Source organism: Orcinus orca, chromosome 14 (genome assembly GCF_937001465.1).
Source record: "Orcinus orca chromosome 14, mOrcOrc1.1, whole genome shotgun sequence".
Lineage (NCBI taxonomy): Eukaryota > Metazoa > Chordata > Mammalia > Artiodactyla > Delphinidae > Orcinus > Orcinus orca.
The window spans coordinates 86,206,367-86,350,545 of NC_064572.1; the positions used below are offsets into that span (position 1 = coordinate 86,206,367).

Below are 144,179 nucleotides of genomic sequence, written 5' to 3' on the forward strand. Positions count from 1 at the left end.
GAGGAAGTGCTGAGGTAACCATGCTGCCGGCGAGTGAGATTAGGACCAAGGAGAAGCAGAGCCTCCGGCACCAGGGCTGTGCTGTCTGTCCTGGGGTCCACCTGCCTCCGAGCAGACTCAGGGAAACCTGCTCTTTCATTGACAGGACGTGGGCACCTAGAAGCTCAGAACAGCTCACTTGGTACTTGTTTTAAAAATAACCTCACTGGGCTTCCTGCTGGCACAGTGGTTGGGAGTCCGCCTGCCAATGCAGGGGACGCGGGTTCGTGCCCCGGTCCGGGAGGATCCCGCATGCCACGGAGCGGCTGGGCCTGTGGGCCGTGGCCGCTGGGCCTGCGCGTCCGGAGCCTGTGCTCCGCAACGGGAGAGGCCACAGCGGTGCGAGGTCCGCATACAGCAAAAAAAAAAAAAAAAAAAAAAAACCTCATTCTTAACATTTTGGAAATATTATTTTTTCATTAGCAATGTCTGCTTGTAATTGGATATTTATTCCAATGAGAAATAATGACCGGGTTCACTTCTAAAATGTTACAAAAGTGATACACATTCAGTTTTTTTCTCACATTCTGCATAATATCCGTTAAGTCTTCTTTTGGCAGGAAAATGCATCTTCAAGGAGCAGCAGCTGCTTTGGAGAGATGTGGACCTGGGTTTACCATCTTTCCTCACCCCTCATCACTGTGGTGCCAACTTTCACAGGAGAGCAATAATAATACTGACTTTGGGGGTTTATTTTGAGAATGACATGAGATAAGATGAGTGAAATGGCTGTTATGGGCTGAATTGTGTCCCCCCAGATTCATACGTTGATGGAGTTCTAACTACCAGTACCTCAGAATGTGATTGTATTTGAAGATAAGGTCTTTAAAGAGATAATTTATGTTAAAGTGAGGTTACTAGGGTGGGTCCTAATCCAATATGACTGATGTCCTTATAGGAGGAGGAGATTAGGACACAGACACACACAGAGGGAGGACCAAGTGAGGACACAGGGAGAAGATGGCCGTCTACCAGCCGAGGAGAGAGACTTCAGAGGAAGCCGGCCCTGACAACACCTTGCTCTTGGCCTTCCAGCCTCCAGAACTGTAAGAAAATCCATTTCTGTTGTTTGCGCAGTCTTGCGGTACTTCGTGATGGCAGCCCCAGCAGACTCCCACACCCGCTCTCCCAGGCCTAGTGTATATTAGGCCCCCAGTAAGTCCTGATTTCTTTTTCCTCTTTATTGTTTTCTTTTGGGAGGAACCTGATTATTATTATTACTTTTTAATAACAGTCACCTTAATAGCAACAGTTTTCTTTTCTTTTTTTGTTTTTTGTCAATATCTTTTAACGGAAGTATAGTTGATTTACAATGTTGTGTTAATTTCTGCTTACAGCAAAGTGATTCAGTTATACATATATATATATATATACATTCTTTTTAAAAAATATTCTTTTCCTTTATGGTTTATCATAAGATATTGAATATAGTTCTCTGTGCTATACAGTAGGACCTTGCTGTTTATCCATTCTCTCTATAACAGCTTACATCTGCTAATCCCAACTTCCCACTCCATCCCTCCCCCAATCCCCACCCAGTCCTTGGCAACCAACAGTCAGTTCTCTATGTTCATGATTCTGTTTCTCTTTCTGACTTACTTCACTTCGTATGATAATCGGTAGTTGCATCCGTGTTGCTGCAGATGGTGTTATTTCATTCTTTTTTATGGCTGAATAATATTCCTCTGTGTGTGTGTGTGTGTGTGTGTGTGTGTGTGTGTATCACATCTTCTTTATCCATTCATCTGTCAATAGACATTTAGGTTGTTTCCATGTCTTGGTTATTGTGAATAGTGCTGCTATGAACGTAGGGGTGCATATATCTTTTTGAATTATAGTATTGTCTGGACATATGCCCAGGAGTGGGATTGCTGGATCATATGGTAGTTCTATTTTTAGTTTTCTGAGGAACCTCCATACTGTTCTTCATAGTGGCTGCACCAATTTACATTCCCACCAACAGTGTAGGTGGGTTCCCTTTTCTCTACATCCTCTCCAGCATTTGTTATTTGTAGACTTTTTAAGGATGGCCATTCTGACCCGTGTGAGGTGGTACCTTGTTGTAGTTTTGATTTGCATTCCTCTAATAATTAGCAATGTTGAAATCTTTTCATGGGGAGGCACCTGATTTTATTAATTCACTTTCTTGAGGTCAGGAATGTGTCGTGCTCATTTTGGTTTTGGCAATGTCTAACACACTCAAGGTTTACAGCATGAGTGAATCCAGATGCTGTTTCTCAAAGTGTGTTCTGTGGCACAGAGTCCCAAAAGACTGCATTTGAAAAAGGGTCCCGTGGTCAGATGACTTTGGGAAACACTGTGAACCGGCTTGGGGAGGGGACATGGGATTCATCAGGGAGGGGGTTACGTCTGTGGTCCCCAGGAGCCCACCGACAGGAGAGCAGAGGCCTTTCTTGTGGGTCTGTGACTCCTTGTTGCAGGGGCGAGCCTGTGGTGACTAACTCGACACTTGGCAATCACACGTGGGACTGAGATCCACTTGTGAAATAATGATTGCAGTCATCTAAGGAATCCGAAGATTCGCTTCAGTTGATGAAACCTGAAACTTGATGGAAAATTTTCCTAATAGCTTTTTAACCCTGGTTTGCAGGTATTTTCTCAGTACCTATTCATGACCTTGTTTATAACTTGGGCAACATGTGTTTCTTGTAGATGCAAGAACGTATCCTTGGCTCCAGATGTTATGGAGCCATCACATACATTTATTTCATAAAATATCACAAGGTTCACAAACCCAGATGATCTGATTTACATAAAGCAGGGTAACCCATTGTTTGTTGGAGGAGTTTGTTTCCTACTTGAAGTTTGGGTCACCATGACCCGATGATGTCTTCCTGTTTGCGGTGGGGAAACCCTACAGGCACAGCTTCACCACTCTACTGCCTTTAGCTTTCTAGGAGTGATTTACCTGCATTGCTCCTATGTGTTATCTGCCGTGGTCCAACACTGTCTAGGTTGACTTGGAATTCAGGAAGGCTTGACTGCAGTTTCCCTTCTAAATGGGCCGTAGATCTGTCCAGATATCACTGTCAGAAAACTGTGCTCACAGACGTGTGTTGTTTGATGCTAATTATGTTGTGTATGTTTTAATTAATCTACACATTTTTTTTTTTTAATTAGGGAAAGCCAGTAACTACCTCACACTCTCCAGCTTTTCATTCTTTTACTTTGGAGGCAATTCATATTCCTGCTAGCACTCACTGCCCGTATAGCTGTGGCCGCGTAGGGAGAAGTCTCTGGGTCTTTGGTTGCTGAAACACTGGAGAACCTATGATTGGTGGCCTTGGCTCAACTCAAGGGGGCCGGGGGTGTTTTCCATGTGCTGAGGCTCCTTCACCCTTTCCCCAGCAGTCCTTGGACTAGCCCTGGAGCTGGCCTGGCTAGCACCCTGTCCTCCTGGAAGTTAAGGAAAAAGAAAGAAAGAAAGAAAAGATTGGCATTTATTGAGTGCAAAATCTGTGTCAGGCATCTGCTAAGGTCTTCACTGGGATCATCTCATTTTATCTTTACAAAAACTCCATGAGGAAGGTTCTTTTGTAGAGGGTCATAATCATAAGTATACTATGTTGCAGTGATTACACAGCTCATGAAACAACAATTTAATTTTTTTTAAAAAGAAATCAAAGTTGTACATGCACCCGATTTAAAAAAACAAAATAGTTTTACAAGGTTTGTTGAAAAGCACACATCCCCAACTCAGGGCTCCCCTGTCTATGTCACCTCCCTCCCATGATACCTCCCCCCGAGGTCATCCCTCCCATGATACCTCCCCCGAGGTCATCCCTTTTGCATTGTACCGATGTAGTCTGTGCTGGCACAACTCCTCCCGGGCGTCTCAGTTTTAAGCATGGTCTTTTCTCTGTGAAGATGAGAATGCACCGCTGTCCATACCTCTACGCCTACCCTACACACTCATACCCTTATGTCCACCCGTCCACTTCCTATACTTACCCTGCAATCCTGATTAGAGCCGTGTCCACCGTCACAACTACATAAATGCTGTTCGAAGTTCAGCCACGTAGTAAATTATGGTCACTGTTGCACATTTTTTTGTTTTGTTTTTCCAGGAGTCAGTTTTCTTTAATTTTCTCTCCCAATCGCTCAGTGTGGTGCATTCATCACGAGGTCATTTGTGTTAACCCTCAAGACCTCTGGGTGCCTTCCCTACCCTCAGGTTTCCTTCTTGAGGAAAACCTCTCCCAGAGCTCCTGTCCTGGGCCATCCAGTCTGCACTGTTTGCTCCTGACACCTGTGTTCCAGAAACGCTTTTTTTCTCTTTCTAACTCTCAAGCACACCTGCTGGTCATCTCCTAAGAAAGGCTCATGGGAAGCCTGGGTCTGAAAAATATGGAAATAATTTCCCTTGAGAACTTTGGTGGCTTCTTTCCACCGTCTTTGGCTCCTGGTTTGTTGCCTGGTTTGTTGCTAAGGTTCTGGATCCCTAGACGGGCCTCTTTTTCCTTTTGCTGCTTCCTCTCTGGAAGTTCGAAGGATCCTTTGTTTGTCCTCAGAGCTCTGAATTTTCACCATAGTGTATGTTCCTGTGGGTCCAGCTTCATCAGTTGTATTGGGCTTCTCGTAAGCCCCTTTCATCCAGAATTTTGTGATCTGGGACATTTTCTAGAATGATTTGTTAGCTAATTTCTTCCCCTTAGCCTTCACAGTTCTTTCTGTCTGGAAACTCCCATTATTTGGATATTTGACCTCCTGGGATGATTCTTTAATTTTCTTTTTCTTTCTCTCCTGTTAACCAATTTTTTTTTGCTCTGTGAGATTTCTTTGATTTTGCGCCCCAATCTTTTCATTGACTTTTTTCCATCTTTCTTATAATATTCTGAGTTGCCAATAACTCTCTTCTGTTCTCCAAACATTCCTTTTCATGATCTCTGTCTACGTTATACGGTTGTGAGCTCTGGTCTCCTCTCTCCGGGCATATTAAGGAAAGCTTTTCCCTTCTTCACACACAGTCTCAGTCTCCCTCAACAGGCTTCTTTCCGTGCATTTGTTTTGGTCACTCTTTACTGGGTGGTCTGCTTTCCTCTACTGGTTCCTGTCTGCTCACCTTTATACACACGTGACATAATGCCCATGGCATCTCTGAGTTCCTGGGACTGTGGGCTGGGAGCTGGGCAGTGGGTTGTAGCTCCCACCCCATGTCAAGGTCTGTAGGTCTTTCCTCACGGGTGGTCGTGAAACAGAGCAGGACCCTGTGGTCCTTGCCCCCCATGTCCTCCGCCTGCCTTTTGTCTGTGGAAAAACTTTAGCCGAAGAAGAAGTTTAATCAGAGAAGTGAGAAAATGCAGAAGCAAGGAAAATCAGTCAGACAGGACAGAACAATAATAGTTTAGTCATTAAGCAAAGTCAAGGACCTTTACTTCCTCCTCAAGGGCTGTAGGTCATATTCTGAGCCACATCCTGGGAGCTGTCTTATAGATACTGAAGCCTCCACCAGGTGGAGAAGTGAACTACATGATGACCAGGCTGTAGCCACGACATGAGCTGCCACAGTTCCGAGAACTGGCCTCAAGGAAATGGGAACAAACCGACCCTGGAACTGAAGATTAATTATATTGATACTTCAAACAATCAAGATGATGCTGACCAGGATGAAACTGATGACCAATTTCAACATGACTGTCTGGGCTGCCTGTGCTGTTTCTGCATGGAGCCCCCTTCCTCAGGCTATAAAAGCTCTTGCCCGGATTGTCAGTGGGGTCGACTCAGCCTTCCCCCATGGTTGCTGGCCTCCAAAATAAAGCAAACTTTCCTTTCCACCAACCTGGCCTCTTTATTGGTTTTTGAGCGGCGAGCAGCTGGACGCCACTTTCGGTTACATTCGGATCCCCCAGAGGATATTCCCTGTGTCCCCTGCCTGGAGGGGACAAGCCTTGCTGCCCAGTGGGAGAAAGGCTGGCATCTCAGCATCCGTGGGCTGTGTGCAGTTAACCCCTCTGTTCCTACAGGAACTCCTGTCCTCACCTGTGTCCAGTGACCGCTGGCCCAGGGACCTCTGTTATGGACCTCTGGCCTCCCCTGGAGGGGGAGGTACAGTGTCCCGGTAAGCAGAGTGGGACGGGGACTCTCGCTGCCTTGTGACCTACGTTCAGTACCACTCCCACCCTGAAACCCCTCCCTCTGCTCCCAGAGGCCCTTGTGCCACCAGTGCCCCAACCTCTTGGGTTCTCTGGGTAAACCAGGGTAGCTTTTGGCCTTCTCGGCCCAAGTTCAACTTTCAGGGCCTGCTCAGTCAGTTACCACCTGTCCACCTGCCTCCAGCTTTTCCAGAATGTTCTTGCAGTCTTTCCTTTTCTTCACACTTGTGTGAGAGGCTTTTATCTTTTAACTTTTGCCTTCGTATAAAACGAACCCCCTCTCTCTCCATCTGCAGCTGTAGATCTTTAATTCTCGTTGCAGAGTGCTGTTCCTTTGTGTGATGAGATCACATTGTCTTTGTTAATCCCCTTGTTGATGACAGTGGGTCATTTCTGATGGTGGCTACTGCGAGCTTGTCGCAGGCTGCGAACATTCTCGTGCGTACCTTTTGGGGCACATGTCCTTGTTTCTGTTGGGTATGTATTTAAGAGGGCAATTTCTAGCAGGCATAAAAGTCTATGCTTCCTTTAGCAGACGCTGGCTGACACAACATTTTCCAAAGCGTTTGTCCAGTTTTCACAGCCACCAGCAGCACCTGGATGACCCCACACCCTATTTGAGCCCTTCTGACGGGTGTCACCATGACCTCACTGTGTTTTCAACATATTTCCCTGTGGAATGATGACATTCAGCACACTGTCATATTTTTGAAGGCCTTCGGCTGTTCTCTTTTGTGAAGTCTCTGTTCAAGTTTTTAGCCCAATTTTCCATTGGATTGTCTTTTGCTGATGAATTTGTGTTTAAAAATATATTCAGAATGTCAGTACTTGTGATACAGATAAAGGCAGACATACATGTATACACACATAAGTATATACACAGGTGTAATCTTCTACTCTGTGGGTTGGCTTTTCATTCTGTTAATGGCACTTCTCATTTTAATTCTAATTGTAACACAGTCCTGTTTAATGATTTTTCTTTGTAGTATTTTGGGGGTTTTGTTTAAGAAATCCTTGCCTCCTGTAAGTTCGCAAAAATCTTCTCCTAAGTTTTCCCCTAAAAGTTTTATTTTACCTTTGTCTGCAATCCATCTAGCATTGGTTTTTGTGAATGGTTTGAGATAGGAGTATGTGTGTGTACTATATATGTATATAATATTTATATAAAGATATATAATATATATAAAATATTATAAAATATAATATGTAATATGTATTATATATAAATATATTATATAAATAATATATATAAATAATATATATAATTAATATATATAAATCAATATATTTTCCCATTTTCCCCCAATGGACATCCAATTGACCTAGCACTGTCCTTTCTCCTCTGCATTGATGCGTCACTTTGCCCTAAATATATATATATATATATATATATATATATATATATATTTGTTTGTTTTGTTTTTGTTTTGGATCTCTTTATTTCTGGTAATGTATGTCCTCCAGGTTTATTCTTCTTCAAGGCTGGTTATTATGCATATATTGAGTTTATAATAATTTTGAGAGGACTGACATCTTAGCAGTTTTCAGTCTTCAGTCCAGAATCTTGGAATCTCCCTTCATTTATCATTAGTCCTCTCAATAGTGTTGAGTTAGTTGGAAAGCTTTTTGAAGGTCTGTGCACACACTTCACTCACTGCCCAGTCATTCCTTTTTTAACCCTTCAGCCCCCATGTCAGCCTTTCACTAACAGAAACCCATTCTCAGAGATGGCTCTCCTTCCTTGTTAACAAACCCAGTAAACTTTTCTAATTTTGTGTCCCTGTAGACCTCTCTGAACGTTTAACACCGGTGCCTCCTGGTGGATTTCGACTTTCCTTAGTACCACTTGCCCCTTCCATTATGACAAGCTTACAGTGAAAAAAAAATTCAAGCTCACATCTCCATACTTGGAATTCCAATTTTGTTCTCACATCTAGCCTCTTTAAAATATTAATAGGGCTTCCCTGGTGGCGCAGTGGTTGAGAGTCCGCCTGCCGATGCAGGGGACACGGGTTCGAGCCCCGGTCCGGGAAGATCCCACATACCGCGCAGCGGCTGGGCCCGTGAGCCACGGCCGCTGAGCCTGCGCGTCTGGAGCCTGTGCTCCGCAACGGGAGAGGCCACAGCAGTGAGAGGCCCGCGTACTGCAAAAAAAAAAAAATATATATATATATATATATATATATATATATATATATATATATATTTTATGAATATTTTGGGGTCTACAGAAAAAATTGAGTGGAAAGTATAGTTTCCCATATTCCTCCTCAACACCCCTCCCCCCAGCCCAGTATCCCCTATTATTAATGTCTTGCATTGATGCAACACCTTTGATACAACTGATATCGAATCTTGATACATTATTATTAACTGAAGTTTGTAGTTTACCTTAAGGTTCACTCTTCGTGTTGTATATTTTATGTGTTTTGACAAAGGTGTAGCCATCAGTATCATATAGGATAGTTTCACTGCCCTAAAATTCCCACGTGCTCTGTCCATTCATCCTTCCCTCAAATTCCTGAATCACTGGAAACCATTGTCTTTTTACTGTCTTCCTAGTTTTTCCTTTTCCAGAATGTCATGTAGTTGGATTCATACAGATTCTTTTCTCTTAGCAACATGCATTTGAAGTTTCCTCCATGTCTTTTCATGGCTTGACGGCTTGTGTCTTTTTGTCACCAATATTCCATTGCATGGATGTCACAGTTTGTTCATCCATTCACCTATGGAAGGACATCTTGATTGCTTCCACGTACTGGCAATTATAAACACAGCTGCTATAAACTTTCATGTGCAGGTTTTTGTGTGGATGTAAGTTTTCAACTCATTTGAGGAAATACCAAGGAGCGTGGTTGCTGGATCAGATGATAAGAGTATGTTTAGTTTTTAAGAAGCTGCTAAACTGTCATCTAAAAGTAGCTCAACTGCTTTGCATTCCCACCGGCAATGAATGAGAGTTTGCTCCTGTAGTTTCATATTCTTGTCAGTACTTGCAGTTGTCAGTGTTTGGGATTTTAGCCATCCATTAGGTATATATGGCATCTCGTTTTTTTTTAAGATTTTTACTTTATTTATTTATTTTTTGGCTGCGTTGGGTCTTCGTTGCTGTGCGCGGGCTTTCTCTAGTTGCTGCGAGCAGGGTCTACTCTTCATTGCGGTGCGCGGGCTTCTCATTGCGGTGGCTTCTCTTGTTGCGGAGCACGGGCTCTAGGTGGACTGGCCTCAGTAGTTGTGGCACGTGTGCTCAGTAGTTGTGGCTCACGGGCTCTAGAGTGCCGGCTCAGTAGTTGTGGCGCACAGGCTTAGTTGCTCCCTGGCATGTGGGATTTACCCGGACCAGGGCTCGAACCCGTGTCCCCTGCATTGGCAGGTGGATTCTTAACCACTGCACCACCAGGGAAGCCCACATCTTGCTGTTTTAATTTGCAGTTCCCAAGTGACATATGATGTTGAACATCTTTTCATATACTTCTTTACCATTTGAATATCTTCTTTCTGTTCATGTTTTTTGCCTATTTTTAAATAAAGTTGTTCATTTTCTTATTGTTGAGATTTAAGAGATTTTTTTAATGCTTGGATACCAGTCCTTTATCAGATATGTTTTTGCAAGTATTTTCTCCCTGTCTGTGTTTTGTCTTCTGGTTCCCTTGACAGTGTCTTTTGCAGATCAGAAGTTTTTAATTTTAATGAAGTCCAACTTATCAATTTTTTTAAGAATCTTATTTTTTTTTATTTTTTATTATTTTTTGCGGTACACGGGCCTCTCACTGCTGTGGCCTCTCCCGTTGCGGAGCACAGGCTCCGGACGCGCAGGCTCAGCGGCCGTGGCTCACCGGCCCAGCCGCTCCGCGGCATGTGGGATCTTCCCGGATCGGGGCACGAACCCGTGTCCCCTGCATCGGCAGGCGGACTCTCAACCACTGCGCCACCAGGGAAGCCCAAGGATCTTATTTTAACACCTAGAATTTTGGTTTTGGTTTTGAGCCTTAAAATGTGCAAAAGCTTGACTTTGAACTTCCTCCAGAGCCAGACTTTGTGTCGTTTCCTTTATTCCCCACACGTCTCTTGTCTTGCTATCCCATCATGGCCTTTCCCTTTTCTTCAAAACCAGATGAAGGCAAATAGCCCTGGGGTGCTGCTGTCAGCTGTCTTTCTGCCAGGCCCACTTCCTTGTCCCCGTCCCAGACTCTGGCCCACTCAAGGCCCCACTTTGGCCTGACTCTGGATTTCACAGGTCAGAAGTTCATCCTGCAGATCACCCCGGGGGCCAGAGGCAGGCAGAATCATCATTTGTTATGGAAATGACCTTCCATTTCAGAAGCCGTGTGGCCTCCTCCTTGTTCATAAAAGTTTACATTTCTCGCGCTCTGTGATGGGCCCCGACTTGCTCCTCATTGCGTGGGTGATGGGTGTTAATACCAAAGCGGGAGATGATGAAGGACAAGGCCGTTACCTGAATGGTTGCCTGTCTGGGTGAGGGCTGTGTGACGGAGGGAGCAGTGTCTCCCCTTCCAGAGTAGAAACCCCTTTGTTTTGCCACAGGAAACCTCAGGTGAGGTGCAGCTGAGGTTGAATGACTTCAGCAGTTATCTCTTCATCATTAGGCCACTTCTACCGAGGCCATCTCCTCTGTAAACACAGACAGTGAAATATTAAAATAATTAATTTTATTTTTGGCTGCGTTGGGTCTTCATAGCTGTGCGCAGGCTTTCTCTAGTTGTGGCGAGCGGGGGCTACTCCTTGTTGCGGTGCGCGGGCTTCTCATTGCGGTGGCTTTTTTGTTGCGGAGCACGGGCTCTAGGTGGACTGGCCTCCGTAGTTGTGGCACGTGGGCTCAGTAGTTGTGGCTCGCAGGCTCTAGAGCACAGGCTCAGTAGTTGTGGCACACGGGCTTAGTTGCTCCGCGGCATGTGGGATCTTCCTGGACCAGGGCCCGAACCCGTGTCCCCTGCATTGGCAGGTGGGTTCTTAACCACTGTGCCACCAGGGAAGTCCTAAGACAGTGATTTTATAATTTGCTCTCAGGCAACTGAGAGTTTGGGGGCTCTTTACCTTCTGCCTTTTTACAGCAGCTAAATCACAGCTGGGGTTTTTCAGAGCTCGGCAAACGTCATTATTAAAAACAGAAGTTATTAGTTTCAACGCCAAACAGTAAGTCAGTGTGAACCCCTTGCTGGCTCCCTGAAGGAAGGTCTCTGTCTCCTGGGTCCAGGAGAAACACAGCTGACCTTACAGTGGGGACCACTGGGGTGGGCCTGCCGGGTGAGCACCCTCCTGCCGTGTGTGCAACTGTTGCATCTTCAGGTAAAGTAGGAGGACCACTGAGTGGGCTTCTTCGATTGGAGCCATCAGGCTTATGGACACTATTCCCCCTTCAGGTGCTGCAAATTCACAGATAGAAAAATAGAAAACGGAAGAAACATAGAAAAGGGAAATGAGGCTAGAACAAGTTAGTTAAAACCATTCTCACTCCCCCATTCCACCCCCGCGCTTTCTCCTTTATCCTCTTGCAGAACCTACTCCTAATTCACAGGTTTCTTTGCTCCTTCGTGATCTTCCTTACCTTCTGCAGTCCTTGCTTTGTACTGATGATTTGCCCTTTCAGGGTTTGCACAGCGTACCGCTTTCCTGTTAGCCCTGAGCACAGATGGGTGCCTGGTAGGTCCACAAACCATGATGGTTAAAGAAATGAGCAAGGACATGGGTGTCCGAATCTCTGGACGACCTTGGCCTCTCCTGCTGGGTGTTCTAGAACTCTTCCACACCAGCTGTCTTCGAGGGGACGGCAGTTTTTGTTCTCTCTGGACCTGTTTCCCATCTTCAAACCTTGATGTGGTTAAAAATGTTTTTGCTTTATCTATAAAGCCCTTTATTCAAACCAATCAAAGCAGGGGTGTGTTTTGAGGGGGGTGAGGTGAGCGAGGGGACAGGAAGCAGACCCCAGCCCTGGAGCCCTGCTCCACCGTGGAGACCCCCAGGGGTCCTGGGAGCGCGTGCACAAGCCGCCGGTCTAGGTAGCTCCCAAGATCCTTGGCAGGTCTGCACTCACTGGCCTCCTACGGCTTTCTGTCCACAACCTGGCTCACGAGTTCAGCCTCAGGCCAGCTGCTTCCTCGGACTCCCTGTGTTCATTTGAGGGGCCAGCACTCACCCGGGTGCTGTCTCTCCAGGCCCACAGAGGGGCCCTTGGGAGGGGCCTCTCTGCATTTCCAGTCTCTCCCTCTCATTCCGCTGTCACCCTGCCAGCTGTCACCCGCCCTCACAGCTGCGGGTCTGGACGGTGCCACAGGCCTCCTTCCAACCCCTCTGTTTTCTCTCCTTTCAACCCCTTGTCTTTCTTCCATTGCATGAGGCATGAACAGAGCTGCCAGGCTAAACCTTTTAAAGCGCAACTTTTGCCCGTCAGTTTCCTCCTCACAAAGTCTAAATGCCGCACTGCGCCCCGGTGACCGCGAGATAAAGCCTCTCTTCTTGGCACGGCATCTCGGGCTGAGCCAGCTCTGGTTACCAGCGATCTTCCCAGTTTTGTCTCTTAGGGTGCTCGGCCGCCACCCTCACCTGCGCCGGGCTGGCTTGCGGGCTCCCTTGCAAACCGTGAGGAGAAAGGAAACAGAGGAAGAAAGAAAGATACACGTGTAAAAACAGGAAGGAGATGAGATGGAATTTCCGCTCCTCCCTTGTCTCTGGCCGGCTCGCCCAGCCCCACCCTGGCCGGCTCGCCCAGCCCCACCCCCCTGCTGGAGGACAGAGACGTCCCACCCCGCCACTCACTCCTACCAGAGGTAGAGATGAGGAAGGAAGGAAGGAAGGAAGAAAGAAAGAAAGAGAGAGAGAGAGAGGGAGGGAGGGAGGGAGGGAGAAGGAAGGAAGGAAAGAAAGGAAGGAAGAAGGAAGGAAGGAAGGAAAGATAGAAAGAAAGAAAATCCCTTAGAATAATGACAGAATTGTGGTGATTAAATGAGCTGACAGGTGTTTAATCATAATTCATTAAAAATCTCAAAGTATATCTCAGTGATTCTTGGTCTGTCCTATATAGGTTAGAATATGATGTAAGGGATGTGGGTATGTACACCTGCTCATTGGAAAGGAATGGGCTTTGGAATGAGGCTGACCAGGTTGCAGTTCTGGCTCTGCCGTGAGCTGTGTGGCCTCTTGTGAATTGCTGAACCTCTGTGAACCTCGTTTTCCTCACCTGTGAAAGAGTAAATAAAGCTTGCTTCTCAGGGAAGCTGTGAGAATGAAATTAGTCAACTTAGGTGGACCTTACAGTCCATGATGCTTTCACTTTCTGCCTCCCTTAAAGCAAAGCTCCCTCTGGGTCTCTGCCTGGAATCCCCCCTGTACTGTTCTTTGGGACCCACAAATTCCCAGGCTCTGAGCCTGGATGCGGAGGGCCGGCCTCAGGGTGAGAGAAGGTAGAGCAAGAAAGTCCAAGGGAAAAGCAGGAATTAAAGCTAATGGGGGTCTCCCTGTGCAGCTTGGGCTGTAGGGAATCCCATATGGGGGGCGTGGTCATGGGCCACAGCTCCATCATTCAGGGAACTTCTGGCTGCCAACAGTTAAGGCAGGATCTGGGTTTTCTGTGAGGGGAAAACACGAATCTTAGATCACTATTTGCTTATCATTTGTAAGATAACATTATTCACACTCAAAAGGAATGATCACGTGTATAACTTTAAAAGCTGACATGTGGAATAAGTAAATTAGGGAATTTTTCTTTAAAATGTGTACAACATTTTGAGTCTGACACAGAAATTCTACCCCAAACTCCAGATTATTTTGAGAAACTGATCTAATAAAATGAAGAATTAGAAAGACCACCCATAACAGCTTAAGGAGAGTTCAGTGATTTGACAAGCAATGTACATGGTATTTTGTTAAGTGAAGAAAACACACTTTCTAAAACAAGAATGTGTAGGATGATCCCATTTTATGGAAAACAATACAAGAAAAATATAACATATATAGACAGCAAACTATCTGGAAAGACATATCCTACTGCATTTTTTCTTCTTTTGAATTATTTTTAGTGCTTAGGTTGAATATTCCTTTGGTAATAAGAAACAGACAAAAAAAGTCCTACTGTTATGTAACTCTTGGGAGAAATACATGCTTCACCTATAAAGTAGTCATGCAAAAATAATCAAACTCCATAGATGCTAAGATTCAACTACCAACTCCCAAGAAATACAGGGGATGGAGGACTGTGTACAGGGGACCCACAGGAAAGCAATCAGCCCAATACAAACTGCGGGGAACGCTATGCGTTAAGCCACTGGCTTCTGTAATAGATAAAGAAATTGATGAGAGATAAAGATGGAGACAGGAGGAGGGGAGGGGAGAGAATTTAGAAATTAAAAGAGGCTTAAGAAATGCACTGGCCAGTTAACAGCATGTGAAACTTATTTGCATTTTGACTCAAACTAAAAAAAAGTTGTCATCCAGGAGATTTACGGGACAATCGGAAGGTGGAACTCTGGCTATGTAATGCTATTAAGGAATTCTTGTTAATGTTATAGGTACATAAAGACCGACTCTTTCAAGATGGATCCCAAATATCTCCAGTTGGATGGCCAGGCTGTCCAGGATCTGCTCCCCAGTAATAAGGGGAGGAGGGGGGCAGGTGGGGGTCCCCCAGGCAACAGGACTGGCCATTAGCTGCTGAATATTAAAGCTGGATGGTGGGACCCGGGGTTCACATCACTGCCGCATTTACTTTTGTGCCTGTTGACATTTTCCTTAATAAAGAAGTCTGAAGAAGCTGCTCTTGGTTTTCTCAAATGACTCAGACCAGCTCCCTGAACTAGAGGTTTCTGCCCACCTTTCTCTGGAGGACCCTCCAGTGCCCCTCCTTTGCTGCTTCCTCTCCTTTCCACTTAATTATCTGGAGAATTCTGGGGCTGGACTCGCTGGAACCTTGGCAGGGTGCTTCGAGTCTTTCCATTCTGAAAAGATTTCTCTGTTGAGTACCTGAGGACCACAGCTTTCCGAGCTGGGAGGCCTCCTCGTCCCCCAGGGCTGTGCCACGCTAGCCACTGCCACCAACGGTGGGCAACAGGGCACCACCTTTGCCGTTCAGGTACGTTACCAGCTAAACCAAAATTATTAGCCTTAATACAATTTTAAAACAATTATTGAGCTAACTGGATGCAAATTAAACAAAATGAACCTATAAATATATGTGTTTTTCAAATTAGTAATTGGATTTTTTCATGATCTTTGGCGTGACATTGATAAGCTGCCGCTCATAACGGTCTAATTAGGCAATATGTAAACTTTGGCACTTGGTTCTGTCCTAGTGGCTTTTTCAAATGATGTTTGTAAAATTTGCAATTTCATATTACAGATTAAAAATTAAAAACTGCAGGAGGCTAACATTAAAATGAGAATTCATTTCAGGGAAAGCCCTGTAGACAAAATTCACCCTAATAGAATTGTGCATTAGGGGCCGCAAATCACGATGTATAGTTACACAAGGGAAGCCTTGTCAAAACCAGTATTGTTGGTCTGTAGTTCTATTCACAGTATTAAACCCATCAGCAAAGCCACTTTGGGGAAAATGTGAACATTATCAAAGAACAGTAAATTAGCAAGAAATTAAAGCATATACCCTTGCATTTCCAAAACAAAAGATCCCTTCATTAAAAACCTTTCATCAGTGGTTTAATATTCATAGCAGTAATTTGCATAACTAAATCAGTTTTCACTGATGAGAGACGACCAAAGTTTTTTCACTAATTTCTTTTTTGAATGAGCTCTCTAGTTTTTTGATTAAAATTTCACACCAGTAGTTGAACAGAATTGAATCCACGGCTTAGCCACATTTGCAAGTATCATCTTTTAAAACACCAGATTAAATGTTACTTCTTAGGAAGGCAGGTATTGTTCAAATAGCTTTGTTTACTTTCACTGCATATAGTTTTCTCTCCTTGAAATTTGGGCCTTGAGTAGAAAAGGTTGACAGGGACAGAATCAAGTTGATGGCGTTCGGACTTGTTTCTGTTTTTTTTTCTGAACTCGAGGGTGGGCACTGCGTGAAGGAGCCGCTGCGGCCCGCTAGTTCCAGCAAAGTCATTTGCCTGCACACGTTAGGGATTCCAGCATCTTTGTGAAAGTACCGTGATTTTCTAGCGCCGCTTCTCCTTAGAAAGGGTGGTGGTGACCTGGTGAGGAGAAGAGGTGAGGAGGCCAGCTGGTTAGACCCTGGGGATGAAACAGAGGGACTGCGATTTGCAGGGTTTGGTCCTTTGGCTGTGACACGTCCATCCATTTGTCTAGCAGTTTAGTCCAAGTTAAAACTAAAGTCACAGCCTATGTTCAGAGCGAGTTAGTGCATGACTATTTTCTTCCCTCTTTCAACCTGAGGGGCTCAAAGATAAATTGGTGCACACTTTTTGGAAGAAGGTAGTCACATGACTTTCATCAGTTGTACGTGATTTCCAGACTTTTTGAAAAATTGTGAATGAAAATACCAGTGGCTCTCCCAGGTGTGGAGCTTTGCTGCTTACTTGAAAAGCCGTACCGTGAAAGGTGCGTTGCCCCTTCTTCTGCGAGGAGCATCTCCCCACTTTCTCGGTCCCAGGCAACCCCAAGTCACTGCCTGAAATGTGGCTCAGTAATTCTAACTCTGGGGAGTTGTGGGTCAAAACCACTATCTTCCCAGAGACATACAGCTCTTACTGGTGAATCGGTTTCTGGAGAGTCCTACATTTTGGGGACCAGTTGTATTTCTTGATACCCAAACCAGGAAACTCAACCATTGACATAAAAATGAGGACCTTAGGAGAACATTTTTTAAAAAATTAGTTAATTAATTAATTTTTGGCTGCGTTGGGTCTTTGTTGCTGCACACGGGCTTTCTCTAGTTCAGGTGAGCGGGGACTACTCATCATTGTGGGGCTTCTCACTGTGGTGGCTTCTCTTGTTGCGGAGCACGGGCTCTAGGCACGCGGGCTTCAGTAGTTGTGGAACGCAGGCTCAGTAGTTGTGGCTCACGGGCTTAGTTGCTCTGCGGCATGTGGGATCTTCCCAGACCAGGGTTCAAAGTTGTGTCCCCTGCATTGGCAGGCAGATTCTTAACCACTGTGCCACTAAGGAAGTCCCAGGAGAACACTTTTATAAAGTATTTATGATGGATCGTCTTATATTCCTTTCATCCAGTCAGTGTATTTCTGTAGAACCTATTGGACACCCAGTGCTGTGCTTTTATTTCACGGAGATCCTGAAACTCTCTGTGCTGTGGATTCAATAAGTGGCTACACAACGAAATTATTGTCTGGTAGTTGTATGAAGCCCGGGATGGCAAGTTCCACTCTTCAGCAGATGAGATTATTTAGGGCAGGACAAAGTCAAGTTAAATTTTTTTCTCTTTAGATTATCAAGTCAGCTTACCTACCCGTTAGCTTTATATAACAGGCTTATATCACTAGCAGATCAATCTGAAAATCTTCGAAACTAGGGGGAAACATCCCGTTTCAAGAGAACTTAAGAAAAAGCTTTTTTCCCTTTGACAGGCCTGTACGTCTCGTTTCATCGTCCACTGCTCTTACACAGGCCTTTTTTTTGTGTGTGTGTGCGGTACGCGGGCCTCACACTGCTGTGGCCCCTCCCACCGCGGAGCACAGGCTCCGGACGCGCAGGCTCAGCGGCCATGGCTCACGGGCCCAGCCGCTCCGCGGCATGTGGGATCTTCCCGGACCGCGGCACGAACCCGTGTCCCCTGCATCAGCAGGCGGACTCTCAACCACTGAGCCATCAGGGAAGCCCTTAAACAGGCATTTTTATGGACTGGTCCCTACGGCTGCCCTTAGCAGTCTTCTCATCCCTGGAAAGTGAGGGCAGAGAGAATGCACATCTCCACCCCTCCTGGAGGGATCAACGGAACAGTGGAAGCAAAGGAGAAAATTGGAAGGCATGTATGTGTCTCGGACAAAGTAATTTGGCTGGTGGCAGAAAAGGCTGACGGAGGAAACGCTGACTGAAGGCTTCCTGTGGGGGGGATGGAGTATGTCTCTTGGGAGGGAGAGAAGGCAGCAGTGTGTGTGGGGTGACCCTGGCCCCGCCTCCATAGGATCTGGTCTTGGACAAACCTGTGTGGCCTCAGAGCATCCCCCTCTTCCCTTCTCTGCAGAGTGGTTATGTCCAGCCTATGGATGTAGAGGAAATCGCTTAGAAAACCACGCTGGCCTAAGCCAACGTAGCCTGAGATAAAGTGAAGTCCAGGCGCGTTGTCCTGGAAACACGGGGGTCCGGGAGACAGGGCTGTGTGTGCAGACTGCCGTCCTGCTTTTCTTTCCACTGGGCTCCTAATTTCCTGGCCATCTTTGACGTTTCAACGTGTGCCCGCGTCTTCTGTAGAAGCATATGAACTAGAGACCAACCAGAACTTTTTGATAACGTGCAAGGGTTATTATTAAATAGAAGTTTTAAATAAAATGCAGAACAAAGAGGGCTGTGATGGGAAGAAAAAGCAGAACTAAGGGAGGAACACATTTCAAGTGTGACTTAAACGGCAGATTCGGGGTCTGGATGGTAACCTTGACCAGGCAGCCAGAAGGGAGCCTGCCCATGTCCGGCCCTGCTGGAGGGGAGCTGGAAGGCGCTGGTTCGCTCAGTCGCCTCAAAGTCCCAACGCCGGTGCACGCTGACAGAGGCCACGTTTGCCTTTGCATGAACGTTTTAGAGCAAGGCTGGCCACCAAGCACTAGGTCCTCTACTGAGCTCTCTCCACTTTCAGGGCTGACGTCCAGTCCCGTTTTAGAGGGACGTTTTGGCACAGCCCGCGGCCCAAATTCAGGCCCACGTTGGTTTTCCAGGATTGAAGGAACCCTCAGATCCCAGCACTACCGATGCCTGACGTGTCTAATCTCTGACACCCCGCCAGCTCAGGAAAGATTTCATAATTAAAAATGTAAAAATGTTAATTACCTGAAGATACTTCCTGATGGGTAGCACTAATCAGGAGGGAAATTGATGGTATTGAGACAGGGAAAATTATTAGATTAAGCAATATTCATGGGAAATGTATCTCATAAGAACTCTGTGTGCAGTCCTGCCTGTTTGGTGGTATTTCTACGTTATGTTTTTTGGTAGGAGGAAATGCACTAAACTAAAAGAGAATTGGATGAACTGCGTTGGTCAGAAAGCAAGGTATGTCTTCCTGGTCAGAGAAGTATTCAGAGACTCAGCAACGATGCGGGGAGGAGTCGGAGGGAAGGACCGTACAGCTTTGATGCTCTTGTGGCCTCACGAGAGAGGGGTCTCATGCTGGAATCTGGGGGGGGGTCCCGCTGAAGGTCTTGGCTGGGCTAGTCGGTGAGTGGGTCGGATTGTGCCCAAGAAGGGTCTGTGGGCGCCTGTGCTCACATTAGGGGGGGGTGTTTCTCCAGCTGGTGTGTCCCCGGAACCTCAGAGGTGCATCGTCTGTCCTATCGGGTGCCCTGACTGCCTGGAAAACTTCTGTAAAGGTCCAGAGAGCAAATAGTTTCAGTTTTTCCAGGACTATAACTTCCGTCCCAACTGCTCAGCTCTGCTGAGATAGCTCCAAAGCAGTCGTACACAGTTCACACACAAACCGCATGGCTGTGTTCCAGTCAAACTGCATTCACAGGCACTGAAGCTTGAATTGCATACAATTTTTATGTGTGATGAAATAGCTTCTTCTTCTTTTTCCATCATTTTAAAATGTAACATCTATCCTTAGCTCGTGGCCCGGATCAGGCCTGCAGACTGTAGTTTGCCAGCACTGGCTGTGTGAGACTATCTTAGAATCTTCATTGGCACATCTCCTCCTTGATCAGTTTCATGTATTTTAAACTCTAGAAATGGAACTTTCTGTGTTAGTTGAACAAAACCACAGCAGTAATGAGAAGGCAAGAACTGAGAAGTCTTGGTGGGTCCCAGGTGATAATTTAAGTTGAATAATAATTCAACTCTCTTTTGAATTCTGGCATCTAAAATTTTTTTTTTATTGAAATATAGTTGATTTACAATGTTGTGTTAGTCTCAGGTGTACAGCAAAGTGATTCAGATACATCTATAGATATATATACAGATACATATATTCTTCTTTAGATTTTTTCCATTATATATTATTACAAGATATTGAGTATAGTTTCCTGTGCTATACGGGGGGTCCTTGTTGGCTGTCTAGTTTATATGTGGAAGTGAATTCTGGACTTCTGTCTGCTTGGTATGATGCACTGTTTAGACAAGAGCTTATGTGGGTATTCATTCATTCAGTGATTTACGTTACGTACTCATTCATTGACAAAAGAGTCGAATGTCTCCTTGTGTATCAGACACACTGTGAGGCCCTTGGAGATGCAGCTGTAAGAAGGTTAGACAAAGCCCCTCTGTCCTGGAGTTTACAGCCTAGGGAGGCCGACTGGCATTTAGCAATACCTGCACAGATACCCCTGTCATGATGAGTGTGTCACTGTTATTGTAGCAGTGCCTCACCTGTACCCCTTGCACCTTCCAGCTACCAGTGTCAGCCTGTCTGTCTGCTGGCTCTTCCCTCCATGCCTCCTCCCCCACCTGTGGGAAGCCCTGTGGGCTGCAGCAGGTGTGCACACCTGAAGTGCTGAGGAATCGATACCTCATTCGATCTCACCCAAGGACTTTAGGAGCAGGTGTATAGATACCCCAGCTCCCTTGCCCACTGAGTGGGGAAATGCTTCTGTTTTATGCCATTTCTTAGAGTTTCCTCCATGGGATTAATCTCTCATCCCCCTACACTGGTCACTGGCTTGAAAACAGACAGACATGTGACAGCTTGTGATTAGCCTGTTGGATCAGAGAAGCAACATTTAAACTGAGTGCTGGCAGAAGAAGTGGGATCTAGCCCAGGAGGGCGCCAGGGGTGTGCATGTGAGTGTGGGAGGACCCTGAGTAGGTGGAAAGAAGCCAGGGGGTCTGACCACCCACCTGGCTTGACACTGTGCCAGGTGAGGGGGTACTGAGACCCCTGCTCTCATGAAGCCAGAGGTCAACTGTGGTCAGATTCCTAGAGGAAGAATCTCTGGGATGTGTCTTGATCTTTTAATTTTCATATTATCTTCTGATTCTCTCATTTTGCTCAATGACAAGCCCATGAGTGTTGGGAGGGAAAATATTCTATGTTTGTAGAGAATGAGCTGCAGAAAAGTTGAAGGAGCACAAAGCCAGTGGGGCTCTGGGCTCTGGGCTCTTAGACCCCTGGCGTGTCTCCCTCTGTGATACTACCGATGGTGCCCAAGGAGGGAAAACCCTCTTCTGCCAAACTGGGGATACCTGCGTACTGCGCAAAACCATTCAGAACACTCAGAGGTAGACCGCAGTCAAACCCATGGGGAATCCTACCACCCATTGGTGATGCTCTGTGTGCGGTCTTCTGCACTTCTTCTACAGACACACATGGTAACACATATATGTGTTTTATAAAAATAGAATCCAAGGAGATGGCTATTCTTCTGAAACCTATCTTTTCATTAGTATATGTGAACAATGTCTGTCAATAATTGGACATCTAATAATAAATCATAATAATTTCAGATGGGTGTACTGTATTCCAGGACATGGATATCCTGGGATGTATTTATACATAATTTTTGCTATTATAAACAAGGTTGCGACGAATAGCCATATATGTAAAGGTGGGCTGATGTGTCCAGCAATTCCCGTAGGCTCAGTGCATGGACTCAGAGCCTGCTCAGAGCTGCGTCCTCATTAATTGATCCTCTAGTTTATCCTCCTCCTCCAGTTGGGTGTAAGGGTGCTCTGTCCCCATCCTTATCAGTTCCAGATATCACACATTCTTTGATTATTAATAACGTGTAATAGTACGGCTTTTGAATGAGCTCATGTTGCTTGCCGAGCCCTGAGTTTGATGCTTTTCATGCATTGACTGTTTGGTTCCCTGTGGGTGGCAGAATAATGCCCTCCCAGAATGTCCATATCCTAACCCTCGAAACCTGTGAATATGTTACCTTTCATCATAAAAGTTTGCAGGGACTTCCCTGGCGGTCCAGTGGTTAAGACTTCACCTGCCAGTGCAGGGGCTGCGGGTTCGATCTCTGGTCGGGGAGCTAAGATCCCACATACCTCGCAGCCAAAAAACCAAAGACCATGAATCACAAGCAATATTGTAACAAATTCAATAAGGACTTTAAAAATGGTCCACATCAAAAAAAAAAAATCTTAAAAAAAAAACAAACGGGACTTTGCAGATGTGCTTATGTTCATGATTCTGAGACAGAAAAATTATCCTGAGCCCAGTGTAATCACAAAGGCCCTTAAAAGGTGGAAGAGGGAAGCAGAAAGTCAGAGTTGGAGAGAGATTGGAAGATGCTCCACTGCTGGCTTTGAAGATGGAGGGAGGGTCGAGGAATGCAGGACCCTCTGGAGGCTGGAAAAGACAAGGAAACAGATCCTCCCCTAGAGGCTCTGGAAGGAACGCAACCCTGCTGACGCCTTGATTTGAACCCAGTGAGACTCTCTGGGACTTCGGACCTCCAGAACTTTAAGATAACAAGTCGGTGTTGCTGTAAGCCACTAAGTTTGTGGTACCTTGTTACAGCAGCAGTAGGAAACTAATACTGTCGCACGTGATGCCCTGGTGAAAATTCTGCTCTGATCCCCATTTTATAGAGCAAACTGAGATTTGCTTACTGCAGTTAAGTTATGGGCCTAAATGAAAACAATAAGATTCTTTGTAATTTGCAGCACATCTAACAAGAGGCAAAGCTGCATCTGGGGCCCAGGTGTGTTTTTCTGAAAACGATTATCAAATAGACTTTAGGCTGTTTCCTGCTACCAGTCTGAGCGGCTAAAAATGTCATCCCATCATTCAAATTTGCATTTCTTCAACGTTATCTTTTCATGTTTATCGGCCATTTGGTTAATTTTCTACTCATACCCATTCCTATTGATTAGTAGGAGCTTTTCGTATTTTCAGCATAAAACCATTGTCTGTCAGGCAAATTATGAGTATATATTTTTATATACTCATAATATACTCATAATATATTTATATATCATAATATATTTTTATATTTTTGTTGTTTATCTTTGTTTAAAGTGTATTTTCTTATATCAATTTTTTTTTATTTCATAATTTTTTATGGTAAAATCTGTCCATCTTTTTTTTTTTTTTTTTGCTGTACGCGGGCCTCTCACTGTTGTGGCCTCTCCCGTTGTGGAGCACAGGCTCCGGACGCGCAGGCCTAGTGGCCATGGCTCACGGGCCCAGCCACTCTGCGGCCTGTGGGATCTTCCCGGACCGGGGCACGAACCCACGTCCCCTGCATCGGCAGGCGGACTCTCAACCACTGTGCCACCAGGGAAGCCCCTGTCCATCTTTTTTTAATGGTTTATATTTTGGCATTATAATTTAAAAAGACATTTTCCACTCCAAGATTGTATAAATATCCATGTTTTCTTTTAATAACTGAAGGATTTATTTTTTATATTTAAATCTTTGACTCCTATCTAATTTATTTTGGTGCTAAGGGTCTAAATTAATTATTCCTTTCCCTTTTCTGAATTTCCATAAGTTCCTGGATCTATGTCTCTAGTGTCTGTACTGTGATCCATTGCTCTGTCTTTCCTGCACCAGGACACAGCCTTAACCCGGTCACTTGATGAGATCCTCCAATATATGAAAGGCCAGGGTCAAGGTTGGGGGCATCAGATGTGCTGTTCCTATTGTCTTATTTTACATTTCCAATTTATGAATAGTTTACACCTATGTCTCTTTGTATTGTGCTTTGTTGTTTCATTTTAATATATATTTTGTCTTATTTTTTTCTCTTCCTGGTTTTGTTTTTTGTCATAACAATCAAAATTTTTTTTTTGTTAATTTAAAAAAAAGAATTCTTCTGGTAATTTAGAAGCTGTACATATTCATTTTCTAGGCACATAGCAGCTATGCTCACTCTATTTTTAAAAAATTTAAAATAGCATCACTGGTTTGATTATTTGGTGGTTATGAAAATGATACATGACTATTAAAATTATCAGAAACTATCTGAAAATGTAAAGAAATGAAAGTCACCTATCATCATATCACCTGGAGAGGACTACTATTAGCAGTTTGTGGTATAATTTATAGACCGGATGTCTAAGTAACTCTCCATTCACGTTGTTCGGTGGTGTGTTTTGTTTCTGTAATAAATATCCAGGACGTCTTTCCATGCACATAAGTTAAACTACATCTCCATCCTTAAGAATAACATAATATTCTATTGTATTAATTTATCTATACTCCTATTGTTGAATATTGAGTTTGTTTCCACCTTTTACTATTATAAACAATACTGCAGTGGACATCCTGGTTCCATTGTTTCTTTACTGTGTGTTTTCAATTGTTTGGTCAAAGATGTTGATATTGGAATGGCTTCTGTCCTATGTTGCCAAATTACCATCTCAAGAGACTGTGCTATTTTGTATTTCCACCAGCAATATAAAAGCGTCTCATTTGCCCTACACCCTAATCAATATGAGCTTTATTGGTCTTTTTGATCTTTGTCAGGTTGGTGGTTAAAAATGGTATCTCATTATTTTATCTTTAGTTATTTATTAGGTTGAACATCTTTTTGTATTATCCATGAATATTTCTTTACATTTTGAATTTGTATTTTTCTTTTTTTAAAAAAATATTTATTTATTTATTTATTTGGCTGCACCAGCTCTTAGTCACGGCATGGGGGATCTTCATTGCTGCGTGCGGGATCTTCTTTGCGGCACGCGGGATCTTTAGTTGCAGCATGCGGGATCTAGTTCCCTGACCAGGGACCCCTGCATTTGGAGTGCTGAGCCTTAACCACTGGACCACCAGGGAAGTCCCTGAATTTGTTTTGTTTTTTTTTTAATTTATCTATTTTTGTCTGCATTGGGTCTTCATAGCTGCGCGGGCTTTCTCTAGTTGTGACGAGCAGGGTCTACTCTTCGTTGCGGTGCGCGGGCTTCTCATCACGGTGGCTTCTCTTGTTGCGGAGCATGGGCTCTAGGCACATGGGCTTCAGTAGTGTGGCACGCCGGCTCAGTAGTTGTGGCTCACGGGCTCTAGAGTGCAGGCTCAGTAGTTGCAGCGCATGGGCTTAGTTGCTCCATGACATGTGGGATCTTCCCGGACCAGGGCTCAAACCCGTGTCCCCCGCACTGGCAGGCGGGCTCCCAACCACCGCACCACCAGGAAAGCCGCCTGAATTTGTATTTTTCAACCAGGTGAAGAATGAAATGGTGTCAGTGGATGTCCCTCCTGAATGACACTTTTGCATCCAAGATCCCACTGCTGTGGGCGGGGGTGCTGAAGACAAGATGAGGAACCCACTCTGGAGCTGGTCGGGAGCTTAGCTGAGCTCTGCATCTGATAAGCCAAGCCTTCTTCCAAACGACGATTTGACCCTGGATTGTCTTCTTGGCTCTGATTTGGTACTTTCTGGAGATGCCATTTTTAGTACCATTTGCTTAGCTCCATCTGGCCATCTGAGAGCAGATTCATGGGATTGCTTGGCCAAAATCTAGGATGCCAGGTTCCAGCTAAGATTGCCCACAGCACAGCTCCAATTACTGCAAGAAAAGAGAACTGGGCAACAGTGACTTGTCTAAGATCATGTGTCTGGTGTGACAAAACCCATGCCTAGAACCCAGGTTTTCATTCTCTTTCTCTTAGGTTATGGTGTCACACCTTGGGACTGCCAATTTTCACTGCCTAATCGTTATCTCAAAGTCTGTGTTCTTAACCTCAGTCTTTCCCATGTTGCACTCATTCACTCACTCACTCAACAAATACTGCACGTGTGCCAGGCCACGTTCTAGCACTGGGTTTGAATCCAAGCTTCTTACTTCCTGATCCTGTTCAAGATACTTACCCATAGACCTCAGTCTCTTCATCTCTAGAGTGGGAGTGAATTTAAGAGCACCGTGTGCACCTCATAGAGTTTTGTGAAAATCAAACGCCATGATGAGGGGAGGCGCATGGCACATGCAGGATGAAAGCCAGCTTTTGTTTTTGAGAAGAATGACCTTGGCTACCTCATGGGGGAATACAGTGATATCTCTGCAAGTCTCCTTGAGGGCAGGCTGCCTCTATCTGCCTTCTCCTGCAGGAATGAACCCCTTCCCGTGGGGTCCTGATGAAGGGGCCACACACAGTGGTCTCCAAGACCCTCCAGCTATAGCATTCTTCAGTCCTATGAAATCTGGTCTCTGCTCTAAGTTGGGGTGATAGGGGCTTCCAAGTTCAAGTTCTGGCTCAAGAGACTCAGCAAGTGTCTTCTGGAGAAATCGGGACTATGGCTTGCTGTTTTCTTCTGGGCTACACACTAAAATTTGAGAGTAACTGAGCAGCTGAGTTTGACTTTTAAATAAGTTATGCTGCTTCTCTTTCTCCCTCTGCCATCCCCAGGCTCAGTTCTCCCTCTTGTCCCAGGAGCCCACCCACCTGAAAATCAAAAGATGAGCTCCCTGCAATTCTGGGAGATCTGCTCTGATTGAAGACTTGCAGAAGAGCCGGGGTATCTGGGGTTTTGGAATAAAATTTCTTCTTCTGCCGACAACAGATCTGCGTCTAATCAACACCCTTAATTAAAAAAAAAACCTCAGGTACTTAATTTGATTTGCTTATTTGCATAATATTGGAGGACAAAAGAAATCTGCTCCACAGCCTGCATTTCTGCTGCAGGCCAAGGGCTGCCCCCTTGTGATCTGCCCCATAATCGGGGCTGGCCTTGGGGGAGACAGAGGGTCCCTCCTGTCAGTGCAGTTCAGCTTCTGGGGGTAGGGTCGGGGGGAGGACTGCTCCATAAGTGAGAAGTTTCCGGAAATGTCTTTGTAGGAAAAAAGCTTTTGTCCCACATTTCAATTGCTGGTTTAAAATGCCAGACTCTCTGAAAGTGGACCCCTTTCACCTATGTTGTGCCTGCAGTATAAATGGAATGCAATGTCAGGGGCTTTAGGGAAGGAGCTTGATGGGGAGAGGCAGTGGGGATGCAGAGGGGGCACTGGAGGCAAGTTGCCTCCTTTCACATCCTCACAAGCCATGGGTGACATTTGCTGCTTCTGTTGGTCTATCTAGCTGTCCTCATTGGAGTGCCGTATAAGCTTCTAAGGGTAAATGTTCACAGCAGATTAACCTTAAGGACCAAATTTCAAAACCAAAAGGAATGGAAAGTTCCACTTGAACAGTATTGACTTCAAGCATCTGAGTTAAGTCCCACAGGGACCTACCTGCCCAGGACTCACCACCGGGTCTCAGGTCAGATGGCCAGGCAATGTACTTGCGGGCCAGCAGGGGGAGCCCCAGAGGCAGGAGGAGAGCCAGACAGGCAGGCAGCTTTCAGCACAGAACAGAGACTGTGAACTCAGGAAAAATGTATCTGCTGAAAAACAGGCAGCTTTAGGAATCTGCACAGCTATTTACATTATATATTCAACGCTGTTCAGAAATGAGGTAAAATCAGGCTATCAGAACTTTGAGCAAATGTTTGTGTCCATTCTATTATTAAAAATTGTGTTTGATAAGACTATTTTTTCCCTCAAATGGTCTAAGTGATTGCTTAGAAGAGCTCCATTTCACGTCTTTTAATTTTGAATTATTCTCTTATCTGTAATAAAGCACCAGTCCAGCCCAAAATTAGTATTCTGGAAGAAAGGGCTTAATGAGCTAAAACATTTCTATCTGGGATAGGGAGAGCATCTTATCTTGCTTAAGTGTTTTAGAAGGAATTTGCAAGGCAAGAGGCAGAATATTTGGTACAACTAAGTGGAAAAAAAAAACAAAAAAACACAACGTTGGCCTCTTCTCTTTTCCTGTGTGCAAAATAAGCGAGTTCACATGGCAATGCCTTTCTGTACAGTAAAGTTCAACATGAAGCCCTTGATACAGAACTTGGGCTTTTCATTGTAGGTGCGCTGGGATCTTTTATTAACAAGAGTTAAGGAAGAATATAGCTTTCTTTTTCCAGTTACATTTCTGGCATCGGATGCTCTATAATAGATCATCGTCTGCAGCAGGCGACTTTGGAAATAGCTGACTATTAGCAACTTAATTGCCCTTGAATATACAATGCACACTTGTGCGGAGTGTTCATGGAGAAGGCTGCCAACAGACAGTGAAATTAGAAAAAATGGCCTCTTGGGTTACATCTGTACTGAAGTTTTAAAGAAGGAATAAAAGAAGATGTGGCTGTTAATGGAAGTTTTAGCAGGAGTTTCACAACTGTCACTCCATTTCAGGCACCTACTAGGGTTCTCGCTCTTTGTTAAAAGCTAGTTAGTATCTAGTGTATGGATAAACAGGTACTCTGAGTATCATTATCCGAGTATCTGTTAGTCCACTGACTTTTTGAATTATGGATGTAAGAAAGGTCTTTAAAATATACTATTTGAGGGCTTCCCTGGTGGCGCAGTTGTTGAGAGTCTGCCTGCCGATGCAGGGGACACGGTTCGTGCCCCGGTCTGGGAAGATCCCACATGCTGCACAGCGTCTGGGCCCGTGAGCCATGGCCGCTGAGCCTGCACGTCCGGAGCCTGTGCTCCACAACGGGAGAGGCCACAACAGTGGGAGGCCCGCGTACCGCAAAAAATAAAAAAATAAAATATACTATTTGATAGTAATGGTTTCATAAGAAAGGATATTTATTACACGTGTTTTATAAAGATCTGAGAATTATGTCTGGGCTTAAAAGTCACTACATGCAGCAAGACCTCAATTATATAACACGTTAGATTTTGAAACCGAGTATCCAGAACAATGCAAGTTGGGAATTTGAACAGCCAGATATGTGAGGTCTATTTATACCCTCAGCAGCCCCAAGTAGATAGCCTGTCTGTAGTGGGATAAGTAAATGCAAACATTTTCATTTGGGTAAGCTATAAAAAAAAGTTAATTTAGAAGGCTGGTCAGTGTGCAGATTTTGACAGAAGATATTAAGTGATATTAAGTGATATTAAATGGTAATGGTGTTGGCCATGGGTAGTTACGGGGACTAACAAAGTAATATTATAATTCTAATAAATATCCAAGGACGTGGAAACTGAGAGTGAAAAGGAAGAATGGCTTGAGCCAGGAGGCAGTTGAGCTAGAGACGTTTTCAACAGCTGAGTCGATCATTCATTTTGGAGAAAGAAATCCTTGTTATGCTTCAATTAAAAAAACTTTTTTTCCAAATTAGCATACAATAAAATCGATTTTTTGAGTGCGTACGTCTATGAATTTTAACACATTGCATAGATTCCTGTAACCACCACCACAATCAGGATTCAGAGCAGTTCCATTACCCCCCAAAGCTGCTTCCTGCCCTTCCGGAAAAGTCTCACCCTCTTCCTCTCTTAACCCTGGAAAGCCACGGATCTGCTCTCCATCCCTACAGTTTTGTCTTTCTCTAAAAGGCAAATGAATGGAGTCAAGCAATATGTAACTTTCCGAGATCGAGTTCTTTCACTGAGCAAAGTGCCTTTAAGAGTCATCCAGGATGTTGTGTACACTAGTAATTTTTTCTTTTCTTTTCTTTTTTTTTTTTTGCGGTACGTGGGCCTATCACTGTTCTGGCCTCTCCCATTGCAGAGCACAGGCTCTGGACGCGCAGGCTCAGCGGCCATGGCTCACGGGCCCAGCCGCTCCGCGGCATGTGGGATCTTCCCGGACTGGGGCACGAACCCGTGTCCCCTGCATCGGCAGGCGGACTCTCAACCACTGCGCCGCCAGGGAAGCCCAATTTTTTCTTTTTTATGTTTGGTTAGTAATTGATTGTGAATATTGCATGGTTTGTTATTCATTCATTAGTTGAAGGACTTTGGTGTTGTTTCTCATTTTTGGTGGTTATGAATAGAACTGCTATAGACATTCACATACAGATTTTTAAAAATTATTTTTGGCTGCATTGGGTCTTTGTTGCTGTGCGCGGGCTTCTCATTGCAGTGGCTTCTCTTGTTGTGGAACACGGGACTCTAGGCGCAGGCTCAGTAGTTGTGGCACGTGGGCTCAGTAGTTGTGGCTTGTGGGCTCTAGAGCTCTGGCTCAGTAGGTGTGGCGCACAGGCTTAGTTGCTCCATGGCATGTGGGATCTTCCCGGATCAGGGCTTGAACCCGTGTCCCCTGCATTGGCAGGTGGATTCTTAACCGCTGCACCACCAGGGAAGTCACCACATACAGATTTTTGTGTGAATATAAATTTTCATTTCTCAGGAGAAAATATTTAGGAGTGGATATTAAGTGTATGTGTGAGTTTATAAGAAACTTTCAAACTTTCCAGCATGGTTGTACCATTTCGCATTCCCAGCAGCAATGTAGGAGATGTCCAGCTGCTCAGTAGTGTTAGGAATTTTTACTTTATTTACATTTTATACCCCATTCTAATAGGGGTATAGTGTTTATTGCCATTTACATATGGTCTTTAGTAAAGTATCTGTTCAAGCCTTTGCCCATTTTCTAACTGGATTGTATTTTTTTACTCTCAAGTCTTGGGAGTTTGTATGTATCCTGGATCCAAGTCATTGTTGGATATGTGATTTATAAGTATTTTCTCCCAGTCAGTATTTTTTTTTCATTCCCTTAAAAGTGTCATACACAGAGCAAACATTTTAAATTTTGATGAATTCCAATTTGTCAGGTTTTCTTCATTTATGGATTGAGCTATTGGTGTCATGTCTTAAGAAGTCTTTGCCTAACCCCCAAATTTTCTCTTATGTTTTTTTCAACAAGTTTCAGTTTCACGTTTTACTTTTAGATCTGTGTTGCATTTTGAATGATTGATGGTATAAGTTGGGAGATTTAGGTCAATGTTCTTTTTTGTTTTGTTTTGTTTTGCCTATGAATGTGTCCAATATAATTTGTCTTTCTACCTTTGTCAAAAATAATTTGGCCATATTTGTGTGGGTCTATTTTGGGTTTAATATTGTTCCATTGATCTATTTTTCTTATCTCTTATTAATATCACACTGTCTTGATTACTATCGTTTTGTAGTAAATCTTAAAATTGGGTCGTGTGTTTCCTCTGATTTTTTTTCTTTTTCAAAATTATTTTTTCTATTGCAGTTTCTTTGCCTTTCCACAGACATTTTAGAATTAGCTTGTTTATGTCTTAAAAAAAGATTCAGTCAAGATTTTGTTTGGAATTATATTAAATTTAGAGATCATTTTGGAGAGAATTGACATCTCCTCTATGATGACTCTTCCAATCCATTACATGTTATGTCTCTCTGTTTATTTAGGTATTCTTTGCATTATTCCATCAGCATTTTGTAATTTTTAGATTCTGTACAGATTCATGTGTAGATTCAGTATATGTTTTGTTAGATTTATACGTAAGTATTTTATTTTGAAAGGAGATACTGTGTTTTTCACATTTAATTTTGATCTCCAATTTTTCATGATTTGATTTCCAATTGTATTTCACGTAGAAATACAATTGATTTTTTTTGTGTGTATGTGCGTTGACCTTGTAGTTTGAGAATTTTCTAACTTCAGTTACTTGTTTTAGGAGTTTTGGGCTGTGTGTGTGTGTGTGTGTGTGTGTGTGTGTGTGTGTGTGTAATCCTTTGGGGAGTCTATATAGAAAATCATATTGCCTGTGAGTAGGTACAGTTTTATTTCTTCCTTTCCAATCTGTGTATCTTCTGTGTTAGTCTACTCAGGCTGCTATAACAAAACACCACAGACTGGATGACTTAACAAAAAGTTATTTCTCACAGTTCTGGGGGCTGGAAGTCTAAGAGCAAGGTGTCAGCAGGGTGGGTGTCTAGTGAGAGCTTTTCCCTTGGGTTGTAGAGGGCCTCCTTGTGTGTGCTCACATGGCGCGTCTTCAATGTCCAAAAGAGAGGGAGAGAGAGGTCTTTGGTGTCTCTTTTCATAAGGATATTATTCCTATTGGGTTGGGGCCTCACCCTTATGACCACATTAAACTTATTTACTTCATTAGAGGTCCTGTCTCCAAATACAGCTACACTGGGAGTTAAGGCTTCAACATACGAATTTTAGGGGAACACAAGCATTCAGTCCACAACATCTCTTTCTTCCTTTCTTTCCTTTCCTTCCTTCCTTCCTCCCAATTTTATTGATCTTTTAAAAAAACCCATCTTTTTGCTCCATTGGTTTTTTTTCCTATTATTTTCTTCTTTACAATTTCACTTATTTCTATCCTTATTTTTATTATTTCCTTCCTCTGCTTGCTTTGGATTTATTTTACTCTTCTTTTTTCTAGTTTTTTAAAGTCAAAGCATAAGTTATTGATCTGAGGCCTTTTACACTTTCTAATATAAGCATTTAATGCTATAAATTTCCCTCTGATCCACTCCTTTAGTGCTATAAAAAGAGGGTAAATGCTAGGATGTCAAGTCATTTCCAAGAAATCAAATTTCAAGCTGCTTTTTTTCCTGCCAATGAAATAAAAAAAAAAAAACCCTCACATTGTGTACCTACAGGATTAGGCTGGAGAAAGGTCCAGCATCTGTCAGATGTCCTGTACTATGTATCTGTGTTTCTATGGCATAGTGGTAACCTTGAGTTTCGAAGACAAGGTTAAATAATAACTATAGTTTCTGTTTGCTATGTCATGGAATAAATGCTTAACACATTTTAGAATGAGCTCCGTCCGGTCCAGAGAGCGTCATCGATTTGACTGACTGAGTTCATGATTCAGCACCCCTCGTGGCTAGGTGGCTGGTGTGTTGCCGTGCTTCAGTCAGAAGACATTTCAGACCCCTTAGAGCTCCCAAGAGGACTGCTGTTTGTGAGAATTGTTCAGAAAGAAATCCAAACTATACATAAAATTCTATTTCAATAATGCATTTAAGAAGAAATAATGCATTTAAGAAGAAATAATGCATTTAAGAAGAAATGGTGCAGGAAGTAGTCACTGGGGCTCTTACCTTACGCTCTCCCTGAGGATTTTCTATTTGGGTCCTCCTTGGATGAGCCCAGCCTTCTCCTGAGCTCCACATCGATTCTTATGAGCTCTGTCCAACCTTGGTGCTTCAAACACTAAGCTTCTTTGTTCCCCAGAGATTTGGCAGTAGCCAATAATTTTTTTGGGTGGGTGAATTTTTTCATTATGGTAAAATAGACATAACATAAATGTTACCATTTTAACCATTTTAAAGCGGCATCAGTGGCATCAAGCACATTCACATGGTTGTGCAGCCATCACCACCCCTTCACCTCCAGAGCTTTTTCATCTTCCCAGCTGAGACTCTCCACCCATTACACACTAACTCCCCATTCCCCTCCCCCAGCCCATGGCACCCATCATTCTGCTTTCTGTCTGTATGAACCTGTCTCCTCTCAGTACTTCGTATGAGTGGAATCAGACAGTATTTGTTCTTTTGTGTTATAGCTTATTTCACTTAGCGTAACGTTTTCAAGGTTCATCCATGCTGTAGCCTGTGTCAGAATTTCTTTCCTTTTTCACGACCTACTAGTATTCCATTGTTTGCATAGGCTGCATTGTGTTTGTTCTTTCATCTGCTAATGGACATTTGGGCTGTTTCCCTTCTAGCTCATTTGGTAGCAGAACGTTCTGAGCTTCCTTTTGGCTGATGAGTACGTAGCAGGAAGGTGCCTCTGTAGCCCTTAAGCTAGTAGATCTTGGCTCCGACTTACTGGATTACAAATCTCGCTTTTACACCTTGTTATACCCATGATACAGAGTTGTAGTTCTCTATATGGGATGACAGGGGCCATACTGGAAAATCCTGGGAAGTTTTTCAAGTGTTACTTCTTCCTCTTTCTTCCAAGCTGCTTTCCTGTGGGAAAATAAGGAGAATAAATGGGTCATAAGTCTTAGTTATGTTGGGTGAAACTTTTTTTTGAGAACCAACATCGTAGACTCAGAAGCGTTTCTGCGAGTGGTTCCTCGCATTAACCCTTGGAGTTATGATAAAAGAGTTTTTATCTTGGCTGGAAGTATTCAAGTTTGTTATTCTTTAAATTTCTATATTCACTCTCTGGGGCTTCACTGGTTTTCTTAATATGTTATTTTTAGTGCACTCTACAAACTTTCCCTCGTGTGGTTCTGTTGGATTGGCCTGTTTCTTCAGAGTGGAAATTATGTGAGTTATTTTGAATTGTGATTGGGTGCTACAGGAAAAAGGTCAGAGATATCTCATCTTGTTGCAGGGGTGGGAGAAGCAGGATTTTGACAACTATAGATAGGGGTGGTGGGCATTTCAATTTGGGGGGACAGAATTAGCAAAGGCTCGGAAGTATGGAGGTATGGGACTGTTTAGGGTTGCCAGAAAGAGGGAGAAGTAGCAGAGGAGAGAAAAAATACTCTATCCTCTAGAATTTCTTATTTTTTTCTGGCTTGAGTGTCTACCTCCACCTACCTACACTCAGCTGAAGGTCAAAAAGTCCTCCCCAAAAGCCCCAAGCAAGGTTTTTCTCCAATACTTTGTCATACCTCTGGGATGTCACACACAACTTTGCACAGGAATGGACCTTTTTCTCTCTTTCTCGTCATCTGGGATGGGTAATTCCTGTCCTTCCTGAAAAGTTTTTGAGGTCCTCAGGCTTTTTTCTCCTGGATTCTCCAGATCCTATCAAAACATCCGACACCATTATAGTTTGAAAAGAAACACTTCTTAACTAACTGATGGACAGAAGCACTGGAGAACTATTTCAGACGTACAGCCATTGAAAAGCCTCTTGCAGATGAATGTTTGATGAAACGAAACAAACAGTATCCATGGAAAAACAGACTCTAGCATATGATGCAGGATATTTAATTTTGTAACCATCCACTTACCTTCTGTATTCATGTACAGAAAATGTTGGAAGGCATCTTTACCAAATTGTTAATAGTTGCTACCTCTGACGGAAGTTCTGGATAACTTCACTGTGTATTTTGGGGTTTTGCTAAATGATTTGTGCCCTTCTCCCTGCCCCACAATAGACTGTGTTTCATGACTATGTTTTTCTCTGTCTGTTGTGGAACAGAGGTCTGGCTCTGAGTTGGTGTTTGCTGAATGCATAGTCAGCGAATGGTGAAAATAGACTAGTCAAGGTTTAAAAATCTCTAAGGGGCTTTACAATTATTAAGACAATGTGAAAGACCTTTATAGCTTGTAAAATTGTATACAAAAACAAACGTGTTACAATTATTGTAATTGTGAAAAGATCTCCAGGCGCACTCTAGTCCTTAGGGTACCCCTCTGGCTGGCTAGAGGAGCCCCTTTCAGACTTTCCCTTGGAAACACCCCTTCCTGGAAGTCTGGGGCAGGTAACCCGAGCTTGTGTTTAACTCAGATTTATTTTACTTCAAGTTGTCCACTTTTAGAGCTAATTTAGCAACACGCATGCCCTTTCTCAAGATTTTTATCAGGTGGTGGTGAACTTTTAATGAATATAATAGAAAACATTTTCCCATCCTTGGAAAACGGAGGGAGTTTGAAATGCATTTTGACCTCATCAGCTTCTTTCATCTGGTCTCTGTAATCAGTTTTATAAAAAGCACATGGCTGCCCGGATATATCTTGATAAAGAACAGTTTTTGTGTTCCATTAAAAAAAAATCAGAGAACTGTTTTCAATCTTGAGAGATGATGGGGGTGCAGTGGAGGGCGATGGATGACCTGTCTACACCGCGCCCCGGTGTCAGGGCTGGTGAGCTGAGCGGAGTCCGGTTCTCAGCTCTGCTCCTTCCTTACAGAGGCGGCAGGTGGTGCTGTTGGGGGGAGCCTCCACCTCGTCCCCACGAGGGCTTCACAGCCTTCACACCTCAAAGCCAAGTGTCTTTGGTGACAGATGTGAGGCAGGAGAAGCACGATGGAGAGGAAGACAGACATTTGTTCTCATCAGTATCTGCTAAGGGGGATATAGAAGCAGTTCTTATGGCTTTTTCAAAGAGTTTTTCTAAATGGGAAGTTTAGAGGTAATGAGACCTCTTGCAATCAGCTTAGAGTCCTGAGTCTGTGCCCTTTAGTCGTAACGTAATTATTTTTGCAACAGATATTTATTGTGTATCCACTAGGTACCAGCCTTGTGCTAAGTGCTTAGGATATGGCTGTGAACAAAATGGTCAGAGGACCCTCTCCTCCTGTAGCCAGCACGGTGCTCCGAAGATAAACTAGGACCATCGGAAGTAAACTGGAGGGCACATTAGAAGATGATGGTGTTAAAGAAAGAAGGAAAAGGTTGAATCCAGCAAGGTCAAGTGCGCCAGGATGGAGGGAGCAGGGCTTGTGTATTTAGAAGGACAGTTGGGATACGCCTTATTGGACGGGGAAGATTAAGCAAGAAAATCAAATAGAACAATTAAAAATCCCTGCTATGTGACAGGCAAAACGCTGGGATTGGTGTACCAATCCCTAGTCAGTGACAATTATCAAGCTGAGAAGTGTAAGGTCTGATGGCTGGTACCCAGCTATAGCATGTGCATCCCTACACGGTGCCCTGTTGGCTCCCAAGCCCTGGTTCTTCACCCAGCACTCTTTTTTTTTTTTTTTTTTTTGTGGTACACAGGCCTTTCACTGTTGCGGCCTCTCCCGTTGCGGAGCACAGGCTCCGGACGCGCAGGCTCAGCAGCCATGGCTCACGGGCCCAGCTGCTCCGCGGCATGTGGGATCTTCTCGGACCGGGGCACGAACCCGTGTCCCCTGCATCGGCAGGCGGACTCCCAACCACTGCGCCACCAGGGAAGCCCCACCCAGCACTCTTTGCTCCTGGAATCTCCCCTTGGTCTTGCCTTCCAAAACACTACCCTTTTGCCTTTTCCCCCTCTCTGTCCATTTCCTCTTAACTCTTTCTGGAGTTCCTCTCTGGCACCTGAGTCTTTGAATGTTGCAGTTCTCTCTGCTCTCTGATTCCCCTGGATAATCTCACCTGCCCCATGGCTTCTACAAGCACTGAGAGTTGGTGATGCTCGATGGTCTCTGAGCTGTATGTCCTCAGCTCCAGTGCCATCCACCCAGCTGCCTTGGCAAGTCCAAAACTGAACGCCTCAGCCTGTTTTCCCTTGGGAATTTTGTATTTTGGTAAATGATATATATATACATCTTTAGCCTAAAAAATAACATCGATGTCTAGTTCATTTTATGTTTTTGTTGAGTGCTATTTTAATGGCTGCATAAAAGGCCCCTCCCACCCCATCTGTCTATATAACGGTCCTGTAATTAATTTTACTAATTCCCTGTTGCTGAACAGTTACATTGTTTCTGAGTCTTTGTTCCCATAAACAATCATGCAATAACCAACCTCACTCAGTATTTAAATCTTTCTGTTTTCTTGACTCAGAATCGGCTTATAAATAGAATCAACTTTTAGCTGATTTATTGTTTCCTTAGGATAAATTCCCAGAAGGCGATTTGGTGAGTCAAAGGGGATGAAGAATTTGAAGATGTTGGTGGTTGTTCATTGCCCTTTATGTTTAGTTTCACGCGCGCGCACGCATCTTCGGCATTTGGGGGTCTTCTTGGTTGATTTCATCTGGGAGCGTGTTCTCAGCCTTCCCACCTTGGGCTTCACAACCTCGGGCCTCTCAGGGCTGGTCATGCTTCTGGGACTGTTGCAAGGGCTGCTCCTTCGTAGGTCGTTCAGGTAGAATTACTAGTTGTGTACATTACGGGTAACCTTGAGTTTGATTGTTCTCTTGCAAGGCTGAGAACACATGTTGATCATCTCAATGAAAAGCAGGCCCATATGCGATGGAATATTATTCAGCCATAAAAAAGAATGAAATGATGCCATTTGCAGCAACATGGACGGACCTAGAGGTTATTATACTAAGTGAAGTAAGGCAGAAAGAGAAAGACGAATATCATATGATATCACTTATATGTGGAATCTAAAAAATGATACAGATGAACTTATTTACAAAACAGAAATAGACTCACAGACTTAGAGAACAAACTTATGGTTACCAAAGGGGGAAAGGGGGGGAATAAATTAGGAGTTTGGGATTAGCAGATACACACTACTCTATGTAAAATAGCTAATCAACAAGGACCTACTGTATAGCACAGGGAACTCTACTCAATACTCCATAATAACCGATATGGGAAAAGAATATATATGTGTGTATATATATTTATATGTTTGTATGTATAACTGAATCACTTTGCTGTGCACCTGAAACTAACACAACATTGAAATTAACTATACTTCAGTTAAAGAAAGAAAAAGAACAGGCTGAGGGAACAGCAGTGGGAGGGGTGCCGAGAGCAGGCCACCCTCCTCTAAAGCCGGCCTGAGGCAACCTCACGGAAGCAAGGGTGGTGCCCACGGGGTTTGGGAACTCCAAAGCCCGGCCCACCAAGCTGTCTCACCTCCAGGGTCACAATTCGGGCCGGTGGCGTGGCAGGGATTAGAGCTGCAGGAACTCACAGCCTGACTCATCTCCAGGGAAGGGGATCTCTGGGCTGGGAAGCCAGCCCGGGAGCTGGCAAGAGTTAAACTTGAGACGGGAGGGAGAAACGAAGCTGGCCCGTGTCCCACTGCACGAACCCCTGGCAGCGAGCACACTGCTCCCCCCGAGCCCAGGCCTCAAACGCTGCCTCGAGGCCCTGCCGTCGGGACAGGGCTGTGGATCCCCTCCCTAGATGACCACTGGGCCCTCCTCGCCCACCTGCAAGGCCAGTGGTTGCAGGACTGGGCTTATCTCTGTGAGATTACCTCTCTGTCCTAAATGACCCCACCCTTTAAAAATGTGGTATAGATAATGTACCACAGAATACTACTCAGCCATAAAAAAGAAGGAAGTTTTGCCATTTGCAGCAACATGGATGGACTTGGAGGGCATGATGCTCAGTGATATAAGACAGAGGGAGACAGACACTGCGTGACGTCACGTACATGTGGAATCTAAAACTACAACGAACTAGTGAATACAGCAGAGAAGCAGACTCGCAGATACAGAGAACAGACTAGTGGTTACCAGTGGGGAGAGGGAGAGGGGGGAGCAAGATAGGGGTAGGGGATTAAGAAGTACAAACTGTTAGGTATCAAATAAGCTACAAGGATACATTGTACAACAGGGAAAGTACAAGCCAATATTTTATAATAACTGTAAATGGAGTATAGCCTTTAAAAATTGTGAAGCACTATATTGTACACCTGTAACTCATATAATATTGTACATCAACTATACTTCAATTAAACAAAAACAGTGACAAAGACGGCGATGTTTGCTTGCCACCCCCCACCATACCACCCGTCTCAGCTCCCATCCCTGGCTGTGTTGATGCGGTGGGTTTGTCATTCACTGGGTCACGGGAAAGTGCAGTGACCAGCCCTCCTGGTTTGCCTGGAACCAAGGACGTTCAGGGCTCAAATCGGAACAAGTAGGTCATCTTATGGGGACGTAACCAAGCGAGAATGTGAACTGGTATTCTGAGTCATTCAAGGATGACTGTACCCCGTGACAGTTGGCTAAAAATAACTTCATTCCATTATTTATTGAACAGATGCGAGGCCACATACTCAGGAGTCGGAAGCACAGCAGATCGCTGACACTCAGCGTGGCCTTGAAGCTTCCCGGAGCTGCTGTGTGGACCGGGCTGCTATACAGTATTTACCTCCTAGACTTGGGTGGAGGGTTCATTTACAAGGGCATACGTGACCTGGATTGTTACTTAGAGCATCAGATGAAATTTGTGTACTTAGGAAAGATTTTCAGAGGGAAAATGCACTTGGATTTTACTATAAAATTGCTGAATTGATGGCTGTAGAGCAGCCATTCTCATCCAGGGCAGATTTTGCCCCTCAGGGGTCACTCGGCAACATCTAGACGCATTTTGGGTGGTCGTGATGGGGGCGGGGGCTGGTCATGAGTTACCGGCATCTAGTGGGTAGAGGCAGGGATGCTGCCCAACATCCTATAGCGCACAGGACGGCCCCACTGCAAAGAATCATCCCACCCAAATGTCAACAGTGCTGAGGGTGAGAAACTGATGGGGGGGGAGGGGAGGGGAGGGAAGGAAAGGTTCCGCACTAGAAGTGCTAGGATGCTATCATCCCTCTTCAGTATGTAGACAGCTTGACTGGTACAGGACCTTCTTTCTCTTTCGACACTGATGCAGGAAGCTCGCTGGGTGACTAAGGTCCAATTAGCTTCATCATGAGCAGGGTCTGGGGAGGTTACAGAATAGGAAAGCTGGGCCTTCTTTGCATGTTCTAGAAGATTCTACCGAGGAACTGCGGCAAAAAGCCTTTCCAGTGAGCTGAGGCTCTTACAGCTTCTGTACCGGAGACATCGCCACTCAGAAGGACCAGCTTATTTTCAGGGGGTTCGCCTGGCACCCTACATGGTGTGAGTTCCAAGGGAGCTGTTATTGCCATTTTCAGAGATACTTGCATTTTAAAAAGCTTTCTTTTTGGAATAAAAAAGAAATATTTTACACTCATAGAAAAGCTGCAAAAATAATAATACAAAGACTCCCTGTACCCAGAATCCCCAAATGTTAACATTTGACCACATTTCCTTATTCTTCTCTCCACTTTACAGACATGTTATGATTTTTACCACCTAAGAGGACGTGGCAGACCTGACGCCCCTTTATCTCTAAATCTGTCAGTGTGTGCTTTATAAAAACAAAAACATTCTTTATGAAACTATAGCACAATGATCAACATAAGGAAATCAGCACCCATGCAGTATTAGCTAGCCCACAGGTCTCAAAGGTTGTCCTGCTAACGTCCTTTCTAGCAAATTCTCCCTCCAGTTTCCCCTGCGGTTCCGTCGAGGGTCACACATCTCTGAGCTGTCCTGCCGCAGCATCTTGGTTGTCTCTGTCCTTTATGACCTTGACAGTTTTGAACAACACAGGACAGTTGTTTTATTGAACGTCCCTCTTTCTGGGCTGTCTGATGTTTCCTTGTGACTAAATCCAGGTTGTGCATTTTTAACGAGGGTACTAGAGATGCGAAGTGATGCGGCCCCTCAGGGCATCAGTCAGACCATGAGGAAATTGATGTCTCTGTGCCTGTTTCTGGCCACATGCACTCTCCCCTGGTTGGGTTTCTCTCCTGTGAAGTTACTACTTCCCTTCTGTAATTATTAGGTATCTTGGGGGTGGTTCTTTGAAGCTCCATAATTATCTTGTTCTCGTGATACTTTCACTAGGTTTAGAACCCACTGATGCTTCTTGCTTGAAACAACTATTATGATGATGGTTGCCCAGTGGTGATGGTTTAGAAACCCCATCCTTCCTCTGCATTTAGTTAGAATTCTACTGTTAGGAAGACCTTTTCCTTCTCCCTCTTTACTGTTTTTAAATTTATCTGTATCCATGGACTCATGGATTCTTCTTTGTTCCATGGCCTGTAGCCCATCACTATCATTATTTATCCTGATGCTCCAATTGTCATAGATCTGGCCATTGGGAGGTGGCTCCTCAGTCCTCTGGACGTGCCCCCATTTGTCCTTCACTTTGGCACAATATGGTAGCCCAGGCTCCTCTTGTCTTTCTCCTGCACCAGCCTGGAAACCAGTCATTTCTCCAAGTGGCCCTGCTTCCTTTTATTGGAGAATGGTATTTAGAAGCCAAGATCTTGACTCTGGGTGTGCCCACGGAAACTATTTTCTTTGAGACCCTCTCGTGAGCAGACAGAGGTAGAAAATGTGTGTGTGTGTGTGCATATCTATCTATCTATCTAACATCTATCTATCATCTATCTAACATCTATCTATCTATCATCTATCTAACATCTATCTATCTATCTATCTATCTATCTATCTATCTATCATCTACCCATCCATCCATCCTGACACCTCCAATTCCAATCCAACACCATGGGGTTCGTTCTAACCTCCCTCCCTTGCACTTTTATAAATCTCTTTTCCAACAGTGAAAAACCTGGCTGTCATTATTCACAATATGTTTACGTTTTACTCAGTCCTACAATATCCATAAAATAGTTTTAGAATTGCTAACCCAGGCCACTGTGAAAAACAAATCAGATAATTGGCATTTAATCCTTGTTTTTTTTTTTTTTTTTTAACAGCTTTTTGTTTTGTTTGTAGCCTGAAGTGCTAGGTGTGGACGCAGTGCCGTGTTCAAAAGTTCCTCGAGTTGGTTCTTCTCTCTTCAGTGTGCTTGTGTCCAAAATACATTCAGGTTCATCTGTTTCTGTTTGCATTCCATTTGGGGTTTTTTCTTCTTTCTTAATTAAAATTTTTGAGTATCTGAACTAGCATGGCTCTAAAAGCCAGAACCGTACAAGTCTCATCCTCAGAGGAGTGTCCCTTGTCCCTTCCCTCCTCCCTGTCCCCACCCCCTGACCTTTTCTACCTTTTCCCTTTGGGTACCAGTATTGTTGGGCTTTGACTTATCCTTCCTGTGTTTCTGTTTGCACAAATGAGGAATATACAAGTATATTTTATTTCCCTCCTTTTCCTACAACGGTACATATACCTTTTTTTTACACTTTCCTCTTTTCACGTGACTAAATACGCTGAACATCACTAATGGTTCATGAAGATCTTCCTCCTTATTGTAACATCTCCCGAGTGGACCTGCCGTATTTTACTCAGCCTCCCTCTTGTGTGTGTCCATTAAGTTGTTTCCAATATTTTGCAATGTAATGCTGCCATCGATAGCCTTGTGTCTCTCTATTTCATATTTTTGGAGGTGTACCTTTAGGTTAGATTCCAGAAGCTGGATTCCTGAAGCAAAAAGTAAACACACAGGAAGCTGTTTTAGCTATTGCCGTATTCTCCCTCCAAAAGGGTTTTACCAATTGGCATTCCTGCCATCAATGTACAAGGGTGCCTGTCTTCACCAACAGAACGTGTCGTCGTATTTACTAATCTCTACCTGATGGATGAGAATTTCTCCAGTTGCATCATCTACTGAGGGTGTGGATGGGCTAAGAAACAGGTCCCTGGATTTCATGTGCCGTGTTCCCCAGGAAAGGGAAGAAAGCACCCCGAAACCTGTGCTGTCAGCACCTAACTTCAGGGTGCAGAGCCTTTGCTGATGCCCGAAGCACAGGAGCCTCCCCAGTAATGCCCGGAGTTTCTGATTTGGAAGCTTCTCTCTGGCTGCAGGGTCCCTCCTTCCAACAAACGGCTCCTCCAGGCACAGGTGTGTGAGGGGGGATCCACTGCACTCTGGGTGACGCCATTACCCAAGGAGAACCTTTGTCTGCCGTGGCAGAGACGGGCAGAGAGCTGGAAGCATCCACTGGCGGGGGCGGGGGGCTTCTCCCAGGTTCTGTAGTCTGGGGAGGAAGGAAGGTTGCTCCCACCAAGGGCCTGCTCGGGGGGTCCCTCAGACAGTGCACAGCTCTCCCAGTGGGAGCTCAGCGCAGGGGACCAGGCTTGGCTGCCCAGCGGGGCTGGAGGGCTGCTTTGTGCTCAACTACCTGCCCTTCCTAGTGGACACGGGCCCACAGAGCTGCAGCCAGAGGGACAGATGGTAAGGTGGGGCAGCTGGGGTGGGCTTGTGTGCCAGGGATGGACATTCCTCCCCCCGGGAAGAAGGAAACAAAAGCAAAAGTGCTTGGACATGGCTGCAGCACGAGGGTCTGGAAATCTTAAAGGAAGAGCCTTCCACTTACAAGTATTTCAAGTAAGAAGCAGATGAAAGTTACATCCAGTGCTTATCGTTCTCAGGAAGCTGTAAAGACCTCGATCTCGATGAAGCAGGTTTGGGGTGTTCCAAGCGAGGACAGTAGGACGTGAGAAGTGAACAGAACCCTACATTTATGGGGAGAATTTAGCCTTCCTTTCTGGTCTCTAGTAGAACAAGTAGGCAAGAGACAAATTAAGATGTAGAGGATTCAAATAATGTAATTCATAAGGATGCAATGATACAGGTGTTGATGAAACCTATAGAGATGTTTTCAAGTATTCATTAAAAAACCCCACAGTCATTGTGTATTGTGTGTACTCAGAGAAAATCTCAGAAAGTTCTCAGAAGTAGAAAAGGACCAGGCCACATTCTCTAGTTAGGATTCAATAAAACTAGAAATTATGGACACGTGTTTGACCATATATCCTTGGTTTTTAATGCCCTTTTCCAATGAGAGGAACCAGGGCTCCTTGGAGCAACAGAGGATTCTCGGACTGAAGCAGAAACACACAAGATGAGCCTGGAGCACCTGGAAAGGTCAGAAAGTAAGGAATTGCTCGAAAAGCATAAAGATCAGGGTATGTTAAAGGGACACAGGAGCCAACTGAAAGAGCCCCCGTGGTCAAAGCTGGAACAGTTTGAGCAAAAGAATAATGTACTGGATGATAACTCGAAATATAAAATAAATATCCATGAGTCTATACTGATATAAATAAATGATCAAGTAAATACACAAACGGAGAAGAGGCAAATGTCCCGTGCAGAATTCCAAACAATTTATTTAGATGCTCTGCCTTCAAGGAGGTGGAGCTGAACACCCCCCTTCTGAAGTGTGGGCTTCCTTCGAACCATGCAGTCTGGGAAGGGGTGGGGGGAGTAGCTTTTCCGTGGAGAAACCTGAGAAACACAGCCTCAGCCAGGTGGTCACGGGCAACCTCAACAGTCGTAAATCATGGGAACAGTATGAACCCTTGAGGTAGTGTGATGGGAATGGTAGTTTACCTCTGTGGTTTGCCCGAGGCTCCAGGACAACTGGATGACCAAGCAGGACTGAAGCAGGGCAGCCAGGTTCCAGAACCTTCCCTCAAACATAATTGCTCCACAAATACTTGGGGGAGCGAGCAGTGAGGACGCAGGCTCGTTTCTTCAGGACAGTTTATGGCACCCAAAGCTGCCTGGAACTGGGTGGTCTGGTCTCCGTGCTCCCACAGAGACCTCCTGGGACTTCTGTTGGAGTAAAGATCAACTGCTTCTTGAAACACTGAAAATAATGTACCAGGAAGCTGGAGTGCGAAAAAGCAGAAATGAAGTTGTTTTCCTTCCTGAGTTCATGTGCAACAATGAGAAGCTTGATCGCACTTTGGGTTTAACAATTTCTCCAGTTGCCATAGAGGCATTTACACATCAATTCCGCCTGCCCTCGTTCCCTTTGACTGACAGATGTAAAGTCTGGTCCGGGCGACGAGGCCCATGCGGCTCCAGAGCTGGCCACCAGAGGGCGCGCTGCAGCTTCCCCTGCAGCCAGGCTGGGGCAGTGGCCAGCAGGTGCTTTCCACTGGACTTGGGATCTGCGGGGCATATGGACCCACAAGACCCAGATGAGTCTGTGTTCTTCTTCTTCTGGAGAAAAATCACTTTTTTCCGAGTTCCGTTTCTCAGGCACACAGTGAGAATGCCCAGCACGAGCTGGGGCTGGGCCGCCAGCTGGCCAGCTGGTTCAGAGGATAGCAGGGCACCTCCCGTGCCCTTGTGTCCCTTCCAGACGTCTTAGCGCTTCGTGGAGTGAAGGTGGGACCTCAGCTGGAGCTCTGGGAGTGAGCCCCAGTCCTGCCACTTCTGGGGGGGTGCGGGCCTTCTGTGCCTGTTTCCTCACTGGTAAGGGGGAAGCACTGTGCCACTTTTCTGTTGGCTAAATGTCTGAGAAGAGAGGCTGTGATCCTCTGGTTTCCCCCTGTCTCCCACCGGGCTCTTCTGGGAGCCCCCTGGGGTGGCTGTAGGTGACCCCTGGCCGGTCTCGCCTTCTGAGGCCTCCCTGCCGGGGATGGGTGGTGCCTTCTGTCTCCCCGACCCTCACCGAGGGGCTGAGGGTCCTCTGGCCTGCCCTTCCACAAGGCACTTTCGCAGGTAATTTCTACATTTTTCCCAAAGGAGCAGTAGCTGGCACATTTACAGTGACTTTATATCTTGAGATTTCCTAAAGTTAAATATTTTGTCCCGTGACCCTCCTGTGCGGGTCCCGGTTCTGTTCCAAGACAGTAGGGAGACCGCCCCACTGTTTACAACTGTGGTGAATTAAGCCCCCTTCACCCCCGCCCCCCAGCCTGTGTCACCCTGAGGCCTTCTCCTTGGCTCACCCTTTGGGTCTGACAGGGAGCCCTTCAGTGACCCCGCGACTCCCTGGACCGCAGCTCGTGAGGCGCCGCTCCTCCTGAGAAGTCCCACCAGCTCGACTGTGCCACAGGCAGCCTTGCCATTGCCCTTGGAGCCCAGAGCCCTGGGGCCGGAGGAACCAGCTTCCGGCCGCCTGGACCGCAGCTCGGCGGCACGTGACCTCAGGACGACAGCGAATTCCTCCCACCTTCCTTCTCCCAGCTCCGCTCACCCCAGACGACCCCTGTCTGTCTTGGTGTGGCCAGGACGGGCTTGGGGAGGAGGTGTGGGTGTGGCCCAGGCTCTGCTGCGCTTGCGGGACGTGGGAATCTGCCCGCCTCCACCCGCCTCTGCCTCGCTGAGGCCCTGGGGGCAGTGGGCCCCTCCAGCTGCGTGTGGCTCCTTCGCCCTGTTCCCAGGCATCCCTCACGGTCAGGGAGGCAGGTGACACCTGGCCGGGACGAGAGGGATGACAAGGAGACAAGTATCCCATCTGCAGAACGGCCCCGAGAAATGTTTCTTGCCCCGGGACCGAAGCAGGTGTGATTAGATCTCCCAGGAAGTTGCATATTTCTGTGCTTAATGTAATTATTTACACATCAGTATCAACATCCGGTGTCAATACATATGTGGTGGTGCGTATGGGTGATAAAAAACCTCAGACAGGTGACATATTTATGTGTGGTAAATGTTTAGAGACTCCCATGTGTTCTGATTGAAAATGTGTATCACTGGACAGTCTAGTTTCAAAGGTTTCTCTCTAAGGTGAGATTTATTAAGGTTTATGAGGTAGCTGCAGAGGTGGGATTGAGTCTATGCGAAAGTCCTGGGAGGTAAAACGGGCTCTGCCAGTGACTTTTGCTTTCAGAAGCCCATTGATGAGTCAGGACTCTTCTCCGTTATTAAGACACAGTGATTGGCTCTGCATGAGTTAACAGCTGCGTAGTATTGCCTGAGAGGAACAGGGAGAAGTTTCCTCTTTTCCTCTGATACTTTGATAAGTCAGCTCAAAGGTTCTGTTTTTCCGTCACAAGAGGTGGCTTGTGTTTCTCCTGGGCGGGGACCAATGGCAGTGAATTCAGACACCTCAGCAAGTAACGAGGTGCGGTTCCGGAACAGACCACTAGATGGTGCACTAGAGGCCGCCGGGAGGGCGGGTGGACCCCCACCCAGGGAAGCGGGGGGCTTCATCCCACGGGTGTCGGAGGCCTGGTTTGGTCTGGAAGAAATTTCAAACAGGGTAACGAGGCTGCCCCCTGAAGACCCACATCTTGGCCGCGTTGTTTCGTATCCCCCCATCTAGTACTTCTGCCCCAGCCTCCTCCACTCCAGTGGGGCTCTGTCGAGCCTCGGAGGGCATTCTTTTGGGGCTGTCTTTTGCAGGCAGAGATGCAGCACGTAATTAGAGGGGGTGCCGGACAGTAACCAGGTAAGGAATGAAGGAGGGTGCCTTCAAGCTGGAGCTCTACTGTGGGTTAGACTGTGTCTCTTCTCCCCCTAAAGATATATTGCAGTACTGAGCTCCAGTAACCTCAGAATGTGGCCTTGTTTGGAAATAGGGTCTTTGCCAGTTTAATCAGTTATGATGAGGTCATGCTGGAGTAGGGCGGGCCCCTAATCCAATGACTGGTGTCCTTATGAGAAGACACAGAGACGCAGGGAGATGGCAGAGATTGAGGGATGCAGCCACAAGCCCGGAACCTTCAGAAGTTGGAAGAGGCAGGAAGGACCCTCCCCTAGAGCCTTCAGAGAGAGCACGGCCCTGTGGACACCTTGATTTCGGCCTTCTGGCCTCCAGAACTGTGAGACCTCAAGAGTCGTTGTTTTAAGCCAACTACAGCATGGTCTTTGTTACGGCAGCCCCGGGAAGCTAACACAAGTGCTGAAAACATAAAGGCAAGGGGAGCCCGCTGCCAAGAAACGTTCTGTGTTTTGCTGGTGAGACACGAGATTTCTCAGTGATTGATCAAGTCTTGGCCTACATCCTGTGCCAGTTGTGGAAATAGGAGGAAATCCCAGAGTCCTGCGCCGGAAGCGATGGGGCTGTGATTGACTCAGCCGGGCAGGTGCAGGGGGTGGACGGGAGCTGTTTCCTTCGAGCGCTGGAGACAAAGCTGGCTGCAGCGACCCTCGCCTCTGCCGGGGCCTGCTCTCTTTTCTGGTTTTCAGAGTTACTTCCTCCGAGGAGGGATGTAGTTGAACGGTGGGACAGCAGGAAGACTTATATTGGTATTTAAAATTCAGCCCAGGACTCGGGCACAGGGAAACTTCGGAATTCATGCAGCATGTTGTGAGCACTGCCGGAGTGTACAGATGCACAGATGATTTCTACAACTTTTGGCAAATAATGCCTCCAAGGGGCTCCGGGATTCTGTCCTCACATCCTGCTGTATCAGAGCAGCAGAGGGAAGGAAAAGGATGCCGCCCGCGTCCAGAGCACTCAGCATCGCCCGGCGGGAGGTGGTCCCACCCGACCCCACAGGACCCCAGGGTGGCTCCGGGACTCTTCCCGCTGAGGTGATAACTGAACAGGGATGGCAGGGCCTCGCTGTCACCCTGGGGAGGCAGTTTTTGAAACGTGCTCATTCCTCTGAAAACACAGGAGAGGCGTAGGAGCCCCTGGCTTCTCCCTGGACCTTGTTCTCCTCCGGAAGAGGCAAGGCCAGGCCAGCGGCCATTCCAGGGAGGCCAGGGCCGGGGCTGCACCACACCTGAGTTGGGAGAATCTGGCTGTCGGGGGTGAAGGGAAGGTGACCACGTCCCTGGTCTTCTATTTCTGGATCAGAAACCACGTTCTTGGGGGATCTTAGCCCACTTGCAAACACCCCTGCCTCTCTTGGGAGCCCAGGCTGGGTCCCGCTGCTCCTTTCCGGTGGACGAACCATCTACCAGGCAGGGCGGGCGATCGACATGCTCTTGGAAGACAGAGCCAGGTAGTCAGGTGTGAGCCTCCAGACCTCAGGGGAGCAGGCATTGTCTCCTTTCCTGCAAGGAGGGGGCAGCGGTGGACGTCATCACGGTGGCGGTGAAGAGTGTCCATCTGCTGCCCAGGCCCCTCCTCAAACCTCAGTGTAATTACGGGCCTGCTGGTGTTTGTAGAGTTCTCGGCTTCCGGTAAATATTAATGGCTTGCTTTTTATTCATTTAGCTTATGTTTTTGAAAGATGGCCTCAAACAAAAAGATCATATCTGTACGTTGTGCTTTAATTTATTTTCACCTTTTTTTCTCCTTCGGAGACCCCTAGTGTATCATCACTTTGTTTACCACAAATTAAACCGGGGCTGACTGTTTACCAGACTGTAGGCCCCTGTGCATTGCTCGGCACTCTCCTTTTTTTTAATAATCACAACCTGGGATTCATTTGCAAGAGGCCCTAATCTGCATGAGAATTACACAATTAACTTTTGATTAACCACCTAGTTCTTTCTGAAACCACAGTGTATAGGATACTCTGCATTTAAATAATTTTCCTTAAATTGGGAGCAGGTCCTTCATTAAGCTGGTGAGTTTGACTAAACAACAACATTTGGGATAATCAGGGTCAAAACAATAGGCAAGCCGGCAGGGCTAGAATGTCATCTTTAAACATAACATTGGCGATAAAGGCCCCCAGATTGGGCCTTATCGAAACACAAAAATATCAAAGTGCTCTCTTGTCTGGGGCACAATGTGGAGGCCCCAGCGATGTCGGGCGACCATTGTCTGGTGAGGCTGCGGCAGGGTTTTCATTCAGGCGCCCGGCAAACACACGTTGCATCACGCAGAGGACTTATCTCCAAGTCTGACAATAATTATCAGGAAGAATGTACTCAGGATGACTTTTTTTGTGATTTTTATGCCTCCCCAACACAAGGAAGGGGAGATAACAGCATTAGGAGAAAGGGGAGCGTCTCCAAAGAGTCTCCCTGGAGCTGGTTCTTGGATTAAATTCGCTCTGCTACTCCGACGCCGCTGAACAAGGGGGAAGAAAGCCTGCGAGCCTTCTATATCGGGTGATAATAGACCTGAACACAGCCCTCACCCAAGATAAGATCCATTGTCGGGAACAAACAAAGGAGCCCTATTAAACACCGCTGCAGGAATATCTATGAGCAAAGTTTGAAGCCCTCCTTTGGTCTCCTCCTCTCCTCGTTTGTTCCCTCACCTGGTTCTGCAGGACATTTCCTGGGACTCCCAAGAGAACGTGACTGGAGCCTCTGGGCAGTGAGGGCATGGTCTTGGGAGTTATCAAGGCCAAGGTTGCCTTGAGATTTCCAAGGTCAGGGTCATGCGCTTTGTTCTGTGGGTCCCACCCTTCTCATTTTTGCTTCTTCCCCCAAGTCCAGCCGAAGAGACCTTGATCTCAGATATTGAGAATCCTGGGAGACTTGGCGGTGGGTTGAAAAGACACAGTCATGGGCTTCCCTGGTGGCACAGTGGTTGAGAGTCCACCTGCCGATGCAGGAGACATGGGTTCGTGCCCCGGTCCGGGAGGATCCCTCATGCCCTGGAGCGGCTGGGCCCGTGAGCCATGGCCGCTGAGCCTGCGCGTCCGGAGCCTGTGCTCCGCAAGGGAGAGGCCACAACAGTGAGAGGCCCGCATACTGAAAAAAAAAAAAAGAAAAGACACAGTCATTCTGCCTTCCATCAACCTTGGTCCAGCCAGCCTTCCCCAGCCTTCCGAGTCCTCAGGTAGCTATTTGTCCTTAAAAAGAGCTGTTCTGCTTCCTTCTCCTAGCGGGGACTGGTAAGCAATCAGTGTTATACCGATGCAACATCCCTGGCAAAACAAAGTCCCGTTCTTCCAATTAGCTGCTTTTGCGAAGTCATAGCCCTGAGCTGGTGAGCCCACAGCATCGGTCTTAGTCTCGGCTCCCAGGGCCGGTTGTACAGCATCCCTCCAGCCTTAGAGTGAGGAAGAATCTGAAGTACATGTTTTCTGGTTAAATTGAGATCAGATGACCAGTTTTGGTATTTTGCTTTTTTCCTTCAACCAAAAAGAATTACCAGCGGTCGAGATTTGCTCAGTATGAGTTTTGTTCAGCCCTTCCTCGCCATCCACCCTCGCGAGACTTTCCTGACCTTGTCTTGCTGCGTGGGTCTGGGTCGGGGTAGAGGTTATTGCAAGACGTCCTCCCAGCATGCAGGACGGAGGCAACAGGCTGTGGGATGGGACCTGTGGCCGCTGCAGCCCCAGGAGCACGGGAGCCCCTGGGTCTGAGTAGCCAGTGGAGGGGTGGGTGTGGGGAGGTGATGGCACAATGGGAGCCTGGGGTGCAGCTTCCCTGCGTGGGAACCTTGTCCAAAACCTGTTGGCAAGTGTGGTGAGTGAGCCAGGGAAGCCAGAGTGGAGGGCTGTTCGCCCACAACCCAGGGCAGGCAGCATCGGTGCCCTGCTCGGTCTCTCCAAGCCCGGGGCTGCTGTCTTGACACTCAGGGACACCCACCTCCTCCGGGACGGAGGACCCAGGCCTGTTGCTGGAAGCCTCAGACCTAAGGGAAGCCAAGCACCCCACACCCGAAGCCGGAGGAGGAGGGGGCAGAGGGGTCAGAGGACCAGTCGTCTCTCCCTACCTGCTTCTGTTCCCTCCACCCCAGAAGCCTGACTTTCTGACTTTCACAGGCCGACAGCCAGGGCTCCCTGAGGCCAGCAGCGCTGTGCCCTCCCCCCCAAGGTTGGTTCTGTGTCTGGGACCTTTCTTCTCCAAGGGAGGCCAGACTCCAGGACAATCAGGCCCCCGTGGGAGGGAGATGCTAGGCTGCCTCTACCTGCCCAGAGCTCCATCAGGAAAGCTGTGAAGTTTGATCTTCAAAACCTTCTTCCTGCGAGTGGCTGAAATTATGCTGAGATTCAGAGGATTGTAATGCTCAGAACAAGCTTGACGTGTAACTGGATTCTCGGGAAGCTGGGCACCGGGTGGATTATCAAGCTCCAGCTTGTCACGTGGTCCGGTTTTGTGGGGCTGAGCACGTGTCCACTGGTTGGGGTTCTTTCACCTTCGGTTTTGTTTTGTTTTTTAGAGTATCTGCTTTTTTTTATCCCCCCTTAATTAATTAGTTTTATTTTTTGGCTGTGTTGGGTCTCTGTTGCTGCACGCGGGCTTTCTCTAGTTGTGGCGAGCAGGGGCTACTCTTCATTGTGGTGCGCGGGGCTCCTCATTGCGGTGACTTCTCGTGTTGTGGAGCATGGGCTCTAGGCGCACGGGCTTCAGTAGTTGTGGTGCATGGGTTCAGGAGTTGTGGCGCACGGGCTTAGTTGCTCTGAGGCATGTGGGATCTTCCCAGACCTGGGATCGAACCTGTGTCTCCTGTATTGTCAGGTGGATTCTTAACCACTGCACCATCAGGGAAGTCCCTTGGGGTTGTTTTGAGCAGGAGAATGCAAGGGCAGCTAGGGAAGTGCATGCTACCCTACAGGTTTGCTAGTGAGCACGATTCACCAGGTGCAGCTGGGAAATGCCAGCTAGAACTGGCCTTGACCTACACAACCAGGGGGTCGGTTCCCAGGCACCTAGTGGGTGGAAACACTCACGGCAGAGGATGAGATAGTTGGACACTGAGACTAGTTCAGAAAGGGCTTTGCAGATGCATCCTTTCAACCCGTCTCCATCTTATGTTATAAAAAGTGAAAAAATATAGGAAGGGCAAATTGGGGACTAGGAAAATTACAGTAATATAGCTTCTCAGCTAATTGATTAGCAATTATGGCTAGTAATATTGTTCATTTTAATTGTGTTTCATCTCTATTTTGGTAATAAAGATTATTGTTTTGGATTATGACTTTATCCTCCTATACTAATTACTAACTTGTGAAATTAAAGTATATATTTTCACATCCTGAAAAAATTCACACCACGTCCTTATATAATAGCTTCCTTTTCTGAACAGCCCAGTTGTTTGGTGGTTTCATCTTTAATATCCGAGAAGGGCTCAGTTTTGGCAAGCAAGCTAAATGATATTTGGTTTACTTACCAAGAAATACAAGCTTACAAAATGATGTGTTAAAGGGAGTGAAAGAGACAGGAAACATTGCCAGAAATCTGAGATAGGACAGAACACAAGTGGATTTATGTGGAAAACTGATTTTTAATTTTAAAGGGAATTTCACCCCTTATGATCATTTCTGCAGGTTTTGCGGTGGAGGCAACGTGGCATGAACCACCGCAGAGCCCTTAAATCCTTCCACCAGTGCCTGGCTTCCTCTCTCCTGAGACAAACATCAGTTTGACACATCTACCCCTTGGGATTACATTTTTAATTTTTCACAGACAAATTTCATGTATCCAGTGGCCCATATTTATGGCTTCCATTTCCTCCCCACCTTCTCATCCTGACAAGAGATGGGCAGCACAGGGTGGGCTAGAAGGAACCCTCAAACCTGTACCAGACCCCTCCAGCCCAACATTTCCACTTGGCCTTCTCATGCCTGCCCCTCAAGGTGCCCAGATCGCCCCTGGCCCCGAGACGCCTCCCCCGCTCCCGCCCCTGCCCACTGCCCTTAACCTAGAGCTTTTGTCTTTTAAAATCTCCCTTCTGAAAGGACAAAATCTGCTTTACTGCCTGTACACTGGCCACAGCCCATCCTGTGGACATTCATAGAAATCTCCAATGACCAACCCCCAGCAAAGGCCTTTTCTCAGACCTGCAGGATCTCCACTTAGAACTTGACCTCATAGACGCCCCCCTCTCCTTCCTGGCTTCAAATATTTGAATTTCCTATGTACCGTACCAGTACCTGTACACACACTGCCCACCTCACATAATTTAAAACCTGTGTGTGTTATCAGGGTGCTACATACCGAAGCCATAGTCAACAACCTGGAATATTTCCCTGTCTTTTTTCTTTGTATTGATGTAGATTAGGTGTCTGTAAACTTTTTTTTTGATAGTGGACCAGATATCCCATATTTTAGGCTTCTCAGATCTCTGTGACATCTACTCAGCTCGGCTGTTGCAGCACGAAAGCAGCCACAGACAGCAGCTGGGCGGGTGAACCTGGCTGTGTCAGGTGAAACTTTATAAAAAACAGGCAGCAGGTCGGATTTGGCTGCAGGCTGCCCAGCGCCAACCCTTGATGTAGATGTTTACGTGTACAGGATATCATGTCTGTTTGATTCATTTAATGTTATATGGGAACATTTCCTTTGGTTAATCAAATTTGTTTTGGAATATGTGGTTCATGGTTGTACAATATCCTAGTCCAAACATTTGTTGTTATTTTAGTTTCAGAAAGATAGCGCCAATTTATAGTTTCACTAGTGGTGCTTGAGAGTGATAACCTACCGCAGGCCTGAACTGAATCATTAAGGACATAAAGAAAGGCTATCTAATCACACAGGAATATGAGATCTTAAGGAACTGGAGCTGGTATCTTGTATAGTCTAGGTTTCTTACGTCGATGACGTTGATGACACCACCTTAGAGTGAATCGATGTTTTCTGAGATGTGGCCCTAGCCCTACATATTAGAAAGCCATTCCCTCTGCATTTCTCACCCATTTCCCTCCCTTTGGTGCTGTTGAACCACCTCCTCTTCATTTTCCAACGGCATTACAGCTGGGAAGGGGTCCACGTCAAAGTCTGGGACACGGGGGTGAGAGGTGGGGTGAGGTGGGCCTTGAATCAGGTCTTCTGACCCTGCGCCCCGAACCTCACCTTCACAGCAAACCTTCAGTCAGTGGCTCATTATTTCCCATGAAGGTGACTGTCTTTACAGACAGACTCAGGCAACTGTTGCACTGTGTCGCTGGGATGTGTCCTCAAGACATTGCCGGACGTCTCCACACCCCATATGAGAGCCCTCGCTTCTTTGTGGTCCTGTTTCTTGCCACGTGCATCCTCAGGGGTTACCCTAGAGATAGGATCACTCCAAAATGTCCCCAGTGCTGATTTCCTCATAAGCCCGGGTACCTTCAAATCCAGCCTCTGGCTCCTGGTCCCTCGGCCCCTCCTTTTCCTTGTATTTCTTAGAAATGCATGTGAAGCAGGTATCACACAGCCACAGAAACAGAGAAAATGCAGCTAGACTAACATCCCTTGAAAATAGGCTAAGTAGGTTTTGGGCTTCCCTGGTGGCTCAGTGGTTAAGAATCCACCTGCCAATGCAGGGGACACGGGTTTGAGCCCTGGTCCGGGAAGATCCCACATGCCGCGGACCAACTAAGCCTGTGCGCCACAACTACTGAGCCTGAGCTCTAGAGCCTGCAAGCCAAAACTACTGAGCCCACGTGCCACAACTACTGAAGACTGCGCACCACAACTACTGAAGCCTGCACGCCTAGAGCCTGTGCTCTGCAGCAAGAGAAGCCACGACAATGAGAACCCCGCTCACCGCAACTAGAGAAAAGCCCGCGCACAGCAAGGAAGACCCAACCAAAAATAAAATAAATAAATTTATTAAAAAAATAAGATAGGCTAAGTAGGTTTAAACAACCTTCCTATTTTTCTTTTCTCAGCAGAAGCAATGGAATTTTTGCATAGTTACCTCTATCCTGGAGCATCTTACATCACGTCCTCTTTGCGATGAACCACTTGAATGACAGGCTTTAGGATGGTGCCCAGAGGTTAAGCTGGCACTGATATCAACCATCCGAGCTACAGGCGAGAAAGCAGCGCGCTCTGCCCAGCCTCCGTCCGGCTGCTGAATTAAAAATGAATCGCATTCCTAATCAATGTAATCGCGCAAATTCTGAGTGAACAGCACTGAGAGCAGGAGTTGGCATGAGCGAGAGCTTCGGAGAGAGCTCTGCCCACGGCTTCTGCATCAAGACGCTCCTTCCTTCCTTCCTGGAATGTTGGAGGCACAGTGGCAAGTGTTTGTTCTGATGATGCCCTTGGAAAGCCGGGCACCTCCCTTTTGTTTGAGCACTTTGCATTTGTTAGACAGTGTCTAAATGCTTTGAATCAGACCCTAAACCCATTTTGGAGACTTCATTCCAGGGAATGGCATTACAATGGGCTTTTGTGCTGACGGCCCCAGGCTGAGGGCAGTGGTTCCTCGTGGCCTCTCCAAATATTGTGGTCAGGGACTCACTCCTATTTGAGACCACCCTTTATTTTTCTCAGCACTTGTGCCAGAACCAACTGTATTACAGGCTGTCTAATTGAGACTTGGCAGCAGACAGGCCAGATCAAAGGCAGCCCAAGCGCAGATCTTGGATCCCAGGCCAGTGGGCACTTAGCGAGGCCCAGAAGCAAGCGTGCCGCCTGCTTCCAGCAGCTCATGCCAACGCTGCTGCCTCAGCATCCCACTGGCTGACGCATGGGCTGTTCTGCCCTCGGTTCCAGAAGGAGCCACTTGTGAGCTATTAAAGACACCAGGGAAGTGCTGTGGTGACAGTGGTGATTCAGGGAAAGATGCAGGAACCCTCAGGGAAGGCGGTCTCCTTGTTTCCTCTGTGTTATGTCTGTGAGCAGGAGGGGAAATCCCAGCCAATCAGAGGCAGGCGGGGAGGATCCTGATGGGACCAGGAGTGTTAGGGGGATGGAGAGGTCCTGCAGGGAAAGAACGTGAAAGAACATTTGCTAAGTTCACAGGCAATAGACTACAACTACGTTCTCAGATGTTTACTAATCCAAGAATCCTAATTCTTGGAGCCACAAAAACGGAGGGTCAGTTACCAGTTTAGTAATAAGAACAAATAAGCTATTTGATATAAGTGCAGTTACTCTCAACACTGACCTATAGATTTAACACAAAATGTACCAAAATCCTGGCTGCCTTTTTTTTTTTTTTTTTAAAGAAAATGACAAGCTGTTTCTAAAATTCATATGTTTATGTGAAGGGTTGAGAAAGCCAAAACAATCCTGAAAAAGAAGAACAAAGTTGAGGACTCACACTTCTCGACTTCGAAACTTAGGACAAGTTGCAGTAACCAAGGCTTAACAATATTGTCTTCCAACGTAGGAATGTGGATATTTCCCTCAATTTATTTATATCTTGTAAAATTTCTTTCAGATATGTTTTGCATATTTTTAAAGTTAAAAGACTATTTTTAAAGAGAACTTTTAGTTTACAGAAAAATTGTGCGGAAATTTGGAGGTCCCATGAACCACCCCCTACCCCCGCCATAGTTTTCCCCCATTATTAACATCTTGCATTAGTGTGATACACTGATGAACCAAAATTGATACATTTTTATTAACTAAAGTCTACTGTTTACATTAAGATTCACTTTCTGTGTTTCATGGTTCTATGGGTTTTGACAAATGTATGACATCATGTGTCCACCATTATAGTATCATAGAGAGCAATTTCACCACCCTAAAAAACCCCTGTACGCCACCTATTCATTCATCCCTCCCTCCCCCAGGCCCTGGAAACCACTTATCTTTTTACTGTCTCTATAGATTTGCCTCTTCCAGAATGTCAAACAGTTGTCATCAAACAGTATACAGCCTTTTCAAACTAGGTTCTTTTCACTTAGTATTACACTTTTATGGTTCCACTATGTCTTTTCCTGGCTTGATAACTCATTTCTTCATGTTATTGAATAAGATTCATTGTCTGGATGCACCACGGTTTATCCACTCACCTACGGAAGGACAACTGGTTGCTTCCAATGTTTGGTAATTATGAATAAAGCTGCTCTAAACATTCATGGGTGGGTTTTTGCGTGGACCTAAGTTTTCAACTTTTTTGGGTCAATACTAAGGAGCACAAATGCTGGATTCTGTGCTAAGCCTGTGTTTAGCTTTGTAATACATTGCCAGTCTTTCAAAGTAGCTGTACCATGTTGCCTTCTCACCAGCCAAGAATGAGAGTTCCTGTGGCTCCACAATTTCACCAGCACTTGGTGTTGTCAGTGTTTTGGTTCTTAGCCATTCTCCTAGGTGCTTAGTGATATCTCATTTTTGTTTTAATTTGCACCTCCCTAATGATCTATGATATTGAGCATTTTTAAGTATACTTATTTGCCATCTGTATATCTTCTTTGGGAGGTGTCTGGTCAGACCTTTGGTTCGTTTTGAATTGGGTTGTTTGTTTTGTAATTGTTGAGTTTTAAGAGTTCTTTATACAGGACACAAATATGTGTTATAATATATGTTATATGTGTTTTGCAAATATTTTCTCTGTCTTGTTTTTACATTCAACCATATCTTTTGCTGAGTCGAAATGTTAATTTTAATGAAATCAAACTTATAATTTTTCTTTCATAGGTTGTGCTTTTTGTGTTTTATTTTAAAAGTCATTACAAACCTACAGTGACCCAGATTGTCTCCTGCGCTATTTTCTAGAAGTCTTATAGCTTTGTGTTTGACATTTAGGTAAATGATCCCTTTTGAGTTAATTTTTGTGAAAGATAAAAGGTCTGTGTCTAGATTAATTTTTTTTTTAATTGTATGTGGCTGTCCAGTTTTTTCAGCAGTGTTTGTTGAAAAGACTATCCCTTTCCATTGAATTTCCTTTGCTCCTTTGTGGAAGATCAATTTATTATATCTGCATGGGTACGTTTTTGGGCTCTGTATTCTGTTATATTGATCTTTTTTGTATTCTTTCATCAATGCCACACTGTTTTGATTACTGTATCTTTATTCTAAGTCTTGAATTGAGTAATATCAGTCCTCCAACTTTGTTCTCCTTCAGTATTGTGTTGCTATTCTATCTTCCCATACAAACTTTAGAATTAGTTTGTCAATATTCACAAGATAACTTGCTGGGGTTTTGATAGGGATTGCACTGAATCTGTAGATCAAATTGGGATGAATGGACTTCTTATGAACATTGATTCTACACATGAACATGGAAAATGTCTTCATTTATTTAGCTCTTTGATTTCTTTCATTAGAGTTTTCTGGTTTTCCTCATATAAATCTTATTCATAGTTTGGTAGATTTATAACTAAGTATTTAATTTTGTTTTGATGCTTATGTAAATGGTGGTTGTATTTTAAATGCCAAATTCCTGTTGTTCATTGGAGGTATATAGGAAAGCAACTGATTTTCATATATTAGCCTTATATAATACAACTTTACTATAATCATGTCTTAATTCCAGGAGGGTGTTTTGTTGTTGTTATTTTTTTGTTTGTTTTGTTTTGCCAGTTTTTTGGGATTTTCTACATAGACAATCAGGTCATCTGTGAACAGAGACAGTTTAATTTCTTCTTTCCCGATCTATATATTTTTATTTCCCTTTCTTGTTTCATTTCATTAGCTGAGACTTCCAGTACTATCTTGAAAAGGAATGGTGAGAGGGGCCATCGTTGCCTTGTTCCTGGTCTTGGGGAAAGCATCTAGTTTTGCAATAAATCTGTAGATAAATTTGGGAAATGCTGCCATCTTAACAATATTGAGTCTAACAATCAATGAGCAATGGAATTTCACTCCATTTATTTAGACCTTCTTTCATTTCTTTCAGCAATGTTTTGAAGTTTTCAGTGTACAAGTCTTGCACCATTTTGTTAAATTTACTGCTAGGTATTTTATTTTTTTGATGCTTTTGTGAATAGTCATTTTATTAATTTTATTTTGGATTTTTCATCATTGGTATAAATAAGTTAATTTTTGTATTTGTTTGTTAGTTTTGTAGTTTTTCCCATGGATTCCGTAGTGTTTTCAATCTGCAAATTATGGTGTCTGTGAATGAAGACAGTTTTACTTCTTCCTTTCCAATCTGGATGCCTTCCATTTCTTTTTCTTACCTGATTGCACTGGCTAGAACTCTACGACAATGTTAAATAGAAGTGGTGAGGGGAGACAGCTTTGTCTTTTCCCCAAATTTAAGGGGAAAGCATCCCATCTTTTATCATTAGGTGTGATGATTGCTGTAGGTTTTTCATACATGTACTTTATCAGGTAGAGGAAGTTTTTTTTTCTATTCTCAGTTTGTTAAGAGTTTTCATCATGAACAGATGTGCTTTCTTTGACTTTTGTTCAAGGGTTTGAGCCACTTTACCACCAAAAGATAAGGAGGGCAGAAGCTAGAACTGAAGGAAGAATGTTGGAGGCCCTGGATCCCATCAGCCCTGGGACCCACCCTACCTCTCAGCATCTAGTTGTGTGAGCCAGCAGGTGTCTTTATGGCTGAGGGCTCATTGACTTTGTTTTCTGTTACATTTAACAAGAAACCTCGTCACTGATACACTGCCTCCTCCAAGCAGTCTTCCTGATCCATCTTCCAAGTGTGCTGTGTCCTCTCTGACTCCATAGCTCTCTGTAGCTCAGTTATCGCGCATTGCCTGGGCTGCCCCGTCTGACTGTTTGTCTGTGTCTTGCTTCCTCTGCTGGTTCCTTTGGCAGAGGCTTTGCTGCCTACATGTCTGCCTGTCTTGCAGCATTGGCAGTGTCCTTGCAAAGAGTAGACACCCAGCTCTGTAATGAACGAATACAAAGATACTTCAGTGATTACTACTGAAACCAGATTACATACTGTAATTCTTCCTCTAGGAAGATTCAGAGGAAAGATTGTGAGACAAGACCAGTTTGTTTTTTTGTTTTTTGTCAATTAAAAAAAAAAAAAGCCTCAGAGCTAGCTATTCACTCAGTGAAACCATAAGGACATCCATTGGTTGGAGGGAGGTGGAGGCCTAGAAGCTTCTTTCATTGGGGAGGCCCCTCCCTCCCATCTTCCAGCTCTGTGCTCAGTGGAGCTGCTTTGAGAAACGTGGACTCTGTTTTACACATAGGCCTATCAGGACCAACAGACTTGTCTGGTTTCACACAGCTCGTTGGAGCAGGGCCGGGGCTAGAACCCGTGTGTCCTGAATCCCAGGCCAGAGCTCACTGTGCCTGGAAATGAACCCCTGGCTGTTGTAACTCCACTCATAATCCCATGCTACCCCTAGTGTGAATCTTCCTCATTTATAGCATCCGGTGATGGGAATCATGAAAGTCCCAGAGACAATCTTCTATGATTCTTTAACTTCATAATTAAGCACATGGGTACCTAGAAGGGTGAAGTGGTTTTGGAGGTTGTGCTCATGGTGTAGAGTGGGAAGCCTTAGTCTCGGTCAGAGTAGTTATATCCATTGGCTTAGGGAAAACAGATTCTCTCCAGAAGTAGAGAAGAACTTGGGAAAGGGCCTGCCATTTTTGCAGACATAAGGGAACCAGTTAGCTGTGTCCTTAGACACTGAAGGGGTTTCTGGAAAGCATGAGTCTGTGCCTAGCGCTGCACCCTGCTAGCAAACCCCATCGCCACTTAGCCTCTGCAGTGGGATCGTCTTCCTGGGCTCCACATCTCAGTAACATGAAAGAATTGATGGATCTCTGAATATGAAGCAGGAAGGCTTCCCTTTCTGACCCAGAAGATTTGGGGGAGATTTGTCTCTACCACCTGCGGCAGGTGGAGCCATTTCTCCCAAGTGAGTTGACGCTCCGTAAGCTCCCACCATCTTCCCTGAGAGTTTCCAGCTCTGGGTCTTTGGGGAGCATTTGGGATGCATGCATTCTGAGAGCAGCAGCTGATTCCAGCCCTGGAGGTTAAGTGTGAATGGAAAACAACTAGTCAAGTGGAAGCCAAGGTGAATGTAGGCAAGAGACCTTTGCGGTCATACATGACAGGTGCTCAAAATAATGTTAGAAGGATGTGTGAGAGAGAGGGTCCAGCTAGTCTGCAATCTCCTTGAAGGAAAGGTCTGTGCCCTCTTTTGCCTAATCCTTTATCACACCAGGAAGCATAGAATACACATAGTAAGGTTTCAAGTGCTCCTTGACTTGTGAACTGAATTGAGTGATAATGACCTATTTTAGTTACCTGCTGTGTAACACACGGCTCCAGAGCTCAGTGGCTTACAGTTCTTTCATTATCCCTCACCTTCTCTTGGTTGACTGAGTTCTGCTGGCTGGCTCTTCAGCTGGTCTCACTTTGGGTCTTTCAGGCAGATGCAGTCAGATCATAGCAGGAAATGGGGTCATCTGGAGGCCCCACCGGAACACTGGCATGGCTGGACCCCCCCTGGATCTTCATGTAAGGTTGAGCATCTTCTCTCCATGTGGCTCTTCACGTGGTCTTTCTCTGCAGTCTCGCCAGCAGAGAAGCTGGACCTCTCTGCACGGCAGCTCAGGGCTCCAAGAAAGGTTGCAGGAAGGTCCCATTGTGCAGGTGCTTAGCAAGCCTCTGCTTCTATTGCTGTTGCTAACGTCCCATCAGCTAAAGCAACTCTCATGACCAAGCTCAGAGTCCATGTGGGAGGAGACTCCCAAATGGCAGGAATATCAGAGGCATAGTTCATTGGGGGCCACCAATGGAACAGGTCACCAGAGTCAGGGACGGTAAGGCCTTCCAGGCAGTGAGGGGAGACAGCATCCCACAATTGCTCTGTGTGGTTCTAGTTTATGGTCATGGGGAGTCGCTAAAGATGAGGCTGGAAAGGTGGTCCCAACCAGACTGAGAAGGCCTTTCAACACCCTGCAGAGGAATTTGGATGTTAGCCTATAGACTGATGGCGGGAAAGCACTGGAGGTCTCCAGGCAGGGGCATGTATCCCAGGTGTGTGGTTTAGGTTAGCTCAGGCGGACGTGGGTGGTGGCAGATTTCTGGATCTGGTAAAGATGGCAGTGATCGAGGAGAGACATAAGTGGCTGGGGTGAGGCAGTTATGGGGAGGGGGCAGAGCGGGTAGTGCAGGGACAGTTTTAGAGAAGGAACCAGTGCAGCATGCAACTGGTGGGCTGGAGGGGCTCGGGAAAGGAGGCGACCCCCTCCAGGAGTGTGCTTCTCTGGCTCTAGGCCTGGGGAACATGGCTGTGCTCGCTGCGCGGGCACTGCACCTTGATGAGGTCAAGTTTTTTTCTTATCACACACAAATACTTTAGGCAGAAGTTATGCAGATTTTGAAAAGGAGGAAACATTCCCGGATACTGAAAATAGGAAAGCTTAGTAAAGATTTACGAAGAACTCTGAAATTCTAGACGTAGGAAGAGACAAAATGGAAACTTGTCATACTGAGTAAAGTCAGTCAGACAGAGAAAGACAAATGTCACATGATATCGCTTATATGTGGAATCAAAAAAAAAGGGTACAAATGAACGTATCTACAAAAACAGAAATAGAGTTACAGATGTAGAAAGTAAACATCTGGTTACCAGGGGGTAAGGGGGGAGGAGGGATATATTGGGAGATTGGGATTGACATATACACACTACTATATATAAATTAGATAATTAATAAGGACCTACTGTAGAGCACAGGGAACTCTACTCAGTACTCTGTAATGACCTATATGGGAATAGAATCTAAAAAAGAGTGGATATGTTTATATGTATAACAGATTCACTTTACCGTACACCTGAAACTAACACAACATTGTGAATCAACTAGACTCCAAGAAAAGTTAAAAAAAAAAACATACCCAGTGTAAGGATTGTCAGATCCTGGGGGCCATCAGGTGTTACAGGGGTGATGGAGAGCAGCCTTGTTCCTGCTTCTTCCTGGTAGGGGAGCCGCAGAAACAAGCAATGCGGCACTTGAGGAGCACACATAAGGGGTCTGCCTGGGAGGGTCCCTGGGGCCGAGGGTGGCCAGGGAATGTGAGGCTCGGCCCCTGGAGCTGCCAGGGAGGACAGGGCTGGAGATGAAGAGGCTATGGGGGGATTTGGAGACGTCTTTTAATTCCTCATCACACTCACTGCTGAGGCAGCAGGGAGTTTCTGATTTCAGACCCAATGCCCCAGGGAGCCTCAGATTTCACCCTTTGTTCTCCTGTCTCCTAAGAAGACAGGGCTGCGGAGATCAGCAGGGGTCAGGGGGCCGGGGCTCTAATTACTTTCATTCCTTGAGTTGCTTGGAAAGGGTCTTGGGAAAGCGATGGAAGGCCTGCTTGTCACTCCTGTCAGCCAAACGGGGCTCACACATTCTCTGTAAAGTTGTGTTATTTTTGGTGAAGCCGTTGCTTGTTTCAAACAGCAGCGTCGAGGTCCAGGGCCCGGGAGTGGTTTATGGGTGAGATGTGACCCGGGCCTTCTCGTATATACGATGGAGGTTGGTTTACAGGCTTGGAAAATACATTTTGGGGTGGAGGCATTTGCGACAACCTTTAAATTGATCTGAGGGTTGAACTAGACACGCACAAAAGAGAATGTTAAAAGAAGAAAAGCTTTGGGCAGTGAGGTAGTGAGTGGGCTTGCCTAGCCCGGTTGCCCTGGGGAGGGTGCAGCCCTCCTCACATCCCCGGTGGGGCTCTCATGAGTGACCCTGCACCTTCTTGCCCAGGAAGTCCTGGACTCAGCACAGTCCTGGTCAATTGATTTGCTAGAAACACCAACTTGTCATTTGATCACTTGTTTCCAGGATTAAGTTACTCCTAGTGCTATGATTAGAGCCATGTTTTCTGTGCTTGGGAAACTCTCACGTATGACCCCAAAAATTAGAGTTAAATCTGTTAACCCTAAAATTAGGCAACATGAAATAAAATTTTACCTTTAATAGTTAAGAGTTATTAAGAGCCTCCACGCCAGGTATTGTTCTAAGGACCTTACCTGAGAAAGCTCATTGGTCCGTCCCACACCCCTGCGGGGAGGTGACATCATTGACCTCATCTTACAGATGAGGAAAGGTTGCACCGAGAGGTTAGGGGAGAACCCAAGGTGATACAGTAAGGAGGGAGCGAGCGTCCACACAGGAGATCTGAATACAAAGCTCGGGTTATGTCCCAGAGGGCTTCTCCCCTCCCCTGCTTTCTTCCCACCCCACCTAAAACCATGGCTGGTTTGTTTTCTGCTACTAAAAAATTAAAGTGGAAACATGGCATCCTTTGAGGAAGAAGAATAACAAAGTGCTCCCTGGAACCCCACTCTGCCGGTCGCACATCCGAGGATAAGGCAGCCGGGGTAACCTTCCAGCCACAGCAGGTAGCCATGGCCTCAACCTGCCCAGGTCAGAGGCAGGGCCCTAGGAAGTGCTTGAGGGAAAATCATTCTCCAAAATTTTCTTGTTTTCTGGTTTAGGAGAACTTTGCCTTATTCATGCATGCATGCACGCATGTACTTGTTCAAATCCAGGGTATTGTTTTCCCTAGAGACCTGAATTGTTTGGCCACAGTTTGGACTCCACGGTTGTGCAGGATTTTAAGGTGCTACCTCTTTCTCCTCTGTGTCTCTGCCTGACCCTGAGGGCAGACAGGTGGCCCCCAGAGAGCCGGCAGAGGGGCCGCTGAGCATCCCGAGACCGGGAAGTCAAGTTCTGCTTCACAAGGAGAGTTCAGCGCCCTGGACTTTCTGGCCGCCCCGAGCATCCCTAGCTGTGGTCCAGCAGGTGAGACGGCAGCTGTCAGGGTGGGTACACGTGCCCTCAGGTGGGGAGAGTGAGGTGGGAGTTCCGAGTCAGGGTTTAACCGCTGAGTCCTTTGTAGTGAGGGGACGCTGGCTCCAGGGAGGCTGGCAGGACCGGAAGCCTTGGAGATGCTTCTTCCTGGAGGGCCAGGAGGGTCCTGCTCTCCGCAACCTGTTGGTCCCCCTGGCTGAGAGGAAGGGGGAGTGTACAGAGCACGTGGGCTCTGGGTGGGGAGAGACGAGGACCACTTTCAGTCCACGTGGAAGGAGGCGACCTTGGAGCAGGTTCTGTCCCTGCTGATCCTTCATTTCCCACCTGAGGATTTCAACTCTGGGCTCGGGCCCTCCCAGCTGGAATGTCTCTAGATTTTAGGAAATACCTCTGACTGTATAAATCCTCCACACTTTTTTTTTTTTTAAATGATAGGAGAAATAATACATGTTCATTGTAGAAAAGTAAGACAATATAGATTATGCAAAAGAGAAAGAAATAAAACCAGCCCTAATTTGATCTCTATGACTATTTTTTGGCATATATTTATATACAATATATATCATTCTGGACTTTTCTCCTGGGTATGTGTATTTAGTTGTGTGTGTGTATGTAAGCAAAATAAAATGAGACTATCCTATTATATATAGTATCTTGTAACCTGTGTTTTTGCTTTAACAATATACCTTGAACATCTTTCGGTGTTGATTTTTTTTTTTTTTTTAATTAACATAGGTCATTTAGGAAGACTAGAGATTAAGGGAACATTGTCAGATACATGCAGATTGACTTAATTAAAGCAGTCGAACACGATTTGACTGTTAGACACTAGATGTAGGGGATGGTGAGACATATTTCCTGCCCCCAGGCAGTTAGGGGAGATAAGAGACACACACACAATTACTTGGCCCAGCACCACACGATCAGCAATCTACTGCGGCTACAAACCAATTCTGTTTTGGAGGTACCTGGAGGGCTTCTTGGAAGAGGTGACATTTGTGGAGTGGAGCAGATTTTTTTCCCTTACTTGGTAACCATTTGCATTTTCTCTTGTGGGAGACAGGCTGGCAGAGAAGTCAAGGGCCCTGGCTTTGGAGTAGATGCATCTGGATGCCAGGCTACTCTGTCACTTTCTAGCTGTGTGACACTGGGCAAATTCACAAGCCCTCTGAGCCCTGGGTTTCTTCTCTGCCAATTGTGGATAATTGTACTTCATCAATTCAGAACCTACTTCATCAGTTCGTTGTGAGATTTCAGTGAAATAACACATGGCAGGTATCAAAAGCCCACACCTGATGTGTTGTAAATGCTCAAGAAAGGGTCATTATTACTATTATTAGAATTTGGCAAAAATAACTATTCATATTTAAATCTGTAGCAAAATGGGCAGAAAATATGTGAGCTTTTAAGTAATTAGGAATGAAAAAGAGTCTTAAGTGCTTTCACTGTCGTCCAGAGTATGTTTTCAGTAAGTCCAAGTAACTCTTCAGAATTTTTTTCTGGGATGCAGAGAAAAACAGATACTGGGCGTTCACAAGTTGCTCTGATTTTAAATTTCGGGAAATGTGGGGAGTCTGTTGTGATGGACTCTTGTAGACAATGGACTATTCCTCTAATAGTATCAGGAAAATTCCAGCATAATGCTGTACTGATATAACTCGGAAATCATTATGTATTCTGCTATTTCTCTGAAATAAGATTGCACTTAATTAATAGAATATCCCAGCTGAAAAATCTTATTTAACTTAGATGTATCACCGTGTTAAATTCCAGACTCAACAGATGATCTCCTTTCTTAGTACTTTTATGAAAGGAACATTCAGATTTGATCAGATTTGATCTGTTTATAGTATTGAGAACTATATTGAAAAGAAACCCTCATTTGGCTTTCTAATTAGGCCAATTTTCAGTGAATGTTAAAAATATTACAATATGGCATGTGTATACATATGGAATAGATAAAACCTTCTGCTTTTAAGTTGTTAAGATGATGACTTTTCTTAATGTCTGTCCAAATGAAATGCTCTTTTAAAACATATACACGCCACACACACCCTCTCGGAGGCTGTGATCCTAATTTCTCTTGCCACCCAAAAGTCACAGCTAAATTAAATTAATACATAAGAGACTTGTTGTGTTCAGCTCCTGCAGTAACTACTTCTGTTTCTTGAAAGGCCTTTCTTTTTACCGACTTCCTTATCTGAAAAGGTTTACCCTGTCTTCATGCAAGTGGTTGTCATGCTTTAGAAAAATCACAAGCAGCAAAAAGTCAGAATTGTCAGTTCAGAAGACACTGCTTGTTCCACTGGGTACAACCAAGCAAGCGATGCTGGCAAACGATCTTTAGAAAATAACAGAGGATGGGAACGGCGGCAGAATGAAGATAAAAAGAGTTGCTGGCTTTATTCTCGCTGAAGGCTGGCAGCGGGAGTCTGCAGGAGGGGGACGCCTATCAGATAGGTCATCTGTTGGGTAATGAAGAAAAGAAGACAGGAGACAGGCGGGGAGCAGGTAATGCTCCCTCTTGGAGGGCAGGAGCTCCTGGAGCGGTGGGAAGACACAGCTTGAGGAGCTGATCACCTTTCATTTGGAGGCTTGTGGGGCAGAGCTTCCAGGGGAGGGGCACCCACTGATAAGGTTATAGGTAAACATGAAAATCCTGCTCATTTCCCCCGGCTTCATTCGTTATGGACTCATCTCTATGTGTACAGGGCGCCCTATTAAAAATTACTGATATGTCAAAAATTTCCTAGTCCTGTGATATTTATACTACTGTCCTACCATCTTATTTTGTGTTAGTGAGGAGGTTGTGTGCTTTTAGGAAGAAGCAGCAAAATGATGGTAATAGGTAGGAACAAGTTTAGATGCACGTCTTTGTCCGGGAACTTCTGCCTTGTGGGGCTCTGCCCATAAAATGCCCTGTGTTTTGCTTTTAAAAAAAAGTACTCAAGGGCTTCCCTGGTGGCGCAGTGGTTGAGAGTCCACCTGCCGATGCAGGGGACATGGGTTCACGCCCCGGTCCGGGAAGATCCCACATGCCGCGGAGCGGCTGGGCCCGTGAGCCATGGCCGCTGAGCCTGCGCATCTGGAGCCTGTGCTTCGCAATGAGAGAGGCCACAGCAGTGAGAGGCCCGTGTACCGCAAAAAAAAAAAAAAAGTACTCAAAAGATACACCCTCCATGAAAGTTGGGTTATAGATCTCTAGTTTAAAACCATGATGGCCTCCTTGGACTATTACGGCTTTGGGTTTCTACAAGAAGGTTCAGTTTGGCATCGTTATCTGCTGCCTTGAGGGCTCCTGGCTGGGCGACTGGGGGTCCCTGCAGGCTGGGTAGAGCCTGGGGCGGCCTGAACACATGATTGAACCTAGGGATGCAAGAATGTAAAATGAGTTTGGCCTTTACTTCCAGAGGACCCAGACCCCTGCTCTTCCACTCTGGGGGATACAGGAGACGGAGAAGGGGCCTTCAAGCCAAATACACTTTGGCAAATGCCTCCCTGCAAGAATTGTTAAGTCAGGTCTTTAAGAAACGTGCTAGGATTGAATGGGCTGGGGGGACACTCAGGAGACTACGTCCTCTGGCCAGCCTGCCGGAATCAATCATGGCCATTTGGGTTCGGTGAGAGAAAGTAGGAGGCATCATCTCTGCATCACCATCTAGGGTACAGGCCACCCTGCCAGGGTGGCCAGGCATTAGGTGCGACCACAGCGGTCTGCGGGAGAACTGCAGGGATGGGCCCCTGGACGCTGGGTTTGCCATTCATCAACGGCCTCCGCCCGGGACGGGCCGGTGCCTTGCACGCATGCATACATCACGCATCAAGTCTGCCCTCCTTCACAAACAATCTAAGGGAATGTGATTCTTTGCTTTCTGCCTCCTGACATGTGGGCCCGGCCACGGGACCCGGCAGTAAATATCTCTCTTAAACAAATTGCTGTCACTGCCAAGTCACCAGGGGCGTTTAAGAGGGAATTAAGAATTTGTGGCGATGGGGAATAAAAGACGGATGGGCTCATTTGCATGGCTCTGCAAATCTGAGCGTTAAAATAGGTGGAAAAGGCTAAAATAAGACAGCAGTTATGCTTCTGAATGGGTCATACTCAATCATTTGGCAATTAATTTGCCAGTTACTTTGTTAAAGTTGTGTGTAAGTCTATGTCTTAGCTATACCTATATCTAGTGAATATCTTGTGCCTATGTTACTGTGTATGGTGTATTTACATATATAAATACGTGTACTGTGTAAGATGTACACACACATATAGTGTACACATTAGAACGGGAAAGTTAAAACAGAGACTCTGCCTGTATGTCTCTGCGGCAATAGTTCGGTCACCTGATGGTTGTGCTACGCGAAAGTGGCACATTAAATGTCTGCTTTTTACGTGCAGGGTGGTAGCTTCTGTTTGAATAATTTAAAGTTCAAATGGGAAAAGTCTGTGTGCCCACACTTCAGGATTTCATCTTTTTGGCAATCTAAAAGGAAAAAAAAAATGTTAGCTGGGGCCAATAGCTTGGTTATCCAGCTGTATGTATTTTATATGCTGTCAATACCCTGACATAAGAAGATTATGATGTTGAAATCAGGCTTACAGATGTAGTTTCTACTTTCTAAGCCAGAAAATCCTCCAAATTGTTACGCCTAAATATTTCAATCTCCCTGTTTAGGCCAAAAGGTTAGCCCAGGAACAAAAAATATCGACCATAAAGAGATGCTGAGGGACATTTCAGGAAGTGATTGCTAGGCTGTGCTGTGCACATCACAGAAACAACACTCAGAGTGGATGGTGTCTGTTGGGGCTGGTGGCAGCCGGCCCGAGAGTGCCTTTCTCTAATGGACCGTGTCCTGTGCAGCCTCGTTCACATCCCAGGGAGGGAGTCATAAGCCATCGGGACTGAGTGCCCACTTCTGTCTGTGGGAGAGCCGGATGGGGTCAAATTGGGGAGCACAAGATGTGGCTTTGGCCTCCCCACTTTAGGCAGCCACACTGGGTTGTCCCCAGTTTGGAGGGGTACCAGGATACCCCAGGCTCCTCCCAGGCCTCTCCTCGGCCCTCATCCATCCCTTCTGTCTCTACCTGGTACCAAGTGCTGATAAACTTATTCAAACTATTCGTGGCAGCCCCTTTCTCTGTTACTTTATTTGTGGTTTGTTGCAGCTAAACAGAAAGCCTCTGGATGTTTTGACCGGATGGGTTAAGGAAATGAGGGAATTTCAGTCCCTGAGAAACGGCTGATTAGAAAGGTACTGTTAGGGCTACAGAGAGCCCCTGGTACTCTGCGCTTTGCATGAGCCCGTCTGGGGGAAGGAAACCTGGGCGCTGGTACCTGGACCAGGCCGGTGACCTATGGGGTGGGACAAAATGGTACCACAGGGGACGTCGGGCTTTGTCGATCCCTTGCAGGACCGCGGGGAGGTGAGGCTGCTGTGACCAAATATCGCACACGGCGTGGCTGAGACAACGGACGTTTAATTCTCACAGTTCTGGAGGCTGGGAAGTCCAAGGTCAGGGCACCGGCCCATCTGGTGTCTGGTGAGGGCCCCTTCTTGGTTCATAGACGGCCGAGTTCTCGCCGTGCCCTCAGCGGAGGAAGGGCGAGCAAACTCTCTGGGGTCTCGTTTATGAGGACACTAATCCCAGTCACAAGGGCTCCACCTCAAATGCCCGCACCGCCTAACACCATCGCCCTGGGGGTTATTAGGGCCTCAGCGTGTGAACTTGAGGGCGTCGGGAGCACAACATCCAGCCTGTAACTCCCAGCCCCAGAGGACGCGGGGATGAGGCCGGTGCGAGGACATGATCAGGGCCCTGCCTGCCCCTCTCTCTGTAAACGCTGCTGTGAGCTCGGCTGCCCTCCTGGACTCCTTCATTTTCTTTCTCTGCAGTCAGAAGCCTCAGCAGTTCACCTGTACTTCCTTCCCCTCTGCCACCAACCCCACCAGCCTCCCTGCTTTCCACCCCCATTCCGGTCCCCGCAGCATTTCGGAGGTGTCCAGCGTCGTCAGGTAACATACAGGCGACATAAAGTAGCCTCTGAGCGACCCCCGCCAGCTCTCTCCTTCCCGACTCTCCTGTCTGCAGCCCCACAGACCATGCATTGGACACCATTCTCTGGTGTCACTGGGCCCCTTCCCCGTCCTTGCTTGGTTAGCACATCCTGGGGGACTCAGAGCAGTTTCACCTCCCCTGGCCGTGAGTAGCCCCTAAGCCCACTGGTCCTGTGCACACGCTCAGTCCTGGGTGACAGTTAAGGATGTAGGGGTCACAAACTGCTGTGTACAGTAGAATGGCAAAATGCAGATTCCGGCCCCGCCTCCCCCCTCCCCTGCTGCCCCCGCCCCCAAAGTCTCCTATAGCTTATGGTCCTGGGAGCCTCTGTGGGGCAGGGAACCTGCACTTGAAGCAGCTTCCCAGGAGGTGGTGACGCAGGTGGTCCCCGGACCTCACGCTGAGGTTGCTTGACCGTGAGCGGTGATTCCAAGTCCCAGGGAGATGCTGGGTCCCCCTCCTGCTGCCTTTCAGGGCTGTCGTGCTGCATGTGCTTCAGTAGAAGTGAATCCCATTTTAGCAGAGGAAATGCCTGGGTTTTTTTTAAGTGCCCCCCTCCCCGCTTTCTACCACCTGGGGGGATAAAGCCGTTTCAACCTATGGTCCAGAGTAATCATATTAAATAACATTGATATATTAATAATTTAATAAATCTTGTAATATAAATAATATTATGGAAGATGTTAAGATTTCACGTCCAGGGGTACAGGGGGCATCTGTGAGCTAGCTGACTTTCCCATCACTCACTATGGTAGTTGGGGAAATGCCAGGGGTGGTGGGCGGGTGGCGACATGGGGGAAAAGCACACGCTTGGGCTCTGGGGGTAGGAAGAGACCCCTCGGATGGGAGAAGGAGGCTGGGACACGAGAAGCCCCTTCCTGCTGGGCCGTTCCTACTGCCCCCTCTGAGATGGGCCATAACCACCACGTCTCAGCCACGGTCCCTGAGGGGAAGGTCTCCATCTCTGTCCCCCACTCCCACCCCCATCATGGGGTGGGTCAGCCCAGGGGGAAGGGGGCTTTTGAAGCAGGTCTCTGTGGTTTGGACTCTCCTCCCTCCCACCTGCCAGGGGACCAGCCTGGGTCTTTCTCCAGAGCCCAGAGCCCCCATCACTCCCCGACCTGGCGCCTGCCGGCTCTGGCCCTCGGCCCCCGGGGTGGAGGCTGGCACCTTTCATTCAGCTCCTCTGCATAGCATTAAGCCCGGGGACAGGCACATCTGCCCTCGGCATGAGTTTCTGCAGACCACTGAGTCATTAGCAGAGATGCAACGAGTCCAGATGTTCAGGAGCACGGCAGCACTTCACAGACCGCCACTGGGACAAATAAACACGGAACGTGTGTGAGTCTATCGGGTACCAGAAATTTGGCAAGTCGGCGCCCTTGTGAAAGGGAAGGCTGGTGACATTTGAGGGGAGGTGGCAGTGGGAGAAGCGGAAAGTGCTTTTATCTCAAATATCTCAAGGATAAGTGCTCACTTCTTGAAGGAAGGGAGTTGTAACTATTTCAACTTCACTTGAAGGGGGATGATTTATTCTCATTCTACAGCCTCTTCTGATGCTACAAATGTAATTTCCGGCCTCTGCAAGGCTGGGCTTGATGCGTTCCTGGCCTTGCCGTGTGCTGTACAGCGTGAGCTCTAGAGTCAGAGGGAGGTTATTTAACACCTCGAGGCTTCAGTTCTCCTGTCTCTAAAAGGGAATAATAGATACTCCCATTCTCAGAGGCTTGGGAGAATTAAGGAACCTGCCTTAAGCGATGCATTAGCTCAGGCTTATTGAAGAGGCGCTGCTAGGACGGCTGCAGGATTTAGTCCCTTTTGCTCTGTCATCTCCAGTGACCTGTGCATCAAACTCCAAGCTTGGCGATCTGAGAGCAGGATCTGGACTTAAACATGTGCATTTCAATAAAATACTGAAAAGCAAGTGCTTTTTTTAAAAAATCTTTTGTTTAAATATAGCCTAATTGCAAAGGATATTGCCCTTTGAGTGGTACCAATAGTCAATGGCTTGGAGGAAATTAATGGGAAAATGGTGATACATTATACCCACTTAGGGTTCTGAAAAAAGAAGAAATGTTTCTGCAAAATTTAATTAAATGTTTGCATCAGAAGTCTATTCAGAAGAACCCCTGTGATCGCATGTGATCAATGACGTGATTTGTCGCACGTTGAGATGTTTCACGGTTTGGGTCTGGCGAGGATTCACCTGCTGAAGCCGTTTCCAAAACAATGACGAATGTTAAGAAGAGACGTGGTCTCTCTCTCACGAAAGGATTAAGGATCTAGTTAATGTAAAGCAGACCAAGCCAGTAATTGTGACATTGACTAAACCAAGGTGTCCAGAGAGTGCGCTCTACTTTGGGAAAAGGAGCCCAAAATTTCATTTTGGATTTTCTGAATAAAAACGAACTTTGCATTGGTGATTCCTCTCTTCCCTGACCAACAAAGATGTCCAGTTCATTTGACCATGATACCTGAAGATGTTATCCGTGTTCACACACTTCTTTTAGATTAAGGTTTTATTAGAAGGAAATCTCTCAAGATGACAACCTACAGAAATAATAGTACCGATGTCAGTTTCATTTAAGATCTACTCTCCGCTACTCCAGGTAAATAAATCTTGGAGGGATGTTCAACTTGATGTATGTTGACTGGAGAAGACACACTAGTATCATCTTGCAAAGTCCATTGTACCCAATTATAAGTCTCATTCATTGATTTGTTCAATACTTGTGAATTTGAACATTCAAGAAGGACCAGCAAGTGACTAGTAACCAAGATGTGAAGCTCAGGAAAGAGAATCACTCATTGATTTTTTAAAATGTACCCATTCATTTCTTCAGCAACTTTTCTTTGATGAACGAGGCATGCTCCCTGCCCTCCCAGGGCTCACAGCCTATCGGTGACACAGGCGCTTAAGGAATCACTTTCCCTAGCGTGTGATAACTGAGGACCACGGGAGGTTGTAGGTAACACTGGGCTGGGTGTGATTAATCTCTCGGGTTGGAGACAGAGGCATCAGGTCAGAAAGATGGAGATGGAGCCAGAGACTCAGATTTGGGAGGTGGCTTGGTGGTGATGAGAGAGGAAACTATGAAAGATGGTCCTTGAACCTGAGGATTAAGAAATTAAAAGGAGTTATTGAACAAGGTCCTACTGTATAACACAGGGAACTATATTCAGTATCCTGTGATAAACCATAATGGAAAAGAATATGAAAAAGATATACATATATGTATAAATGAATCACATTGCTGTACAGCAGAAATTAACACAATGCTGTAAATCAACTATACTTCAAATAAAAAAAAAAATTTTTTAATGAAGTTGTTTAAAGCCTCAGTGATCATCATTGGCATATTCTCAAGGCCTGGAAGAATGGAAATGTTTAAGAAGATTCTGTCTTTCTCTCTTTTTGTCACCCAAGCACTGCAGCCCAGTCCCCAGGTGCAGAAACTGTCTGTAACTCCGTACATCAACCAAACAGGATAGTTGTGCTTTATTGACTGGATGAAACACGGGCAAAACCAGACTGAACTGGCTAGTTCTGAGAAGGCTAGCAAAGCGGGCTAAAGTTCACACCTTTTCTCCTTATACACTGATTATAATACATTATCAGGCTAAGACCTCCTCCCGTGCGGGTGTCATGACCCTATAAGAACAGAAAGAAGGCGTGGACCCTATTTCCTGAAACTCTCTGCCTTTTCCGAGAAATGAGGTGATGTCAGACTCCACCCCATCCCTCCCCTTTGACCCTTTACTATAAAAACTTTCTTCTGGTTGGGGAGAAGGCGCCTGTAGAGCATGAGCCCCCTTTCTCCATTCTCTGGCCATCGAGTAGAATAAAAGCCTGTCTTGCTTGTACCGAACTCAGTTTCATTATTGGCGGCTTGGACCTCATAGGGAAGGAATTCCTTGACTAAGCGGGGACGGTGGGGTGGGTGGTTTTCGGTTCATTAGGGCCCCAAGAGGGGGCCTCATGTCTAATTCGGTAACATCTGATGATGAGATTTTTCTCTGTAGGGGAATATCATGGGTGGTCCTATCAGGGCCCTTCTGCCATCGCCACCTAGTTGTACTTAAGCATCTACAAGAGAGGGAACATATTGGCAAGGTCCTGAGGCGACATCCCCAGAGCGTCTGGTTTGAGCTGCCTCTTCAAGAAATTTCCGGTGATGACTTGAGCTCCCTCAAGTGTTTGCAGGACACATACGTTCATTTTTGTCCTTCCAAATCCTTTTTCCTCCTTTCCTGCATATATTTTCTCCCTTCTTTCTGGTTTACTGAATTCTCCCATCTAAAAGTATGTGTTCGTTATAGAAAAATTAAAAACTATGGAAAAGTAGAGAAAAGAAAAAATATCACTCACGGTTCCTCATGTAGTTGTAACTACCATTAGCCTTTGGTGTTATTTTTTTTTCACCTCTTTTCCTAAATAATTTTTCTTTTACACACATATGGCCATATGCTGTGTATACAATTTTGTATCCTGCTACTTTATTTATTTTATATTGTAAATGCTTTATCAGACTCTCTTCATGTGGAGTTACTATAATGCACTCTTCCCTCCTCACTTCTTATTAGATACAAATTATTTTCAGTGTTTTTCTAATATAAATAACAATGTAATGGACATCTTTTTGTGGAAAACTCCTTCTGTATTTAGGAGTATTCTTTAGGAATGGAGAATGGAAATGGAATTCCTGGGTCAGAGGACATAAATGTCATTAATATTTTGGGGACAGACAGCCATACACATCTGCAACGGCTCAGTTCCATGAGGCATGAACATGCCGGATTCACAGAAACCCTGCAAACAATGGGTGCTGTAATTAAAATTCAACCAGACAGCAAACTGATCCCCATTAAACCTTTACGGATTTGACAGACACATCTACTAAAATTTAAGCTCGTGAAGACAGAGACGTTTGTCTTTTTTGTTTGTTTTCTTCATTGACATAGCCCAGGCCCCTGGAACTAGCACAGAGCAGGCACCCAACTAATAGAGGTAGAATGGAATATACTTTCCCTTTGTCTAGGTGAGGAAGGACGTGGGCCTCTAACCTGATACACTGTATTGGGAATCTCTCTAGTCCTTGTTCATATATATTTCGGTCACGGCTTCATTGAAAAAACTCAAGCTCAGGCTACATGTTGGTTCCCGGGACAAGTATTTCGAGAGCAGATTCAAACTTTCTGTTTCTGGACACATCTTGTCAGCAGGTTCATCAGAGACATGTTCCCTGTGGCTGCATGAGGCCAGGGGGAGTTATTTGAGTCTTGTTGTCAGCAGAGGGTGAAGCAGAGCCCTGGAGAAGGTGGGGTTTAGGTGCCTTTGGGCCCAGGTGGCAGAGACAGGCCAGCCCTGGCTTGTGGATGTCCTTCCCTGGGAGATCTGTGGGGAAAGGTCAGGCCCGCCCAGGCTTCTGTGCACGCTCTCTGTCACCGACACACGTGCTCTTTATGGGAAGCCTCTAGCTCAGTGGCTAGTCCTGCAGAGCCTGGCTCTTCTGACCAGTTCCCACTAGCCCTTCTAGCCTCAGCTCAAATGACCCCACCTTGTAAGAGGCCTCCTTTATCGTCTTACGCACTGTCCGAGCTCATAGGCCCCTCCACTATGGCCCGAATCTCGTTGTGCTGTCATGAGCTCATAAGCCCCTCCGCTATGGCCCAAATCTGGTTGCGCTGTCATTGTCCAACTGAAGTCTGAGGTCCTCTTGCATAGAGTCTGACTTCCTTCACTTCTGTTGTCTGCATTTCGACAACCACCCCTGGATGCTTCTTACTCTTGCCAAAGTTCAAGAACCCTTGGCCTTTTCTGGGGGCTGGGAAAGCCACCTGGGATCTCTGTGGGTGAGTCATCTCCCAGGGCCATAATTCCAGGGAGTGACGGCAGCCGGCTCGGGCTCGTGTGCACGGTGGCAGGTCCACAGTGTGGCTTACGCCACCCTCCTTGGGATCACCCATAAGGAAAGGCTATCTCAAGACAGATCTTTTTGGTTTTCGTTTCTGTTTTCTTACGTAAACTGTAAAAGTTTTATATACAACAAAATGAAAATAAGGGGTAAGTTATAAACGCCACCTCTTAATAGGACAGCAGTTAAATTGGAGCTGTATATCATTGACCACTATGAAAAACGACTTTCATAATTGTTTTAATTTTCTCTCTTGGTGTTATGAAGACCTTTATTACATACAGTTCTATATTTGCACCTTTATTTGTAATGAAATAAAGGTTGGAAGAAAATTGAGGTTCAAACATGGCCTAGCTTCTAATGGCAACAAGTAAAGATAAACTCCATTGAAAGGGATTAAATATAAGCTTGAGACGCTAAAAGGCAGGATCCCTGCCTCCTCTCTTCCGTTGCATTTGACCCCCTCTCTTTTTCTTGAACGTTTCTTGTTTGTTTGTTTAAAATTTTTGTTGGAGTATTCACAATGTCGTGCTAGTTTCAGGTATACAGCAAAATGAATCAGTTATATATATATACATATATCCACTCTTTTTTTTTGAACATTTCTTGAACATATAATCTATGCGTGGCTTTATATCCAACATACAGAAGGATGTAACTAGAAGTTTGATCCATTGATGTTTCAATTTTCAGAAATATTTGCTCATAAAAACCTCCCTCTGGATTTTTTTTCCCCATCATGGTAAAAAAGCTTGCTTTTTGCTAAAAACCAAAAGAATGTCCCTTGAAAAGTAAATATTCAAAGATATTTTTCCTTTTCACAGTCAAGATCAGCAGATCATTGGATTTCATAGGTATTAAAAACATGTCTATGTCTTTAATTTTCAGTAGAAAAAAATATATTGCATTTTCTGGGGAAAATTTGTTGCGGTTGGGAACATAGCAGCACATACAATGTGCATGTGTCAGGGGGTCAAGGTGTGGGCGTATCTGGTTGTTGATTTTCAAAGCAAGTACCCCCTTTGGAATAAAAGTCAGGCGACAGTGTTAAGGAAACGTTCGCCTACTAGGCAGGCGTTCAGCGCTCGTGGGCATTCAGGCTATTTCGTCACTGCATCAGAGAACTCACTTTTGTTTCACGATGAATCTTTGTGAGTCCTGTACCTCTAGACAGAGCAGCAAAAAGCCAGCCTCCCGCTCTGGCATGTGGCTGAGATTTCAAACAGAGAAACAACCTCCTGTCCCCTAAATGGAGTGGATGAATATTGGAACCGCAGAGAAACTAAGACACTCGAGATCATTATTTGAGGTCAGGAGGTTTCCTGCTAAAAATCTCCCATTTAAACCCAAGGGGACTGGACTCAAAGCGTTTTTTATCAGAAGGCTCTGGAGTCAGGGATATGCTTTGACTGCTGGCGTAAGGCTTTTGACCTGTAAAATTCCAGAGCTGGCGTTTGAACTGGGGCCTTAAGGAGACAGTGATGACGGCATGGGTGAATTTAAGTAAGTCTCCTGTGTATTTTTAAGTACATCGTGGAAGGGGCTGCTAGCGCTTATATATCACGCTGCATTTTCAGAGTGCTTGGTATCATTACCCTTCCTTCTCACAAACGTGGAGCTAGGGGGGCACTGCTGTTTTCGTTAAACAGCCAAATAGCTGCCCCACTGAAGTCAGAGGCTGCCTTGAATAATATTGTTTATGAATTAAAAAAATGAGGTGTAGGGGCTTCCCTGGTGGCGCAGTGGTTAAGAATCCGCCTGCCAATGCAGGGGACACGAGTTTCAGTCCTGGTCCGGGAAGATCCCACATGCCGCGGAGCAACTGAGTCCGTGCGCCACAACTACTGAGCCCGTGAGCCACAACTACTGAAGCCCACACGCCTAGAGCCCGTGCTCCGCAACAAGAGAAGCCACCGTAGTGAGAAGCCCGCGTACCACAAGGAAGAGTAGCCCCCTCTCGCCACAACTAGAGAAAACCCGTGTGCAGCAACGAAGACCCAACACAGCCAAAAATAAATAAATTTAAAAAAAAAAAGAAAAGAAAAATGACATGTGACCTGAATGTCTTGGGACTTGTAAATGGATTCTAACCCAATTCCAGACGAAGAGTCTCAACCCGGCTTGAGCAGAGGGAACCCCTTTGCAGCGAAGGCTGGCGAGGAAGGAGCTTTCCAAAGGGAAAACCCTTCTTTAGAAGTGCTAGCATTAGTCCATATTAAAAAAATGAAAACCTCGTGATTCTGGAGTCATGCGTCGGACCGTGGGGCTCCTCATAACATAAATAATTACCAAATGGGACTCACTTATTCATTATTTATTTACTTACTTACAGCTGTGAATTAATAGGATTGCCGCTGTGTTATGAACGGAAGACTATGATTGATTAGACCCCCGATCAAAATCAGATCAATTACTGTTCATTTGCTATTGATCTGGCTGGTCCTAGAGGTTGGGTGTGGGTTTAATTCCCTTTGTCTGCTCTCCAGTAAGTACTGTTTTAGCTTCACCTTGGTCATGACTTGAGTCCCGTCCTGTTGTCCCTTCACTAACATTTAACATCATGAGGACAATCCCTGGCACAGAGGAAACTTGTTTCCAAATCGAGGACATGGAATTGGGCTTGTAGGTGCTGAGGCCAGAACTGATCACATGCAACTTTTGCTAAGCCCCTTCCCACGCGGCCTCCGAGCGGGTGCTGCCGTGCCGAGCGTGCTATTTAAAACTTGGTTTTAGGAATGAGGCTGGATTCCGGGGGTCCATCAACACATGTGACTGGTCGTCACAGAGGCTGTCCCATCTGGCTCCTTTCCGGGCTGCCTGCGTGATGCCTATTTTGGACTACTGAACAATTTTACCTTTCTTTCACTTTATCTTTTAATCCAGAGCAGTTTTACAAATCAGATGGCCTCTTGTGATATGCATGTGGGCTTAAAGATACGAGATTCTTTTTCCTTCCTTTTTTTTTTTTGCTTTATAAATCATTTCTGCATCTCAGACATTTATAATCATCGTTCTATTTCAGGGTATTTGTATTGGGCCAGGATGGCCCAGGATGGTGGGGCCTCCACTTGACCTCTGATGGTGGGGATATAAACGAACCCTGCCATTAGGGTCTGTGACCACCCGGCGGCCTTCCAGACTCTCCGTTGTTGGGACAGGGAAAGGCGGAGCTGGAATGTGTGAGATCTCAAAGCCAGGAAGGCTGGGACCCTTGGAGAGTAAATTTTGCGATGCTCACCCAAGGCTTTTGTTGGTGTATCTTAACCGTGATTGGATTAGGAGGCATTTATCACGTCTGACAAAGTTCTTCAGGTCTCCTGTGCTGGATGGGTGGGTGGGTGGCTTATCGGCCCCCCTAGAATTTTCTCTCCAATGTGCTGCAAATGAAGACGATGCTCCCGGCTTCCAGGATTTCACCTTTCTGTCCTCAACCGTTTGATCCACAAAATTACCCATTGTGCGGGCATTTGTCTGTTTACTATAATGAAGACAACCGGGTTTTTAATTGTCTATTAAACGGTCTATTAAATAGTGTCATAGCTAGAGGGACCTCAGCAAAAATAATTCGGCTTTTCAATGCTTCACAGCCTCCCTCTCCTCACAGTGTTCTGCAGCACTTTTTAGGAAGATAGCTTAAAGCGTTCATTCTTCTTTTTTCAAATCTCGTAACCTGAAGCTATGCTGGTGATTTTTTTTTTTTTCTGGGATTCAAATCTCAGTTTCCCCAGGATGTCAAGGCGTTCCTCTTGCCTGGCGGCTTCCCTGGAAGCTCCTTTGTCTCTTCAATTTGTTGACACCCCTCCTGGCTGATCGATCACCTTTGCTTTGGTCTTGCTTTCCTGTCTCGGGGGTCCTGTCTTCTCCAGGCTCCCCTGAGTGCTGGGCTCACTTCCCAGCCACATCCCCTGGCCCCATCTCACCTCTTCTGTTTGCCTCTTGGCCACCTTTTTCCCTACCTGTGTTTTTAGGTGGGCCTTCTGTAGGTGTTGACTTCGTGGGCTCGATTGATTTCTGCTCTGTCACACTCACCACTGTCCCCCACTCTTCCCTGCAAACAGGAACCCAGAGGCATATTTCACACCATCCAGTCCCTAAATACTAGCCTCCGAGGGTCGTTCCCCAAATGTGGCCCTTGTTCCTTTGGTGCCCACAATATGCTTTTTGGCGGATGTACATTCAAAACACTAATAACTAGGAATTTGTTTTGTTGCTTATAAGTAAAACTAGCTCATCACATCCAGGATTTCATAGATGAGGATCAAATAGCGAGAATGAGGCTGGAACAGGTTTTTGATTAATTTTTTTTGTTAAAAAAGCCAGCTTAGGGGAAAATATTTAGTAAATAACATTAAGTGGGCACATGGACAACTGTGAAGGGGACAGAGCACCCATCTACTCTAAGCAGCCCTCATTTTACGATGAAGGAACGTGGAGCCTGGGAGGGCACAGGCTGGTTTGTAAGGAGCTGAGCTCTGAGGAGTGCAACTGTAGCTCTCAAAGAGATGGGCTTGATGCCCGTGGAGCCCCGGGGCAGCCTGTAAGGCACTTTCCAGTGAGGGGCAGCCTGGAGCCGGGCAAGGTGGGCCCCACAGGGGACCTGTGCTTGCGTTCTGTGGGCTCAAGGGGCTGCCTGGGAACTAGACCAGGTCGAGCCTTCCCGGGAGAAGACCCCGGCGTCTGCGTGCCCTGGAGAGTAAACGCTAGGAATAAGGAGTAGGTCTGGCGTCCTGTCTCTTTGCTCAAGATTCTGTCACATTAATATCATCCCTGCTTGACACCATTGTTCTCCCTATATTTTCACAATCCTCGCTGTTTCTCTTTGAGCATCATTCATTCTACCCATGGTGGCAGGATAGTTTGTGGGGATACTCATTTGTGTTTGGTTTCTAATTTTCCCCTTAAACCCTCTGACCCACTAAATAAGCCAGGGTGTGCCAGGCTTTGTTGGGGACCTAGTACAATAACTTCGCTCCTTCCTTGCTAAGAGATCCCTGAATATGGGGGGCCCAGTTCCAGAGGGTAAACATGATCTGTGTCAGCCATTCCTGGCAATTTTGTTCTCCTTTGCTAGTGATTGGTGTTTAGCTTGTCATGTGATCCAGCTCTGGCCAATAAGAGCTATAGGAAGTCTTTGAGGAACTTTTGGGAAAGTTTCCACTTTTTAATAAGATAGAGGCAAATGAGGAGAGATTCCTTTCTGCTTGGGACAACGTGGTATAAGGTGTGATATTCAGCACCACAGCAGCCATTTTGCCACCAAGAGGGAAGACATGGTCAACCCTCTGAAGATGAATGAGGAAGTGTTGAAGGAGCCTTCATACACTGTTGAGTCATCAAAGGATCCTTGGAGATCCTGTCTCTGGAGATCTTGTTAGGTGAGATAATTAATGCTATTATTAATTGCATCCGTTTTTGTTTTTGTTCTGGCCAAAGTGTCTGGAATGGTACACGGGCACATTTACTCCCCCATGCCCTTGAGGTTTTGTTCTGCCTAAGGGAAAAGTTGGCAGCAGAGTCTACCCATCCTGGCTTTTGTTTTCCAAAACCTGAGCTCCTAAAGAGTTCACACCCTGGGGGTCAGGGGAGGGAAGAGTTGCCAGGAATTCCTGACAAAAGTCACGATTGCTCAGAGATGCAGGTCTCCACGGTGTACGAGGAAGGCTTGTCCCCGGTAGGGGACTCCCAAGAGTTCCAGGTTTCGTGGCCCAAGAAGCCTGCCTCCAGTGGAACGCTTGGGCTCAAATAATGAGGCTACCCATGAAGCCTCTGATGGGCTGGGGATGCAAGGACTTTGCCGATTTTCTGGACACCTCAGAAGCCCTGTACTCTTTTTTTTTTTTTTTTTTTTGGTACACGGGCCTCTCACTGTTGTGGCCTCTCCTGTTGCGGAGCACAGGATCTGGATGCGCAGGCTCAGCAGCCATGGCTCACGGGCCCAGCCGCTCTGCGGCATGTGGGATCTTCCTGGACCGGGGCACGAAGCCGTGCCCCCTGCATCGTCAGGTGGACTCTCAACCATTGCGCCACCAGGGAAGCCCCCTGTACTCTTAATGTGAACTGAAGGCGGAAGAATGGGAGCTCCCAGGAGATGGCTGAGATAGAATTCCTGCCGACCTAGTGGGAGGGATGCTTGGAGTTGAGTTTAACCTGATTCTAGGGAAATCCCGAGTCTGTGGTGCACGATCTATTCCTACTGCACCACACTGAGCATCTTGCGGCACTCCTTGCCTCACGTTTGTCTGGCCGGAAAGCTGAATTCTCCCCAGAACATGCTTAAATGGAGACGATGGCAAGGAGCATTGGCCAAAGACAATCTAGGATCTGAGTAGATGCAACGTTTGCCAACCTTTGCCTTCCTTCTGCAAAGGACTCCCAAGGAATGCACCATTAGGGACTTCCTACTACTTAGAGTACCAAGGAGCCAAGGACAGTGCCTTTACAGACCTTTCTTTTTGTATGAAGATCATTCAGAACAAGGCATATTTTGAGATGTACTAGTTCAGCATTTTAAGATGTTACCATCTGGAGTCCTCTGATCAGTGAGCAGTTGGGATAGAATCTCAATAGCTATACTTCCCTAATTCTTCAATGTCTCATATTGTATTTACTATAGTTCATGGTATAAGTTCTCCCCCAAAAGACTTAGGGTTTTTTCCTTGATGAAAGTTTTCAACACTACAACTGAGTTTCCTTTCCTGAGTCACATTAAAAAAAAATAACCTTTTTTGGTGGGGAATAATTTCAGATTTACAGAAGAATTGCAAAGATAGTACAGAGAGTTCCTGTCTGCCCTTCACCTGTTCCCTTCCTAGTGACATCTTACATAACTGTGCACATTTGTCAAAACTGAGACATTGGGACATTTGTAACTAAGCTACAAACTTTATTTCCCCAGTGTTTTTCATTTGTTTGTTTGCTTTTTGTTTTGTTTTGTTTCCCACAAATGTCCTTTTTCTGTTCTAGGGTCCAATCCAGGATCCCACACTGCATTTAGACTAAGTCATATTTAATTTTGTGTGCGAGATAGTTGCTTCTGTTTTCCATTCTGTTTTTAGCACACAGCTTTCAGTCACCTATCATGTTCATCTCGTGGCCTTCTAGACACCAAAATGTCATTCCTGTCACTGAATATAGAATTCATATCAGATAATGTCTCTTTAATAAAGTTCCAGCTTTTACACAATATCTGTGAAGCTGCGAAAACTTGGACAAAATTTAAAGGCAGTCTGGGCCACAAGCCAGATCGTAGCTTCAAAATATAACTTGGTGAAAACTGTTCCCCAGAGAGCACCTTGGAAGGGAACACGTATAAACCCGCACAAGTTAAAATATTTTTTCTTTTCATGCAAATTTGGAAATTTCCATATTCCTCCTTGTTTAGGGGCTGAAAGGTTAGGAGGCAAGTGGATTTGTATTTTTATCCTTTCTGTGAGAAGATTAGCATGTGCTGCCTTTAAAATGCTCGTAATCGTTTTTAATATCCATAGACTCTCATATATGATTGTCTAAGTAATCCAATTGGGAAATTAATTGCTTGATCTTGTAAGTTTCTGAGTACAAGATGTGGAAGAGATATCAGAATGTAATTCTGTTTGATGGTATCTTGAGATAGGCTCACTCTTGGAATTGATTTTTGGGTCCGTAGGCACCAACTGTGATATCCTCTACAGCTGGGGGAGCCCGACCTTGCTGTTTGATGCTATATAGTCACATTTACACTGTGTCTACATTTGGCTTCATAAACTCGTGGAACAAAATTACAAAGTGAATAAAAGGCCCATAATCAATTATTTTGCCTTTGTGACTTGAGAACTGACTTGTCAGATCCTTTTCTCACCAAGTCACCTGTGCTTTCTTGCGGTCATGCATGCATTATTATTTCTTCATCAGCTTATGGAAACCTCACCGGTAACACTCCATACAGGGATCCATGTCAATCTCATCTTGACAGATACAAACAACACAGCGCCAGCCACCATATTTGAGCATCCTGCATTGTTTTCCCCCGGCCTTGTGCATTTTTTTCTCAACTTACATTCTCTAAAGACATGGATACAGTCTTCACGCACTGGACACTTGACTCTAGGGCAGACTAGCTTCATCTTCATGCTTTTGGAGATTAAGCTTCTTTCAAACCCTCTTCCTGTGAACTTCCTCAGCTGCGCCATTTGCATATAATCTCGCCTCTTCAAATCCCCGTAGATCTAAGATCTGACTTGTTTTTTTCTTGGGAATCACAAATTTCTTTGCTGGGTTCTCCAACTTTCTCTAGGTGTAAGGGACTTCTGCCCCCACTCCCCTTTCCACCTCCTCATACCTAGCTTGCAAGATGGTGACCGAAACTGGTGAAGTTCTGTCCATGCCCAGTAGCCAATGAAGGGCATCATTTCTTGAGCATCTTCTGGGTACCAGACATCATCCATTCCCTCAGGAAACTCATGGATCCTCCCCACAACTTTATGAGACGGCTCCTTCTATTTCCCCCATTTTGCCTGAGAGGAAACAGAATTTAAATAGTTTAGTGTGAACTTAAATAGCTTCTCTGGGCCACAAAGCTAGTCCCTGGGCCATAACGCTGGAGCTGGAACTCACGTGTGTCGGGACCCCAGAGTCGGACAGTGCTTCTCTCCCTGGAATAGACCTGTGATCAGGTGAGCACACAATACATATTTTTAGCTCATCAATCTAATGCCCTTTCTTAAGCAAGGAAGAATTCACTCTGCTAACGTGCATTGTGACTGCATAATGCAGTCTCCCAGTACATTGTTTAACTGCTCCCTGATCTTTGAATGACTTTATTGTATTACCTACTGTCATTATTACATTCTGAAATTGATTTTGGAACAGTTAAATCTTTCCTTTGAACTGAATAATAGGATGCTCCGATGTTGCCAAGATCTCCCCATCCCGCGCAGGCATGGAGGGAACTCTCCAAGCTCTTGGGAAGTTTCCTGATCATTTTCACTAGTGACGTCAGGCAACGTGGACCACCACATTTTGCGAACCCCCTCCCTGGGTTGCGGCCTCTTTCCCAGAACGGAGCTGTTGCAGCTGCCTTTGAATGTTTGGATTTCCTTGAAAGCTGGGTGACCACGTCCAAATCTGCCTGAGGGGTGAGATGGTATGATTTTCCCAGGTTAATGTAGGCATTTCTGGAGGCTCGGGGTGGGGGTGGGGGAGGAGGAAGGTCCGCTGGCTAGGCTGAGGGGCCATATCCTCTCCAGGCTCTAATTCTTATGTGGGTCTCTCAGGGGGCTTAGTCCAAGCCTCCATCCTTCACAACTTGACCATCCTCGGGTCTCTCTCCGTTTGGACTATGTTGTGTCTCAGTGCTGTGTCTGGCTGGGGGACCCTTAGTGGGACTGGGCTCGCTGCACCTGGTGGAAGAGTATCAGAGGCCTTTGGATACAGGAGGTGGGGGAGCTGAGTGAGGCACTGGCTGGGTCTCAGGAAGCACGGGGTAGTGGAGAATGAAGACAGGTGTGCGGGTCATCTTAACCTTCTCCTCGTTTCCAAGGTGGAGTCAAAAATGTCTTGTTGGTGGAATTAACCAGATCCCTGTGGGCGTCTCCCTCTCTCTCCATTGGTGTAGTCGTGCCTAGTGGGTCCTAATTGTCATTTTGGAGCAAACTGGGCAATTTGTTGGACCCTGAGCATGGCAGGCAGGGGCGAACCTCTGGGGGTTGTTTTTGTTAGCGATTTCTCTCATGTTCCATTTTCTATGAAACAGATTATTGACTGAAAAGATAATTTATTCCCTCATCCTCTGTCTTATGACCTCAAGTCAATTTATGCCACATTAGCCAAACTCGGTGCTGACTGAAAGTGGGATCACACCACACAGGCTGCCCCCAAACGTGGGCATGGCAGGGGCACCGAGAGTGTCAGCTAATTTAGAAAGAAACGCCTGCCTGTGTGAGGATTTATTTATAAAGTCTATCAGATATTTTACCTTGAGAAACTGCATTTTGGTGAGAAGTGTACCAATGAGAGGAGTTGTCTGGGCAGACCTCACCTGCTCTGGGTTTAGGGCAGGATCCGTGTACTTCTCCGGTGCCGTGTCCGGAGTGAACTCTGTGGTGGGATCATGCCTGTGTCTCCAAGCACTGTGAATAGTTTCAAAGCCTTTCCAGGCCCATTATTTTATTTGTCCTCCATAACATCGCCAGACCCTGAGCCCCAGAGAGGTGAACTGACCTGTCTGGGCTCACAGGTGGGAGATGGGGCTAGAATGGGGGTCTCCCCATTGCCGGCCCCGCACTCACCTCTGGAGGGACTGGGTCATGGCCATGCTCATCTGGGGACTCACTATGACACTGTGTGGTTGCCACTGCCGCTGCGCCCAGTGTTAGCGAGAGCCAGGAAGATGGCACCCTGGCAGGCGGCCCGCACTGTTCCCGTGGAGCGCCAGTCACCCTTCCATCGTTTCTGGAGGGCCACTTGCAGATCGCAGGAAGGTTTCTGCAGAGTGAATTGCAGCGGCTCCCGGGGTGGATCCTCAAGGCTCAGAAGGTGAGGAGAAGAGGCCTGTGGGCTTCTGCACTGCCTGCCCCCTTCCTCTGTGTCATGTACCACGCCCACCCTTTTCTGAGTACATGTTGCTTCCCTCCCACAAAGGGCACAGGCTCTCCCTCCCGCGTTTCTGTTTCAGGGCAGGAAGGGCTTGTGGCCAAGATCTGGGGCTGCTGAGCTAGCGGGAGTGGGGTGTGGGCGTGGTGAGCAAGTTTGAGAAGAGCTGGTTCAGGGGTGGAGGAGGTACCACTGCTCCGGGCCGCGGGCCGTGTTCCAGTGGGAAGGATTGGAGAGCAGGAATGCAGAAGTAAAATACGAATGCAAAATGCAGCACTGGAGAAATTCCCGGGGGCCGCCCTTGCTTAGGATAACGCTAATAGAGGGAGACAAGTGGAAGGACGGCTTCCAAGCATCAGAAATGAGCCCTCAACATCCGGGGCAGTTGAGATCCAGAGGGCGATCCTCAATAGTGGGAAGATGGACCGCGGAACATCATGGCCAAGCTCTCCTTCCAGCCGAAGCAGGCGTTTGCTGCGCGCAGCCTCTTCAAAATGAACAGACCAGGTTCATTCAGGGAGGCAGGCTGGGAAGACAAACTGGCTCCAAGGGCCCGCCACATGGGGGCAGCAGCTCTGAAAAGTCCACACTGCAAGCCACTCTCTGTGGCTGAGACGCTGGCAGACGTAACTTGCCTATTAATAAAGGACATTTCGAATTTTAAACAATTTAAGGGAGAAATCCTGCTTGGATATTTGTCCAGAGTTTCTGTGTATATTCATATTGAAATTTATCTCTAGAAAATAATCCATAGATAAAGAATAGAAATCACAGCCAGGGTGAAATAACCCTCAGAAGATCACAGTATGTGGTCGATTTTCTGAGTGGATGAAACTGGGTTTCTAGCTTATGCCGGGAGTATTTGAGCTAAATTAAGTCATGAGAGAAGATAATACACTGTACCATCATTTTAAAGTAATTTAATCACGAAAACTAAAAATTTGGAAGAAAACAGATATTTTACTTAATAGAAACCATCTGTACCGTACAGTAGGCAAATTGTATAAAAGTGAATAAAACTGTCTCTGGAGGAGGATGGCTCAGACACTGGCTTATATAATGAAGATGTATTTGTGCCTTTTAGCATTTGCATTGTGTATTAGATGAAGTAAATCACACCAGAGTATAAGGGAAACAGTTACAAATTTTATTGCCATCATATGACGGGTGACAAATGCAGCATTAGAAACAACGCCTATGAGGGGCCCATCCCCAACTCCGAATGGCTCTCCACTTTGGACAGGTCTGGATGGATCAATCGTTACTGAGCGGTGGGTCACTCGGACGTTTCCGTCTAGTTACTGTCGCCTTAGTGGCTGGTACCCGCAAGGACCATCTTTTAACTTGTTTAGGCTCCAAGTGTGCAATTTGAATTGGCTCCACCAGGGAAGGAGCTAATTTAAACATGTCCGGAGTGGCTTTCGCGCTGGACTTTTTGGCTGGAAGGATGTGGGCGGGTGATCTGAAAACCGTCCCTTTACTCCTGTTGACCTACATCAAAATGCATTTATTTGACAGGAAACTTTTGTTCTCCCATAACAGAGGCTGGCTCACTCCACTCTGTAGCTGAAGGTCGAGTGGCCACATTTTTCAAAACAGGCACTTGCTCCTAATCTGCAAATTAACTAAATAATCACAACTGCTAATTATACAGTATCAGGCCTGGAATACATAGGGCTTGAGTAATAATCAGCTTTTTAAATTAAGTTGGTGACAACCACTATTAGCTGCTGTGATTTAATAATCCCAATAAACGTGCACATTTTAAAAAGGGGCTCTTTGTAATTTTTTCCCAGCATTTGCAACTGAATCTGTTAATGAAAAGAGAACACAACAGTTTTATGTTACAGATGATGCCATAATAGGTAAATAAAAGGGCTCCTCCAGATGCTGTTAATGATGGAGAGGCCGTGAATATGAATTGGAGAAGCAGAGCGAAATCTGAAATCAGGTTTCTATTTCTGTTTGTTATGATGAATTAAGGCCAGAAAGAGAATCTGATGCCTATTGTATATTCAGCATTTTGGGGCAATAAGGAACAGACCGTTAACAAATACGTAAAGTAAAAACACCTCCCTGAAGATTTAGAATTTGGCAAATTTAGAACAAATGAGATGCAATTTTCTACCTCGTAGGCTCGCCTGGATTTACCTAATGTTATTATAATATATTGGCTCCAATGGAGGACCTGCGTCCCTAGGACTGAGGCACACACCTCAGCGTCAGGTAGGGGGCTCCTTGAGGGGAATTGGCCCCTTTCCCACCCCCCAGGACTCCTGCACCCCAGAGCCCCCTGGGGGGAAGCCACCCCACAGAGCAGCTTCAGTTGCAAGTCCGAAGGGTGTAGGGGGCACTGGAAGTAGAGTGGGTCTGGGGGGGCTCCATCTGGGTCGGCGGGGACCCTCACCCTGCCGGACTCGAGTCCTCCTCCTTCTCTCTCCCCACTGCCGAGAGCACTTTTCTTTCCTAGTGGTCAATTGAGATTTTATGGCTAAGTTATTTAAAAGAGACTATAGAAGAACCAAATGAGGGAAGGATGATGGAAACACTGCCTGTCTTTTAGAATAATTACTCTTGATAGCAATTTGCACTAATTTGCATTAAAAACACCCATTTAACCAATCTGCTGAAAAGGGCGACTTCTTGTACACCGTTTCCTAAGACCGCGCTGCAAGTCTTTTTTCCTCCAAATATAAATTTAGTTTAAATCGTGGAAGCAGTCCAGGGCAGTGAGGAAATCTCTCAGCGTGGGCCCGGGATTAGGCTTGTTTTAAACTACCTGCGCAAAATTAGGATATTGCATTTCACGGCAAATTGGCCTCATTTCTCATGAATTGCCCTTTTTATGTGGAGTAACTTTAAAAGCCAGGAGGTGAGGGCAAAGGTCAGAGCCAGGATTCTAGGCTCTGTTCTCTCAGCTTGACCCTAGACAAAATCCCTGATCTTCATGTCCTGGGTTGTTTTTCATCAGAGCAAGAAAATTAGCGAAATATTTTGATCTCTTCACTCTCCAAGGCCTTCACAGTATATACACATGTATAATGTAAGCGATGTTATTACTAATCCTAAGCTTCGGTGGGGCGTGCCCGCTCCCATACGATGCCTGCAAACTGACAATGATGGTGTTACTCATCTCCCAAGCCGGGGTGGGGGGGGCGGGGCTCGTGGGCTTGGATGGGTCTGTGTGTCAGTCACATGACCAAGGAAGCCACGTGGAGACAGTTTCCCCTGCACGTCTCTCTCCATACTTGGCTTCCTTCTACTGCACCTGATGTTCTCCTTGTACTTTATTTCAAAAAGAGAGATAAAGGTCCAGTCTGGCTGTAGGTGGCAACCATTTGGACCCTCACTGCCACTCCTTTAGTTTCTTCTTTTCTGCCATTTTTGGGTTCTTATTTTTTTCGTTCTGTAACTTGAAAACATTTAAATCTAAAACTCGGGAAAAGAGATGAAATTCACAGGAGGTATTATTCTGAGCCTGCTGGCTACATCTAAGGCTTGGTGAGCAGAGGGTTGAGAGCGGTGTCTGGAGGGCACCGGGCTAGAATTCAAGGAGCCGCCAAGTGTCTCATTTTACAGATGGAGAGACTGAGGCCCCAGAGGGGAAGCCAGGTGGAGAGCGTGGGCATTTTTTCCTGTTTTCCTTTATTTGTGTCAGTCCCTAAAGTGCCCATGTTTTCTGTACCCATGATTCAGACACTCTGAATATGGAACAGAGTTTCTGGAATTCGAAGTTATGGCTGAAACCAGCTGACAGCCAAGCGCAGACTCTTTTGTCCCATCCCTGGCTTTGTTCTTACCCCTCCCTCCTTTCTTCTTTTCCTTCTGCTCTTCCTTCCTTCTTTCCTTTCTTTTTCTCTTTCTTTTCCTCTCGCTTTTTTTCTTCCTTTTAAGCTAATGTTCTGATCAGTTTAGTTTCACCTGAAGTCCAGAGTGCAGACCTTCCCAGCCCCGAGCCGCACACAGAGCCATTGCAGGGGTGCCTGGGAACGCAGGCTCTGTGATGAGGGACCGAGGTGGGGTGCATGGGGTGCAGGTGCACAGGGTCGTCCCTGTGCCCTCGCTTCAAGCCAGAGCACCTTCTGGCTGTGACGCATCCTGCAGAGGCCAAGAAGGGCTGGGCCAGAGGCAGAAAGAAGGGAAGAAAAGAAGGCTGCTCCTGCCAGAGCCGCTGGAACCGAGCCCTCGCAGTTGCATCTCTCGTGCACTAGATGGCACTCTTAAGCTTTACAAGGAGCCGGGTGCGCGGAGCGTAGATATGACATCCCAACCTTCCCCAGCGCCTCCTGCCGGAGAGGCTCCTGGCGAGACAGGGAGAGGGGAGGAGAGTTGGAGGCCTCCTGGACATTTCCTGAGGCCCCCAGTGTGGGGGCGCCCCCCGCTGTCCCCTTGGGCGACCAGGGCTCCCAGAGACCCACAGAGCCGCTGCTGTCAAAGCCAGGAATTGCCAGTGTGGTCCTCGCCGTGGGCTCTCAGGCTTTGTTTCCTGAAAGGGGCAGAAGCGATCAAAAGAGCTGGCTCTGACCCCCAAACACCACCAGACCAGCCAGGAGTAAGGGGCTTCGTTCCGGGATCTGATGGGAGGTTCTGCATTTGCCCACCTGGTGCTGGTTCAACGCTGTGCTGGAGAATGATCCCTCCTAGGGAGGCCTCTGCGTGTCTGGGAAACCTTGCATCCCTTCCAGTGCGTGAGGACGCCTTCCATCTGGAAGGCGTGCGCAGGGCCCTGTGCCCGGGGGGAGGGTGCCCTGCTGTACGCAGAGGCTCCCTGGGCCACGATCAGCCGCCTGGTTGCCTGTGAGTCCCTGAAGCTGGGCCCAGCCAGGGCCAGGTGGGGATGAGTGACGTACAAGAACTGGGTACAGTGAGCAGACAGTGGGGTCGGATCCTGTGACAACTGTGTGTCTCAGCAACCAAAGCGACGGGAGGAGCCAGGAGAGCTGGGCCAGGGCCACGGCAAGTGGTGTTACGGCTGGGGGTTAGGGTTAAGGTGAAAGGTCAGGATGCCACGCCTTCATACCAGTCGGCTGCTAGAGAATGGCAAGCCACGCAAACTCTCTGGACCTCAGTTCAACCGTCTTAAAAGGAGCCTGGGGATCAAATCACGTCTGAAATTTGGGTTGCATGATAAACAATAAATGTCTCAAATTTGGGTCGCACGATAAACGTGAACTAGAACAGATGAGGCAATATCAGAATTCATAGCATGTGATAAGGAGAAGTACTATTTCTTGAAACTTTTTATTTATATATTTTTAATTTTAAAATTTTTACTGATTTTCATTTTTTAACTTTTTCTTTTATATTATTATATATCGTTGATTAATAATGCTGTGTTAGTGTCAGGTGTGCAGCAAAGTGATTCAGTTATATATATACATATATCCATTCTTTCTCAAATTCTTTTCCCGTTTAGGTTGTTACATAATTTTGAAACTTTTATTTAGCATATCTGTGTACGCGCGCGCGCGCGCACACACACACACACACACACACACACGAATGTGTGCATATACATAGATATGTGTAGATCAGACCATGAAGTTAAAGTCTGAGAATCACTAGCCCCGTGCTCCGGAGGCTAACACGGTACAGGGTGCCTGGAACAAGCCAGGGCTTTCCCGTCCCATGCACCTGGGTTCCAAAGTGGTTCTGCCATATATGAGGCACGTCACTCTGCTCATGTGGCCGCTTCCCGCTCTGAGCCTCGCTGGGCTGAAATCTGTCGCTATGCAGAGCCCCGTGTTACTTGGTGCTCTTGAAGTCAAGTCCACCTACACACACGGCTTCCTAGGTTGGAACCATTTTAACTTGGTTGGAGACATGCTGGTGGGTCCCGGTGGGGTGCACAGAGGGAGGGGTCTGCCGGATGGAAGGATCCAGAAGGACAGCGGGTAACAGTGAAGAGTCCCAGGTGTCAACATGCCAGCGAGTTGGCCAAAGAGAAGCCACGGATGGATGCCAGGCAGGACTGGTCGCGTTCCTTTCTGCTCTGAGTGTCAGTTGCACCCGGATCTGAAAGGTGCAGTCGACCCTTTCTGTCATCACTCACTGATCGGCTTTTGCAAAAGTCTGTGTAATGGTTTGGATAGAGGTGTAGATGTTGTCTTGTGTTTCATAACCTGGCGTCTTGGGACCAGGCTGAGAAGCAGGTAAGGAGCCTGCTCAGGCAGAGCTGTGAGTGGAGGTGGCACCTACTTGCCCGTCTGACTGGGCGGCCGAGCCCCTGTGCGCTTAGCTAGTGGCTACAACCTCACCTCCGGCATCCCTGAGCTCGGGCCACCTCCTGAGAGTACCAGCCTTTGATCCCCGCATGGGTCACTGTGACAGAGAGACCCACACTGAAGATGCGGAGATCCGTAGTCCAGCTCTGGTCTTTCTACCTGGAACGCCTTGGGCAGATCTGTGCCTCGTGTCTCAGTTTCCTCAATTGAAAAGCAAAGAGGCCATGTGGAATCATCTGTAGGCCCCTTGAGTCTGGCTGGAGCAGAGGTTACTCATCCGTTTTCACATTCCTTGGACTTGGGTCTGAATGACCCTCCCCCAGATCCAAGTTCTATGGTTCCCAGCTTTACCTTGAATCAGACCCTAATTCCTAACAATTTAATTCATAAAAGCTTTGGTTTGCTGACTAGCATCCTGGCTTGGACTCCCATAGCCCTGTTTCCGATCCAGTGGGAAATTTTTAACCTTCCCTTGAAGGATGTCTTGCAATTATCTCCCAGGAGTTTTCCTATTAGTTTTATAATCAGCTTCACTGGACCAGCTAAGAATTGATATTCAGCCCAAATGCATCCTTGTCAAACTGCATAATTTTACCTCTTGGTTCTATTACTTTGTCCTATGTTATTATAGGTAATATTTTAACGAGCATTGCCTTAATTGTGTTTGCAGAACGTTATTTCTACGATATATTGGAAAGAGTTTTGCAGGGAAGTGAGAGGAGTGTTCCATAGTCCAATATATTTAGGAGGCACAAGTCAAATATCTGAACTGATTTCATTAGTGCAGACCTTCTCAGAGCCTTATCTATTCAGAGAGTATTGGGTGAGGGGAAGTTCAGAGGCCAGGCTCTGCCATCTCTACCTCTTCCCTGCTAGGAGTTTGTGGGTCTGCAGTCACTGTTGCAACAAGGGGTTGAAGGACATCATCTTTGAGGTCCTTTTCAAGTTCTGCCATTCCTTAATTTTGGTTCTGATTCCCTCTTCCTCCTAAACAATCAACTGAGAGGAATTTCTTGGGCTTTTACAATATATAAGATACTGACGGATTATATTTCTTACCTCATATAGCTTATACCCATGTCCTGTGGGAATACCGAATGTATCAGGTATGTCCTCTGCCCTAAAAAAAGGCTAAATTCACCTTGGGAAAACAGGACGTGCCAAAGGTTTCCTGGTGATTCAAGGTCACCTGTGTGAAGCTACATGATAGGTAAGAAGTCCAGAGAGAGAAGAACGGTGGTCTGGTCTGGTCAGGGGAGTTGAAAGGGTCAGGTTGGACTAGGTGGTTGTTACAACAAGGCTGTGTTTGGATAGATGGGGACCACAAGGGAAGAGCCTTGAGTAGAGACCCCAGGGGCGTAGAGACTGGAGCTGTGCATCTGACCTCATTTCATAAGGGAGGGGTGGGGACATTTCTCCCCTACAATGCAAGTGGCAGCTCAGTTTTACCTAAGTAGGCTTCCTCTGCCTGGTCCTGGGTTCTCCCTGTCTGCCCATCCTCCCTGCACAGGCTACTCTCTCCTACCTGAGTTGACTTGTTTGTACTTTTCCAAAATAAACGTAACTCCTATTCGACGGGTGTGTGTAGTAAGATCCTGGTATCTCCCCTTTGCTCTCATGAGTGAGAGGTTTGAGGGGCGTAAGGCAGCCCCAGCATGACTCCTGGTGTGTAAGCTTCTCTCGTCTCCTCCCCTGCTTTGTTCTGAGGTGCCTGCGTGGGGACAGTGGAGCACAGACGTCTGCAGGTGGCTTAGGGAGCCGACGGTAACGGTCGCTCCTCCGTCACATTGCCTTGGAGCTATTGAAGCCACTTCAGTATAAAGAAAGAATCAGTGACAACTGTCATCTTTGGGATGTAGGTGTTCACGTTGAACAATTCTGTAAATTAATTAACTCATTAATTTGTTCCACAAATACATTTATTTGAGCATCATTCATGTGCTATGCACTCGGGATACAAAGAGAAAAGGCAAAGTCAGAGTCTTTGTTTTTGGGGTGCTCGTGATCAAGGAAGAAAAACACCCAAGATAAATAACCATGACAAACAAATAAATTAAAACACCGTGCAACTGACGTCATACTGAACTTAGCCCCTATGTATTGTGCTCGTGTTCCAAGTACTGAGCTAAGTGCTTTGCATCTTTTTTTTTTTTTTTTTGTGGCACGCGTGGCCTCTCCCGTGTCCCCTGCATCGGCAGGCAGACTCTCAACCACTGCGCCACCAGGGAAGCCCAGTGCTTTGCATTTTTAACTTTCTTCTTTCGTTAAATGCTCACAACAATCCTTGGTATAGTTGGTATAGTTAGTCTGTGGTTTACAGATGCAGAAATTGAGCGACAAGCAGGGTGAAGACCTTGGTCTGTGTGATTTTATGGTGCTTGTTCTCTCAGCTACCAGGGTCATGATAGACATGGGAGTGAAGGTCCTGGGCCACAGAGGAGGGAGAAGTTAACTCTGCCTGGAGACCCAGGGAGGGCTTTAGGGATAAGGAAACATCTGAGTTGGATTTTGAAGGATGTGTAGGAGTTTTCAAGGTATGAATTTGGAGCAGAGAAGAGAAAAACATTTTTGGAACCCGGGAACATGTGCAAAGGTCACAGGTCAGAGAAGGGGGATTAGGGATCTGTGAGGGGTTAAGTCTGTTGGGTGGGATGCTTGGGTGTGGTCACCCTTGTATGTCAGGGGGAGGACTTTGTATAAAATAACAGAAGTTAAGCCAAAAGAGTTAACGTGAATTTCTCTCCTCTTCTCCCCAAATTTACTAAAGCAAAGTGACATAGGTTATGCGGAGGGAGGTGATTTGTTTATCTGGAGGTGCAAGCATGGAGCAAACCATTATTCACTCCATGAGAGAACCACCTGTGAAACTTTAAATGGTATAAAAGAAGCGCAAGAGTTCCTGCCCCTCCTCACGGCCCACGGCAAACTCCACCATCTGTGGACATGTGGCGATTCTTCACGGAGCAGAGCTCTCTCTAAATCCCCATCAATTCCTCCAGAGTTAAAGATAGAAGTTCCATATGCAGTTCCACTCCTGGGGCTACGCCCCAAAGAATTGAAAACAGAAACCAAAGGAAGTATCTTTACACAGATTCTTAAAGCAGCACTATTCACAAGACCCAAAAGGTAGAAACAACCCAATGTCCATCCACAGATGAATGGATAAATAACATGTCATATATTCATGCAATGGAATATTATTTGGCCTTAAAAAAGAATGAAGCATTGAAAACATCCCAGACAACAAAAGACCACATGCTGTGTGATCATATTTGCATCAGAGATCCAGCATAGGTAAACCCAGGGAGACAGAAAGTAGATTGGTAGCTGCCGGGGGCTAGAGGTGGGGGGAATGGGGAGAGGCTCCTCATGGTACAGTTTTGTTTGGGGTGATGAGCTTGTTTGGGAATTGGATGGAGGTGGTTGTTGTGCATCACTGTGAATGTAATCAATGCCATTGAGTTATGCATACTTTAAAGTGCTTAATTTTATGTTATGTGAACTTCACAGCAAAAAGAAAAAATCCCGGTCAATGCCGTTCTGGGGTGGGCACTGTTTATCAGCTGGAAAAGGGAGCAGCATGGCCAACAGCCTCCGGGTGGGCCCCATGGGTGCCTGCATCCCCGAGAGGCCCGGTTCCCCTTCTCACCTCAGAGACCGTTCCCCGGGTCTCCCGGGAGGAAAGGATTCTTCACCATGTAAAGCAGTTATTTCCAAGTGGACCCACTTGACCCTGTAAATCACTTTCTTGAATGAGAGATAGTAAAGGGCAAAAGTTACTCCTTTCCTATTCTTTTAATTGCCTGGGTCGATAGGCACAATTGATTTGAATTGAGAAATAGTCTCCAGGTAACATTTAGGAAGAATCACTGAGATGGGCACATCGCGAATGACCCTCTGCTGCTCTCCACGGGGACCGCCTTCGGGGTTCTAGCCGGTGCAGCTAGGCCTACGCTCAGAGTGAGCGAGGCCAGAGATGCACGTCTCCACATGGTCCTTTGGACAGGCCCTGGATGCTTCCAGGGGGATGGTGTGGAGTCCGTCAAGAGGGTTGTGCCCTAAAACTTCCCTGGAGGGTGGAGGCTGTGCCCTTCCCCTGATGGGCTGGTGCTGGGGGGGAGTCTCTGAGCAGCAGCTGACTCCCTGGAGCCCAGCCACTGGCCCAGACCTTCTGCTGGGCTTCGTCCCTCAGAAACACCCCTGCGACAGGAACTGTCTGCTGAGGTCACTTTCTGAGGGACTTTCCTGCCACCGCCCCTGGTGACGCTCACCTTGGAGGGGATGGCAAATCTCGCCTTTGGGTCTTTGTTTTGGGCATCAGATTGGGGGCTGTGAGGCAGGGACAGTGCACCATGCTCGGAGCAGTGTGCGCCCGTGACTCCCTGCCTGCCTGAGCCTTTCTGAAACTATTGGGAGGAGCAGCTGGCTCAGAAGAGAAGCCAGTTTCCAGCCCAGTTCTCGGGGAGTGATATTACAGGGAGAAAAGAATTCTGTGGACGCAATATCCTACGTTCATTAGACAGCTCGTCAATAAGATTGGGGGACAGGATTGATCTTTTACTTATAATGCAGAGCATTGAATGGATGGCAAAAGTGCTTTTAAAAGGGGCCCACGGAACACTTTGAAAATATTAATTAGTGTGTTGAAGCATTCTGCATAGCATTTCATAGTGAAACTGCTCCAGGGGGTTGCTTGGGATGAATTATTAATAAGAATCCGTCTCCATCCTGTGCTTCCTTCCCACCCTGATTTTGTGGGTGTGGGTGTGGGTGTGGGTGTCTGTTCTATTCATTTACTGCTCATTTCACGCAAGTGGGAAGATTGGGGTGGCCCATGTTGGGGGCCCACGTGTCTGGAAAAAAAGACATACCCCAGACACCAAGGACACACCATGCAGGAGAAAGGCAGTGCTGTACGTGGCGGTACTGGTTTTGGTGCTTTATATTCCAATTGGAAACCAAATGGGTATGACTTTTGGGGGTGAGTTTAAGGTTTCCTAAAGATTCAGGGCTCAGAAAGCAGCAGCTTCTGAGAATCAGAGAAAATCCGGGGGCTTCCTTCTGTAGTCCTCTGACCCCCACTTGGCCTACATCACTGGTGGGAGGAACCACCATTCCCTTTTCAACGGACCTTAACTGTGTTTACCGAGCAACCTCAAGGGTTCACGGAAGCTCACTAAAATACAACGTCCCCTAAACAGGTTAGCGATCGGATTCCAAGCTGAGAGTGAAGCCTACTTTCTTCCTGTTCTCAGAAGCATAGATTTGGAGAAATATAAACATATTAGCAGGGGCATTTTGCTTTAAAATTTTAAACTAATTCAATCAAGGATCATAGAAATACTTATAGTTCTGCAAAACTGAGCAATGCGGACAGGGGGGCTAATATAGTTATCCTGAGCGTTCCTTACCTTGGAGGGAGGCCAGAGATGCGTTCGCAGGAATGCCTTAGACGGTCCCCAGTTTGTCTTCTTTTGTTCCTCCCTGCCCGCCCCCCGCCCATTTCACACTTCACATTTTTGGATTCCATATCTTTTTTCTTTAAAAAATATGTGCAGATATCTTCGCTTGCTGGAAAACAGTCCAAAACTACGTCTGTAAATCATGGAGATTTTTGACCTGATGGCCATGTTAGACAATCAGATGAAATGGTGAATTTTCCACTTTAATTTTATTAGTGTTCTCTGGTCTCAGGGTATAAAAGACATGGCCCGTGCAGTTTAAAAATGAATTAGTCGACTGGACTTCTTTGTTCAATACGTTTGACAGGGATAACTCTGGTCTACTGGGCCATACATATGTGTATTCCCCGCCTCCCACGAAAGTTTGAGGTGTCCTATTGGACTACTTTGTTTAATGCTACAGGGAAAACCACCAACCATGGGTTTAACTGTGATTTTCGTGTTGACAGCTTCCTGCTATTATGATGGGAGCTGATGGTTAGCAGTTGACTGCGCCTTAGCGGTGGGGACAGGGGACAGGGAGTCGTGCGAGTCTGTGGAGCAGCAACGACAATGCCTCTGCTTTTTATAAAGTGAAGAGGGGACATCTTTTCCCAAGGAAACCCTCCTCGCGCTGTGGATGTTACGGAGCACGTTCTCTGGGGCGGGTTCTGTAGCCAACTGGTTAATATTTTAAACATGTAGATGACCTCCAGGCCTTCTGAGGCCAATTTCTCTCTCGCCATCTTTCTTTGTCCATGTCTTTCCTTCTTGGAAAAAAAAAAAAAAAAGAGAGAGAGAGACTTCTCAACTAAAGATCTCTCTAAAATTTTACATCCCTGGTGCGATATTATGATTTTATTCACTTGGTTTCATCAGAATTAAGCCCAGATTGAAAAGAGAAAAATCAGCTCTGCCAACAAGGAGAGCAATGCCTAACCTCCTCCCTTTGGTGACCTTTGATAAGGGTTCTGCTTTTTGGAGAGTGTGACACGGCTGGCCTGTGGGCAGAACCTGCGGGCCGTCTCGGGGGCAAGATGAACGCAGTGCCGGAAAGGGAAAGGAAATGAACCCAGAGATTCTGTGGCTGTGTTACCACCTCCAAGGACAAAGGAATTTGCAGTGAGCAGTTGTGTGTGTGTGTGTGTGTGTGTGTCAGAGGGGCCTCCTAGAAATTGCAAAGTTTTATTTTTATTTATTGTTTGGTGATGATTTAAACACCTTATGGTGCCAAAGCAGAAGCAGAAGAAGCCTGTGTTTGGCTTTTATCAGCTAAGAGAATTAAGGTTATTTTTTCCCTTGACTTTTTTTTTAGCAGCCCCAGTGCCTTGGCCGGATTCCAGTTCAGGTAATTACATTCTGTCTTTCTAAATTCCCTTGTAACTCCAATTGGGCAAAAGCTGCTCTTCACTCCCCTCCTAAAAGCTGATATGTGGGGTGCCTGGCACCGAATGGGGTGGCGTTCCAATAGTGGGTCCCAAGGTGTTCCGCTGGAAATGCGTTTCGAGAGGCTTCTGCGTGCGGAGCTCGTGTGCAAATGGACGAGTATTATTTATGGCTCTTTTCCGTCAGCAGCTGCTAACCCGAAACTCTCTCTGAATGACATTTTAAATATGAAGACCGGGGTCATTAGGACGATTAGATACAAGGTCCGTTTTGCTCACCTCTAGAATTATTGGGTGACTGAAACCGGGGTGGGAAGTGAAGAAAGGAAAACACGTCTTATCACGGGAAGTGCTTTCTGTGTTCCATTTTCCACAAAATGGCTCTTTTTTGTTGTTGTTGTTACTTGCTTTTACTTATTTTTTGCTATCTCCTGATGAAAATTAAGGGGGATTATTGGTCCTTTTTGTTTTTATTTTTTAGGGAGGAATGGAAATGGAGGTGTTTTCCGTTTGTAGGAACAAAATGATATCGCTTTTTTAAAAAGTCTGAGGTTCAATTCCTTTAATTTTTCAAATATTTATCGAGTACCTGCCATGTACCGGACCCTGCCTAAGGGCTCTTTTAGACACATAAGTGCTTACTGTTTTTAACCTTTTCATTAATATTTATCTTAATTATGGACACCAATGTGTCTTTCAAAAACAATGAAAGTAATTCCTATAAAAGAGCATCTGTAGGGGTGACCAAAGTATGAAATGACCTGCTTGTGTTTATGTGATTGTAATGACACCCTCTGTAGACAGCTGATTTCGGCGAAGGTATATTTCCCAAGACGGACACAAGTCTTTGCCACAAACCAGAATTTAGAATGTGTCCTGAAAGGTACAAAAGAAAATCTGATGTATGAAAACCATTTTCATTTTAAAGATAAACATAAGAGTAAAGGGATTGTTTTTTCTAGTTGACATTAGAGATCCAGGAACCTGCTGCCATGGGCCTATTGTCAATTCTGTTTGTGTCATAATTCCTACAAAACAAGGATGTGAAGGTTTAACAGACCGCATTTCTGAAAGAGATGGGTTTGATGCTCTGGGCATGCATCTCGGCTGGCTGTCCTAGTCTGGGGTCTTTCCACAAACCTAGAAGTAGACAGATCTCCCCAGTACTTTACATTTTTATTTCTGTTTGCTTTAATTTTCCCAACCCTTCGTCCTTCCGCGACTGCCATAAATCAATGGCCCCGTGCATTTGTGTGGAGCAAGCAAAGCCACTCTGAGGGGCCTGACAACCACATCTGATGTTAGGTCTTATCACCCTGTGTTTAGATAATAATTCCTTTTTGCCCTTGTACCCCCTTTCTTTACAAAGCATTGGGTCCAGGCAGATATTAAACAACTCAACCCAACCCTGCAGTCTCCTCTGGGCTTGTAACTCTAGTGAATTGCATTTTTTCCTAATTACAGGAAAAACAGCAAATTGGCAAACATCAGGAAGCGGGTACACCCCCTCTGATTTACAAGGAAGAGTGCAGGGTGACTCTATAGCTCAGGAATTCAGTGAAATAAATTTATGGTTAGAAAAATTCATGTTCTTAATGTGATGAAGGTCCTTTAACTTTTAACACGTTTCTCTAGTTAAGCTGCACAGGGTTCTCTCGGAAATGGCTGTCTACAGCTGCTGCAAACTGATTTATCTCCAGATAATGGTCAGAGCTGCGGACCAAATTGTTGGAAAGACCCAGTTCTTTAACTTTGGTGTTTGGGGCTGTCTGTATTACTGTTTATGCATATTCCCTTTGTGTACATGAGCAGAGATTTTCGGTGGCCTAACTTTTCCGGGCAATCAGGGTAATCTCCCTCCAGCCCAGAGGGTCTGCACTGCTGAGAATCTCTGCACACGGTCGCCCTGCTGGGATTTGCAGCCCACATCAGCCCCTTCCTTGGCAGTTGGGAAATTCCTTGAAGAATCAAGTGATCTATGTGAGACGGATCCCGTAGACATCACGTACACATCACTGTGTACAGCAATACTAATTTGTCTTTCGAAAATTATATTTTGAGGAGCTGCTGAAATCATTTGCTTTGAGAGAGTGATGAAATTTCCTCCATTTAAGATGCTTTCTTGGAAAAACAGATGCATTGCCCCAAGCCTGACATTGTCCTGGCTTTGCTGGGGCCTCCCCTCCATCTCCAGAGGGAGCACAGCCAGACACCTGTTACTGGAGAGACCTATGACTTCACTCAGTGAACATTTCCTGAGCACCTACTACGTGCAGAGCAGTGTGTCAGGTCCTGGAGACAGGGGTGCATGAGACAGACACCGCCTCACCCCCTTGGGATTTACAATCGATTGAGACATAGAAAATGGAGCAAGCAAAGGGATGCCTGCATAAAGAAATGCCAGTTGTGTAGGCACACCGAGAGAAAAAATACAAGGCGTCATGAGAGAGAATATGGGGTCTCCTGCTGTAGGCGGGCTCTGGGAAGGGGTGACTGGGAAGCAGAGGTGTTCAGCCCCTGGCCTCTCTGCAAAGTTCCCAGGCGCATCCCTCGCTTCTCAACAGCAGAAAGAATCGTGGGGAGGCACTACGGACAGGGGGACGGATCACAGGCTGGTCACGGCACAAGGCTCATGGGGTTCAGCCCAGCCCTGAAGTCCATTCCCCATCCCAGGCCACCGTGTGTCAGTGATGTCCCTGGAGGGGACTGGCCACCTCCAGCTGTGTACTATTTAGGGGGCCCCAGGCTTTGTGCTGGACTGTCCCTGCCCCCAGGTTCCCCACAGCACGATGTTGTCTCTTCTCTCTGATTTGTACACTTGGGGTCAGGACTGTCCTCTTCCTGACTGTGTGTACCTGCCTGAGCGCCCACCCCCAACCCAGCTCTGCTCTGAACAAAGGAAGACCTAGCGCTCTAGCCCCTGAATCCCAGATCTGATTTTTCACTTTTCCATAGATGTCTGGGTCTGACCTTTTTGTGGGTAGTTGAGGATGGGGGCACAGAAGACTAAGACATTTTCATCTTTTTCATGGTTTTTCTCCTGGAGAAAATACTCGCTGTATATTCATTTGCTTTGAAAAGATAACTGAATAAAAATAACTGAAAACAATGTATACCTGTGTGCAGTAATGGATGTTGACTGGACTTACTGTGGTGATCATTTTGCAGTGTATACAGATACGCAGTCAGTATGTTGTACACCTGAAACTAATATAATGTCACATGTCAATTACATCTCAATAAACAAAAAACAACCCCCTTGAGTTTTATGACATTTTTCTGTTGCTTCTGATAAAATTAAGAAATAAAAAATTAAGATAAACTCAAGAGACAAACAGGCATACAAGAATTACAAATACCTTAGAATAAGGCGAAACTATCACGAGTGAGTCTTAAATCCATACCCCTGCCTCCCCACCTCCTTTCCTCCCCTCCTTCTCACCAAGCATCTGTTGAGTACCTCCCTGATCCTGCTGAGACGCTGCCAGGTCCTGGTGATGCTGCGATGAAGGAGATGTTGTCCCTCCGTCTTCATGAAGCACAGCCTGGCTCATGAGACAGCTATGCACACATCAGCCTCTGGGAGAAACCTCGCTGACACATACCTGTGCACAGGTGAGCCACTGGTGAAACTTTCTTTGCGAGCAGAGGAAAGGGCGACTGGAAACATCTGGGAAGCCTCCCCAGCAGGGGTAGTATCTGATTTAGGCCTTGAAGACTGAGTGGGGTTTTTCTAGAAGGAGCCCTGGGGAGAAGGGCACTCAACAGCAAAGGCAGCGCTATGGATGTATGCAAAGGAAAGACCGTGCTGGGGACGGTGGGAATGGAAAACCATCTGCCTGGGACTCCCAGGGTGACCTGCTGAGCAGCCCATATTGTTGAACCTTTCTGGAACCTTTCCAGAACCTTCAACACTTAGCAGTCCTTTGTACCATCCCAAGGGGCCTGCTTCTTCTGTTGTCTTGATGAAAACTCTAGAAGTAAATGCCGGAGCACTTCAGGGTCTTTTGCTCACAAAGTGACCATGACCCTAGGAGAAGGCATGGGTGCCTTGGAGCAAGCGGCCCTGGGGGGATCTGTCACCGCCAGGTAAGGGTGGGTGTCCCTGGACCGGGTGCACCTGAGTCAGGCCTGTGCCCGGTAGAGAGTCACTGTGGGGATCAGTCACTCAGTCGACAGAGGTCTGTGTGGCCTCGTATGACAGTCGGGAAGGCACGATCATCCTGTCGTCTTGAGCAAATTTTTGCCTAAAAGAGAAAACACTGAACCCTTCACTAATGTTTGCTCTGCGTTTTATTATTCAGTGTATTTAGCTTGGGCTTTTCAGGGAGAACTGTGAAAGAATTTGCTTGACGTCCAAGAAAAAATTATTTCCACCTTAGTTAACCTTTATACCCAAACTCATGTGAATTCCTGTTTCTTTGATAAATTGAAATGTTTTTCATTCTTCTTTGTTCCTTAATGTTTAGAGGTTCATTCTTGGATGCAAACCTAATATGCTGGAGACCTATCCATGGTGCCCATCTGAAGCCTCTTATTTGTTGGAAGTATTTATTTCTTTATCCAGAAATTTTTCATTGAGGCTTAGGATGTGCTAAGTAAACGGGGCACCTAGTCCCTGTCTTCATGGAGCTGACAGTCTAGGGGGAGAGTGAGAAAGTCCCACACATCACTGCAGTAAGACATGATGTGGGTTCCGAGAGCCATATAACTGACAAGAATGGTTGAGCCGGAGATAGTTCCGGCTGGGAGCTTGGGGCAGGGGCTCTAAGAGTGATGCTTATGGAATGTATACAGCATCAAGAGGCAGAGAAAGGAGGACAAATAGCATTTCTGGCAGAGGCCATGGGGCAGAGGCAGGGAAAGGTGCAGAGCTGGACTGAATCTAGCATGGCCAAGGTCAGACTAGGAGGCTGATTTCCAGATAAGGCTCAAAAGATGGCTTTGGCCCAGCTGGGAGGGCCCCAGTGCCATGCTGGGGACATGGCCCTATTTATGTAACCATACTTTATATGTCCCCAGGACTGGAGAAGAAAAGTAAGAGGTAAGAAACAGGGAGCCATCAGGGCTCTGAGAAAAGGGTTACAGGAGAGATCTTTGGTTTAGGGACACGATTGACATAAAAAGAGAAAAGGGACAAAAATGGGCCAAGGAGTCTCTTTACTCACGCACACATTCAGAGAAGTGAAAGGTCCATGAGCTAGGCTTGCAAACCACGACCTGCACTGTTCACAGCTCTGCTCGTCGCTGCCTGGTGCTCACATGCCACTCCTCCCTCGATGGTTGTAGACCACCTACTGTGCACAGATACAGCCGTTACAGGGATGCAAGGTCCACTTGCTGCAGCGGGAGTTTGCAGGCCAGTGAAGGAGGTCCACGGTGGTGGGTAGTTCAAGGGCCTGTGGGCCAGGTGCCAGGGCAGCACCGTGATGGTGAGATGCACAGGTGTGTGCAAGATGAGGGTTGGGCCCGGCTTTCAAGAAAGGGGCAGGACATGGATTGGCTGAGAGAGGACAGGAGGCCTTTTAGGGTGGGGGAGCCTCTGACTCTGCTCTTCTCAAATAAGGGTTCATATGGGGGAGACAATAAAGACAGGTTTTGGGGGGTAGCCACGTGTGGGGCCTTGAAAACCAGCGCTAGACTCTGGCTGGGACATCACCACAGACATCTGAGCCGCACAGGGGTCTGGGGAAAGGAGACATGGGAAGACATGGGGCCCAGAAGCCTCTCTGCCTGTGGGCGGCTCCCATCCTGGGCTGGGGGGACAGAACCCCTTGGGAACAGTCATGTCCTCCTTTGGGATTTTGCCCTTTGATGACGGGACCTGCTGATGGTGCTGGGCTTTTCTGCCTGTTGGCCTGGGCAAGCGGGGGTGGGCTTCTCCTCTCAGGAGCCCACGGAGCAGCGGGAGGCTTGTTTGTGCCTTCTGGTGTGTGCTGGGGTGGCCCGAAGGGGAGCTGGCTGTCTCCCGGGTCTGCCGGCCCCAGAGGGGCCCGGTCTGGTTTGGGTCACTCGTCATTTACTTGGCATTTGCTGTTGGCTGAGCCCGTGCAGGCACTGGGGAGTCAGCAACAAGGCGACCTGCCTGGGACGCAGGGACTCCCAACCTGGCAGGACACAGAGCTGAGCAGAGGCAACCAGGACCGTGGGAGTGGGGATGCTGCACCACGGTGCTTTGTCCTGAAGATGAGGGCTGGGCCCAGGGCCACCCTCTTGTGGGTTTGCTAAAGCAGCCCTTGGCACCTAGACTAAGGTTGGCAGACCTGAACAACCATGAGATCGAGTGAATGGGTGTCCCCGATCTTTCTGATGGGCTTCCTGAAAGGAGCTCTGGGCAGGTGACTCCTGAGGGGCACAGACAGCTGCTCGTATAGCTTGGGCAGGTCATCCAATGTCTCTGGGCCAGGAACAGGGTCCCATGGAGGAGCAGGCACCTGTCCACCTCTAGGAACCAACACGGGGTAACAGCGACCAAGACAGGCATCTGTCCCTTCCTCTTCCGTAGCACTCAGAGGAACCCCTGCCAGGGCAGGGGAAAGGATGGTGGCTGTGCAGGGCCACCAGGGACAGGCAGGGAAGCCTGAGGGACACCAGCCTCCTGGCCATCCTCTAGAGTTTCTGGGCTGTCTCCTGTTCCAGCGGTTTTGGAGAAGAGACAACAGAGAAGAAAACGTGAAGCCATGGGGAGCGGTGGTCAGAAACCTCAGAGACATCAAAACAGTCAGAATTTACCCAGGAAGAGAGATGGCATTGGACTGACCTTTGAGTCTGGACAAGATAAATAATTACCTAGGAAGGCTTGCAACAAAGCCAGCCTGGAAGAAATAAAAGCAAGAAGGGACAGCTCAATTGGTCAGGAATCTCTCAAGAGCATATGCCCTCCCCAGGCTGAATGACATTCACAGTGTATTTTAAGAGCTGTACGTACTGGGAGAGGTTAAATCGATAGACTCAGCCTACTGTGCTGACTGTGGTCCCCAAGACTGGGAAGTATTTGAAATATTCCCCAACTACAGGAGTGGAAAAGACACGAATAAAGAGAAGACCTTATGGGACAGTCTTCCAAGTGAACAACCCCGTGGTTTGGTCTTGTGAGCTAGTCAGTTTTTCAAAGTATTCTGAATTTGCTGAATCCACTCAAGTTTACTATTATTTATTATCAGGTAGCAGCATAACGAATGTCTACCTCCTGGACACTTGGGGGTCATCAAATCTGTTCTGCAGGATTTTAGGACACAGGTAGCATTGTCCGTCCAAACGCAGGCAATGAGGAAGGTAGCATCCACCTCTTATCGATCATGATTTCTGAACTAACCGATAGAGAGCTCTAATCTTGGTGTAAGAATTGAATTGGTTTTGAAAATACCAAATATTACCAGACAACTCCAGCGCGGGTATAACCGCAGTGTGCGGTTTGCAAACATGCTGCTGAAATGATACACTTTTAATGAAAGAAACGTTTGGCACTTAGGGCGTGTGCCGGGTGGCTATTTACGCAGAAAAAAAGGAACGATATTCTTTTTGCATTGGTGTTTTCACTGCTTTGCCAAACTCTGCACCCCTTCTGGGAAGGGAGAGTTAATTTCCAAGCTCTGCCCACACTTTCCCTCCATCCAACCACCTCCTCTCCCCTGACCGTGTTTCCTGGAATGTGGGTGACCTGGGGATGCCGTGGCCACAGCGCCCCAGGGTCAGCAGAGGAAATTACAGTTGGAGCGCCTCTCAATCAACCTCTTGAGAGCGCTCCGGCCTCTCTTGGTCTTAAGAGGAGGCTGCCTCCTGGGCCGGCGCTGGGCTCTCCAGACTTATGCTAAGTAGCTCCCACTCATCCGTGTAAACACGGGCGTCCTGGCGTTTCTGACAGGCTTTATGTAAAGTGATAAATTGCCCCTAGAAAGGCTCGACCAGCACGTGGGCCTTAATTGTCTCCTGGCACCAGGGGTCCGTAGAGCCCCTGAAGATGAGTTGGTGGCTCCTGTGGACCATCTGGGGACCCTCAGTCCTCCTTGCCCCCGTCCCACTCCCGCTAAGGCCACGCAGGGTGCACCCCGGGCGCGCCCCTGGGGATGCCCGGAGGCCTAGCAGCCACCCCTACCCCCCAACACCCCACACCCGGAGCCTGCAGCGCGCGCCAGCCCGCCTTTGCCATCGTCGTCGCCATCGCCGTCGGGGGCAGGGAGCGCGCGCTTCCATCGATTAATTAGAAGCCGGAGTCGGTGGAGCCCCCGCCCGCCGGCCCGCGCTCCGCCTGCCAGGGGCGCCCTCCCCGCAGCCCGCCGGCCCTTTGATCACCCGCGGCCCGCAGCCCACGCGGCGGCGGGCAGGTGGCGGCAGCCGGGCGCAGCGCGCCCCAGCGCTTGGGTCCCCGGGCCGCGGCGAGCTCCCTGCCAAGCCGCACATCAAGGCCCGGCCGGCCGGCGGGCGCCTTCATTAGCAGCCTGAAATTATAATATTATGTTAAAGAACAAAGCTGCTCCCCGGAAAAATATGTGCTGCATATCTGACAAAGATAAATTGGATTATTCAAAATATTCTTGATGAAATGTTACATTTTGCAACTAATTATCAATCTGTTTTATCTGCAGACCAGCTGGGCATTTTTGTGCATGCAAGACCTGCCTTTCCAATGATCTTAAGATGTCACTGTAGCGTTTACATCTTTTATTTCAAAATTTAAATAACTAGGAAGTAGCTGATGTAATTCACTGCTGAGAAGAAAGGCCAGCTTCTCGATTCCTTTCCAGAGCATCTCCTCCTAATGAACTGCTTTGGACTGTCCGTAATGAGGCTTTATTCAAATAATGTTTAAGGAAGCCTCTGCCAGTGTAATTTCTAAAAAAACAGGACGAATGTTTAATACATTTGAAACATCTCTATTCATAAGATATTAGCTCATGCAAGCACACGATAGCACTTGCCAATGAGACATCCACGTTGCTCTTTTCCACTGAACTCGGCCTGGCCAAGCCCTCTGATACCCTCCACAAATCCGAGGCCTTGGCCTGCCTTTTTATCTGGCATTTTCCAGAGCTGAGATGTTTAAGATACTCTGGGCTGATATAAATCCTCACCATTAGGAAGATTCAGCGTTCTGCTCTTGTCTACCCATCAAAATCCCTCTCCTGTTCTCATGTGTCTGGGGGATTGTGTCAATGGAGTTTTCTTGTTGTTTTGTGAGCATTTTATGGTTGGAGGCAACTGAAAACCAGAATCTGACAGATTCTAGGCCCTTCACACTTTCCTGGAGGGTAGAGAGTGGCTAGAAGATGCACTTCATCTATGTGCTTAGCCCTCTTGCTTGGCCGAATGCACTTTCCATCCAGACTGAGGAGAAAGGCTAGAAGCTGTTGTGTACACACACTCAGAAGTGCTTTCCAACCTGCTCTGGTCTTTCTTTTGTTACAGCTCAGAGAGAAATATGATAATATTCTCTTTGTGGAGCAATCTTCACTTCTTCAGTCTCAATACTCTTTTTTTATATATATAAATTAATTAATTTATTTTTGGCTGCATTGTGTCTTCGTTGCTGCGCGCGGGTTTCCTCTAGTTGCGGCGAGCGGGGCTACTCTTCGTTGTGGTGCGTGGGCTTCTCATTGTGGTGACTACTGTTTGTTGCAGAGCACGGGCTCTAGGTGCACGGGCTTCAGTAGTTGTGGCACGTGAGCTCAGTAGTTGTGGCGCACAGGCTCAGTGGCTCCGCGGCATGTGGGATCTTCCGGGACCAGGGCTCGAACCCGTGTCCCCTGCATTGGCAGGCGGATTCCCAACCACTGCGTCACCAGGGAAGTCCCTCAATAGACACTCTTGACAACCGGAGATGGAGAAGGCAAGGCTGGGCTTCGTTCTCATTGCATAGATGAGAACACAGAGGCACAAGGGAGGGAGGCGATGATGTGATTTGCTCAAAGATACCCTGAGAGCTGCGGTGGAGGCGGGGTTGCCAGCCTTTCCGCGCTCTGTGCTCAAGCTCCGAGCGCTCCACTTAGACGGATGAAAGATGAACTTGTAGCTGTTGGGAGGAACATGTGGGAAGCTTCAGGCTGCGGATTTCCCTTCTCAGTTGAGAGGTCTTCAAAGTGGTTATGAGGGAGCACGCCAAGGAAAATCAAGCAGCCATTTTCCCACTAAAAGTGACAGAACATACATCCTTCTTGCTTTTCTAATTGATTTCATTCTGACCGCCTTTCCATAAAATTATCCCCAGACAGGTTCTCAGAGCTGTCACTAAGTCATTTGAAATTTTGCATGAAGCAGAGTTATGTGTGCGTTTCTCTATCTATCTATAGAACTCCTTTACCCCTTACTTGGCTTGGTTAGACAATGTCTTTTGTTCAGATTCCAAAAGAAAATTATACCTGATCTACTTTCTGCCTGATTTGACTCCGGGTTTTTCTATTTTGACATTCCTGTATTAATGGTCAAATTACAGTGCTCAGAACACAAAGATCTCAAAGAAACACTGACTGGGCCATCCTAAGACTGCTCTTTGGTGAGTCTCATCTTTTCTTTTCCTTTTATTTTTAAAAGTTTTTTAGCTTCTTTTTTCATGGCAAATTAATTAATTTTTATTCAAGTCTAGTTGATTTACAATGTTGTGTTAGTTTCTGCTCTACAGCAAAGTGAATCAGTTGTACATATACATCCATCCACTCTCTTTTAGACTCTTTCCCATATAGGTCATTACAGAGTATTGGGTAGAGTTCCCTGTGCTACACAGTAGGTCCTTGTTGGTTATCTCTTTTATATACAGTAGTGTGTATATGTCAATCCCAATCTCCCAATTTATCCCTCCCCCACTTTCCCCTTTGGTAACCATTTAATACATGGTTTCTACATCTGTGACTCTATTTCCGTTTTGTAAATAAGTCCATGTGTACCATTTTTTTAGAATCCACATATAAGCGATATCATATGGTATTTGTCTTTCTCTGTCTGACATACTTCACTCAGTACGACTATCTCTAGGTCCATCCATGTTGCTGCAAATGGCATCATCTTCTTTTTTCAAAACGCTTGTTTCCTGCCTAATACTCTTTTTGTGGGAGTCCACGTTGTGCCAGATGTGAAGGTGAAGGGATCCCTTCACCCCACTGGCCATTGTCTTTTCCCACATAGCCTCCTGGGTCTTTTGCCCAGAGTGATTTTGGGGCTGTCATCGCATGATATCAAGAAAAAAAACAAACCCCCAAACCCTCTGAATGGAGAGTGAAATCTCTCTGTCACAGAGATAACTATTTATAGGGTACCAAATGTTGGGTGCTGTGTTTTTTGCTAAAATAATTCCTAATTATTATTTATATTTTGGAAGACATAAAACGGTTTTTATCTTCTCTTCTATAGAAGAGTTATCGTGTGTGTGTGCAAATTATTTAACCATCTTCACAGTACATGGTACAAAAACATGTTGGAACTCTCCCGAAAGAGTGTGCTGTGCTTTCTTTGTTCTCATCAGTGGGTGGTGAGTGTGGCTGGGACCACAGTGGTGCTCTGCAGAATTCTTTAACGTGTCTAGAGCAGGGATCGGCAAACCTTTTCAGTAAAGGGCCAGAGGATCAGTGTTGTAGGTCTGCAGGCCATCCTGTTTCTGCCGCTGTGGGCTATGTAAGTCCACAAGCGTGGCCGTGTTCCAATAAAACTTTATTCGTGGGCGCTGAAATTTGAATTTCAGATCATTTTCATATGTCACGAAATATTCTTCTTCTTTTGATCTTTTCCAACCGTTTACAGATACAATAACCATTCTTAGTTTGTGGACTGCACAAAAGCAGACAGTGCCCAGATGTGGTCCGCAGGCTGTCGCTTGGCCTCTCTGCTTCAGAGTGTAACGTAGATCTTTCCAGCTGCTCTAACTCCCTTGCTGCTCTGGTAGGCGTGCATTGTAGGAATGCCTTTTTTACCCATTTGTATCTGCTTACATAATATTAGGCTCTCTATTAGCCCCTCTCCCAGTTTTATTGAGATATATTGTAATTGACATTTAATATTGCCTAAATTTGAGGTAATGACGGGATTCCGTGTATATTGCAAATCGATCACCACAGTGAGTCTAGCTACCATACTTCCCTGCACAGAGTTATAAGTTTTTTTTTCTTGTGGTGAGAACTTTTACTGTCTCTTCTCTCACTCAAAGGGAAGGGATTATATAAGGTCATCTGTTAGGATGATTCCACGTAGAGGTTGAATTTCTATGGTTTCAGCTAGCGGGAAAACTCTAAAAAGTCAGATGGTTAAATGAATTCTGGATCTAAACTAAGGAATGAAAGTGATTTGGGCCAACCTCTCTGCGCATCTGCTGACAAGGACTGTGATTAGACGGGGTGGGGGGGTGGGAGGGGAGGGTGAGGCAGAGGAGAGGTGAAAGGGAAGTAGCAGCATAGGGGAAGTGGGGAGGGTCCTCCTGAAGACTCTGTCCAGGCCTAGGAGTTAAGGAACAGACTGCGTGCTGCCAGCCCTTCGGAAGCATCTCTTAACCCCAAGTTTTCCTACAAAATCGCACGCTCGTACTTATCCATTCCACAGATCTGTACTGAGCACCTACTGTGCGCCAGGTCAGTGCCAGACAGCCTGGTGGGGCAGCTCCCCGGGGCTGCCGTCACAGATCGGCAGGAACTCAGACGACCTGTTCCACGTCTCTCTCTGAGTGTCTGGTGCTGCTGGCGTTCCTTGGCTTGCAGCCGCATCACTCCAATCTCTGCCTCCGTCTTTACATGGTCTTTACTCTCCCTGCATGTGCCTCTGTGTCCAAATTCTCCTCTTCTTATGAGGAAATCAGTCATTGGATCAGGGCCCAGCCTGCTTCTGTATGACCTCATCTTAACCTCATGACATCTGCAAAGACTCTATTTCCAAAAGAGGTCACATTCACAGGTACCAGGTGACTTGAACATCTTTTGGGGTGACACAGTTCAACCCACACGAGACAGAAAGCTGAGTAAATAGATGTGAGAATTAGGACCCAGGTGCTGGCTGTTCCTTCACCGTGTGGCTTCTGTGGCCTAGGGTTGTCCCTGAGTTTTTCTTGCAGCAAAACCCATTTGCGGCATTTACCGCTGCTGCAGAGTCTCCAGAAGGATCCGTCCCCACTCAATCCCTAGTGAAATCATGCACAGGTTAGTAAAGGTCTCTTTGGGGGTTTGCCTTGCTCACTCAGGGAACAACTTCACAGGCCCCGAGGCCCTTCCTGCCGCACTATCCATGGGGCTCTTTTCTGGGCCCTCCTCCATGTAGCTGCCCCTCCTGTTCTTTGGGATTTCTCTTGGGAATTAGGATTCCGCGATCCTTAATCAGCTCAGGCCCGATTCCTGTCCCCAAAGCTTGCAGACACCACCCAGCGTTCAGCATAAGGAAGGGTCCTCCGGTGCCTGGACCCCATCCTCACGCACAGCTTTGCATCCCTTTGTTAGGTAAGCTTGCTCTTTTGGGGTCTCACATCTCCACCCCAAGAGACTCGCCAGCGTACTTCTTCTGCACAGGCACACCTCGTTTTACTGTGTTTCACTTTATTGCGCTTCACAGATATTGAGATTTTGACAAATTGAAGGTCTGTGGCAACCCTGTGTTGAGCACACATATCGGTGCCATTTTTTCCAATAGCATTTGCTCACTTCACGTCTGGGTCACGTTCTGATAATTCTCACAATATGTCAAACCCTCCACCAGCAAAAAGATTTTGACTCACTGAAGGCTTAGAGGATGTTTAGCATTTTTAGCAATAAAGGATTTTTAAATTAAGGTATGTACATTGTTTTTTAGACATAATGCTATTGCACACTTAACAGGACAGTACAGGATGAACAGAACTTTTATATGCACTGGGGAACCAAAACATTTTTGTGCGACTCTCTGTATTGCAATGCTTGCTTTATTGTGATGGTCTGGAACCAAACCTGCAGTATCTCCGAGGTGAGCCTATATGTGTAGTGTTGTCTCCGAGAGAAATTTTTGTGAATGAAATGATCCCCAGCCCCTTTCCAACCCCTTTGATATGGAGCAAACACAGGAAGAGTGTGCAGCTCAGGTGTGGAGACCAGAGAAGCTGCTTAAGGGATGGACAGAAGGCCCAGGAGATGACAGCCAGGTGAGGTGGGAGGGGAAGAGTGTCTGCAGAGGGCACCTGCGTGGTGAGGCGCTTCAGGGGTGGAGCGATCCTCCTGCAGGCTCAGAGTGGTCTCCTGGGAGGAGCAGCGCTGGGCGGCTCAGAGCTGCCGTCTCACCCCGGACGCTGAGCCTCGGCCACAGGCCGGGGGTGGGGCCGGCCCTAAACATTAGGCCTTAGGGTCTAGGGGGTAAGGACTTCCCAGTTCCAGCCTGGGACTCTGGCCAAGTGCCAATGAGAGGAGGTGATTCCATACCCTGGGGAATTTCTAACCCCTCCCGTGTTCTGTGCCCCATCCTTAACCCTAAATTGCACTAGATTTGCTGCCCTTTGAAATTTCACTTTATTTGACCTTTGACCCCCATCCATGCAACCAGTCTCAGAATTTTGGACTCATTCTGTTTCTTGAACCACCGCCCCTAAGTTAGACCCTGTGAGTTCAGGTGCTGGAAACATGCAGAGGGCAAACAGGTCCACAGCCAAGCTGAAAGGACCACAGGGTGGCTTCTGAACGGGGCTCAGCCAGGAGTCACCTTTGCTCTTTTTCATTACGACCCCCACAGTCATCAACACATTCACCATCACCATGACAATCATCACCACCACCACCATCACTACCACCACCATCACTATCCCCACCATCACCACCACCACCACCACCATCACCATCACCACCACCATCACCTCCACCACCACCACCACCACCTCCACCACCATCACCACCACAATCACCACCACCACCACCATCACCTCTACCACCATCACCACCACCATCACCACCACCACCACCACCACCACCACCACCCACCACCATCACCACTGTGCATTTCATGCCCTGTGATCTTATTTAAGGCTCACAACAACCCGGCAAGCAAATACTATTATTATTTTAAAAAACTAGTTTATCCCTATTATTCAGATGAGGAAGTTGAGGCTTAGATAGGAGAAGTACTGGTCTCACTTTGCCTCTGCTGTAGGGGCGCCCTCTCCCAGGATCAGTGCGTGTGAGCATGTGTGCATGTGTGTGCGCACATGTGTGTGCCTGTGTGTGCCTGCCTGCCCACATGTATGTTGGTGCAGGTTTATGCATATGTGTGTGTGTGTGTGCACATGTGGGCCTGTGTGTATGTGTGTGTGCAGGTATGTGTTGTGAGTCCTCAAGGAACAGCAGAGCATGTCATCTCTGAGGGCACATCAGGACCACAGGGAGTGAGATGCGGGCAGACCCACAGTGGGGCAGACCCTGGCTTTGTCCACCAGCCTTGGGGAGTGTGGGAGCCGTACTCAGGTCTCCCCTGGTTGCCTGTGTGAGCCAGCCAGGCCCTTTAATTGGCAGCATCAGTGCTGTGCAAGCTTCGCTGCCTCTGTGTCCTCTGGCAGGAGGGGCTGGGAGCCTGGGGTCTGCAGAGCTCTGCGTGCAGGTGCTCAGGTTGAGGAGGAGAGCCAGAGAGGGGGAGGGAGGGGCAGCCGCCTGCCTGGTGCCTGCGATGCAGCTCAGAACAGCCCTGGGCCTCAGACCCGCCCCCCTCCTGACAGGAGCAGTCCAGGCCTGTTCCAGTACAGCATCCATCAGCCACAGGTAGCTGTTTAAACATCATCAATTAGTTGATTAGTTATCAATCAAGTAAACGAATTAATTAAAATGAAATGTAAATATTCAGATCCACATTTTAAGCACTCAATAGTCACATGTGACCGGTGGCCACCAGCTCTGGTGGCACAGAAGAAGACAACTTTTGTCATCACAGAAAGCTCTGTTGGACACCATTGCCCTAAAGTGCAGGTCTCTGAGCATGACCCCATGACCTGGGTCAGAAGAAGGATGCTGTCCAGACTTCAGGGTCCCCCGGCCCTGCTTTGTTCTATATAAAGCCCATCTATACAGCCACCCACGAGGTGAAGGCTTTCACTGGTCACTGGGTCACTGCAGGATTTTATAGGCAAGTTCGGGGGTTTAGATTCCATCTGACCTATGAGAGGAGGTGGGGGAGGGGCAGGGGGACAGGGAACTGTCTTTGTGGCTTATTTTTCTTTTAAATACACCAGTCATGGTACTGCACACTTCACACATGCTACCAACAGTAAATGATAGTAACTGTCATGCACTGGGTGCTTATGAGTGGGAGGGTTTAAGCCCCTGTGTTCCAGATCCCATGCCTGTCCTCGCTAAGCTTCACTTCCCACCAGGAGTGGGTGTCAGCACCACCCTCGTTCACACACTGAGACACCTCTGCCTGGAACAGCCCCAGCCCCAGCCCCAGCTTGTCCCGTCTGTAACCGTGGGACTCATTCTGCTTGAATTCTGTCTTTAAAGCCATTTCCCAAGCATTCACCCCAGTCTCATGTTTCCTCTTTTATTGGAGTAATTATAACTTTTTAGCCTGACCTTAACATATATAATTTTTCCCCCTATTTAAACTCACCCGGGGACCATTTGCGGTAAAATGGGACGGGGACTCCGTGACTGGGTGTTGACCCCTCCAAGCCCCCTGCCATTTGTTCTTGTTTTTTTTTTTTTAATTAAAATGTAGTTGATTTACAATGTTGTGTGTTCTTGCTTTTTTTGTTTCTTTTTTTTTTTAACAGACTTGCAGATTCTCTTAATTTTAAATCTCATCGTTTCCATTATAAGCTGTCATCTTTTGGAAAGTTATTTGAGAACTTTTGTCCTCACATGATCACACAGTTTCTTTCTCCTCCGAAGAACTTGAAAAGACTTTACGTTAAATATTAGAGCATCTTGACCACCACTGGCTAATTTAATTGTAGACTTCAAGATAAGCTTCAAGGATGTTTCTCCATCACTGGAACTGTCAGTCGTATTTTCTGGTGAGAGGTTTCAGTGGAAAATCCCTGGCCAATCAGTACTTTACTCTCAGGAGGAAATTAAAGAAATCACTTGAAAATAGCTGAGAAATAGAAAAAAAACAAACAAAAAACCCAACCCCCTTGGCTCCAGCAGGCGTCCTGGAAAGGTGGATGGGAGGTCAGCTGAGTGCTAAACGCTGTTCCTGGCTCTCAGGTCCTCCCTTGGTACAGCGGCTCCGATGGCCCAGCGATGAGACAAGATGGAGTTGGCTGCCTTAAAGATGACTTCTGGTGGGCTGCCGTGGTCTTTTAAAATCATAAAATACGTATGGCAAGCGTCAGCGTCGGGGCAGGGAGCAAGACCCTCGCTTCGGCTGGTCTTTAGAAAAAGAAAACAAGCTCAGTATCTACTAGGAGATCAGTTTGCACCCGATTTGGTTTAAATGCTAAACCCTATGAAATGATCTTAAGCAGAAAAATCAATTTCCCACAAGTCTCAGATGTACACTGGAACTCTTACATTTGAACTAAATCTAGGTAGAGTTAAATAATTGAGCTGGCTCTCTTTAAATGCTACAAATGTATTTCACGCTAGAAATCACTCATGTGAGTCGGGCAACTCCAAAGGGTGCCGGGGCACCCAGGCCCTTCAGAAATGGGCCAGCTTGAGAGGGGTAGGGCCAGGGTGGCACTGAATTCCAGGCATCAGAATAAACTGGGAGAGGCAGGGGCCAAATCCATGATCAGAGCTGGGACTCTTGAAATTACCTGCATTGACATCAAGGAAAGTGAGCGGCTTTCCCCTTGAGTGTGGCATTGAGAGGCCAAAGACACAGCCTGGGGACCCCTTGGTCCTGCAGAGGAGCAGAAAAAGATGAAGGTCACTGCTCCTGACCTTGCTGCAGTTTGGTCCTCACTCCCATCTCCTGCCTGGGTTGACCTGGGAGCCACAACTTCTCAGAGCCTCAGTTTTCCATTTGTAAAATGGGACTTCATTTGCTCCTTCAATTGTATTTTTTGACTGTCCTGGGCACTGGGATACAGCAGTGAACATGGTGGACAGAGCCTTGCCTCTCTGAGCTTGTGGGTCTCATGGTAGAGGCACATGGCACAGAGCCAACAGGTTTGCAGAAGCATTTGCTTTGGGGAAGTGCTGGAAAGGAAGAACACGCACGTCTTAACAAGCGTATCTGCTTCCTTGGGTCTGTGGGTCGGGGGGAGATTGAACAAATTAATACAGCAAGTTGCCCAGAGCTGCTCAGTGAACGCTCGCTTTTACTACTGTGGTCCTTCTAATACGATGGCTGCTCTTATTGTTATTACCGTCAGCACCGTCTTCATCACATAGGCGGGGGAGGAGAGAGAGAGGAAAATAGGAGTTTAGGAGAAGGGAATTAAGTAGAAACACAGGGCTAGTGCAGGGAGAAGGGGGTTCTGGGATTGTACCCACCAAGAGGCAGGCACATGTTTGCTGCCTCGAGCCCAGCTGCCAACCCCCAGCCCAGCTCTTCTCAGGAGGTGATAAGGAAGCTCCTTGGGGCCAGGGACGTGGCTTGGACCCCGCTGGCTCTTGAAGTTCCTCCGTTCCCCTGCTTCATCTGCAGAGCATTTACAAGTGGGAGCAGGCCAGACTCCGGCGTGAGCATCTCCCTGCTGGCGAGGGACCAGCGGGGAGTGAGGGCTGGTCCAGTCAGATCAAGCGAGGCGCAGGAGGCACCCCAAATTCAGGGAGCGCAAGTGTGCACGTTTATCATTGGATTTCGAAGCCGGCCCTTGGGGGGCATCTACGCTGAAGCCGGCAGCTCTCCTGGCCTTCGTTGCCAGGAAGCCATTCTTCTTTGGAGCGTTTTCAACAGCTGGATGTTTGCCTTGCCAATTAAGAATACACGGGCCCTGTAATAAAGGCATCGATAACCCTTCGTAAGGATGACGTGACGGGCGCAGATTTGGAAGACAGAAAGCAGATGAGGGTTACTTGGAGGTGAAGTGTGGTTTTCGCTGCTTGCAGTCGAGGCTCTGAAACCCAAGCTCCCCCTGAGTTTCAGTAGAGCCTATATTTCTTTGCTCATTTTGGCGCTCTCGCTGCTGTCGGAATCCCCTCCCCCTCCCCTGCAGCAGGGCCGAGTGACACACGTGTAATCCAAAACCATGAATCCAAGGTTCTAGGCCCACTGCTGTCACCCACCAGCTGTGTGACCTCGACAGGCTACTCAGTCCCTGACAAGATCCCTGCTTTCTGGTCTTCGAGGGAGGGATGCGTTCCTGACTGCAGGATTCTGTGGTTCCACGGGAAGTTGCTTTCCTTAGAGAATCTGGTTCACACAAAATGAGATCATGGCAGGGCCATCCAGGGCCTGTGAACCGAGGCAGGCAACAAGTGGGTTCATTTCTTTACACGTTCTATATTTGCAGGAAAGCACACCTGGCATCCTTCCGTTGACTTAGCTGTCAAGTCTGCATTTAATTTGTTTATTTCCTCCGGAAAGTCCTGGTAATACATTGATAAACTTCCATCTTTAAATAAAACCTCTGTGTGAAGAGGACTCCACTCCCCAAAGAAGCACGACTTTCATCTCAAACAGCACCCCAATATAAGACTGATTAGTGGACATCAGGGTGGTGAGAAGTACTCTCTAGCCTGCAACGCACCGCAGTCTGCTGGGGGACGTCATTTTTGGGCTTTGATCCAGCAGGAATGAATAGTAAATAAATGAAGAAGTATATTAGGCCGAACCGCTGACATTTGTTTGCAGGGTAGTAAATGTTTGTGAATGAAGAGCAGCAGAAGATTTTTTAATAAATGCTTTTGTGGCGGATTTTATACTAAATCATTTCTTGACATTTCGACTCAAACCAACAGCTTAGATAATGGATCATACCATATGCATATACTCTGGTTTGATAAATCCTCTGCTGAGAGGACCTCCATGAAACTGGATTCCCTCTAGACTGGGAGAAGATTGTATGCGGAATAAATTAATTCAGGCAAGTTGGGGAGGACCAGGTCGGTGATCTTGCCTACGCTCTGAATCTGAGCTGAGGCTCAATGAACAGTCTCCTTGGGTGTTCAGTTTGGGCTGGACCACGTTAAACAAACTCCATAGTGAAGATGATGGTTCTATTTTCTGATGGGAATGTTTACTGAAGAAAGCAAGACACAGAGGGCCTGAGAGGACCATGAAAGAGTGAGCCAGTCAGCACGTGGACAGGCCCCTGTTCTCCCACGGCTCCCTCTGAGCCGTGCAGGACCTCCCCGGCCATCCTTCCCTTCAGGCCAGCAGACGCCAAACCAGGACACTCGGCGGATTCCTTGGGCTCTGCGGGCAGCCCTGTCTCGCTGCCGGCAAGCCCCTGCGGAGGGCAGCTGTTCCTCCTGGTCTGGCCGTAGGGGCCCAAGCCGGCCTCTGTGGATTCAGATGCTGGAGCGTCTTCCCACCTCCCTCTGGGCCGATTCCTCCCTCCTCTCTGCAGGGGGCTCCCCTTTGTCTTGCGAGTCCTCACCATCTTCTGCTCAGCAGAATGTCCCCTTTCCTCTAGCTGGGACCCTTGCGACCTCCTGCTGGAGCCCCTCCCTGTGCTGCCCTCAGAGAGGGCCTTGCCGGAGCCCATGCCTTGTGGGCCCGTGTCAGGAGGGGCTGGGCTTGGAGCCTGGATTTTCTCATCTGTAAAAGGGGGGACAGTGGTTCCCATCCTGCTTGTGAGGAGTAGCCCACGCAGTAATATACGGGGCAGATACACGCAGAACACTTGCAATGGCGCTGGCCTTTATTAAGGCTACGGGGCGTTAGATATTATTAGTATCACGATTCACCCGCGATGTATGCTGGCTGAGTCCCTTCAGCAGCTTCCCTCTGGTCACAACCCTTGCCTGGTATTGGGAGGAAGGTCAAGTTTCTGATGTCGAGGCCCTGGTGCCCTGGTGCTCCTGGGTAGCTTTGATCACGGAGATGGGATACCAGTCCATGGAGGGCAGAGGCTCCTTACAGGGCGGGAAGCAGTGAGGGGGCAGCAGGGAGCGGGGGGATGTGACCCCACCTCCTGGGCATTTAATTTGGGGACAAGCTGGGCTCCTCATTTGTTTGGCGTTAAGTCAGCACGATTTTTTTCTTTGTTTGTTTGTTTGTTTTGGTACGCGGGCCTCTCACTGCTGTGGCCTCTCCTGTTGCGGAGCACAGGCTCCGGACGCGCAGGCTCAGCGGCCATGGCTCACGGGCCCAGCCGCTCCGCGGCATGTGGGATCTTCCTGGACCGGGGCACGAACCCGTGGCCCCTGCATCGGCAGGCGGACTCAACCGCTGCGCCACCAGGGAAGCCCAAGTCAGCACGATTTTAACACAGGATGTTCATGAGCTCGAACAGCGCCAAGAACAAGACAGACTTGCCCTTTGGTTGGGGTGGTCCCGGCCGGGGCGGGTGCTGCTGCAGGTCCTTGAGGCCTGTGGACACGTCTGCACTGGGGCAGCAGTGTCCTCATAAGCGATGCTGTGTGCTCGTGGCTCCCGGGGGCAGGCACTGTGCTGACGCCCGTGCTGGCTCTCAGGTGCTGATTGTTGAGTGAGAGCAGGGGACACAGCTGCTCTGCAAGCACTTCAGCCAGTGTCTCTTCCTGAAAATGGGGGTCCCAGAGGCTCCCCCACATGTGGCTGCATCAGCCCCATTCTCTCAGAGTCTCCTGGGAGGAGCGTGGGCCTGTGTCACTGTGAACAGAGTGTCACCCACCTGTTCGTACAGCCGCCGTGTGTCACCTACCCCGACTGCACGCAGTGTTTTCTAGCAGCTGTGTTTTTTAAACAGCTGTATTTTGAGGTACAAATTACACACCATAAAACGCACACATTTTCAGTCTACACGTCAATGATTTTTAGTCAATGTATAGAGTTGCGATCAAATTTAGGACTGTTCCGTCCCGTCCACCCCAGAGATCTCTCGTGCCCCTTTGCCATCCCTCACCACACGCCCCAGCCCAGGCAAACACTCACCTACTTTCTGTCTCCGTAGATTTGCCTTTTCTGGACATTTCCCGTCAGTGGAATCATGCGATATGCAGTCTTTTTCAGCAGCCGTATTGATTATTTTCCCTCCCGGTTCCCGGCAGGAAACAATTTGTATCATATTTGTGGCTGGGAAGTACCTGGGGGTCGGGAGAGAGCTGCTGTTGCCCACGACGGCTGTAGCCGTCCGCAGCCCCTGCCTCCAGCCCCCTTCTCCCATCGGCTGCCTGTGGGTCCTCCAGGCCCACGTGTCTCTCTAGGCTCCATCTCACCGCTGAGAACAAGAGCGGCTCTCCTGTTGGGTGGTGCTCGGAGCTCCCCGCCCTGCCCCACACTATTAGTGACCCCTGTGACCTTCCCTTGGCGGACAGGCTCCAGCAGGGCCCCTGGGTCCCCGGCCCCAGCCCCTGCAGCGTGGGTGGGTTGTGGCTTGCTTCTGACCCTAGACGACAGGCGAGGCGATGGGAAGTGTGTGCTTCCATGGTTCTGTGACCTAGGATTGTAGCATCGGTCTTGCTGGAATTTCTCTCACCCCGTCGGTTGTGAGGCAGCAGGTGGCCATGTTGGGGACCCTTACATGGCAAGGACCATGGGCGTTTCCAGAAGCTGAGGCAGCCTCCTCAGACCTAAAGCTCTCAGTTTTACAGCCACAAGGAGCTGAATTCTGCCAGCAACCACACAAGCAAGAAAGTGGATCCCTCCTCGGTCAAACCACCAGACGACAGCCCTGGTCTATTTGATGCCATGCCTGCAGCCTCGTGAGACCCAAGCAGAGGACCCAGTGAAGCTATGTCTGGACTCCTGACCCACTGAAACTGTGAGATCATAAATGTGTGTATTTTTAAGTTGCTAATTTTATGGCGATGTGGTATTGGAGCCATAGAAAACTAATGCCTTTACCCCGTAAGGCAGCCATCTCAGAGTCATCCTTCCTGATGCTCCAGCCCCCCCTCCCCCAATCTTCTCCTCCAGCCCCACCGCCCTGCCTCACTTCAGGCTTCACATCTTGCCTCTGGACGATCGCAATGGTCTCCCACTCACCTCCCAGCCGGAGGGTCTTTGTGAGAAGCAGGACGGCCCCGGCGGGCCCCCATGGGGTACTACAGCATCTCATCATCATAATCCAGTCCCCACAACCTCCTCAAACTCTCTTCTGGCCACGCTGAACAACTTGGCCATTCTTAGGTATTCTTAGATATTAGATCTTCCGGCCATTATTAGATATCCTTAGATAGTTCCACCACTGTGATTTTGCATCTGCTGATCTCCCCACCTGGAATGCTTTTCCATCTCTTCTTAGCCTGAAAAACTTTTATTCATTCTTTAAAACCCAGGTCCAATAGCAACTCTGTTTGAAACTGTGCTTTCCTGTGTTCACTGACATTCACGTTTGTTATTTTCGTCTGTGTCCCCCAGAACCTCCAACAGAGTATGGACAGGGATTTGGATTTGCTGTCCCCTAACCAACACCTGTGGTGTTTAACGTACTTCTCTAGAACAAACAGCCAGTTACCTGCTTGAGTAACTGGCTGTGGCCACTTCAGTATGTGTAAGCCGGAGCCTCCAGCTGTGACATCATATCATGGGACTCTTCAGGCTCCTGGATTTCCGGGGAGCTGGGTGTGTAGGTCGGGTGGGATGGGGCAAAGGTGGGGGGCTTCCAAATGTTGAGACTCCACATTCTGGATTGTTCTGTAGATCTGAATGTCATAGGTGTCGCCGGTGACACCCATGGGCCCCGCCGCTCCATCCACAATGGCGCCCTCCTCCATGCCCTGCCCGTGGCCCCAACACGTGGAGACCAACCTGATGAAAGTCTCAAACCAACACCAATATGTATAAAATAGATAACTAATGAGAACCTGCTGTGTAGCACAGGGAGCTCCACTTTGCTGTACGGTAGAAACTAACACAACATTGTAAAACAACTGTACCCCAATTAAAAAAAAAAGAAGTCTCAAACCATGTATAAAGCATCTACCATATTAAGGACCTTTCTGCCACTGATCATTACAATTAAAATTGTGCTCTCTTGCCCCAGGTAACTCCTCTCTTCACTGCTGTCTGTTTCTCCCCTGCACCCTTTACCATCAGATGTATGTATCTTTCTTATATATCTGCTTGTTTTCTGTTTCCCCAGGGAGACCGTAAGCCCTGTGAGAGCTGGGGTCTGTCCGTTTGCTCGTGTCTGCATTCCCAGTACCTGGGACATCGATCCTGAGGACCTGGTACCTCAGGATTGATGGTTGAATGAAGGGGAGAGAGCACAGTCTCCGTGGTGCAGCTCTGCCCGCGTCAAGGCTGCTTCCCCTCCTTGGCCTTCCTTCCCCTTAGGGTAAAGAAAATGATCCTCACCTCCAGAACTTAGAGCTAAAAGTGTGAGGGTGAAGATGGTTTTAGAACCACGTGGTGTTCGAGTGAAATGGTATCGCCCTCCAGGTGGGACTTGGGTGGTGGTGGTGGGGGGTCTGACTATAATCCTTTGCGTGCATTATGGCCTTTGCCAACTTATTCCTGTGTGATGCTGGATACGGGATGGGGGTGACTGACTTCTCAGGATTGTTTCCATCAGTTTCATGTTCTTGGCACAGGGAAGAGAAAATTCCCTCCCATCCACTTCTACTGGGGCTTGTTAAGCCATGGCCTTGGGGGCCAGCTGATCAGCACTGAGCAGCCAGCAACCTCAGCAGTCACTGGGCAAGGACAGCCTTTGGCTACTGGGGCCCAAGGCCCGCTCTGCTTCACGGAGGAGGTCACCTTGCTGGCAATCGAAGAGCACGTCATGTTAGCATCCCAGAGCCCACTTAAGTCTGCCTGGCTTGGTATTTGGGGAAGAAATCAACGACATGTAGGTGTTGGGCCCTACAGCTGGGCAGCGGCCAATGTGCACTGCAAGGGTCTCAGGGTCAGTATTTTTCCGGGTGGTTATTTTCTCTCAGCGAGTCAGTGGAATAGAATGGAAATGGCGTTCCTAGCTATTTGAGGGAGCACAAGTGAATAAGGCAGCGTCTCCAAAGCCAGCCCTACTTGTATCATATGTGGTCCGAAGAAACGAAAATCAATCCCTTTGTGGCCAACTGTGTACCCCAAAGAACATTCTCATTTGGGGTTTTGTTCTGTTTTCAACAGTGAACACTCTCCGCCTCTAGCAGTGATGTGAGGATTTTCTGCAGTGAATCAGAACCAAAGGCTGCTTCACATCAATCAACTCAAGGAAGGAAGCTGGTAAACACACAAGGCAGTGTGCACTTCAACTCCAGGGGCTGAGAGTGAGTGACAAAACGCGCTTAGGTCCCAATCAGGCGTATTCTCTAGGAGCTGCCGCCTGAGCCGTGAAGGAGGAGATCCCGTGCAATTCAAACGACCTCCTGTGTACTCCCAACCCTTGGGAAGTGGAGTCCAGAATGACCGCCCCAGTACAGTGCTACAGAGCTCTAGAGATGGTGAGGTCCTGCATCTGGTGAGGGAAAGAGATGCCTCCGAGACAGGGGGCAAATGTCTTCGGAGAGGAATTAGGAGATGCTGCTGGCTGGTTCTTCTCTTATAACCGTGACGTCTCCACTCAGCTGGTCTGTCCTCTCCAGGAAGGCAAGTCCAGGTGCAAAAGCACGAGTGGATTAGAGGTTCCCAAAGGTTCTTCCCACACTACCTCCCCATCGGCTGCTCTGCCCGGTGGTAGCTGTCCCCCCAAAGCACGCCTTGGGTTCCAGGAGCACCTCGTTCTACCCTGGGAAGCGTGCGGAGTACAGCTGTGAGTGTCCTCCTCCTGCCCCCCTCCCTGTGCTGTCCTCGCCAACAATGCATTTGATTTGGTCCCTGAAGGCCACCCACAGAGTTGAGCTTTCAAAGAGCCACGGACAGGAGCCACCCTCCCACTGTGATCACCAAGGTTGCCCAAGGGCCCCCGAGACTGCGCTGAACCGGTAACTGCGATCAGTATATATCTCTCGGGTTTCTGCTGAGCCCTTCTGGTCAGCGCTGCTCCATGCTAAGTCCCGGGTTCCGTCCATAACCGCACAGTGCCGATTAACTCCCTGTTCCTTTTCTTTTCGGTTCCTTGAATTACTCTGCACTCTTTGCAATGATGTTTAGTAATTCTCTTCGAGTGTTGAGAAGCCTGCTGGGGCACTGCCAGCCGATCGTAACAAGCCCACTTACTGCAGGATTTCCCACCGCTTTCCTGTGCTGGGAGCTCCTTAACCAAAGGCAGCTCTCCCAGGAGAACCTTGCGCAGGTGCCTCGTCGTGAATATTTTGATGTCAGAAGCACTGGGCGTGCAAGTCGTTGGCAAAGGCGGCCAGTGTGTTTGGAGGAACAGGGTGGGCCTTGGGCAGACTTGGAGCAGGGTGGGATTCCGATTCTGCTGCCTTCACCTTTTATCCTGGCCTGTCTTTCTTCTGGGTCATCCTCTCGCGGCCCGCCCCCCCCAGCTCCAGCCGCTCTGCCACATGCCCACACCGAAGGCTCGTGCACTAATTGGTGATTAGGCATTAATGCCTGGTGCGTGTTGGCTTGCTTCCTCTCCTGGATAACGTTTTCTTCCCTTTTGTGTCAGAGGCTTTCATGTCTTAACAAGAGTGGCCAACTTGTATGAGATTTCAGGCGTGCTGGGTGGGCGAGTTCGGGACTTTCGGCTCCCTTCCCAAACTACACAGGCTGGGTGCCCATGTGTGCCACACTGGGCCGTGCCTGGCCCTGAGACTGGCTTCCAGGAGGCTCTCAGGACTGTTTGCTGGAGATGTGGATGGAGGTCGGGGAGGGGTGGCGGTGACCTCTCCAGTCCCAGCTGTAGAGTGTAAGAGGGGAGGGTATCTGGATGTTACGGGGCTCTGTGGGGTGATGAAGGATGAAGCACCCCCGTGTGCAGCTAGGCACCCCAGCTGACAGGAACACTACAAGGACAGACTCTTTTGAGCATTAAGTAGGTGGAAGGAACCTCCCGTTAGAAACACACATGCTAGGAAACGAGAATTTGCCGTCAGGCAAGCTGAGAGGCAATCAGTTTATTGCACTAGGAGTCTTTATCACCCAAGAGCTGGCGAAAGGGTTCAGGAACAAAAACAACCCAATAAGTGGATTGATGTTTACAAATTTTACTACGGGGTTTGATTCTGAGAACTGATTCATTTTCATCTTCGCAGATTCCTCAGATGTGGGAGAGAAGCCACGTGGAGAGAGATCATGGTTCTTTTGTTCTTCGGATAAATGAATGATGTTCTCTGGGCTTAGAGCAACCCCGTCACTAGAACTTGCCGGTGATATTCCGTACCTGTGTGGCCTGGCAGTTCACTAACTCATGAAGTTGCTATTTATTTTACACAGTTATTTTTCAAAAGCATTTCCTGCTCTACATAAAAAAGGCTTGTCATTTGAACTAAAGCCATTCTGTCTGCATTTATCCTTCTTTATTTATCCTAAAGAAATAGTCATGTACGTGGCCAAAGCTTTAGCCTGGAGGATGTTCCTCATAGTGTTTTTTATCCAAATGTGTGACAATGGTACATCAGGAAATAAGAGGGTGATAGGGCTCTGCATTCTTTCAAAGATGGAAAGAAAATGTTTAAGGACTTGAAAATTGTTCATATTATGTCAATAAGTGAAAAAAAGCAGGTTGTAAAATAACAGATAGAGTATAAGCAAATTTTTGTTTTAAAAAGGTATAAATGTTCATTGAAAACAATCAGGATAATATACCAGAAATCGTGGTTACTCTAAGAAGTAGAATTAGAGATGTTTTAAAATTTTCTTTCTTCCTTGCATTTTTATGAATTTTCCACAAACACATGTTTTGCTGTGAAATTGGGAAAAAATCATTTCTTTGGTAAAGGACAAGCCAGAGGACAGGGTGCCATGGGGGGCAGGGAGGCAGAGAGATTCTGCCCTGGAATTTGGTTCTGTCTCCCCGAAGCTCACTGTGTTAGATGTTCTGTGGATGTGAAACTGTGGGAAGCCTGTTTCTAGTGAATCCTTGGTCCTCAATCAGAAAAGCATTTTCCTCCTTTGCAAAAAGCAAAGCGCAGGCTCCGTCTGGTCCTCAGTATAGAGCTGGCCTCGTGTGGCGGGCCCGGTGGGACTTTGCTTCTGTGAGCAGGCAGTGACATTGCCACTCCCGTGCACACAGCTGAGAAGGCAGCTCGGACCCACGCCTGGCTCAGGAGATGCTGTGTGAGGGTGCTCTGCAGAGCCCCGGGCCCTCCCAGCCACCGCGACAAGCTGAAATGGGACCGCCCACTCAATTAGGTGTCAGCCGGAATCCACAGGAGTGTGGTGAAGGGCGAGTGTCATTAGGACGCAGGATGGGGCAGGGCCTGTCCATAAACGGTCTCCATCAACCAGGCAAACGCTGGGCCACAGAGCTGGGACCGTGCGAGGGGACAATTAAATGGTTTTAACTGGATCTCACTGTCTCTCGGCACACTCATTTGGTGGTGAGTTGACCTGCGATTGGAAAAAAAGAAGAATTCTTTAGATGTTTGTGTGTTTCTGGCGAGGTCTGACTCTCAGGTCAAGGCCGAGGGCTGACTGCCGACAGCCAACCGGGCTCTCCCTCACCTGCAGCCCTCCCCAGGGTCCCTTTGGGAGGCCACGTGACCCTGTCAAAGTGGAGCATTGCTGAAAAATACGTTTAAACTCGACTTTTGGAACAGCCTGCAAATGTCGATGGTCGTTCATCCAGTTACTCTTAAAATGGCCAATCTTACTCTTAGAAGAAGGCAGATTTTCTCTTTGGAAATAGAAAAACAATCATTGGAGCTGAGAGCGATGAGGAATCCACGGGCTGAAGGGTGGCTCTGCCCTATTAGAGCACACTGGGCAGGAAAGATCCTCGCGTCTTGTAGCTGAGGGGACGGAGGTGTATCCACGTTTATGTGGGCGAGAACACCTGAGCCCTGCTGTTCACTGCCCTGCAGTCTGGCTCTGGCTGGAGTGAAGCGGGGCCGATTGGATAAGATGGCCTCGTGCTGGTGACGACTTGCAAGGACCCCACCGTGAACGATGCTCCTGCCCTCGTGCCCACGGCTGGTTCTGGGCCTTTGGGGTGTTTGGGAATCACTCCGCTCGGGCACGATGCCTGCTGATGTCGGGGAAGATACATTATGTGACGAAGGAGGCACATTCCACATCTCAGCTGAAAGTTTTGGTGTCAGCCATGGGCTACTCTCCTCATTTTGTGCTGCGACCACTTATTTTTCTGGGTTGAGAGATTTATGTGCGTCTTCCAATATAACAGCCTGCCATTTAACACCGTGCCTGTTCGGATGCAATCAGAGCAGAGTGCATTCAGCACACGCGTCCCCAGGGGTCTGCTCCCCTGCTGGGGGACAGCGGCACCACACCCACTCAGAAGTTAGGCTGGCGTTTTTCTGCCCCTTATGAGATATTTGGACTTTATCTTTAATATATATTCAGATGTTGATCTTTTCATGAATTCAGCAAAGGCTTTTACCTTCCAGAACTCATTCACGAGGTTTTGATGTACTCAGTGTAGTGATTCATGGCAGCAGAGAGGGTCCGGGACCCTTTATGAAATTTTTGTAATTTGGGCAGCAGAGGGTCTTGACTGTCAGTATTTCGTTCTAGTTTTCTTCTTCCTTTAGACTTAGAAACTTTCAGAATTTGGGGTTCAGGTTTTGGGGATACTTTTCCCTCTCTTCCTCTTCGTTCTTTCTGTCTCCGTCTCTCTCACTCTCTTTCTCAATCTCTCATTAGAAGGAACTAACGAAGAAAGGACGGAGCAGATGGAATTAATGCTCACTGTTGTGAAGTCATCGTAGGAAGGACAGGGCAGTTGTGGCCCATTTCAAGGAGTTACAAAGTTGTTTGAGGCCAGCTGTTGGCATGACAAGGCGTCACCAAGGCCCCTATAATACCATGGGCAAGGCAGGAGTGAGGCAGAGCCTTTGGACGCACCAGGTCACAGCAGGACGTTGGGCTCGTGCTGATGGCAGCTCACCATGGCTGGTGCCCAGGCAGCAAGTGCCCAAGGTGTCCTGCCCCAAGCTCTCTCTTGAGTCTGAAGCTGACCCATCACCGGACTGGGCTTACAGCCCCTCCCCCTCCTCTTCTGCCTCCCATCTCCCCCCACCCTGTCTTGCAGAGGCTGTTTCTTTCTTGGCTTTATATTTTTAATAAGAAAGCAGCAGCATCTTCTAAGATAGGGGTTGTTGACTGACCTACTGATGCCAGGAATCAAACCTGTCTTAAAAAGCTGCCTTCTCTGCATGGTGGGTTTTTGTTACTCGGAGCCACCAAGCTGGCATTGTTTTGAGAGGGTTAACTAAGATTAATGAGGAAAGAAACATGAAGCCATAAAGGATCAGCATTTCCAATCAATGACTGCATAAATTTAATGTGTATTCCATCTGTAGTTTCTTTGGCAGAAGTGTCTAATTCCGAAAGGTTTTGCCTTTTTATGCTTCTAAATAACCTACTAAGACAATACTTCCAGTGTAATAGTGCTTTATTTAAGGTTTATACTGCAATCGATGTATCGATCAAGAGGAATTTGTAGAATGCACAGGCGTGTTTAATAAGAGCTGGACAGAGCACCGCAAACCTGCTATTCCCAGGACTTTTGACTATTGTGTATTGCAACTTCAGTATCTTATTTGGGAGACGAAGGAGAAGGAAAAGAGAATTAATTGTAGCTGAGTAACGGATATAGCAAAATGGGAGCTCGCCGATGCGCCGAACACCCAAGTCGTGGAATCAAGGAGAGTCTCCCTAGGAGCTCCAGAGTAACTTGACAAGAGCAGCCTCGTGCACGAGCTTTTTAGAAACCCGTGTATTTAAGCCGAGTGTAATCACCGTTCCAGTTGGGGAATGTTGTGAAGACTCCGTGCGCTTTGTCTCTGACATTAGGGCTGTACCAGTAAGAGAGCATCTCTCTCGAATCACCCCAAGATTAGCCTGCAGTTAGTTGGCTCTCTCTATTCAGCATTTGAATAACAAGCTTGACGAAGCCACTTAACTCCCTCCAATTACAGGTGCCAAGTGGGGCTACCAAATAGAGAGGCCTTTTACATGTGTGAATGGTTTCACAGTCCGGTGTCATAATCAGATTCCAGAAATTGAACTTGCAGAAAGTTTGTGCTAGCCTTGTGGATTTTCATTTCAGATGTTGTCAACTCAAGGGCATTTGGACCAATCAATATCTGTCTGTCTTCTTGCTCATAGAAAGTTGGCTATTAGAAAAGAGAGGCTTACAGCAGACTCAGCCAATACCATTAGCCCTAGCCTTAGGGCAGTTCTGTCCATGTGCCCGGGTAGGCACCTGCCCCCTCCCCTCCCCCACCATTAGGGAGGCCTCTTGGGATGTCATTTGGACAGAGCGGGCAAAGAGCACTTCTTTATTCTTTCTCTTTTTTACACCCAGACTCCCCCAAAATCAATGAATCTGTTCTTTGCTTATTTTCAGAACTTTACTTCAATATAAACAAGGGCTTTCCTTCCAGCCACAAACTTGAGTAATACCATGTCAAGCTTGTGTGTGTGTGTGTGTGTGTGTGTGTGTGTGTGTGTGTGTGTGTGTGTTTTCTTTCTCTGTTCCAATTTGAAAAATAATTGGAAATAATATCTGATTGATGTTCTCGCTCTCTCTTTTTTCTTTTTAGCTGAAGATTTCCTACATAAAAGACCTTGATCCACCGCCTTTCCTGATTCAGCACTTGATTTTCTGCTCCATGCATATCCTTCGACTCCTAGTGATTTTGTGAAATTAAGCAAACGCAGTATTGTTTCCTTAATCAGAGAGAACTTTGTACAAATTGTGTTCACTGACTGCTCTTTTGTATTTTGTTGTTACTGATGCTTTTCTTGTGATTTTTGTTTTGCATCAAACAGCTCCCTGACCAAGAGAAAACCCTGAAGCAGTTAAGACAGTGGGAAAGGGAGAACTGAGAACTGATTAATGAAGGTTTGGAGTATCTCCTGGAAGGTCTTAGAATTTGTTCAGTTTGTTTTGATATTTCTCTGTGTCTGTCTGTCTGTCTGTCTGCTTCTCATCAGAAAGGCACAAAAATGTTGAAATTGGTGCTCACTACTGCAAAGGCGCCTTAGGAAGGATGGGGCAGTTGTGGATCAGTCTGGGAGGCACCAAAGCTCTTTGGGGCCAGCTGTTGGCATGTCGAGGCATTACCAAGGCCCCTATAATTCCATGGGCAGGGCAGGAGTGATGCAAAGCCTTTGAATGCATCAGGTAACTGCAGGAGAAAACTCAGGGACCTGGGAGAGACCAGAGACAGAGAAGGTCTGGTGCAAAAGCCACGCGGCTGTGTCTCGACAGAGGAAAGACTCAGTGTTGGAAACAGAGAGATGAGATATGAATGTTTAATACAGGGCCCGAGAAGATGGCATTTTCTGTGACTGCAACAATGTAGAATTAATGTGTATCTGCAAGAAATATCATTAAGATTAAGTATTCTTCAGAGAGATGGAAGAATCAGAGAATTCAAGTGGGTTTGTTGGCTAGAGCCAGCCCTCCGATACCTGACCCATCTGCAGGCGGAAAGGGCATCCTCTACAGTAAAGACATCTGTTGGCAGACAAAAGTAAAGATGTGAATTTCCTTTCCATTTCCTGAGAGAGCACAATACTTTCAGTTCTCTCTTTTAATGCGACGCTATGCGACGCTGGATTTCTTTCTCCCTGACAGTTGCTGCAGAGATAGTATAGGCTGCTGCACACTGCAGACGTACTCTTTATTTCATTGCAATTAGCAAGGGTAATTTTCTGGCATGGCTCCGGAATGGTCCATGAGGGGTTTTCATATTTGAAAGCAGAGGAGAACTCAAGGTGAGACCCTGAGCTTCTGTAACGAAGACCAGTTCGAATCTGGATCTAGGATGGCGACGCTGGGACGCAGGCTGGATTACAGTGGTTGCTTAGGCCTCAGGGCAAATGTCCTTACTGGGTTCCTCCTCATGTCTCTCCTGGGGCCCTGGTCAGGGTGGGCTCATGGGATCTGGAAACCCAGCAGCTTTATAAAGTATTTGCCGTCTATAGGGCTCTGTCAAACTGATTTCCTTTTTGAAGGAGAACATAGATCCTTCATTCAGAGGTTTGCCATTATTACTTTGACCTAAAGCTCATCAGTCATCACTGTGCTCTAATTGCTTGTGTTTATGCCCATCTCCCTTCCCAGATGGCAAGAAATGGCTTACGGGTTTTTTGTTCACCTTTGCATCTTCAGTATCTGTCGGGGGACCTTGCAGAGGCATCACTCAAACATGTGAAGCCAAGTATGTCACTGAAGACACCGTTTAGTCCAACTGACTTTTTTTGTTTGACAGAAAGACTTTCTTAAGAAAGGAAGCAACGTCCCGTAGCTTGCACTGCTGAGATGTATCTTGTCAGGGACGTGTATTATCACACAGCGTGTAGACGTCACTGCTCCTTGGACCAGATTTTGAGTGACACTGGTTTAACAGTGAGCCCTGTTTGCTGGCCTGGATTTAAAGGTGGTGCTGCAAACCACCCCCATCCCGTTTCCCCCATGATGGTGGGTGGGGACAGGACGGCGGCTGAGGCAATCCTAGTGCCCTGTTTTATGATCATGTGGTTGGTCTGGACGTGGTCATGTAGCAAAGTCTAATCTAAGTCTAATCAAAGCTGAGAAAGTTAAAAAAAAAACCTTTTCTTTCTGATTGTGGAACTGGGACACTCTGAGCCTAGCAGCGTCCAGAAACCCTGGTTTTGGCCTCAAGAAAAGCTCAGCTGGGAGAATAAAACCAACTAGAGTAGAAGAGAGCATGAGAGGGACCTGGATCCAGCCATCCCCACCCACCTGTGTGCTTCCAGTTGTGGGCATCAAGCATCCTCTTTTCTCCCCAGCTTGTTGCAGTTCTGTTTCTGTCATTGCTACCAAAAGAGCCTTGATGAATGAGAAGTCTCAAAATTCCACAGGAGTTTTGAAAGTCTGAATTTTTAAGTGAGCCCTTACTTTTTAGAGTATTTTTCCTAAAAAAGGGGACTTCATGGTCCATAAGGTAAGGAATTCCTGTAGATGCCATGTGGTCTGTCTAAGCAATTTGAATAGGACTGTTTTTCAAAATATTTACACAACTGTTCCTTTGAATTATTCATTTTCCAATGTATATGTGGTTCTTGGCAAACAAGAAACCATTTGCATTAATCAGTGATATTTAAGGAAATTCCCCTGAAATCCTTTATTTCCAGATAAACACGGAGATGCTTAAACTTTAGAGGGGAGTCACACCTGTGTTTTAGTGCGGTTTCCTATTTTATGAATAACATGAAGGGGGTTGGAAGCAAAACTAGTCTCCCCCCTCCCAATAACTGCAGCACTGAAATCTTTGTTTTCCTGGCAGTTGGATCCCGCAGCACGTTCTCATTACAACAGACAATGAGGTGGAGTTAAAAAAATAATCAAGGTGCCGTCACGTTCAGAATCATCAATCTGAAGCTCGAAGCAGGCAGTTTGGGTCTCACCTACAGTTTCTTTTCTTTTGAAACTGTTTTGCAATTAAATTCTCTGTATTTTTTCTGTGTAATTGGAATCTAAGCTGCCAAAGTGAATGATTTTAAGTTTAAGAATAGAACTTGAGGGCTTCCCTGGTGGCGCAGTGTTTGAGAGTCCGCCTGCCGATGCGGGGGACACGGGTTCGTGCCCCGGTCCGGGAAGAGCCCACATGCCGCGGAGCGGCTGGGCCCGTGAGCCATGGTCGCTGAGCCTGCACGTCCGGAGCCTGTGCTCCGCAACAGGAGAGGCCACAACAGAGAGAGGCCCGCGTACCACAAAAAAAAAAAAAAAAAAAAGAATAGAACTTGATCTGAAATTGCTACAAAATTCCATTTCCTGACCAACCATAGTAGTTATAAATATGCTTAGTAGACCTGTATTTTTTGTCTGTTCAAAATCCTTTTCTCTGAAGAATGAGGCCTTTTACATTCTAAAATACTCTTGCACAGATTCTGAGGTTAGGCTGGCACTCCTTCTTCTGCCTTCCAGCCTGAGAAGCCCTAGAGGGGACCCCTGATCCCTGATGCCCAATCAGAGAACCTCATCTCTGCAGCACTAGTGGCTGTCTTGACAAGTGGCTCAGAGCCCACTTTGGGCCACAGAGAGTCCTTCTCTGGGCTTGTGCTGGAGCTTTCAAGAAGAAAGCTCACTTTCTTTGGGATCAGGAACTTTAAGGATCAAAGTCTGGAGCTGCAGAGAGAATCTGCCTGAGGCTACAGCCAAGCAGAGGGAAGCAGGGCTGGAGGATGGAGCTGTCCACCTGGCTCGGGTGAACCTTGGGCTCCACTCAGGAAGGAAGTGGATCTTGACTCCACCCCTGGACTTTCCAAGGTATTTGAGGTTTATCTTTTGTGTTTAAGCTAGTTTGAGTTGTGTTTCTGTTAGTTTTGACCCAAACAAATTGGCGACTACAATGTGATGGGGTAGATATTAGGAACCACTTTAGTTTTTATTTAACTTTTGCCAGATTTCCTAGGCATGACATTTATGTGTCTGTGCTGGTCTAGGAAACTGTACCTGCTTGTTTGAATCATGGGGCTGAGTCACTCATTTCTTGTTGGGTATAGGAGGCACTGCATGCCTTTATTGTTTTTTTATTGCCCATAAGTAAGTGGCAGACTCAAACAAGAGGGTTAGTTTTGTTCCAGAAGCATCAGTAGTGTTTGGAGACCCTGAAGAGTGTAAGATAAACAAACCATTTAAAACGTTCAATGGAAATGATAAATGGACGGAGAATTGGAGTCAGGTTAACTAAAGCAGACATTTAGTGGGTGAAATTCTTAAGTTATAAAAAACTACTGTACAACTGGAAATCGCAGTCTTGAGTTGGGCCAGATGTGTCATTTGGCTTATATATCAGTTTCCTTGAGTTCTGGCGATGTGGTATCTCCTACTTTCCGGGTTTGTGAAGCTGGGGTTATAGGTGACCCACACCACCTGCAAATGATAGAAATTCTAAACTTCGGCAGTGTTTCAAAGCATTTTCACATTTTTACATCTGTTTTATCCCAACTTCTAGACTTGCTCTTGTCTGTCACAGGCTGGGGAGAAAAACGACTGCCCAGAGAAGGACCTTATTGTGGAGGGAAAAGAACGTGGATGGAAGAGAAAGAAGGGTGGTGATCCGAAAAGACACACCCGAGCTCGTTATATTTCTGAGATTAGAAAACAACAACTTTCTTCTGCTCCTGTGATTCTTGATTTTTAAATGTGAAAACATTGGTGTAAGAATCTGTTCATTTCCACGGGGACCGACTTGGCCATTTTGGCTTTGGCCTGCCCACCTGGCTGGCTCTGCAGAGTGGTCAAATCTAACAACTGAGCAGCGTCATGGGAGGAAACGTCTGGAAAAGTGCAAACTGGACCCAAAGCAGAGAAGACAGCAAAACAATTCTTTGGCTGTGAAATTTCAAACAGCCAGCTGGTCACTTCTTACCATGGCTTCAGTGCTGTCCAAAATCTTAGCCTGGCACGATGGCTAGTTTCTCAGGAAACTATATTTCATTGTGAGATCATTGTAGATTTGCATCAGTTGTAAGTAAAGATGCAGAGAGCTTCTATGTACCCTTCACTTTGTTTCCCCCAGTGGTACCGTCTTGCATAACTATAGTACAACGTCATAATCAGGACATTGATGTTGACACGGGCCATCGAACTTATTAAGATTTCACTAGTCTTACATGCGCCTTTATGTGTGTATGTGTGCCTGTGTGTGTCTGTGTGTGTATTTAATTCTATACAATTTTATAGGTTTGCGTGAGCACACACCACAGTCAAGATACAGGACAGCTCTACCACTTGAGGATTCCACATCTAAAAACTTAAATCTCTAAGTATTTTTGTTGTGGTCTTAAGTGTGATTTTTTACTGTCTGAAGCCCAACTTTTTAATGAAAGATCATGGGAAAATAGGATTTGGGGTGCCAGTTTTTGTTCAGCTCCTCCTGAGGTGCAGGTGGGCCATGCACTGCAGGAAACTGGCCCATGGTTTCCACATTCGGCTCCTGGAGGTGGATGCAGAAGGGTGTCAGGTCTGAGAAGCCACCCCTTCGATTTCTCTCCATGGACCTTCCTCCTCACTGGTCATTATTCTGCAAGGAGACCACGGGTCCTTCATGTTGAAATGCCAGTACCTCTCCCCTCAGCCTTGTTCCTTGCCTGTCAGTTCATTCGGCTGCAGCGTTTTCACATGTACTTAACTTGACGTATAGCAATAATGGAATATAAGGAAAATTCTTCGTAAACTATTGATTTTCTTCTGTGCGCACCCAAATGCTCCACAGAATGTACCTGTGTTTAGTCTGTGCCATTCTCTGGCCATATTTTCGGTATAATGTATCATTAGAAAAGATGGTGGGTTTAGTTAGGGATTCTATCCGTCAGTGCGTCTGTAATAAGGAAGAGCCACCTGGTTTTGTGACAGACCTTTTTCTGGGCCCCTGTCTTAAAGCCTCCTTCTTTGTACTCCGCAGTCACCTGGTCCATCTGAATCTTAGCTCCCCATGGACCAGCTCTGCCCACCCACACAAAGTGCCTCAGCTTCCTGAGTCCTGGTTCTTTTCATGTAAAAGGATGTATATCTTATATTATTATTATAAAGATGAAATGAGTGAATGTGCATAAAAGAGGCTCTTAATGAATGCTAGTTCTTTTTAGTCATTTGTCAATTATCTAACACCTTCCATGGGCCAGGCATTTGTTGGGTGGTAAGGGTAGAGAGAAAAATAAAAGCTATCCCTGCTTTCAAGAGAATCACTGTCTGGTCGGTTCCAACAATTGTAATAGAGTGTGTTCAGTGCTATGATAGTCATTTCTCTACAGGGAGTCCATGTTTGTTGGAAGCAGGGGAAAGTCTTTCCTGAGTAGGTGGTCCTTGACCTGTTTGCCGCTTGGAACAGATTTTGAAGGACCCAGGCTCTGAAGAGAGGGAAAGCCGTTTGAAACAGAGAGGAGTGTGTAAGCAAGGTCTAGAAACAGGAGAGAGTTGAACAGCAGAGTGCAGAGGGATGAATGGAAAGTGAGGCAGGGACCAGAGCCCCAAAGCCACCTTCTAAAGCCACATTGTCCCCCATGGGCTGAGTTCAGGGTGGCAGAGGGTCCGCCTGCAGAGCTGAGATTTGGCATCCATCTCCTTAAGTTGTAAGGCCCTGGGTAGCTCAGAAGCCCTCCTGCCTGTGTCGGGAGGACCCAGCCCCAGACACCAGGGGACTGACTCCAGGCCCACTGGGCCTCCCACCAGCACTGGATCCTTGGGTGAGTCATTTTGTGAACTATAGAGACTGGGTCTGCTAGCTTCTAACCCTCCTTCAGAGCTAGGATTCTTTGGTTCTCGATGGATTTTACACTAACACAGAATGAAAGATGAGGAATAATATAATCGCAGGTGTATTCTGTTGCTGTGAACATTTTATCCCATGCCAGAGACCCCCACTCACAATGGAATCCACCAAGGGTCCTGAAATTGAGCTGTCTTCTACACCAAGACAAATCCTATGTGATTACATTGGGTTGACCAAAAAGTTCGTTTGGGTTTTTCCAGAAGACGTGATGAAAAACCTGAATGAACTTTATGGCCAACCCAATAGCTTCTTAGGTGAAGCCAGTTCCTAATTAATCTGTCATAGAGGTGGGATTGGGGACTCATATAAATGGGAAATCGGAAGCGAAGCTTACCATTCTCCACAAGAGATGGGGGGTGGGGCGAGTTTGGGAATTCCTGGCCCCTGTGTTACTAGATCCATTTCTTTCCAGTTGAAAAGGGACAGTCTTAATCTGTGAATCTGTTTTTGTTTCGTAGGTATGTTGATTTGTATCGTATTTTAGATTCCACATTTAAGTGATATCATGTGGTATTTGTCTTTCTCTTTCTGACTTACTTCGCTTAGTATGATAATCTCTAGGTCCATCCATGTTGCTGCAAACGGCATTTTTAGCAGAGGCAAACAATTATATATAGGATGGATAAACAATGAGTTCTACAGTAGAGCACAGGGAACTCTATTCAATATCCTGTGATAAACCATAATGGAAAAGACTATGAAAAAGAATGTATATATATGTATAGCTGAATCACTTTGCTGTACAGAAGAAATTAACACATTATAAATCAACTATACTTCAGTGAAATTTTTTTAAAAAGAAAAGGGACAGTCTTTGGTTATGACGTGAATTCACACTGTGCGTGGACTGGGGGACTCTCCCTTGCGGTGTCCTCTCTGTCCGTTTTGGGCCCCTCCCAGGGCAACCCTTGGGAAGAGCTTTGTCTGGACTTGGCCTGGGTGTGCTTGGTGGCACTGCAGCAGCCTGTCCTGTGGCCTGATGTCTGGCAGGTCCAGGATGTGGCTTCCTTGGCCAGACTTGGGAAGTAGGACACATGATTCTCTGATTCTCTTCTCTCACTGTCTTGCTGTGACCTTCTCAGATTCCCATTCCATGACCACGTCTGTTTACCTACCTGCCACTCCTTCAGAGCCTAAGGCTGTTAAGACCAAGCCTGTGGTTTTTTTGTTTGTTTGTTTGTTTTTTTGCAGTACGCGGGCCTCTCACTGTTGTGGTCTCTCCCGTTGCAGCACAGGCTCCGGACGCGCAGGCTCAGTGGCTCCACGGCATGTGGGATCCTCCCAGACCGGGGCACGAACCCGTGTCCCCTGCATCAGCAGGCGGACTCTCAACCACTGTGCCACCAGCGGAGCCCCAAGCCTGTGTTTTCACAGCTGCCCAAAGTCAACTTAGCAGTGTCCCAGGCCAGCAATGCATATGTAGGAGCTGGGAGCCAGCACCCCGGCGGAGGCTGGCCAGCACCTGCAGGAGGTGTGTCCACTCTGTCTTGCCAGCCTGGTGTACGGTGGGCATGTGCAGATCGCAGTCGGGGAGGAGCCCCGGGATGTCTGGCTGAGCTGTGATCAGGCCTGCTACCTCTGCGAAACCCAGAGCGTGTGCCTTCACCATTGCACCTCCAAGTGTCTCTCACTTTGCAGGGATGGTTTTGCATAGATCACGCCCTCTAATCACCCTTGTAATGTTCAGAAAGTGATAGCAAGCTGCAAATCCATTGCGGATCTGCCGATGTGCCCTCCAGGGACCCGGGAGCCTCCCAGCATCTCATTTGAGATGAAGTTTCCTCTGCGTGGAGGGGGTTAGTGTAGCCTGTCCTCCCCTGGGAGCTAACAGGTGGACGGACCCCTGGGTGACTTTGAGCTCTAGCAGATGAAAATCTAATGGCCCCCTGGGTTTTTGTGTCACAGCTGTGAACGCACGCGGGGCTTGCTCGGCTCCTTGCACCAGAAGGGACACGGAGAGCACACGTTTCCCCGATTCTGGGACTCTGACTCTGTGGGCCTCTGGCCTCAACCAGCCTCTTTTTTCCCCACACTTGTCCTTCCAGTACAGCTTTGGCCCAGCTGGACCTGACCATGCACAGATGGTGCAGCTCTTCGGTATGAATTTAGGTTTCTGATTCTAAGAATAAGGTCTGCTCATTATCAAATACTTGAAAACGAAGAAAAGCACACGTAATAAAGAAGTAACCCATGTATTTGTCTTTCCATGTTTTGATCCCTCTAACTCTGTGGGTTGGCAGTTCTTGTTAATATATCTGGGAGCATCCCTTACACACCGGCTAGTGTGCTCTGTAAATGCTCCTGCCTCGTTCCTTTGCACCTTCTGCGTCTCCACTTAGGGTGTTTTCCCATCCCGAGCGCCTTCTCCAAGGCTGCTCGGCTCCGGTCCCTGTGCTCCTTGCAGACTTTCTCCTCTGATCATCCAGCACTCAGGGCTCCTCCTCTGAGAAACAGAGCCCCGTCTGGGCCTTGCATCAGGTTCCTAACCACAGACACAATGGCTTGTATTGTTCTCTGACTCTGTCCAAACCTCCATGTTCAGGACTGCACGCTTCTCTTTCTTTGAACATCCAATAGCATCTAACGCTGTAGGATTCTTTAACAAGATAGATGAGGATGTTATTGAGAAATTAAAAAATTAATGAATATATTCATAAGAAAGTGCTCTTCATTAATAATTGCAATCTCAGCCGCTACTATCTTTTATGCTCTTTTGGTAGAAGTTAATGCACTCCGTGATTTTTATTCCTGGAAAAGTTGACCGTAGACTTTACCAGACTTGTTGATCTCAGGAGGTGTTTTAGGAGGACTGGAAACAGACATTTCCAACCCACTTGCTATGTGGAACTGTTCTTTTTTAACAGGCACAGAGAGGGCTCACAGCCCAAGGGGTTTCTCGGGCAATCAGTCTTAGCCTTCTCTCCTTTCTCTCCCTCTGGCAGATGTGAGAAGAGGGGCTGGAAGCACACAGAATGGATTTGGGGGACATGTGAACTTTCTACGGGGTAACCACTTTTAAAGACCTTCCTTGGGCCACAGAAAAAAAGCGACCAGAAAAAAGCGGTTATCAGTTGTGTTTCATAGATCAAGGTTCCCTGACGCGGCAGGGGCAGACCCACACCCATGTTTTTTAATGATCTGACCCAACGGAAATCTCCTGGTTACAAAGAGGCTGCCTTAGAATTTTAAAAAACCTAATAAATAATTTGTTATAACCGCAGGGTATCACGTTACCATGTTACTTATGGAACTAGGATAATATTTAAATTGCTTATTTACAGCATTAAAATAAATAGTGGTTTGGGCATTTTGGCAAAGCAGGGGACACACGTGGTGGTTCCCTTCCCCCACCCCCCAGCTTCAGTACACCCGTCCTTCCTGCCAGCTCTGGGCTCTCTCCCCAGCTGCAATTACTCCATTATGCTATTAAAGTTCAGAATGTGCAACATGCCCGACCCCTGAAGGCATTTGCCAGTCTTTCTTTTTTATCTTTCCTAATACCTGTAGCTCCCTTTCTGGGCTAACGTTTGACTGTGAGCCTTCTATGCGATCTGCCGGCGAGCCGTCCCTTGAAGGCCGCTGGCCTCGGCACCTCTTACGGCCACTCGTCGGGGCCCTCTCAGATCTCCGAGCAGGGCGGCAGGCAACACAGTGAATTAAATATCAAGCAAATCAGATCAAATGGCAGCCTGGCCCCCCAGGTAAAGAGCTGGCTGGGGGCCTGGGGAATCCCGTCTGAGCCGCCGCTGTCCTTCCCTGGTTCATGCAAGGCGCGGACCCTTGTTACATCGAGTGGCCCTTACTTAAGCCCCTCTAATTGGGTGGGATTGCTGCCATCTGATGAGTCATAATTAGGATGAGGCAGCTCCAGGAGGAGTCGTCTTACCGGGCAAAGGGTCGGGGACTAATGACTAGCAGAAGGAAAGGGTTTTGTTGATGCCGGTACTCTCTGCTGGAAAAGATATCACTCCTGCTGCATTTCTTCGGGCAGCAGCCACTGAATCTTTCCCCTCATTTGATTCAGTGACCTCTCAAGTGCATCATCGCCCCGAGGGCTCCGGGCCATCCAGCAACTGTTAAGCCCCTTGGGTTGATAATCTTCTCCCACATTTGCCCTTAACACCAGGCGTACCACCATTAGCCGCAGCTGCACTGGTGCTCATTAGAGGCGATCGATACCGAGCAGATAAAGCACGCTGCCCCTCCCCATCTCCAGTCACCGCAGATCCACAGGCCTTCCCACGCAAGGCCTCCCTGTCAGCTACTGAAAACAGGGGGGTCTCTTTTGAAAAGAAGGGAAAGAAATGAAAAAGGATGCGGGGAAAGTACATATTTACCTTCTCGGTCTCAGGATGCTTTTGGCGGTCCAGAGGAAATCTTATTTTCACTGTGATGCGAAACCTCCCAAGGCTCCGGGTATTAGGCAGGCCCAAAGAAAAATGCTTCCTCACGAAAGAAGGACGGGCTCTGCTCAAAGAGCCATGGGAAGCGGTGTTGACACTGGACACTGCCGAGTGGATCTCTCCAGAACATGGAGGTCTGGGCCAGCAGCCAGAGAGGTGGCTGGAGTCCTGCTTCTCTCCAGAAGGTGTTGCCAGAGAGCCTGGGAACCCCTGCTCTCCTGAGGCCAGGAATCTGGCTCCAGTGGGTGTTAGAGGCAGGAGAGGTCTCAGGGTGGCCCAGGCTGCTCTGCCTCTCAGACCTCTGCAGGTCAGCATCCTGTCCAAAGAGCTAGGTCAGGCTGCCCCCTGGACCATTCTTCCCCTGTGGTGGGCTGGGAGGGATCCTCGCTCACAACGGGGGGTGGCAGTGGGCAGCCAGGCCCCGCCTCCTCATTCTCAGGTGGGTTGGGCACTGGTGCCTTTGGTAACCTCATGGCTGCACATCTCTACCCATGGAAGGGGCTAGAGAAATGCGAAAGTAGGGGAAATTCAAGGTGGAACCAGAGACTACCATAGCATCCGCAGACCAGAAAATTCAAAATATTTTGCCTACATTTGCTGTACATGGGGTCATAGGGAACGAAGGGCTGATGTGAATCATGTTTTCTCCTAAGGAAGAAATGCTCCTTTGAGAACTATCTGGAGAAGACCCCAACCAAATTGTACGATTGTTCCCTACAGGGGAAGGGTTGGGCTGGGGATGGAGGAGTCTTGGTGTCAGGAGAGCACATCTGGACACTGCCA

The 144,179-nt window shown here is 47.0% G+C and overlaps 1 long non-coding RNA gene across 1 annotated transcript; it reads left to right on the plus strand.

Moving 5' to 3' along the window:
- The first annotated feature begins 942 nt into the window (after positions 1-942).
- LOC117199872 (uncharacterized) lies at positions 943-102,332 on the plus strand. Its single transcript, XR_004481217.2, has 3 exons — positions 943-1,194; positions 100,711-100,743; positions 102,245-102,332. It is a non-coding gene; the product is annotated as an uncharacterized LOC117199872 (long non-coding RNA).
- The last annotated feature ends 41,847 nt before the right edge of the window (positions 102,333-144,179 follow it).